This window comes from Ixodes scapularis, unplaced genomic scaffold (assembly GCF_016920785.2).
Source record: "Ixodes scapularis isolate PalLabHiFi unplaced genomic scaffold, ASM1692078v2 PGA_scaffold8__174_contigs__length_109621045, whole genome shotgun sequence".
Taxonomy (NCBI): Eukaryota; Metazoa; Arthropoda; class Arachnida; order Ixodida; family Ixodidae; genus Ixodes; species Ixodes scapularis.
The window spans coordinates 88,636,158-88,780,336 of NW_024609883.1; the positions used below are offsets into that span (position 1 = coordinate 88,636,158).

Sequence of the window (144,179 nt, forward strand, 5' to 3'; positions counted from 1 at the left end):
TACATGGGGACTTTTGCATTCACAAGTGTTCAGTCACTATAATCCTATAGGAACAGATTATAAATTGTATATTATATGTAGCTTTTCATGTGTTCATTGGCAAATTCTATACGAAAATGTTTTTTTTTCTTTTAAACAGGTTCGCAAAAGCATTTTAAGAATTTCTTGTACGTAGGAATATTATAGGGTTCCGCCCAAGGCCACGTATCAGCCGCGTTCGATTGATTGTTTATTCGGAATAAGGCTACATTAATTGGCGCAATATTTTAGATAGACTGCTTTCTATAAAATATAGAGTGGCGATATCAGTCTAAGTGTCCTGCCACAATAAGGAGGATAGTTGTTTACCATGACATTGGTTAACCAGCTAAACTTGATATACTTAAATGACGTCGGCGGTACCAACGTATTGAACCGTATGCAAGATATTTTTTTTGCACAAGCTGAATGTATCTTTATATATTATTAAAAAAAATTTTAAATAGTTAAACTGTTGGAAATTTAACTCGGATATCACTCATTCAAGTGATCAGTTATTACGAAAAAAGCATATTTTGAAAATGTTTGACGGTACCTCAAAATAAATTCTTCATGACATAAAGAAGTCAAGCGACTGATCGTGTTACAATGAAGAGATTATGTGGTCAATATAAAGCGACGAAACAAAGCGTAACATTTCGAACCAATATTTCTGAATAGTTTACGGAGTGACGAAGTTCATCAATATGCCGTCCTTCTCTGGTGCGGTCTTTTATTTGGCGTAATAGTTTTCCAATATTTTTAAGTGTCTTAATTTTAAAGGGCAAGTGGTTTTTCAGAAGAAAGAGTTAGAGCAGGATTTTGAAGTGTTTTTCTCTCGTAAATTTGAACATCACGTTAGTTTTCCCCGAAGATGTAACGAAATGCAAGAAAAGACGAAAAACCTCTGACCATTCATCACGTCATACCTAGATATTTAGGCCAAGTGCGTGTCGCTCGTGTGGGCAGTGCGTGCAATATACGTTTTGCTAAATTATCCAAGCATCGAGGAAAATTATGGGAACGTAGGTACGAGTTCTACACGCGCTCGCCTTACCAGTGGAAAGAATATGAAGTGAATAATCAAACTAAGGCGTTTGCGAACGGGCGTGCCAAATGTAATTTGTTTTGTATGCTTGTTTTAGAACAGATATGCTCTGGACTCCAGCACGCACGAAGCTTGCAACTTTACTCGCGGATACACTCAGTGGTGCTTGGGTAATTTAGCAAAAGATCTAGTGCAAGTAGGCAACGCCAATCCTGACGTCTTTTTCTGGCCATTCTGAAAATAGCGAGAGGGCGCGTGCATAACTTTGATAGGCGCTGAAGATACGCGAGAGCGGAGATTCGAAAAAACTTTGGAAATGACGTCACGCTCCTTAAAGGATGAACTTGAGCGGTACTTTGAAAATCATTTCTGCAGTTTCCCTGCATCGAATTGAAAAGAAAACAAAAAAAAACCTCGATATTTGTGTTACTGAAACCAAATAAAGACGATTTAAGTGTGTTTTCCTTTTTCTAATATTAAAATACAAAACGGCTTTAGTTTCCTTTTAAAGTTACCTCTCGTGTACGAGGTGAACCACTACTGGTGCTTAGAAAAGGGGGTAATCAAATTATTATCCACTCTTTCACACCACCAGATTGCGCCCGTTGCACGACTAGTAAATTTACTGCAGCCACTGCGCTTTCTTTGTGCTCGGAGTCTTTCTAGCGTTCACTAACGTAGCTAAGGCACACATTCAATATTGAAAAAAGAAAATTAGCTAAGGCACACATTCGATATTAAAAAAAGAAAAAATATAAACCCCAATTTTTTTACTTTCAAGAAGCTGCCAAAGCGTTGATCGAAAAAAAAATTGCTGCACAGATCACAGTGAGTAGTTATAGACGCCATACTCAATATGGCGACCTACCGCGGGCTGGGCGACGCAATGGTGGCGAATGGCGGATCAACGTTGCGACGGACGTGCGACCGCTATTTCGGAGTTGTAGTTCGTGGTACCGGCGCCAATCGATCTTCAAGCACAGAACAGCGAGGGGAATGGATCAAAGTGCGAAACCATGGCTCAAAGCACGGTTGAAGCAATGTCATCATTGTCGTCGTCTGCTACGCACGCTTAAGAAATGGAGGGAGCGAAAAAAAAACAAAACACTGGGTGGGGAGCGATAGCCATATGACTTCTGGCAACACTCTCCTCCGAGCCCCTTTGCGCATATTTCGGTTTCGGTTTCAAACATTTGCGTTTTTATACTTTATTAAAAATACACGTGACTCAGTAGCAAAATATTGATTGCGTAGCCTTCTGACACCATATAAAACCATGCCTTAAAAAATATAAAAATATATTTCTTTTATTTTTTTTATTTTATTATTTTTTTTTTTTGGGGGGGGGGGGGGGTAGTGTTTTTTAAGGGTACCTCGGTGGCACGCTCTCCTGTGAGTGACTCGGACATCCTCAGTGGCTTTGTTGGAAGTCTTTTTTCCGTGCATGGTGACATTCACATTTGGAGGAAGATATTATCAAGTGCTCAGCCAAGTTAGATTTGGCTGAGCACCACGCAAAAAAAAAAAAAAAAACAATTAGTCGTTAGACATTTAGATAGCTTGTGGTTAGACTGCTAGATCATTGGATCACTCGCTGTAGATAAGAAGTTAAGCCAGTGCAGTGCCCGGGTTCTGTAATGTGCTTCACGCAGTACCTATACTCGACCGCGCGCCGGTACGATGCTCATCCAGATTCAGTTGAATTGAACCCAGGATCCCAGGGTTCTGGACATTTCTGACTGAAACAGGGTCTCTGGTTTCTGGAGATTTCCGAGTTCCCGAAAAGCAACTTTGGCGCTAAGTGTTTCGAGCTGCGTCGCGTCTTGAGTATGAAAGTAATGTTTGTTATTTCTCACTATTTCTCTCGGGATTTTGTCATTATTGCGATTATTTCATGCTTATGGGAATTTTCATATAGTTCAGGGATATTGTCTTGAGGTAATAAGAGTGCAACTGTTTATCTCCACTACGACAGTGATACCGACGTGACATATTTCTAACAAAACCGGCAGGCACTTCGTAGGCGTGGTCGTGCTGCTGTGCTGCCTGGCGACGCCGTCGAACGCCTTCATCGAGACGAACTACCACTCAACGGTCTCCACGCTCTCCGGTCTCATCAGCATGGAAAAATTTGTGAAAACCGACCTCCTCCGCTACGTGGAACGCCTGAAAGTTCTTCAAGATAGCATTCTCAAGTAGGTTCCACCGCTGCTCTGCGTCATTAGGGCAGACTTGCACGTAATTCAACCAATCTACTCAAGTTACTGTAGTTTAACTAACTTTTTAGTAATTTAATGACTCTAAATTAAAATTTTGTTTCTGTAATTAGTAGTATACTTTAACTACTTTTCCCGAGTAACTTCTACTTAAATTACAAATTACTTCCCAAATTTAACGGTAGACTTGCTCATAAACAAACGTTGCAACACAAAGAAAGATAACGTTTCAGAACATCAGCTGATATTCGCAAAATGGGGGAAGACTTCCAGCCAAGACAATCCAGAGATACTTAATGCAAGCTTTTTAGGGCTCTGTGCTCTTCTTCGTCTGCCTCATCAACAGTCGGAACCGTACACGAGATGCAAAGGTGTGTCTCAAGTGTGTTCTCAAGTGAGGCCGAGTAGCAGAGGGGTTAGCGGTGGAGACCGCCTTTTCTTTGTGTCACTAAGCTGAAGGAGGCAAGCACCTCGCGTATTTGAAGAAATAGCTTGTCCCTGGTTCTCCCCAACCCAGAAACGTTTGCCCAAAAGAGCCACCAAGATGCCACACCAACTGTGAAGCCCATGTGGTGCTCCTGTGCTTTGTGCTCCACTTGAAAGATCGTTTGCTAAGGGTCAACGCATGAGTGACATCTCTGCATACATCTCCTCCCAAAACTCAGGATATGCGGGAAATTCAAAATTCGAAGATTTTTCGTGGATATTTAGTAATTCCATCAGTGTTTATACATAAAACAAAATAATGAGCAAGCAAACAGTGTATGCAAATTTAAGCTCGGGGAGGGGTAAACCCCAAAATATAATGGTACATCAGCAGTGCATAACTAATCAAAAACAAAACAAAAGAGTTAAAAAGAAAACAGGGCACGCCGCACCAGAGTCAGCTATAAAATAATTTTCATTAAATTAGGAGATAGAACATTTTTTGTTCATATTTGGCCACAGGAATCTTCAAAACGAATTAAGAGTTATGCCCTTTGTTACCAAAAAGATATAAGGAAAGTTAATTTCAAAAGTAATTCACTGCCTTTTTACGATAGTTAGAAGTTTTCTCAATGGGATTCCATTTGAATAATCTTTATTATACTCAAATCATTTTTGAGGAAGATACGTGTACTAACCTAACTTAATTAACTTTCTGAAGTAACTTGTACAAAAATAGACAGGTTTTTTTAACATAACATATTTCTTTTAAAAAAAGCTGTGAACGTTACACGTATTTGGTTTGTGCAGATTATTTATACATCCAGTAGATAGTATTGAAGGCTAATAATAACGATCAGGTGGCTAATTAACAAATTCATTATTTAACTTTTTAAATAATGAAAATAGACATATGGTTCCAATCAGAAACTTGTTGAGCGTAGTCCGAAACCCCTAAATCAGTAATTTCTAGAAAGACTTTGAGCGCGTGAAAAACGCAGTAGTGCACTGAAGTTACCACTCGTGGAGCAGATACAAGGCTGGGGCTAGATAAGACATGGAAAAATCGCGCAGGCGCCTTACCGCAACCACTACCCTTGTACCAGCTCCACGAGTGGTAAATTTAGTGCACTACTACGCTTCTCGCGCGCGCAAAGTCTTTCTGAAAATTACTGATTTAGTGGTTTTCCATGACGCTGAGCAAGTATCAAATTGGAATCATATGTCTATTTTTATGAATTAAAAAAGTTAATTAACGAATTTTAATTAATTAGCCGACTACATCTTAAGACGTGCTTTCCAAAAGCTAGGCTACCTGAGACGATCCCTGGGGCGCTCCACTGTATCGGCGACGTGGACTGCATTCCAGACCTACGTGCGACCCATTCTAGAATATGCAGGAATGGTCTGGGATCCGCACACCGAAGTAAACAAAAATAAACTGGAAAAAATACAGAGGAGGGCGGTAATGTTTATCTACAGCTCCTATAGCTGGTCTGTGTCTCCCAGCCAGCTCCTGCAAAATGTCAACCTCCAGAACCTCGAAAATAGACGACGGAGGGATCGATTAAAATTCTTATATCGAATCATTATTGACCAGCTAAAGATGAACAAAAACAAGTATATCTCATTCTTTCAGCCACGATTAACAAGACGATCACATCAACTGTCAATGAGGAAATTTTCCGCTAAAAGCAATGTATTTCATCATTCGTTTTTTCCACGCACTGTTAGAGAATGGAATTCCCTGCCAGCCAACGTTGTGAACAGTCCGACATTGTCTTCATTCCTCTCCCAAAATCGGCTAGAAAAGCATACAGTTGTTGTACGTGTGAGTTGCGTCTTGATTGTATATTATGCATTCTATGTTCGCGAGTGTTTTGCGATGGGATTGGATGAGCCAGTCACTTTGCTTGTCTGTCCCGCGTTGCAGAAAGGCGCTGCCGAGATTTTGAACTGTGTATAACAGCACTTTTTTTTTCCAATATGTGCAGTTTCACTCCTGCTACCGCCTCCACGAGGTGAGCAGTATTAATAAAGAAATAAATAAATGAATTTATCGCATAGATTGGCCATTCACATAAGGTCCCCCTGGCCGTATAACTCACCTGCACAAACCGCATAAGTAACTGTCACGGCTTTTTTAAACAAATGTGCTACTTGAAAAAAAACATATATCTATTTATCTCTTTCTCTCTCTATATATAAATATATGTCTTACTGCAGATTTGAGTTTGGTTTCTACCGTTTAAATCAGATTACGTCACTGTTTAACGTTTATATTTTCATATCTGCTAGCCATGCGGTGGAATTGTCGTTTTATTTCTCCGATTAAATTAAACGGTGGCAATTTTTTATATTTTATTTTTTTATCTGTGGCCACCTGGTGACTGTATTTTTGTTTCTTTTTGTTCTCGAGTTATTTTTGTTTGGTTTATTTCTATGGATACTTTTACGACATTTGTTATTTTACTACCTAACTGGTAATACTGGTTCTTAGTAATTATTGTCATAATCTTTTTTATGTTGTAAATATTTATTTTATAAAATCGAGGGTCAGATTTCAAGGTAAGTCTGATCCTTCTCGCGTTGACAATGTATTCTTTAAACTGCCTTTTTTTTTGCTATTTTTAAAGTTCGGTCTTACGACGCCTTTTATGAAAACACTACGAAGTAGCATCTGTAAATGAAAACAAATAACACAAATTTGGAGTGTGAAATTTACATAAACGCAAAGTCCAACTTCCAAATGTTCAGTCTGTGGATATTCTACTCGGCAGTTTCGTTCAGGACAAGCAACCCTACGATGACTTAACATCACCTTCCGCTGTCTCTGAATACCTCAAGCACCCGGTGCATGCCTTCCACTTGATCAAGAGGATGACCGCTGGCCTGGGGGACATAGAAGCACTGATAAACAAAACGAGAACGTTTGGTACGTCTCATCTCTTCTTAGCAGACATATAGCACCCCGTGAGTAAAAAAAGAACCGTTGACTATCCGCAGGGACCGCATACATAGGTTTTCTCACATATCGCACAAGGATTTACCACAGTGGTGCCTGATGATAACGGATTTAGCGTCTCATATTTTTATGGAAAAATCTTATTTCAGTAAAAAGTTAAAAATCAAAAGCTTGAAACCTTTAGCTAAGGCGCCAGTCTGCTGACGAAAGGCGTTTGAGTGGCGTGACAGCTGAGAGATGTTGGAAAACACATCAACAAACAACATATATGTATTGTTTTCTTTTTCTCGTTTGTGTTCGTGTTTTATGCTTCACTGGTAAGAATAAGAGAAACATGTACTGACAATAAGCACAGAAAAAAAGCGCACAGCTTCTGGCTCAGAAAGACGCCTGTTATTGCTGACGTTGAGGGAAGCGCCCATTGTTGTCGCCTGCTCCGCCTGCCATCTTTCGTGCCGCCATCTCGCAACATTTGCAATAGCAGACGCCTTTCGTTTGAAGACGGATGCGGTAGTACAGAAGATCCACCACCTTCAGGCAGCGCTGTGTGTGGTAAATCTTAGCGAGTTACCTTAAAAAACCGCTTTATGGGTTCATTTAAATCACCCAACAATATTAACGACATAAGCGGTAGGATAATAGATGGGGAACACCAACTCAATTACGAACGACTTTTTTTTGTTAATGTCTTACACGGCCAAGGTTGTGAAGCGGCCATTGAATGAGGATTGCAAACACCTCAATCGATTGCGGGGCTTGTACCTCGTGACCGCGCAGAAAGCATTTAACTATAATGCTGTTTTACGTGACGTACTTGTGACTTCAAATCTCTCCGAAAGGCATATTGATGGACTTTCGCCTGATGTCCTATGCGCGGAGACAGTGTTTTATTTCTTGGTCTTTCTTTTTTGTGTCATGATATACTTTGCCTGCTGGAGGAGTCGGCAACACAAAAAGAAGCATCTGATAACTCGGTATTTATACAAAGCTCTCATTCGAACTTAAGATGAGCCGGTGATCGAGAACTCTCCCCGCTTGCGGTCGTGAGGGTCCCAGTCACATGCCACCTGGGCGACTCCGTAAGCCTTTGAAAACGTGGTGGCACTGATGGACATGAACAAGAGGTTCTTCTCTCTTGTTCATGTCCAAAAGCGTTACCACCTTTTTTAAATATTCAGCACCAGCTCGCCCAATAGCCAAAACTGCCTCCACAAGGATACAAATAAAAATAAACTTGAAGTTACCAATCGAAATACGTCTCCGACCGTATCTTTCTGAATTCAGTCGTCGACGGAGCCATTCGCCATGCTTCGGCGGTTTAGCAACACCAAAAACGACGTCAATCACTAAGCGTCTGGGTGTAAATACACGGCTGAAGGGTCAGACACTGTTAACCAACATGGTTGAACGCGGCTTATCGGAAGGGGGAAAAAACGCTTCGTGAAATCTAAATTTGGAAAGAGAGCGAGTTCACTCTGCGCAAAGCTCACTGTTGATATTTTACCAATATGTTACTTTGTCATATGTTACTGATATGTCACTCTACCAATGGTAGCTGTAATGCTGCACCAATCAACAATTACCTAGAAATCATAGATGTTGATTTGTGTAGGAGCACGTTCTCTAGTGGTAAAAGTTGCTCGCGTGTCCAAAACAATACATTTTATGATGGGAAATGAACATGCCTGAAGATTTAGCAAGCGCTCTACAACAGCGCGCACCGCTAGGGAGAGGAATTAACTCATCTTGAAACAAAAATATTTAACGCGGGTGAAATCCAAGGCTCCATGAGCGCAGCCACAGTATCCAGATGATGAGGTGTTTACCTTATGGTTCGTTTCAGCTGAAGTCCAGATTCAGCCAATGCAACAAGCTCGAGCTCCTGGCTTTCAGCGTCCCTGCGAAGCACGCGCGCTCGTGCAGTCTGGGCACTGTTCAGGGCCACATGCTTGCGCTTGTAGCATCTGAAACGTAGTATAGCAATGTCCTGCCTGTAGACATTACATAAAAAAATCTATCTTTCAATACCACTATGGAGACACTTCAGCGTAGATACTAAAACGACAAAAATTAATGAGCAATACACAAAATACACGTGCCCATAACACTGTGGAAGCCTGTCGACGCGTAGTTTCGGTTTCGGTTGCGCCGGGTTGTGCATCTGTCGTCTGCAAACGTGTCCACACCGTCATTGCTCACGTCGTCGTGGATTGCTCCATACTTGAGCACGATGCAGTAAGTACCCCTTTCTTCTCGTCATTACATATCAGACACAGCGAATAACAAACAATTACTATTTTGCTGGCACGGGGGCTAGCGAAAACGCCGCAATTGCGAAGTCAAATGAACGCCGATCGACGTGCGCCGAACGCCGTGCCAGCTCACTGCGTGCATTCGTTTATAACATCGAGAACAGTAACTGAGACTAGTGCTCCAGTTTTATAACACCCTTCTTTCTCCGATTACTATTTTCAATGGGGCTAACGCGGTACATGACGAACCTCGCAGAGCGAGAAGGCGTTCAAGCGCGAACATGCACTTCTGGCTACGTCGCTGTTAGGAAATTGTAATTGTTTCGTTATTCGCTGTATCTGATTTGTAGGAACGAAAACAAAACTGTACTTAGTCCATCGCGCGTAAGTGTAAAGTAATCCACGACGACGTGAGCAATGTCAGTGCGGAGACGATAGCAGACGTCAGATGCACAAACCGCGAAACCGAAACTAGACGTTGACTGTCTCCAGCTCCAAGAGTACACCTGAACCCCTAGAGGCGCTGCTATCTTGCATATTGCCCATCCTGTTGTCCTTAAAGGAGCTGTGCAACGATATTCAATTGGAATGTTTTTTCTCTCTACACGAGCTTACTGGCACACCTGGGACTCAAGGATACTCACACGCAACGCCATTGGCCAAGAAACTCCTTTGTTGCGGTGTAATATTAAGGACAAAAGCGATCTTTTTCATTCAATCTCTCCTTTGCAAAATTTGATGACGTAACTCAGGGATCGCAGTGCGCCCAAGTGACGATATTTGAATGCGGTTTATAGATTGGACCCGAGCATTGCGTGGACACTCAAATTTGGCTCTTGAAAATTGTTAGCTCGAGAAGCATTCGGGTTGTGACCCGTGTCCAATCGCTGCAACGACGACAACAGCCCAGCCATAACAATGTCTGGAACTCAGCGCGTGTCCTGCGCTTTGCCAACCCCAGCGCGTGGGTATGATCAACACTGGCGGCATATAATCGGCTCCAGATCACGTGGCTGCTTGTTCTGGCTGCGAGTTGAGGGAATAAACGCTGCTCGTTTTTTTTTTTAATTTTTTTTTTTTTGGGGGGGGGGGGGGGGACTTTTATTGAGTGGGGTGAAAAACGAACGCGTGTTTCATAGGTCATTAACGTTAGGGATCCGTTTTAAGAGGTATTTGTGCACAGTACAAAAATTGTTGCACAGCTCCCTTAAATACAAATAATGCCCCCGAGTTATTCAACTTATCTACCCTGTTATATCATCAGATTATACATCAAACAATTAGTAAGTGAAATTTTGCATTCTGAATTAAAAATAACTTTTGATCTTGCAAGCACTCTCGCTTGCTTTGTAAATGCCACCTACCCCACGCCACTACTTTGATTAAAGAGTGCTGAAAGCATCGGTCTTTTTTTAGGTTTACTTGTACTGCAAACCATTTTTTCGCCTGTCGTAGAAAAAGTTGCATATCTATAAACCTCCACTAGAGTAATGGGACCAGTTCTGCACCAAACCCTAGCCTAAATTTAAAGAGATACTTCAACGAAACTTGAAATATACCCGTCATGTTCAGAAATAGGCTGAATACGATCCACAATATTCATAAATGACAATCGCACGATTGTATCTTGAGCCTGGTGGTTGTATTTTTCGTTATAATAGCGCAATCTGGCAAGCGCTCGGGGAGCAGCCAGTGGAGAGCACGTGACATCCGCCGCAATCGTGACGTCAATTGTCTCGGGACGAGCAAAGCTGCGGCGTGGCTGACGTCGAGAGGATGTTCTAGCCGTTCCTGTCACCAAAGCGGTCGAAGCGCTCCAGCGATCGGGACACCGCAACTAACCCCAAAGCTTCTGTTGAACGAATTTTCAGTGACGGGTTAAGCTTCAATAATCTTGTAGATGGACAATAGCGACCTCTGGGGCACACAAAAGAGAGTCTCGCAGAGAGAGGAGTTCCTCCTTACCCTCTTCTCTTGTGATGGCCGGAGGCGAGACATTTATCGTCCTCTGGATCTAGACCTTGATCTGTTGGCTATTCCCTTCTTGACATGCGGAAGCTACAGTACGGATTACCTCCGTATGTGTCCTAGCCATATATTGTACTTAGTCACTACCTGCCAAGATTCCTAGAGGGGCATTGTAAACGAGGCGTTAGATACATCCACCAGGTGCGCTTTGCTAATCGTTTAGTTTGTTTCAAAATTCCTTTTCGTGTCTTTTCCAACGCAAGATCGGTATGTCTGAACTGAACACAAATAGACCAAGAAATAACCGCCGAAATTTTGTTGCAGTATCCCTTTAATACTGCAATGTAGTTTAATCGCCTGAATAATTCAATTCATCAATCTTCAGTAAGTTGTTTATTTGGTAGCCAACAAGTGACAAGACGAAAGTAAAAGGTGTGGCGACACGGCGATTAGTATGTCTCCACGAACACTTGCAGATCCCCTTGTGAACGTCATGGAAATGCGCAAGCAACGACTGCTTCCGAGGGACGAGGACTTCACAGGGCTTGCGGGTTCACTTGTGAGACTCCAAGACACGTACGCTCTGGACTTGCATGAACTGACGAAGGGACACATACGCAGTGAGATTTTACGCAACCGAAGTGTTCCTGGGCGTCTACCACTCAACGGTATGCCACGTAATAGTTCATCTTAAAGAAAACTCGCATGGAGATTTAGCAAAATGTTTTCTAAGGCGCAGTAGGGAGCATGCGATCCAACTGATGTTCCTGCAAAACTACTCTGTTGAGAGCCGTACCGCGGCGATACTGTCTTGTCGCACAATTCCCATACTGCTAGGGGTACACCCTTCTAAAACATGCTCCCTGGAGTACGAGCCCGAGCTCCCGTACTGACATGAACTAAGTTCTAAGAACACACAACCTTCTGAAATACTCCAAAGAAAGTAGTTATTGATCTGCGCGGAAGCTCATAAAAGGTGTGCCTTGATGTGTTAACACGATCTCCCGTCTTGATATAAATTTTGTTAAAAAAATAGACGATTTGCTCAACATTTTCAATTTACACTCTCACGTTTTTGGGCACTGAATGGTCAATATAAAGCTTCTACACGATTTTGATTGATAGAGCACAATGTTTAACAGCGACCGAAACACTATATTAACTACCCTTTACCTCTTTTTTATGCTAGATTTACAATATCATTTTCTATATTCAGAGTAAAAGCTCTCTGCAAAGTTCATGAATAATATTTGAGGTTCTACTCCAACCCGATTTCGATCGAGAGAAAACAAGAGCGTTCTCAGCTTTTGGTTGAACGTAGCACCACAGCTTGCGTGTCATTAACAAATGAAACCGTTTTGACCCGTTCGCGAGTTTACAAATGGGCAATATTTTGGTGAGAACGTCTCACCAACATACGAGTAGCGAAACAGGTTTCGCGGCCTGTAATTATAGTCCTTAAAACTTTTCATACACCAATAGATGTCAGCTTGTGTACGGTAGCAGAACAATCTGAGATTTGTAAATGAACGGCGAGTTGTCAATGACGATTACAATTTCTGCCCGCATACGACCTCATTTAGCCGCGGCGCTCGGCTCGTAGCAGATGATGAACTTTCTTTTCTCGTCCGTTAGCAGACGATGTACGGCGTCTTCTTGTTTTATTTTAGCAGAGGAACCGCGTTCTTCACTCGCGTTGGTGGACGAACCGTCTAGGAAGGCTACCTTTGCTCGCTCCACGAGAGGAAAATTCGATCTCGCTTTCGCTCTCTCGGTGACCAAAATCGAAGCCCAGGTTCCGGCCAATTTTATTATAGATGAGCATCGTTTTAGCATCGTTTTAGCTACAAACCCGACCTTACCAACCGCAGCCAATACTTCTTGGATAACAGGCCGCAGTGCTAGACATTTTGAACCACATACCGGAAACCTGCAGAGAGCGAAGAGTGAACACAAGTTTGCGTCAGTCTTTGGCTATGGTTCCTGGAGCGCGTCCCCGACTGGTGGGATTTCCGCGTCCAAGAAAGGTGGTCCCTCGATATCCGCCTGATAACATCATACAAGTGGTATGCCCTCGCCGGCCGCGATCCTGGCGATGTCCCAGCAGCGGCGGTGGATATGGCAGACGCCTGTTCTCCTGCGGGTCGCTTTCCAGGAGTTGAGACGCCGCGACGATAGCGACACTCGCGTTCGCCAGGGTTTTTGGTCATTACTTCTGGTGCCAAGCGCAAGGACCCCAATAATCAACAGCCTGACACTCCGGCTTCACTGACGTCATTTGTTGGCACATCGATGCCACTTTTGACGTATGGGCAGTATAGGACGCTAGAGAAACCAGTCGGGGACGCGTTTCAGGCACCATATTTTGACCGAGAGTCGTGTTCGTCCAGTAAGAACGCGAGTCCCAGGCGAACGTTGATGCAGCGCTCGTGTTCAAGCTCTGTGACCCGGGCTGGTCTTTGGTAGGCCACGTAAAACACACAAAACTATGACTTAGTCAACTAGCCGGTGTTAACTAGGAAGCGAGCCGATTGGGTTCATCGAAAAATTGCAAAAGTGCAACGTCACGGCATTCGTCATCTTGTTGAGGGTCTGTAAACGGCTAAATCAATCAAGCGCAGTGAATGCACCTTGACTTTGCTGTTTTAGTAGATCTTTTTGCGTTAGCGCGTATTCTCGCATTTTACTGCGGTCTACTAACTCTATAACCAAGAACAGGAATTGTTGGCCACGTGAACTGTCTAATACGCATTCACATGGCCAACATAAATGTACCTTTAACAAAGTCCCTTTACAAACGGCGAATAAGCCAGCGCGCTTGCGTCGCAAGCAGATTCCACGAGCGGAGAATCGGGAACCGATTGGCCTCCGGCCAAAAAGTTCCCTTAGCTGAAAGGTCTTTATGATCGTGTGAATCATGTACAAGTTGCTCATCTACCAGGTGAATCCCTTTCGCTATAGCTTAGAAAAAAAAACTGGCATCTCGTCGCACAAACGAGAAACTTCTAGTTTGCTTTTACCATATCTAAAGCGTGTCAATCATTTATACGTGATAACCACTCAGTGCACGCGTGATCCTCCCTTACAAGATAGCAGAAAGAACACAACATTGAAAGGACGAAACAAAGAGGAATTTTATGCTTTCTGTTATCATGTACACTTTTCAAACACGCGTGTTAGTAATATAATCCTCCTTACCAACTGCTATAAATAAGCTGTGCCATTGACCCTGTTGTAAGGCAATTGCAGGTGAGTGACCCACTTCCGCTCTCCGTTTTACATTAACAGCTAAGGACTGCTTCAACATCAGCCAGGTGGCTCTTCGGCACGGGTTCTACGACCGCGCCGTCGAATGGGCTGAACAAGCGATAGCCAAGGCCACACAAGAACAACCATTCACAATCCCCAAGCAAGAGCTGGACACTTTTTACAAGGCCGCCATCGAAAAGGTCCTTAGGTCCATGCATTTTACATTAGGCCGGGGTCACGCTGGTTATATATCATACAAAAGAATACCTGCAGACACTGTCTGGCTCCGAGGCATGTTTCTGTTCAAGCATGAAATGTTTTTTTAACGCAACTCTCCCCTCTCCTTCCAATCCCAAAAAGGTGTCCGTTTGTCCTTGCATTTTCCACTAAATTTAGCAGGGAAAGTGGCATCACCCGGCATCACGTGACCTATACACATTGGGGAAATACGTCATCTCAGTTTCCCCGCAGCAGGTAAATTAAAGCCTTGCGGCCAAAACAGCAATTCAGTTTCCCCACTAAATTTAGCGGGAAATTGACATCCCGTGACTTATACATATTCCCACCCGCTCCGTTTGGTGGGAAAATTCACGACTTCCGACATAGACACCTATCCTGTTTCCCCGCTAAATATAGCGAGAAAAGATACGTCCTAGGACACACCAATTCTCGTTACCAAATTCCTGTAATTCATTTTATGCATCATAGGCCTTTTACGGTGAAGTTCGCTGCCAATATTTCTATACGACGGTTCCGCCACATTGGTCTTACAAAAACAGCCTGCACAGATGTTCGAAGTATACAGTGTACGTAGCATAGGGTAGGGTGGGGCTAAATGAGACAACAAATTTTAATTTCAATAGTTTTCTTTAATATTAAAAAATTGAAAGACGTTTACAACTCCCTGTAATGCCGAATTAGAGCGCAGACCTTGAGGAAGAGGAGGGTAGGGTAGAGATGGGAGGGTATGCCCCTCTTCTTTCACCGCTAAATTTAGCGAGAATTTGGCAATGTTAGATGCGTGAGACGTCACGTTCCGTCAAACGTCACGTGTCTCCTATAATGACGTCACACGTGACATTACGTGTGACGTCACGAGGGTAACCCTCATGAGGGTAACTCTCGTCACCCTCGTGAGGGTAACCCCCGTGAGAGTAACCCTCGTAACCTTTGTGACCCTCGTGAGGGTAACCTTTGTCAGGTTACCCTCGTGACCTGTGTGAGGCTAACCCTTGTGAAAGTAACCCTCGTAGCCCCCGTGAGGGTAACCCTCTTGAGGGTAACTCTCGTAGCCCTCGTGAGGGTAACTCTTGTGACGGTAACTCTGGTGACCCTCCTGAGGGTAACCCTCGCTACCTTAGTGACCCTCGTGAGCGTAACCTTCGTGATCCTCATGATGGTAACCCTCGCAACTTCCGTGACCCTCATAACCCTCGTGACGTCACAGGTGACGTCACGTGTGATGTCAATATGAAAAACGTCCTATAATGCAACGCGCGGTGAAGCCGACGCCGACGCCGCTCAACCCGGAAACGGGCGCCTAAGAGCTGCTGTCTCAAACACAGCAGGGGGCTATTCTTCGATGTCTTGTCTTTATACTCAGTAAATATTACATTACTTAACCGGAGCAAGCAAAACATTAAACAAACTTACAACATATCAAAGTCCCACAATAAAGAGTTTTAGCTGATCGTTTTTTCGCCCCGATAACGATACCTCCTCTCGCCTCCGGTGGCCTTGGGCATGCATCGTATCGTTATCGGGTGTCATTACCAGGGCAAAAAACGATCTGTTAAAACTCTGCAATGTCTCATGATGCCCCGCCCTGGTGGGCAGAATCAGACAACGTAGTGGGGTACAATGAGGCACACTTAGAAAGAACCTGATATGCGTTCAGATTTTTACAATAAAAGCACTTGAAACGCACTGTGAGAGCTCCAACGCACTCTTCGTGAGCCCTCTCCTTGCCTTTTATGCACCCGATTCATACTGACTGCGGGGCTGCTTGCTGTTCTTTGCATACCAGACACTGCTAGTCGTTTGCTCATCGCACGGTCTGGAGAGCGCTCTGACAATGCGCTCTTCTACGGGGGATCTCCAATAATCTTTCTGTTCGGTGTCAATTCTTTTGTTCTTTCGGGGGAGGCGGGCAGTGGAACGTCGGTTGTCGGTTGCTCTCGCAAACATCAGCTATGCCTTGTGAGGAGATGACGTTAGAACAATGCTGTTGTCCGACCTGCTTGTTTTCGTTTTCTATACTGCGTTAAATACAAAACAATTTTGCTTGAAACTTGAAACGTTGGAAAGGACGCGACTCTGTAGCCCAGCCGTTTTATTTTTTTTTATTAGTGCAGCAGTTTTTTTTACATTGCGCAAGTTGTTGGGCTTGCCTTCGAAGCGCATTCTATGGTGCGCCAAAAAGTGTGGCAGCAGTGCGAAGGGAGTGAAATCTGTTGCTTGAAATTTTCAAGTTGCATTCGCGCTATGAAGCCCTTGTTGTTTTTCTTCTACTCGTTCGGTTCATCGTAGACACCGGGAAAAAAAGAATATGGCTCAGGAGAAACCGGGAGACTCGTGTGTTAACAGCATGCGCGTCATAACATGCGAAATTTTCGCGTTTTGCCCCGCGCGTATCCCGTCACGTAAATATTTATTTTTTTAAAAAAAGCAACCACAGAGCTCTCAAATTCGGTCCGCATGGAGCTAATAAAATTATACCAATAAAATTAAAGCTTACTTCGGCAGAATAGTCGGTGCCAAAAGGGGTGCACGTATCGCAGCAAAACCTCGCGCTGAAGTTTGATCAGTTTTGGCTGGGGGTAAACACATCAACCTCAATTACACATTTTTTTTTTCTTTCGCGGGAACACTCTTGCCGACAGCTCTTACTTTTTTACACACCCAAAGTGTAAAGGTTAGATAAAATGCAAACTTGCGCCGTGGTCTGTGAACGATTTACCTCTGCGTCAAGAAATCTGTTTGAACACGACAGCGAGATGTGCCAAGCGGAGGGCATGTGTTTTCCTCCAGCCCCCTGAAACAGCCGACACTGGACAAGGCAAACACTGGCCAGCGGCGCCCAAGTAATACCAAGGCCACCGCCCCCCGGCCCAAAAAATGGGGCGAGGGGGGGGGGGGGGGGGGGCTGGTCTGCCCCCCTACTCGAAAACAAGTTGGTACGCCACTGCCAGTGCAAACGGTAGGGCCTGTCTTTCGAACGCTCCGCCTCCAGGTTTCACCACGCGCTCCACGTCTTCCGTCGTGCATATGCTGCGCGTGCGCACTCGAGGTGCAAAAGACGCCGAAGCATTGCCGTAGGTACATGAAGCTTGCCCTGAAGGCGGCGCAACTGAAGCTTTTGCCGCCGTTCCCAACCCAGCTGCTCAAACGACATGGAGGAAGCTTAAAGGGGTACTAAGAAGATTTTTTGAGCTACCTTAACTAACTCCATTTCCAGAATCACCCGCCTTGACCCTTTCAACTGTGTTATTTAGTATAGCCAATTTAAAAATAGGAATTGCGAAATGGCACATGAAAATGATGACAAGCCGACATTCAAATATGCCCGCGCTTTTCATCGCAATGACATCAGAGGAAGGCAGGCTTGCAGGTAGAGGGGGCAGTCTAAAAATGGACAACGCTGAGCATTACTTTCATGCTGATGCTTGGGTGCTGGAGCGAGCTTCCAACGCCTTCATTTGACACCATGAAACAGCTTGTAATCATTTGGAAACAAAGTCTACATTCCAAAGAGTGACCCTCTCCCTTCCACTGACGTTACTTTTTCATTCTCGCCAGTACAGATTTTCACTTTGAAAAACACGTTGATGGCCAAAATTGGAAAACTGAATAACTTCGCGAAAAACATTTATTTTGACCCAATATTTGGGTATTCTTTCAGCGATGTTTGTTGGTGTGTTTAGCAAATTTTCAAGCGCCACCTGGGACTATAAAAACAAACGCCGGGGCACCTCTTTGAAGCACATCATATAAGTTCGCTTAAATAAGTTATGTCTTCTTTTTTTTTTTTTCCAACAGCACGATGAAGTGTTGAGTACCATGGGAGAAGCAGGTGAGCCCCTTTGTGTTATGTGTTAGCGTTGGAACCCTCGTTTTGACGAAAACCCGGCGGTGTCTGTCAGTTTGTCAGTGCCGTCGAGAGAAAGGAAGGGAGGAGGAGAGTCTGGCGAGTGCGACACTTTTATTGGTGCGAAGCGCTGATGTCGGCACGTGTCGGTTTCTCCCTCCCTGTCCGCAAAAAAAAATAAAATAAAGGAAGCAAAAGAGAAAGCCAAAAGAGAAAGTCAAGACAGAAAAGTGAAAGGGCCGGCGTAAGCTTCTCAAAAAGGGGAACTTGTGCGGCCTTTCTCCAGGGTCATTCCCGAAAAAATCAATATATCTTCCTGTAATTTTTTTTTCAATTTTTTTAAATGATTTGGCTGATGAGGTTGAGCATTTTCTATTTAATGGTCTCTTTCTAGCTTTTTTTGTAACCGGCGTCCTTTATACGTCGTTGCCTTTGGGTCTACGTCTTGGGTTGCTCCCTCTATAGGTTCTGGGTAGAGTCTGTTGGGGATATATCCGTGGGCAAGTCAGCCCATTTCCCTTACTTCGAGATTAGTGTGAGACTTCACTAACGCCCACGTTCCACTAAGGGGGTTGGAGAAATATATAGGTGTGGACACCGCGCGTGTTTCAACTGCCAGATAAAATCCTCTCCCCGCCTCGGTTGCAAGCGGCGCCAGCAGATCACTCCTCGGTATACGCGGCCAGCCTGTCGCGGTCCCGGTTTCCCATGCTTCTCTATAGGAGACATTCCTGTTTTAGCGTTGTTCTCTGGGTACACCACGGCATGTCGAACTTGCTACTTGCGCTACTCATGTTGCTTAGACATTGCTTCGTCACCGACCCTAGTGTTTCGTCCCTCAACGGCGGCAAGTGTCGTTTTATGAACGCGTTCAAGGGGAGAAATATCTGGCGCGGTGCTCAAGCCACCGTCCTTCAAGATAAAAACGGACACTCCGAACGGAAAAAGAGTGCGCTCGGGTGCCATACGTACGAGTCACTCATTTTTCTGTTGTTTTTACTGCCCGTTTCCACATTTGGCGGCGTGGGCGTCGGCGTAACTTCGCGTGGCATTATGGGCCGTCTCAGACATAAACACCAATTCGATTCCCTGCTAAATTTAGCGGAGAAACGGCCCCCACACAGGGCCTATCGCGCACTAGACTTACCGGGAAAATTGACGTCCCGGGACCTCAACACCAATCTAGTTCCCCCGCTAAATTTAGCGGAAAAAACGACGTCACATGACTCCAAGTCACGTGACCTATTCACAAATCCAGTTTCCCCCGCTAGGTCTAGCAGGAAAATTGACGTCACGTGACCTCCCCACCAATTCAGTTTCCCAGTTAAATTTAGCAGCAAAAATTACGTCCACATGACTTCGTGTCACTTAGCTTATACACAAACTCGATTTCCCCCTAGATTTACCGGGAAAATTGACATCATGTGACCTCAAAAACAATTTAAATTCCCCGCCTAATTATTTGGAAAATATGACGTCACATGACTTCGCGCAAGTCAACTATGCACAAATCCAGTTTCCCCGCTAGCGGAAAAACTGACGTCACGTAAACTCAACACCTATTTAATTTCCCAATTAAATTGAACAGGAAAAATGGCCTATACAACAATTCAGTATCCGCGCAAGATTTAGCCGCGAAATTTGAATCCCATGACCTCAACAACAATTCACTCTACCCACTAAATTTCGGAAGAAAAATGACGTCACATGACCGTACCACGTGACCTATTCACACATTTAGTTTCCCCGCTATATGTAGCAAAAACATTGACGTCACTTGACCTCGCCACCAGTTCAGTTTCCCCGCAAAATTTATCGGGGAAAATGATGTCGGATGACTACATCTCACGTGACCTATACAAAAACTAAGTTTCCCCGCTAAATATAGCGGAAACATTGACATGAAAACCTACGCCAAAATACCTCAAGAGCTGGCCTCTAATTTGGAGTTACAAAAAAATGTAAACGTTCTTCAATTTGTCTATTTTTTTTTCTCAGTTCCGCCATCTAGATGGCAGAGGCGCTGTTGGCTGAGGCTAATCGGGCGCGCGCCAATGGGACTTTATTTGGTCAATCGCGTTCAGCGTTCGCAGAGTTGTTTGTCCACACCTCTATACCTTACACCGTGGTTCCACTAGGGCGACAAACAGAAACAACTGACACCGACAAGCCCCCAGCAGGCGCGGCATGCACGCAAAGGTATCTTCGGCAGGCTTGTGTTGACTACACGAGCACCGAGACACTGCAAGCCTGCCAGAGCTACCTTCGCGCGCATGCTGGACGTGCTTTAGGCTTCTCCGTGTTGGTTGTCTCCGTTTGTGGCTATGGTGGGACTCGGGCGGAGAGAAAATAAGTTCCATCCACTCGCCGTGGCGATATTTTGCTAGGGAATATAAAGGCTGGTTCACACATATGTAACGGCTGCGTTCACGACAACGAAAACGACAGAAACAGCCGGAACACCCGACCAACCGTGACTTGTGACTGCTCCGCTAAGCCTCTTGCTGCATTGCTTGCTACGTTTTTTACGGCGAACGCTTGTCCGGATTACTTTCTCGTAGATGTCGTTTCGGTTGCTGCGAACGCAACAGACAGAAATGTGTGAGCCGTCCTTAAGTGACATCCTAAAAAAACACCCCATTGATTACACGACACTAAACAGTTTCAAAACCATAACAGCAAGCTTTAGTTCATACCTTTTTTTCAAAAGTGAAACCACGTTAAGGGCTCATACAACTCGAAATGAAGTAGCATTGATTTCATCAAGACATAAAGACATTCGATTAATGAAGTGCTCGAAGGACGTCACTGTTTCCAACGCCACGGCACCATAAACATTTGGTTAACTTTGCTATGCGATGTAACCAAGTGTGGGACTTACTCCAACTTGGTTACATCACTTAGATTTTCTTGGCGTGCGCAGGAAACCACTGGCAGACGTACGGAGTACCTGTACGGGAACGTGCGAATCGGTCCACGGAGTTTAAAGCACAACTCTTCGACGAGGAGATTGAGGATGACCAGGTGAACCAAAACTACAAGAGACTTTGCCGCGGAGAACAGCTCAGGGTAAGAGTTGTCTCCCACTATGTTATTTGTATAAACCAACGCGCCAATAGCAGAGACAGCTCGGCAAGGTGACGTCGGAGCAGCATTTTGGGGTAGAGTAACGGCCAATTCGTCCGGGCCCGCATCGCACCGCTGCAGTGCGGTTCCTGGTACACGGAAGACTAGAGGCGAGAGGGGAGCTTCCTTCTCTCCTCGCCTGCTTTCTTGACCAACCGGAAGCCGAAAAGAATTCCCTAGCGGTGGTAGCGAGAAACAGTTCTGATCAAAGGTCTATGTTCGTAAATGGTTTTAATAAGCGCGTAAGAGTGAAGTGCAGTAACTCTTTGGGGTCGAAAATAGGGTGCACGTGTTGTTTTGATCATGATCATGCAGGAAGATGTAAGAAACCAATGCGCCGTTCAACTCCGTTTTGCGCGGACAGAGTGTGACCGCTCGGACGGCAGATTCCCGGCCCTCGGCGCTTGGCGTACGGATTATGTCGATGGTACCGCTAGTCGCACTCTTCCACCATAATTTCGGATGAGCGTGATTGAAACATCACGTGTACCATATTTTCAGCCATCGAGAGTTACTTCAATGCAGTTATCAGGTTTGTTTCTCGCGACCACCACCAGGGTATTATTTCCGGCTTCTGGTTGGTCACATTCGAATTTCTGAAGACGCCCTGGAACACGCCCAGCCCGCTTTCGGCCAATGGCGCCTTCTATTTGTCTTCTATACTTCCCAACGAAAGGCCAAACTCTCTACAAATACGGCTCTGTGCTGCATGTACCGGTCCAGTCGAGTTGCGAAAGGGCCGGTGGCACTCCTTTGCATCGAGGGCGATCCTCCTCTTTTATCGGCGTTCTTATCGTCTAATGTCGCAATCTTATTGGCTGAGGAGCGATGATAAGATGCTCGGGAACCCCACCCCGCCACTCACCCTCTCGCGGACGAACGAAGCACTAGAGGAGCGGGGACGGCGGCAAAGATGGTGGCAAGGACTGTCGGCCTTGGTGCTGCTGTTTATGGACGAAGAGCGTGTTGGTGTGGGTCAATATTGAAGAAAGAATAAACATCTAAGACTAAGACGACACAGTCACATCTTTCAGATAGCAACGTACACGTAGAAATTTCATAAACGAGCAACCTACTACGGGAGAAAAAGCGAAGCAATGGAAAGTAACTAAAAAGAGAGGAAGGCGGGAGAGGGGGATAACATACCATGCAAAGTCAGGTTAACAGAATCATCTCTGATTTCATGAATACAACTTTTTAGTTGTTTCTTAGCTACTTTCCATTTCTTCGATCTTCCCGACTATAATTGATTGCTCGCTTTTGAAATTTCTACATGGCCGTTGCTAGTTGAAAAGTGTGGTTGTGTCGTCTTTGTCTTACATGTATATTCTTTCTTTAATCTTGTTGCTGTTACCTTATGGTTCTTGTAGGCGTGCTCGTGACCTATGCAGTTTTAATGGGAAAAGCGAGTGCCTTAAAATATCAATTGTTGTGTTCCGCTTCGCAACTGTTTAAAAATCAAAATGTTCGTTTTCTTAAGCTACGTCAACATATCCGTCCCCAGCGATATGCTTGTGACCTGACCGCTTCGTATTTGTAGCGAAATATATTAATCGTAGTGCTCTGACCGGCGTCAACAAGCAGGCGCGCAAGAAATCCTAGAGAAAATATTCCCTTCTCTTCCGCCTATAGGGTGGAAGACACGGGGTTTGACAATTTTCATTGGTAGTATCAGTGTTGTACGGAGCGGCGTTCCAAGGAACGGCGTTCCTGGAACGCGTTCCATTTAGGAGGAACGAAGGAACGCCGCCGTTCCATTTTGCATCGCTGGAACTGGAACGGGAACGGCTTACATTTTTACTGGAACGGAAAGAGTTACGGCGTTCCTTTTTTTTGTTCAGTGGGGTCAGTTTTATTTTATTTTTAACAGGAAAAGTATGGAAGTAAAAAAACAATTTTTTTCACGAAGTGCAGGATCTCGTTAACTTTTTGGCTACTAATCTTATAAATTATTTTGTATCGTCCTCGCTTGCTAACAGTTAAGGGTGCAGGAGAGCTGGTGAGCATTGATTCTTTTTTGAGCGCCCGAAACTGCGGTACTAAAAGCAAAACTTTTAGTCGTAGGAAAAGACAAAGAAGGAGGGTTGTATTTAACTCAATTAATTCCTTTGGTTCCACAAATCCTTATACACCCAGAAGTCGTATTCCGGCTACAGCCATTTCTGAACTTCAATAACGAGACCTACAATTACAACAAGATCACAGATTGCCAGATATCGGACTCACCCTTGTATCCCGAGCATTGGTCACTTAAAAGATACACAAAAAATTACCTTTATTCCTTCTCTTGTCCCCCACCTTCAAACTGAACAGCAAATCCGACTTTCACAACAAAGTATTTGTAGCTTTCAAGACTGACTTTCCAAAAGCCCTACCCTCTCCTTTACTTGCTCGTCTTGCGAACAGCAACGTAGAGAAGAAACTGTTGTTAAGTTCTAACACGGGAGTCTTTTAGATTGAAACGTTTGAGGTTGTTGTAAAACGCTGGTGCAATCTTGGGTAAAAGTGCGTTTGGCTCGTCTGAATTGTCCACTACAAGCATGGACATGGTTAATACCTGAGTTTTTTAACATGAATATATTAACAAATGAAGCCCTACTTCTGAGTGTTTTCTTCTCCGGGTGCCCTTCCATCGCGACATACAAACTCGTATGTTGACTATTAATGGAAGAGATAAAGAAAAAGCACTGCTTGATTTAACTAAATATGGTAATTAGCAAAAGAATACAAACATACATGTTCTTAACTGTAACGGGAAAGAATTCCTTTCTCACAGATGGAACTTGTAACGGGAACACGTTCCAAAAATCAGAAGGAACGAGGAACGAGCTTTCGTTCCTTTTTATGAGGAACGTTTACAACAGGGGTTAGTATATGGGTAGAAGAGGAAAATCTAAGTAGACCGACTGCACGCCGTTGGTTCCTCTTTGATTCGATGCGCTACGATCATATTCATTTAAACCCATCTACAGCGCGTCGGAGTTTTGGAAAATCGAACTGATGAAAGGCAGCACTAGATATCTTCTTTGAAGACGCCTGCGCATGCGGGCGCTATATTCCGCCTGGAGCTTAATTCACGCTCACGGCTTAGGGCAGAAAAAGTAAATTCTCACTCGAAATCATTTGCTTTAATTTCACGAATAAGGTAAACCTTCGTCTTGTAGTAAGCTGTTTCGTTTCTATGGGTTTTGTGATTCTGTTTCTGGAAGAGTTTGAGGAATCTTCCTCAGACTTTCACTTTTGTTTTTACAAGAAAGTTTCTTTGTATCCACCAAAACGTGTGCACATGGTGAAAGGCAAATTAAAAAAATAAAAGAAAGTCACGTCCAGAAAGCAGGAACACGACAAAACAATGTTTAACTTTGAAGACTGCTCATATGTTTGTTTGGAGCGAGTCTTTTGTAGCGGGGGTATGCAAGTTCTATTTTCCTTTTTATTCGACTTTTTATTTAACAAAAATAAACATCGGACTCTAGCTAAGAAAAAAAATGAAAGCGAAATTGTCAGCTAACTCCTGGTAATCAATCAAATATGCGATGGTTACAAAGAAGAAAAGCACAAACCACACGATGCCGAAGTATAGGCGAAAGGGGCGACTTCTGCTTTAGAAAACATAGAGAGGTCGTCTCTATGTTTTCATGGTCGCAATTATTTGAACATGGCCATAATTATTTGAGAAGCGATGAGATGCACAAGGGCAATAAAAACAAAAAAAAAAAGACGATCCACCATTAGAGCATTTCAGGCCAGAAAACAAAATGTATTAATCCTTTGTACAGTGCTCAACTAAACGAAGTGGATTAGTAGAACGTATGGCCTCGCAAATAGTTATATCGGAGATTCCTGTGGTAACTAATGACGGAGGCACATAATTAACTATTTATGGTAGCCATATACGCTAGAGTAACTGTATATGCTCCTAAGGTCGACCGTACCCAGTTACTTTAACGAGTCCACGCTCTCAGGTGGAACATTTTTGGCTCGTCGAGCACTGTACGGACTGTAAGGAAACAGGATTGCCTACTGAGGTCTCTAATTTAGGGAGAAGAAACGAACAAACAAGAACCTACCTGTAAACGTTATAGCGAAGGTTCTGGTTCTTATTTCGCAACAAAAATTTCTCATTTACAATGGGACGTTCCTGAATATTACATTCGGGCTTAGTAATTAATCTATTGATTTACGACATAATTGAACAATGCATTCATTGCCGTCTAATTTATTAACCGCAAAATCGCTCAAAGTAGATCCTCTACGGAGTTGTCGGAAGTTTTATGTTCCCCAGCAGCGTTTGTTCGGTGTGGAAGGACATTTGCTATAATACACAGTAATTACAAACCAAAATAAAAAATAAATGGCATTGTTTGTGTAGACGGCAGAATGAAACGAAAAAAATGCTTGTTGAAATGCTTGTCTTTATTTGTACTGTTATTTGTTAAAAAATTTAAAAAGGATTAGAGTATATTAAATGTTAAGTTAATGTCCTGGATAACAAATATGCAACGTAGATATATTGCGAGGATGTTTGGAGTGTTGAGTTTATTTAAAGTAATTCTGCCAAAATGTTTTCCAAACGGTTGTTTTAAATGTTTAAAAAACTAAATGTTTTTTTTAATCAAAACCACTAAAAGTCGCCACTGTTTATAGCTTCACTTTATCCCGGGCATCGTTTGATAACTGTTGAGAGTATGTTGAATTGAATAGGTTAAGGCCCAACAGCTGTAACCCACGCCAATAATTTTTTCCTTCTTTATAAAAATAGTTGAACTATTGTTGTACATACGCCAAATTGTGACGTCACTGGTATTGCTAGTAGACTGTTGTCAATTCAGAACTTCGTTAATTTGGTCAATTTTATCTGTAGTCTGTCTTTAATGTGAGCATGAAAATTTTCCTTTTGCCTTGTTTAAACATTTTTGTATCACTGACCACAAGTAAGGAATTGAAATAGCCACGTCTAAGAGCCATTGAACACATGCTGTTTAGCTGTCTGCTTAGGAATATTCCTTTATTCCTTACAAAAGTCGTTGTTACCCATACCAAAGATTTCCCTAGTGCTCAAAAATTACTAACATATTAGCCTTTCCGCCTAGCTCATATTGGGTACGGAAGGTTCCTACAAGACTTGACTGACAGAGAAAAAAAACGCTAATCTTGTTCGTTTTGGTAGAAATACAAAGATGATCTTCGGTGTCCATAGGGAACTGAATGATATGAGGAAAGTGTGGAAAGTTTGGGATAGCCTGCAAAGATACATACGTTTTTACTACTGCTATCAGCTAAAAAGGATGTACTAGCAATAAGAAATCTATATGCTGAGGTCACTATTTTTTTTTTTACTTTTTTCGTTATCTTCTTATCCTTGCCTCAGTCGTCGGCACGTGGCTTTTGACGGTATGTCAGATACACCGATAAATTAAATAAAATCCCCCCATATCTTATTAATAATCCCGTATACGTGATAAACTCAATCAGCTTCCACGATCATTCAATTAAAGGGACCATGAAATGATTTTAACATCGAGTTTCATCCACCGCACGTCGTAAAAGGTGTGAAAAGAAACACAAAAACACAAAAATAGGGAGCCCCAAAAAAATATTTGCTATAGAACTTTTAAAAGAAAACTGGACTCTTTTGCGCCTTCCTTCCTTCGCCTGTTCACTACGATGCATCCGCGGAAATGGAGCACGTCAGCCAAATCCACGTCGCCTATTGGGTAAGAGCCTACCTCACCAGCACCGCGATCGTAAACAATAAATAGCCGGCGAATGTTTCCTAAAAGTTTTGTTAAATAATATTCAGATCCACATTTTGTAGCATAATTAGAGATGTGTGGCGAAAATTGCCAAATTTGATAATGCTGAGAGCCAAGCGCCATCTATCGTGTGGTAAACGAAGCAACTACTGCGCGTGCGCAGTAGGGCAGGGCCGACAGTTACTTGGGTGGCGGCGGTGGCGGCGACCGGCGAACGTTTCTTTTCTTTGTTTTCCTTCCTCTCAAAACTCTGACTGACTGAACGTTTATTTTTCTACGTGTTCTTCCCGCGCGTGCCGACTTCAAGCAGCAAGAAAACAGTACTTAAAACAGACCACGACGAACAAGAACGCTGGATCCACCGACTCCGACGAAGCGCTGCTCAGAATATAGGCCTAGCAGGCATTCCGACTCGGCGCTGCGTTGCTTCGTCGCAGGACCGTCTGCCTACGACCGGCTGGCGTGCTAAATGGAATATGCCCGCGCGACCCTTGTGGACCCTTCCCGTATTATAGTTTGATCGCTGACCTCAATTCTAGATTAAGAGGTGAGGTCAATCTCTTCCCCTTGTTTTCCGAGGCAGTGTTGACGAACACTCGTCGAAAAGGGACTCTCGTCGATTCTATCTTCTTGTTTTGTGTGATATAGAGCTGAAATAAACGCCGTATGGATTACCTTGGTAACACGGTATGTACACTTTGTTATTGGTATCCCATTTTTATTCTGACAGACTGCACGTCACTGTCGAGCTATAACAGTTCGTGGGAGGTATACGTACAACCCCGGTCCAACCTTTCTTTGCCGAGTGTCGCGTCAGTATCGAGTTGCAATCGCAAAAGAGCGGTCCCGAAGCGCTTACAAACAGCGCGAATACAGCACTTCCATCAAGCGCGCGCGTCCGCTCCGAGTGTAAACAGGTATTTACGTGGCTCTTGCTGACACTCGTAGTTCAAACGTGTCTTTTTTAACGTCGGCTCGCTCCTGCATCTCCGAGGCCGCGAGAAACGCCATCTACGTCGCTTTGCAAACGACTGACACGGGCCGGCCCTTCTGCCAACAATGACAGGGTGGTTGACTTCTGGAGTCTTCAGCGGAAGACTCGCTGCACTTCCCAACAGGCATACCGGCGTATGGGACTAGTCCCATGCTGTCGCTGTAGCACAACATATCTCATTGAATTTCGCTCAGCTGCGATGCGGCGATGAGAGACGCCGATTCAGGAAATACGTCGGTGACATCAGCGCAGTAAAACCTACCGGCGCACCCCAACTCGTTGACGCTAACACTCCCATGCTCCTACTGCCGAGAGAACTTCCGGTTCCGGAAACGGCCTACGTCACGGCTTGTTTTGCGGTCAGTTGGAGAGAATGAAAAAGTCGATATTTCAATAATTTTTTGTGTAGAAGTTAATAAACCGAGACGAAAACGGATGCCTGTTCGGCATTCAGTGAACATTGACGGTTTAATGTAAAAGTTATCTGGAAAAAGTAAAAAGGTCATTTCATGGTCCCTTTAAGCGATAATTGTCGAGAAACTTTTCCAATTCATCGGTTAAAACTTTTTAATCGGTGAACAGCCTTATTACGCATGTCTGATACTCGAACTATGACATTCAAGTGAAATTTCTGTTTGGCACGTCGAGTAGCACACCATCCCACTTCTTACGCAAAATGTCGTCTGTCCCGTCCAAAGACGCCAAAGATGGACAGCCAGCTGAGGTGTCGCTACTACGCGGGAGAATCCGGCTTCTTCAAGCTGCAGCCAATGAAACTCGAAGAATACAACCTTAAGCCTTACGTCGTCGTGCTGCGCGACCTTCTGCAAGACAGAGACCTCGACGATATGATCGCCTTCGCTGAGCCACGGGTAAGGAAACTCCCAGTTTTGCTTAGTTTGCAATAACATAATTTGGAAGAGGTGTGCAAATACCGGTAGCAATTGAATGACGCAATGTCATCCCTATCAATAACACTTAAAAAAAGCTGTGTAAGCGGCCCTTCTTTCCAGTACGAAGGTTATGAGTTAAGGCTGCGGTACCACGGCGGCCATCTTGAACAAAACATTAGTTGAACCACCAGGGCGGCGTTGGCTGTCCGTATGAGCAAATGCTGCAAAACCTGCGCGCCAATTTCGAAACCCTTTTTCCCGTCGCTTGCGACCTTGAGTTTCCTTCTCCACTCTTACGCCCCTCCTTTCACGTGTTCACCCTCTGGCGCGTCGCGCCCACGTTCATTGTTGGGAGGACAATGTACCGGATAATCCCCAACTTGAGGCCCCCTGCCAAAATTGTCCGGCTGCCAAGTGATTTGAGCGAGATGGGGTTTTGAAGCGGTATGGAAAAGTGGGACCGTCAATTTTGAACTATGCCTTTTCGATACTGCATTAGTTGTGTACGGGGCTGGCCAAGGCACGGGCGCGAGGACGTAACTGTATACAATGCTTGGGTTGCAGGAGCACTCGCGCGTAGAAATGGTAGGACGCGCTTTCTGAAATCACACGCCTACATTCCGCAGCGTTGCAATCCTACGAGTAAAACAGAGTACATCTTCGGACAGTGCGTGAGTTGATGCCGGCCGTACGAAAGACACACCTCGCGCTTCCTGTCACTACTGCCTCTGCTTGCACGCGCTGCCGATTGGCGGTCCTTTCTTTATTTTGTTTCGTCGCTCTTTTGAAAATACTGAAACTAATATTTTCTCAGACCCTGCTCATCGTACCTCTGCACTACAGTTGTGTAAACACGTTGTGATGTAATTTGAGATATGGGACGGAGTGTCTACATTCTTATTTCGTGTGTAATGCCGGCATAATATTCCTTTGCAGCCAGAGGGTCAAAATAATGGAAGGGTCGGCAGCAAAAACTATTTCAATGACCGAATTATGATCAAACACCAGTAAGAACATAAAAAAGAAATCACATGGGGACAATAAACATATTGCTACAAGAGGATGGTGCGTGGGGCACAAAAAATATTCGGAGTGACGTTGAGGGCACGCGACAAGCCAGATCTTTCCTGATGGCAGCCGTAAAAGTTGATCTGGTGCCTCGTTTTGATCGGCTTTGCACGGAAACTCGTAAACTACCAACTATCTTGTCAGTGGTGAACATAGTGAGCATGAACTGGATGATTTTTTTGTTGTTGTTTTTGTTTCTGTAGTGAGAGTATGGAAATATGAGACGTCCGCTGACGCTTGCGTCGGCTAGCGGAACCTCAGTCGCCGATCGCGGCCGATGTCATGGGCGTATACAAATACATCAAGTCGTCTGGGCGGGAGCAGTTGAAGCGCCGCACTTTTTTGGCCGGTCAGTAGAGACTCCGCGAATTCTGACTCGAGGCTACTCTGTGCACGTGCGGAGGGAGCCGCTACTGAGCGCGACCAATCGGAAACCAAGGATGGCTGAAATTTCCTAATTGCCATGAGATTTGCAAATTCGTTCTTCCCGCCGTAGTAAATTCGTCCGAATCGTTATTCGATTTCCTAATCGATTATTTGGATGAAAAGATATATTTCAAAATTCGTACGTGGCTCACGAAATGGCAATAAAATTGTTATAGGATTTCAAACCTATATAGTGTCGCCCTAATTTACAAACTTGTTTCACTTGAAATTAGAGTACACGCGCAAGCGAGCTGGTGGAAGCCTATACTAAAAAGGCCAGAAACAAGAGAAACAAAAAATAAATAAATAAGAGCGGGATAAGCGCAACAGTCTCAAATCACAGCTGAAAATGGTTACTTGGTAAGTGTAAATGTCCAGACATTGTATTAGTAAAATGTATATATATATATATATATATATATATATATATATATATATATATATATATATATATATAAAAAGTCACAAATGCGTACTGTCGGAGTTATTAATTCGAAGTTCATTCCGACGTTTCGAGCGGGGACCGTTCTTCATTAGGTGATGAAGAGTCGTCCCCGCTCGAAACGTCGTAGTAAAGTTCGAATTAGTAACTCTGACAGTACGCATTTTTGCCTTTGTATATATATATATATATATATATAGGGAGAGAGAGAGATAGATAGATAGATATTTTTCGCTATTTGCTGACGGCCGAAACTAACTATGCAACACAACAAGTAAAACCACAGAGCTGCCCCGCCTCATATCACCCTCAGTTGGAGCTCGACTGACACATTGCGCCGATCAAGCATCACCAACAGCTCAACACCTAAACGCCACGGCGTTCACTATCTTTGTTTAGGTGATTCCACCCACTAATGTAACAACCCATACAATGCGCCGTGATAAAGTGCTTTTTGTCTTTGTGTATGTGTTTTTGTGACATCTAACCTCTGTTTGCGCTCTGACTAAGAATGAAACCATGTATACTAAAACGGGATACGGTCCATTCGTCACATGCGCACTCGTCACAGGACGATTGGTCACAGGACGATTCGTCACACAGGAACATTCGTCATAGGATGACTCGTCACGCGGCCAACCGGTCCTACAATAGTTCGTCCCCCCAAAATGTGTCGTTCAATTTGGTTCCAGCGGACGAAGTGGCTCACCTCATATTTTAGTATGTCTGTGGCTTCTGAAAGGCAAAGAATTTGTAACAAACGTTTTATCTTCTGGTTCGGTCCCGAACATTGAATGTTGGTTTGGCCTGACAAAGTGGGTCACCTCTTATCTTAGCATATGTCTTTCACTTCTCAAGGTCAAAGAATTTGTAGCAGACGTTTAGCTTCTGGGTCCGTCCCGAACGGTGAATGCGGAGGTCATATAAGAGCGACTATTTTTGAACTCGGACTACATTCAAAAGGATGGAGGTGATCGCAAAAGAGAGAGGTGGAGCCATGCAGGTGCACGAGGGGTGCTCGTACATATGCAGCAGAAAGAATTCCGATACTTACTGGTTTTCTCGAAGAGGTGTATGCAAGGCAAAGTAAAAACTGATTTGGCTGCCAGTCGGATTATTGCTCGTGCCAGCAACTTAGATCAGCCTGCTGAAAAGTCGCAATATTATGAAAGGAAAAGCGGATGAGTATTGTAAGATTAGTTTTTCTAACCACTAGTTTATGTCACATTGGGAAGTCGTGAAACTCCTCATCGGAGAATGTGGGCAGTTGTTCAAATTTACAATTTTCTATCGTCCCCTGCCCGATCGATGTGACCAGTTGCCCGCATTACGAGTCATCCTGTGACGAATGTTCCTATGTGACGAATCGTCCTATGACAAATCGTCCTGCGACGAGTGCGCATGTGACGAATCGTCCTCATCCCTACTAAAACATCGGTAGTGGTCTCTATTTTTAGCGACGCTCGCACACGTCTTGCCTTTGACGCAGTGGCATTCTCATCTCCCATACACGGACATTTGGACAAAATAGGTTGGTCGGCCTTCACTCATTAGCTGCGGAACGTTTTGACCGTGACGTATGTATAATTCAAAGAAGCACCGACAGGCGGGTGCCCCTTTGAAAACAAATCATGTTCGCGTAGAGATATTTAGCGGCTATAGTATAGCCCGTGGGTATTTATTTCTAGGCCAACTCGTCGGCGTCAGTCGGTACAGGCGCTGGAGGCGTGATGAAAATGCTGGCAGATGTCGGCTTGACGAGCCCCACACTCTCCCCTTACAGCAGATGGCAAATAAACCAACAACAATCTTTGTCGACGGGCAATTGATTGAAGAGGCCAATCGGTAGTAGGATGACTCGACAAAGGGTAATTCATCAAAAATTCCAACTCGTTGACAATTGTTTGTGAGGCCATTCAGTTTCCACATTGCACTCATCTTCTGTATTAGAACACATACACATGTTAGACATTTTAATATAAGCAAGTTTCGGGCACCGGATATTTTTTTGAAAAGCTGTTTCACCGAATTTCGCATCTCCGGGTTCGTCGAATTTTGATATGAAATCATAATATAACTATTATACTTGTCACTTCTTCAATTAGAAATGGTTACAGATAATTATAAAATAAAAGTAGGCTTTCGCAAAAATTATGTCGATTATAGGTAGGGTTCGGCTTTTTCGGTTTAAACCGATAAAAACCGATAAAAGTACGCCGAATCCATTTTTGGAAATTCGGTTTTAACCGAAAAAGGTCAGTTTTTAGGCTCGGCATTTTCGATTGAAACCGATAAAAATACGTCGCATTCATTTTCTAAAATTCAGTTTTAACCGGAAAAGCTCACTTTGACCTTCCAGTCGTACCGCAGAGCTGTGGCGAAAAAAATAAACGACAGTGTCTATCGAAATGTGCCCGAATTTATGGGATACACGGATGCCATCACGACGTTTTGGTTTGAATGTGCCGCATCATCGATCCGAACGTGAAGTCTGAAATGCCCCCTGACTCCCCATATACAAGCGTGTTTTTTAACTCGTTGTAAAGAAGACTGACTTGATTCAAGCTCTGCATGTTATGTTGTGCTTCAATACGTCGCACCGTGTCTCTTTTGGTGGTCACAATTCGTTGATGGGCCAATTTTGGCTCAGGCAGCTCTTCATATCCTCAGACTGCCAGTGTCCAGTGTTAGCGTTGTGAGGGCATTCTCGAAGCTCAGGGTTATATTAACAGGGAAGAAAGAGTGCGGATCAACGAGGAGAACTTGGGAATGTACATGTGTGTGTACTATAATAAGATCACGTAATCCTGACGTACAGACGGTAAAGTTCCATTTTTTTTTTGGAAATAGGCTTTATATCTTACTTGTCTGTACTTCTGTTTTCTTCTTGTTTCTTTTACAGTTGCACACATTCGCCAAATAAAGTGTCCATTTCTTTTTCAATGTATCTGTGCCGTTATTCTTTGAATGATCAAAAATATCAGAGCTACAAGAATCATCTGATCCGGTGACCGTTGGTGTTTATTGTATATCCACTGAAAACGCCGATAAAATTTTGAGGGCATAAATATACGCCGAAAAAAACCGAAAATTGAATTTTAAAATAAACACCGAAAAAAGTACGCCGAATTTTGAAAAAATAGAAACCGAAAACGCGGAACCCTAATTATAGGCTATGCCAACGTAGCCGAACAGTAAAAAAAAAATGTTATGAGGGTGTTTTTGTTAGGGTTCAAAAAAGACAAAGGCGATTCTTCAAATGAGCACTGGTCACACAGGCCGACTGGTAACATAATTAAAATAAAAGCACCGACTTCACAGAACAGGAAAAAACAATTTCACTAGACGTTTCGCCTCCATGAATAAACGCCTCCATGAATAAACGCCTCCATGAATCATGAATAACCAACTCGCCCAAGCTGAAGTTCTGACCAGTTTCGCCTCCCTTGCGGGAGGCATCTTCAGTAGTCACACAACAATGCCTGTGTAAGCTTCGTGGAGAGGGCCGCGTTTTTTGTTACACACGGATGTGTGTGTCCCTGCGAACAAACCACGATTCTAGGATTTTCGGGACCCCCATCTGTCCTCCCTCGCCAAGGTCGTCGCGGCCGGGAAGTCAAAATAATGCCCTATTGTCTACACAGAGTACACCAGTTCAGACTTCAGTCGGGTCGCGTGGGATGCGCACGTGACGTCACGCTTGTGTTTACAAAGCAAATGAAAAGTTCAACCTCAAGTCAACGCTATTTATCAAATATGTCCGTACTTCGTGGAGAGGGCCGCGGTTTTTCTTACACACGGATGTGTCTCTGAGAACAAACACGATTTTAGGAGATTTTCGGGACCCCCATCTTTGCCATAGGGTGACTCGTTTATCGGACTGTTCGTCGCAGCGAGAGTACAGGGAAGGATAATAATTCATACCCTATATCGTGCAGAAGAGAAGAATATAAAAAAAAAGAAAACGAAGCGAAAATTTCGATTTCCTTTCTTGTGGACAGGGCATTGTAGGTGAACGTGGCTTCCTTGTTTGATTCGCCAAAGTAGCAACAAAGCGACATTTTACGATCGAGCGAGCACCGTCGGAAACACTGCCCAAAATAATTTTATAGGGAGTTTCACGGCTTTCCACTGCGACATAAGCACGTGGATAGAAAAACAAATATTGACAACAATAATTGTCGAATATTTTTGGCACGCTCACACCTGGTTTTTCTTCATAATTTGATGACTCATACGTTGATTTTGTTTGCGGAACCGTACTTCTGACCGGCAATTTTATTGCGTACGCGAAGCTTTTGCGTGCGATCCACTACAGTTAATTATTTTGAGGTGTCCAAGTTGAAGCGGTGCGTGTTATTTTTCGATCTCTGTCCGAATGATACAAAGTTTCACGTTTTCACCCTGTGAGTGAAGCGAGTTGGTCAGTGCTAGCATCGAAGGCTAACTTCGAACTCTAATTTGGAAATAATGTCTCTGTTGCCGCATCGCAGACAAAGATATATATGCTCTTATCACTGTAGCAAAATAACGTGGCAGGATTTGTGCTCTTGTTATGATCGTGTACCATTGTAGTCGACGTCATCCCAGCACGGCGTAATTCGGTTCAGCCCTGCAAACCACACTTGGGAAAAAAATGAAAGTTTGCACCTTGTTTGTTCAATTTTTTTGTTATACTGCAGAAACACATTGCGCCCCGTGTTTTTGAAGGCACGGTAGACGGTGGTGACGGTGAGGTGACCGACCCCCATGTCAGCCGGCGTCTCGCTCGACCTCCTCGGAGGACAGGTCGTTTTTACTGGTGACTGGTGCATACGTGGAGCAACTCCGCGCGCATTGCGTTCTTCATCTCAGAGAACGCAATACATGACTCAGCTCTATCTCGTCATCGCTCCAAAATGACAAGTGGAATTCGCAACTGTAGTCGGTGACAGGTCAAGAACGAAGTGGGAGCTCCTCCCACCCTGTTCCACTTCAGCGGAGCGAACGGGGGAGAGGAGGTCACCCCCTCTCCAGCGTTCGCAAATGGCAAATATTAGTTTATTAGGCCACTAACTGTCAATTTACGCTCGTTCCTTTACGTCCGCCGCAGCCGATAATGTTATCCCCGGGAATACCAAAAGTATAATTTCTTTCAGCAAAAAAAAAACAAAACAAAACAAAACAGAATAATAAAACGCCCGGTATATCACAGCTTTGACAACGCTTCACGTGTGTGAGGTTCGATGACCGACAGAGAACCACCGCTGGCCGTGCTCCCGAAGCGGGGAAGTGCAATCTATGGAGACCGATCATATTATCAGAAAGGTGCAGACTAGGGAGCCTTCATGTGCGCGAAGCGCACATGGAGGCACTCTAATGCGGACAATCCAGGAAAAGTATTCTTGCAACTATGAGGTTCCAGTTGTACTTACATATGCATTATCGTCAAATTTGACGGAGTTCCTTCCAACACTAAAGAGTTGTCAAGAGTGAAGATTATAAAGGAGAATATCAGCAGGAATCTATTGCCTGTTTACTGAAAACAAAACAAGCATCAGAAAAACGCATTTGGGCGGCCGGGGAGGCCAGAAGCACGGACTGCGCGCACCCAGCGTGGAACCAGCGAATGAGAGGGCACTCCTAGCAATCTGTTTTCAGAGCCACGGTATGCCGGCTGCCGGCCAAATGTCCACTTTAATTCTATTATGGCTTTCGAAACGTAAATACACGCTCGGGAATTTTCAACAATATCACGCGAGCGCCGACCGGCCTGTAGATCAGCGCATCGTCACGGCGCGAAGTAGCGATATCAATGACAGTACGCGCGTGCGCAGAAGAAACGCGCCGAAGTCGGCGTCGGCTGCTAAGCTGTTTCCCCAATCACGACCCACCCCTGGCGCGACGCCCACCGCTTGCTCCACCCCATAAGCAGGGGACCTAGTAATCAAAGCGACACACACGGTACGCAAACACGAACAGCAGCCAGTAGGAAGGACACCGACACGAGCTTAGTCAGCGAACGAAAAGACAGACACAAACTTCACTCTAGGCAAACAGAGCAGGGGTAGTTACAAGGATGAGATGCGTGCGCAGACGGAGGTAAGCAGTGCACAATAAATACGCGAAAACTCGCAGCAACCGAAGAACTGCGCAGCAAACACGTACGTGCACACGCACCAGAAGCACGTGCGTCACGCTGCGTATCTACGCAGAACTGGCGATTTTGGCATTTCGGTAATTTGAAACTTCGATATCGATTCCGTGAACAATTTATTCAGCAAACTGAACCGGTGGAGCCTCGCATAAAAAAAAAATCGTTTAACAATATGAAAGCGACTGAAATTCTTCCTAAAAGCTATATTAGCAGAAAGTACCGTGTTATAAAGGACCTCACGAGTTTCGACCAAGTTTTCCAGCACGTTATTTTGCAAGAAACGGAAGAAGCCAAGTGTACAACCAGTTTCCGAAGCTGGCAACCACAGCTGGAATCAGCGCCATCCTCGGCAGTTTCCTGAACCTCGCGTAGTCACATTTCAGCCACCGCCACATAGAGGGCGCAACCAGACATCCAATTTGTGTTTTCTGTGTGTTTTATGATTCTTTTTAATAAATAGGCTCGATTAGTGAAAATGTGCGCTAATAATCAGGACCTGGAACAGTAATCTCCATTTAATACTAAAAATATCGGCCTAAATGTCTGCCAAAAGGGGTCAAAATACTCGTTTTTGACTATCAACAAATACGTGATTTCACCTATATTCAAACTTTTTTTATGGAAAATCAAAAGTGAAATTTAGAAAAAGGGCCTCGCTTTGCAAAGCGGAATATGTTTTTCTTTGCGGGCCTACAATTTTATTCATGTGTGCCAATCCCTAAGCGCTGTACCACTGTACTACCAAATGAAGTTTGCCAAAATTAACGGTTTTTGTCACTTTTCACGTGAGCATTCCGAAAAAAGTTTAAGCCATATTACAATGAAATTTAGCGTAACTCTTTCGACCATAATTACAAACTGATGTAAAAAGTTTCAAATAAAATGACCGAGTAGGCGCCCAAAACTTCGCGACTGAAGTGCTTCCGCAAAGTCAATTTTTCTAAAGTAAATATCTGTCAAAATAAAATAAAAAACAAAAAAAGGGCCTCCGTTGACAATGAACGCACTCTTCTTCTATAACATTCTAAAATTAGAAAGAAATTGCTCCAATAGTGCACCCTGTACCACTGTACTACGAAACCATGTTTTGCCGAAAAGGTCAATGTTCGCGGGTGCCCTCTGAATTAGCTTTTTGCACTAGGAAAACAAATCCTACATCAGATAAAAGATAATGTTGTACACTACAAGATGATATATAACACATAATTTTAGCAAGCTTGAACACGCCACGATCGCATTTCGAAAACGTGCTGAAAGCGTCATATGTCATGGCCGCCGTGGGACCGCAGCCTTAAGCAGAGCTCGTCAATTTGAACCGGTATTCGCCCACCACTATAATTTAGTTATAAGGGACTATAGGCTGATGTACACCTATACATGTTCACAAAGAAATTGGAGGGCCCCTAGCGGCACGCCACCGGCGCCGCGCATGCGCGATCGGGTGTGGGAATCGAGCGCCGCGTCTCGCATCAACAAACCATTGAAATGAGATATTGTCAGCGTCAATGTAATTCCACATGCTCTTTTTTTTTTTTTTTTTTTTTTGAAGGGGGGGGGGGGGATTGTTGATTTTACGTATTCCAAACAATCCGCTACTACTTTCTGGGCCTGAGCGAAATGAACCTCTTCCAGACACCGGCGGCATCAGGCGACTTCTGCCGCAACTAAAAATCGAGGGTGTGACCTACCTGCGCTACCAAACGATAATGGGAGCTACGCTACCAGTTTCTTCGCTCTCTGAGCTGCGGCGCGTGCCCAACGCTACTTTAAAGAGGGGCATTCGTGGCGTCCACCCCAACGTCATGTTTTTCTTTCCGTCCACTCTCTTTTTTTGTGTGTGACACAATTATATACATGCTGCAATTGCGGGTTCTAGTTCGTGATCCACTGGTCGGCGTTCTTTGCAGAGGTTAGGCAAGAGCTTGATTTGAAAATGCGGACACCTTTTCTAAACCAACTATTCACCCCCGCCCTCGACCCCCCCCCCCCCCCCCCCCCCCCCCCCTCGAAGTGATGCGCTGTGAAAAACGCACTCAATTATGGCACCCACTGAATGCCGTATATACGTAGCTTGCAGGTGTCGCCAGTCTTGGGCATAGACGATTATTTTTACTCACTTGTTTTCTGGAGTTGCGGTGTTAAACTAGAACGGTAAACTGAACGCTCGTGGCACATAAAATATCGGCATGGCCACGAATGACGTTAGGGCAAGCTTCGGTGGGCCATAGGACGTACAGTCCTCGGATATTGCTACAATACTTTGTCTCAGCCTGGCAAGGACTAACTGCACAGGTTGTGCAAGCACGAGCGTCTAGCCTAGACTCCTTTGACTGGAGCACTCGTTCGCTGCACGAAGGCTCGTGCAGCCCTCGAAGCTTCACTTAAAGCAATTAGCTCGCGCTTTTTGTGTGCACGGCTATCAATAGTCCATGCTCAGATGAGACGAAGTATACGTTTCCAAGAAAGGTTCCTGTGCGCTGCCATTTTGAGCGATACTGGCGCAGCGTAGCGTTTCCGCCATCTGGGTTGCGCCAGGGGCATGTCATTGGGGTGTGCGATGACAAGATAGCGACGTCTGGTGTATCGCGGACGGCCAGCGTTAGCGGCGCACTTACTGTAACGGAACGCAGGAGGAGGTATCCACGCATAATCCAAACAAACCAAAGCTGCCGCGAGCGCACCCATCATGGATGCAATGGCCGTGCGACTTCTGGTGCTTTCTAATGAGCGCTTTGAGACCAGATATTTTTCAGATCTTTCTATTTGTTACTGGTTTAGATGTTTCATTTGATTGGTAGTGCTCTTTCACGGTCGAAAACAACACCTGTATGTTCTTTTTTTTTTGTGGTCAGTGGTGTGTGTTTGAGAGAGCGACTCTTGGTAATTTTGCACGACAAGCAGCGAACGTCCTGGCTGAAGACTAGGATAACATCTTAATCTTGTCTTAACAAGCCTAACCTTGAACCGCGCACCGAGGGGAGGCGGACCTAGTCTCCAACCAGGACGCTCGCTGCTTGTCGTAGAATGTTGCCAAGCGTTTCTTGCGGAAGACAAGGATATATTTTAAGGCATACTAGAACAAAAAACGAAACTAAACTTCGTTGACTCTGGAAACGTTTTTAGCACGTGCTACGAGGCTAATTTCACCCCAGTTGAAACCAAGATGGAAATATAAACGCTTCCGAAGAATGCAAACCGGAGGGACGTCAGGGCGGAAGGCGGAAGCTTTCTACGACTATGCAACTCGCGGAAACTGTTCATTACTTTTCGGATATCATTAGTGTGAGGGGACAGGGCCTTCGACCGAGTGTCACATCCCAAACTGCTTTTAAAACTATCCAAAATGTAATTAACTCACAACCTGCGTCGTTAGCTAACAGACAGCTTATGCAATAGACACTAGTTTATTGCGGTAAAAGGACAAAGATCACCATCCCTGTCGGTACGTTCCAGCGTACCATAGGGATTTGTGTTAGGCCCTCTCCTTTTCCTTGTATACATTACCGATCTAGTAAAATACAATATAAATACTAATGTCCGTCTGTTTGCTTATGATCTTGCAATAGTTAACAAAATAAAAGACGTCGCAGACCAAGCTGATCTGAATTTGAGCCTGACCAAAATTAGCAATCGGTGCCAGACATGGCATATGATTTTAAACCCCAAAAAAATGTGTCTCAATGACAGTAACCCGCAGAAAGACTTTTTTGCCCTTTTTACATAACTTTAAAAATTTTTCCTCTGCAACAGGTTTCATCTTTTAAATACTTTGGTGTCAGTATTACAATCCTGACCTTAGATGGAATGACTTGCTGTGCCAGGAAGCGGTGTTTCAACTTTGGTATCTTAGACGTCGCCTAAGACACTCTACCTCAGCAACAAAGCTAACAGCTTACAAACACTCGTCAAGCCCCTTTTAGAATATGCCAATATTATTTAGGATACGCAGAGGTCCTTAAACACAAACTGGAAAGAATACAAAAGAAAGCCCTTAGATCCAAACATAAAAGGCTAGATTCTGTGAGAACACTTTACGGCATAGCAGACATACAGCCCCTTCAAACGCGCAAGAAAATTAATATACGCACTTTGTTATACACACTGATCAACGATGGGTTTATAATACACAAGTCGCACCGTAAAAGAGTGGAATGAATTACCTTTTGACATTATAACTGCAGCATCTTCATAATCATTTAAAGTATCACTATTTTCATTGTAAAACGAACCCCATGTTATTGTGATCTAAAATTTTTAAATTATCAGTTTACGTGTGACTCACGTGTCATTTCTTCACTACTCTGATGTTTTTATTAGACATTGCACGTGTGTGTGTGTGTGTGTGTGTGTGTGTGTGTGTGTGTGTGTGTGCGCGCGTATGTGTGAGGTAGGGGATCACTTCTGACCGAGGATTCTCTTGCTACTGTCGACACTTTTTGTTGTGTTAGCATGGTGTGACCTTTGAATTGTGGTTTCTAGTTAGTACAGTTGTTAATAACTTTGTCGCACTGATATTTCTTATATTGCACCTTTCCCCCGGTCCTACGATGCCTTCCGTGAGAGTGTAGTAGGATCTGTAGATAAATAAATAAATAAATGATACAATAAAAAATCTAAGGTTTACTTCGTACAATTTTTTTTCTCTTTCTCGCGACAGCTGCAACAGTCAAAAACGTCAAGCGGGAGTGAAAATGATGAGCCACCAGATCGCACTAGCTCCAAGTAAATATTTCTTATCCCCAACATGAACTTTATTATTATTAATAATATTATTATTATTACTAATATTATATTGTGCCATCTAAGCGGTAAAACATCTATATTTTTCGTAACTCACACTTGTACTTCTATGGACCTTCTTGTGTTAATTTTCCCCCTTCGCTGGCGGCTGGGCTTCAGTCAGACAAGCCAACTTCAACTTTAATTAACCCAAGATAAAGCTTCAAAATAAAAAGTAGCTTTTTGTAGTTGTTTTAAAATAGAGAACTTCAACGCAATTTCCTAATGCAAGATAAGCCATCTGGATAATACATTAGATTTGTTTAATACCTCACCAAGAAGTAAATCGTACCAAAACCGTTAGCCATTTGTAATAAAACAATTAACAGCGAGATCGACCTTTAGGTTTCCGCTGCTCTCGATTTGAACTGGTCATTAAACCTGGGTAAATAATGGATGAACGAGGGAAGCAGTAGAACGTAATGACTTTTCATGACTGAAACTAAACGTCATAAATACAAAGAAGACTATGGCAACACTAGACATACATGTGATTACCAAAACTATGTAGTCAGTTGCATGTTAAGGAAAGCAGAAGCCAATCCCACAAAGCTCTCTGGTCGTCACTATTGATAGTTTTCTCCACTCAACTCGCCTCCTTTCTAACGTTCTCTCCACGAAAGTGGAATGACAAGATCGCTTTCGTTCCGAACAAATTGTTGCTGATTTGCCTCAAAATTGTTTCAGTATACTGAACAGGTCTGAACTGGTAGCTAATATCAGGAGTTGGAATATTTTTTCCCTTGCGAAGTTAGTAAAGTTTTAGGTTTTGCCCCTTCCCCCATTCCCCCCCCCCCTCCCCCCCGTCCATGCGCTATTGAAAATAGCACTTCAAACCCGATGTGTTATGGGTCCCTCTCAGCGCTTCCAGCCCCCTCAACCCAGCAAACCTCAACCCGGCACAAAAACAAACAGCAAAACGCGCTCCTCCCATTTTTCTCATGCGCCCTCTCTCTCTTGTGAGCGAGGACTTGATGAAGAAAAACAGTGCAAGGGGGAAAGGGCGGAAACCAGAAAAGCTCAAGTGCAGAGCAGCGACCTCTTTTCCATGGGGGCGTTTCTCGTGCGCACCTGTTTCCCCTTCGGCGCGGAGTCGCGTCAGCGCAACGACGGGAAGGGACGGGGAACATCTCCACAACTTACAAAACTCATATTGGCCGCCCAGAACGAAACGGCCAAGCGCTTCCCGGCGCATGCATCCTGAAGGGTCACGTGATTGCCCCCACAGATCCGTTATAAGGATTCTGATGGGTGCTGTGGTTTCACGGAAGTGATAGGGACAGGCACGCAGGCCTCCCAAAAAGTTATGGCCGGTTTCTTACGCCCTTTAAGTATTTGGGTACGTAGGCCCCTTAGAAAACTTTGACGGACATTTCAAATACGTCAAACATATTTATGAGTACGTCAAAACATTTGAGAAATCTTGGTAGTCCCCATAGATGGATTTTTAATAAGGTGGCGAAAAGCTTTTACTGGTAACCCTGAAAACAGACGTCACACGTTTTAATATGGGGAAATTTCAGCTTGTTTCAAAGAGGATACAAGAGGTTTTGATGGCGTGAAATGAATAGTGGTTAGGCCCACGTCAGCAAAACGAAAAACATGCCCAATAGGCTGTTTCTTTAGACTGCCTGCTTGATTTTCGGGATATACATGTGACGTCGCCCCAAAGAAGCGCGCCGCAAACTTTTTATTTCTTTAATCTCATTACTTTGTTTGCTCGACCCTCAATTGCCATTTTGTATTTAAAGGCGATAACGAGCATTCTAAGAAGGGTTAAGTTCTGGATTTCAGAAAATGTGTTTATTTTAGGTAGCTCAAAAAATCTGCCGGAGCCCATCCTGCTTTTCATAACCTGCAACAGACCGTATGTTAGCCAAAGCTGCAGCTATCGCGACGAATTTTGTTTTATGCAAAACATTCTTGTGACACCAGTGCCTGGCTGAACGACTATGATGCTCCGGTTGCTGAAAGAGTGAATAAGCATCTGCAGTCTCTCTTGGGTCTGGGAACCTTGTACGGCATGAGCGAGGCGGAACAATACCAGGTTAGACCTCTCTTGTATTTCTGTTTATTGTGTTTTGTGTTTGTTTATACTTCATCGTACAAATGTGTGCAGTAAAGATAAAGGCACAAGCGCGTGAACTTAGCTCAACAGAATCCGCAACTTTCAGCGATAGAGGCACAGCGGTGTGAGAATCGCATTCCTTAGCTCCTTTATAATCGACTTTAGAATGAACGTGCTTGCCTACATCTTCCTGACGTGGGAGTGTCAGGTAAGGCTCTTCTATCACTCGTTTTTCCCAAACTTAGAATTACTTGCGCGTCGTATACCCAATCGCGTACTGCTGTTCTCCAACGATCACCCAGTGGAGAGCCATTTTGATAGGAACTAGCGCGGCCCTGGAAGCCGTGAAAGTTGGAAATACTTCTGGTTCTACGAGAACTCGTGTATATAAAGCTCTTTTTAAAGCCACGCGTTCGAGCCCATGGCTTTGTCGGTACTGCAGATATTGGTGAGATCAGTCGTAGACAACGGAAAGCTACTCAGTCCCAGTGGACAACTGGCGTCGCCGCTCTAGGTGAAAAATTAAGTCATTATAGTCACAACCGATCTAGGATCTTTAACGTGCTTTACGCAGTAGTGATTACGCGACCCCACGACCTTACGATGCTCATCCAGATCGAAATGTGCAAAGGTGGGGATTGAAAAAAGTATCCCAGGTTCAGCAGCGAGAGCTCTCGCTCCGCATGCTCCGAGAGGCGGTACGATAGCACAAGCGGCCAACGGTCCCGCCGAAATTGGAACACAGGTCTGTGTAAAGTGTTTTTGAATATTTTTGGGGGGAGAGCGGGGGTGGGGAGCTGAAACCATTTGTATAAACAAACCCATGAATTCAGCGGATTTAAACTTTTCCCAGAGTTTTCTTTAGGTTGTGCATTTATTATATTAAATATGCATGAATGTACAGGGTGAGGCCGTAGGGACCAGCACGCATGCCTTGCGAAATGCGAATTTCAAACGTATATACCTGAAAACGGGCACGCAAGTGTAATTTCGCAAAAAGTATCATGTCTTTTTTTTAGGTCTCAATACTGAGGTAGCGAATTATTAAAAATAAAGGAACCTCGGAGCACGTGTGTTTCGTATGTCTTATACCAGACTCTTTGTCGACTGCACACTGGTTTAAGAGGTCGCTCGATGCGGGTTTGCTGAACGCAAAAACACAAAAACGCTAAAACCCAATGGCAGAGGCTGGCAATATAAGTAAGGTAATCGCGATAATTTATACTTTCAACAAAATATATAAACAATGACCACCTGGGAGCAAGAAACACAAACCACAACCAGATATGGCATAAAAAATGCACGGCCATTGTTATTGCTCTATTATTATTTCACCAAATCTTCTTGCGAAACTACGTTCGTGTATACCAATTTCAGGCATGTACGTTGGGAATTCATATTTTGCAAGGCGTTCCAAATCTGTTAGTCCTTACGACCGCACCCTGTGGGTGTTAGTAAACAAACATAAGCCTAAATAATTATGTTTGTTTGCTATGCACATGAGAAAAAACAGTGAAAACTGTCTGGAGGACGCTGCTACTCACGCATCGTACCACACACGCTCGAAACTGCTCGATCTGACTTTGGGTGTTTACCTTTAAGGGGATTTCACGTTTTTGCTTTATGCTGTGCCATTTGTGAAATAACAGCGAGAACTAGATGATTTTTACCGATTTCCTCCATTGCCTTCAACAGATTACAGAATCGGCGAACGCTTTTACCGCCATTCGTAACTCCAAGGAAGGTAACACCCCCTAGCGGGAAGGGCGTGGGACATAGGAAAATGATTGAATGCGCGAGGTTGGAGCTGCATCCATTCTCTATCTCATAGTTATATTCGCCACAAAAACCGTAGCTAAAAAAAAAAAAAAGTCTTCTTGTGGGTTGTTACTAATTTTTCCCTTCATGTAGAGAATTAAGATTTTAGCAGGTGCATTTCAGATTAGACATATGTTATCTCATCAAGAGGTATACGTTCAAACGCTAAAATCATGGCTTTTTCCTTCGGCATCCAAATGTTGTAAGAGCTCCTTGGAGCAGCACATAAAAATGTGCAAAACTTGTTTTTTACTTGATGTAACTACGAGTAGAGTTGCTCGCAGCATTGCCAAAAATAAAATGTTGTGATAGTAACGTCAGAAGCTGAACAGGAGGAGAACACTTCTTTTTTAACCGAACACTTGCTTTTGTACCACCGCGTCGCTTTTCCCCCCAAGAGGATTGGGTCACCACATAAACTTCGTAAAAATGCAGCTTTTCGCTCACACCCTGCCGTGGCTTCAACAGGCTTGCGCGTAGCGAGTGAGATAAATTATAGGACTTCGAATTGTGTGTGCTCAAGTTTACTTCTATTTCTTATCTGTGTCTACTTTGTATCAATGGCAGCTAGCCAACTACGGGATTGGAGGGCACTACGTGCCGCATCACGACTATCTTGAAGGTTCCATCCCATCTTGCAATGACGTGAGTAGTCCGAAGGTCCTTCTTTTTATGCTGCTGTTGTCGAGTCCGGGGGCTACTTAGAATGATATTCATAAATAATCTAAATTAGCTCAGAAGACGATATATTGCATCGGTTCCTCTAGTAAAAGACCAAGAAGGGGGGCGAATACAAATGGGGACACGCACACAACACGTCTCAATCTAAAGTGTTGTGTTTTTGTCTCAACTTCGCGTTCGCCCTTCGTCTCCAGCGTTACAACGAAGGATCCCTCGCTTTCACTTTTAAGTCACTAGATCCCGGGAAAGCATTATCATTCTAAATGCGTCAGCATATAATTTCCTTGTTCATGGAGCCATATTTCGTTTGGACGGTCGTGGTTTGGTGTGGACTGGACTGATCTGGAGTGAACTGGTTTCGTGGAACCGCGGGGCACTGCGCGATTCCCGGCGTGCTCTTTCGTTCTGTTCGTTTGCTCATTTATACATCAACTTTCCCTCTTGCATTGTTGAGGTGAGGTGAATGAAGAATTGAAAAGTAAAGTACCTTTGACTGCTCCAGCGATAGCATTGCGGACTTAAACGAATAAAACATAAATGAGAATGGCGGAAGCCAAAACAAAAGCGGATCCTGTTCAGAAACAACAATTCTGCTCTAAAGAGAAAAAAAACTATCTAGCGCCATCAAAGCCCAAAGAACGAGCCCAGTATATCAGGGGTGCTTATTTTCTTCTTTCCCACCCCTTTCTCTCTGTCTCTCTCAATTCTTCCCTTTCCTTCTTCGTTCTTCGCTTTCCTTTTTTCCTGATTCCACCTCCGCTGTCCTCCGTCCTCTCTTTTTCCCTCGCATCAAGTATTGTTAGGTTCGGTTGACTCCGTTTGGACATTTCAGTTGACTAAGATGGAAGTTTGGGCTAGTTGGTATTTCATGATTAAAAATTAAGACAGCGCAGAGACACGGACAAGAACGAGAAGGTAGACGAACGAGGCGATGGCTTACAACTCAAGTTAATTCGTGATAACATCGAGTATAAATACTGCAACGTCAAAAAAAAAGAGAAAAACCATGACATGGACGCCACGTGTTCCTTAAGCCTCCATCACATGCTGATACTGTGTATCTAAAGATCAACGTTCTTTATTAGACAGAGGTGGTGATGGAGCGCTGACAGAGTTTTTTTTTTCAATCGTTCGTTTTCCAGCGCTTCAATAATTTTTCGAGTGAGTTTATCTTCGTTCTTTCTAATCACTTCAAATTTGTCGAAGACAGGAGTGTAACCAGAGTCTCGACAGTGCAGGCCAAGGTGACCTCACACAACCCTATAGACGTTGTACTTATGTTCTTGCAAGCCATCCTTGAGGCGGCGCCCGATTTGCCCGGCGTATCTCCTACCGTATGACAGCAAATGGAGTACGCTACTCCTTGCACACGGTTCACATATCAGTCATGGTATTTTTTGGTGAATCCATACCTTTTTTTAGAACTGGAGCGCTCCTTGCTCCACAGCCCAGACAGCTTTTTCCGGATGTGAAAAAACTACATCAACTCCACGACTTTGGCCAACCTTCTTTAATTTAAACGATATCTTATGCACTTAAAGTAAAACCATTACTTTTTTTGTCAAACCTAAAAGCCTGTTGGGTCGTTTCCTCACATCCTTTCTTAAGTAGGCTCAAAAGAACTGTCTTGAAAAGGTAAGACGTATATCCCGCTTCTCTTAGCCTTGACGCTTGTCTGTAGAAGCTCTCTTTTACCCTGTGGGGGCAGGACTTAAACAGGGTATTTCTAAAACAGAGGTTAATAATTCCCCTTTCAACATGTTTGAAATGACTGGGGAAAAATGCAAGATGGGTTTCTTAACCCTTGGCTCATAAATCCAGCACACATGGCTATGACCAAGCTCAAGGCTCAGTTTCAAGAAGCCCAATGGTCCATTTTACAGGTACTTCGTGCGTCCTGACGAGCGGTTTCAGACACTCTTTGAACATTAAAAAGACGAACGACACAGCAGTATCCAAACCTTCTTTGCCACAATCTAGGAACACCAAATAGCCAACTACGAGTCTAAAAATGTTTCCCAAACTTGGTTCCTTTTACCTTGCTTAACAGCTAGGACTCTATCGTGGAACTCAAGAAATATATCGCTAAATGCTGGAGCGCACGACCCTATGCAAACGCCATTTCTCTGAATAAAAACACTTCCATCACATGATTGGGAACGTCGATTTGAGATAAAAAGATAAGAGTTATAGAATATGACTCACACTAACTCCATAATTTTTCTGAAAGGCACGGTACCGTGATTGTCAACAGCAACAGATGCCAACAGCTCTTTATGGGGAATCGTATAAAACATACATTTAATGTCTATCGAGCAAGCCAGCAGTTTCAGTCTGGGTGGTTTTTCAAAGCATCTATTATCTGAGCAGAGTTCTTCACCCGAAAGGGATCGTCAATCAAAAACATTTTCGATTTTGTTTGCAAAGAAGTCGCAGCTTTTGGCCATGTCCTTTTCTCCCATACAATCACGCGTAGCGCACAGTCAATCTTTTTTTTGTTTTGGCAGAAAGTAATAAATCTAGACCTAAGCCTTTGCTCTTATCGACCGATGCGCACAGTTTATCTCGGCTTAGGCGTTTGCAAAGCCTACGTGCTTCAGTTTCTACCTTTGAAAGTGACACGTCATATCTGCGCATAAACGTGGCCGTTATGGCGTCTGAGGCTTCAGACATATATATCCTCTTAGGAACCACAGTGAAGCCACCCTCTTTATACGCTGGCAATAAAGACAGGGAATTTTTTTTAAAGTAGCTGATAGTCGGTTTTCTGCGGAACCTTGGACTCAGAGGGCTTGCAATGCTACAACGCGTCCACACCTTCAGATATACATATGTCAACTTCAGGTTCCGGGGCTCGTCCGGGAACTTGTCCGACCATCGTTACCAGCTCGCAAGGCAAGGCCACTTCCTTGGTTCGACCGCGCACCTCGGGCCTTGGCTCAGGACTCTTTCCGATTTCACTGAGAGTTCAACGTGCCCCAACTTTTGAACTTGGTTTCCCACAGCCGGCGTCGCCTTTGGAATGTCGGCTGGAAGGTGCATCGAAGTTTGACGCCACATGAATTCAACAGTTCTGCAACAACGAGTAAACTTCAGTTGTAAGTCAGCGCCTCGCTCGTCTACCTTCTCGTTCTCGTCCGTGTCTTTGCGCTGCTTATAATTTTTAAACATTTGGGTTGATGTCTGAAAAATAACTAACTGGCTCCTGGCACGCTTCCCGTGACGCGCCACAAGAGCGGGAGAAGGGGGAAGCTGTGATTGCTGCATCCGAAACCGCCGTCGCCCGAGAGAATAGACTGACTCTTCGAACACGGCGGTATACGAACCGTTGAAATTCCCATTCTTTTCTGAGTCGGAATCCCTGCAGTAAATGCTAACGCTTTTGATGGGGAATCAGCGTAGCGTCAGCTGCAATTTCGGCGTCACTTTGGTAACACTTTACATTTCATTTTTGTACATAGAATAAGCCGTTTCTTCTTGATCTTTCCACCCTTGATGAGCTGATACGAATTCGCGATGAGTACGTAGCTTTGTAAAAAAATTTCTTGTATACCGAAATTGTGTTAAGTGCACACCAGCAAGACAAGCGCGCATCTTCGCACCGCGACCGCAAATGGCGTCATTGCTTGACGGCTCGGGAAAATATTTGCCCTGTTTTAAAATACTTACGAAAATTGATACCGTTGTAAGAGATCTGTGCAAGCATGATCGATAAGTTGATTGCATACACAGTTCCAATCGCGCTTATACTGACGAGAAACGTTTTCAGAACTGTAGTGTCTGGAGGCCCGGACTGGAACGACCACACTTGAGCGCGGCTGCCACGAGACTCAATCTTTAATTTTTTTCGTAAAGACGAGGAAGTAGAAAGGGCAAAGGACAGAAGAAGACGAAGTGACCATAAAGTAATTAACTATAAAATACAACATCCCCCCAATCTTAGGAAAGTAATGGAAAGAAAGGGAAAGCCTAAGGAAAGTAATTAAACAGGGTAATTATAAAGAGGAAGTCTAAGAAAAAGATTCAAAGAGAAAATCGACAATAAATAAAAGAGAGGTAGAAATGTTCATATACAGAGGCAGAAAGTTTTTCTTCTTAAGACATAGACATCAAGGTCGTCGTTCCCGCCGTCGTTAATCCAGCCGTTGCACATCTCCCGCTGGACCTGATGGAGGTACCGGTAGATGTCGATTCCCAGTTGGCGATGACGGCCGAGGAGTTGACCTCGTGAGTTGTCCGCATGGCGTTGGAGAACCGGCTGATGCCCGTGGCGTCCGCTGGTCATGCTGGCTCCGCCAGTACACTGGTGCAGACGGTGGTTGCAAGTGTTGATGGTGGGCTGATCTTTGACTAAACTTACCTGTTGGTACCGGGTTTCTCTGGTCCAAACCAGAGGAAGCCGGTCCTGTAGCTGCCATTAGCTTTGAAACATTTTATAATCTGCCATCTTCTAACCGAAATGTCCAGTGGCCCCCACACTCAACAATCCGGAAGGGACTGCCAAAGGCGGAGTACCCTTTCGAAACAGACCCGGGCTTTTTCACTCGGACCAGTTGTCCGACCTTGAACTTCGGTGTTCTAGCTCCCCATCTTCTGTCGGTGTAGGCATTGGTCTACTGTCTTGTTGTCGAACACGTCGACAAAGTCGCTGCACATCCTTGAAGGGATTACAAAGAAACTCTAACGATGAGAGACCCAGAATGTTCAATCGCGTCCGGTGTTTGCAAACATGAAATAGCAGAGCCGGAGAGTGCCCTGTTGTATGTGGTGTGCATCTATATACGCCCAGGTAATCAACTACAGCAGATTTTATCTCCAGTTTCTCCTTCAATGCACACTGGATGAAACTCTTGAGTGTTCTATTAAAACGTTCAACTTGCCCGTTGGCTTGCGGGTAGTACACCGAAGTGAAATGGTGTTTGACTCCACGAGAACTTAAGAAGAAATCTTTGAATTGTTGAGAAATTAATTGGGCAACCGTTGTCAGAACCTAGGCTCTCTGGTAAACCTTCTCTGGAGAATATCAGGTGCAAGAATTTTTTTACCCTTGCGGTGGTGACATTTGCACAAAACTGCACTTCTGGTCACTTTGAAAAATAATCGACCAGTTTTATGGCGTAGCGGCATGATGGTCCTGCCCTCTCAAAAGGGCCCACTCTGTCAATTCCTTGCTTCGATTATCGTCGATCAGGGAAAGGCACTGGTTGAAGCGGAGTGGAAGAGGTCTTTGCGCTTTTGTCGTCCGCTTGACATATATGTCACAGGCATGAATGAAATTCTACACTTGAGCATTCATTTTCGGCCACCAGTAGAGCTCTTGGAGCGTTGTACGGGTTTTGACGATCCCGGTGTGCCCCTCGCGTGCCTTGGTAATGAGAACACCTTGCAGCTCTTGAAGGACCACAAACAGCTCATCCCTTGAAAGAAAGCCGTTATCCACGACGAGGTCATCTTTTAGGTCGTAGAAAAGGATGCGTTCAGAATACAAGTTCCGTCTTGATGGCCACGCTGATGTAACGTATGCCATGGCAGCAGACAAGACTGAGTCATTGGCTGTAGCTTCTTAAAGTTGAAGCTTGGTGATACATTCGTTCTGCAATGCAATGAAGCAAATTATTTTCTCGTCAAATTCGGTATCGCCTTCATCCTCAGGCTGATGGGGACGAGAAAGCGCGTCGGCGACCTGATTTTCCGCTCTCTTTTAGAAACTCGACTTGAAAGTCGTAGCAGAGAAGTCGGCTCGATAATGTCCTAATTCGGAGGCCCACAGGTAGTTGTGCCACCGCTCACATGCCCACAGGCATGCCAGTGCTTCTCATCCGCCCACCGAATACTTTATCCTCTGCCTGGTATACTCTCCCCCTCGTCCCAAGACCGGCTGCGCCAAAAGGCACGCGGCCCCCTTTGTTCCCTGCGCGGTCGGACGGGTGTGTTCCGTACCCTTCTCGTGCGGGGCATAGTACATCGGGCAGACGGGCCGCTGCCTCAACGAGCTCCAGCGCGAACATGAAAAAGAAGTAGCAAAAAACGACGAGGACTCCCAACACCCCATGGTCCATCTCCTCAAGTTTGCGCTCCCTGTGCCCCTGAGTTCCCCTCCGCGCGTGTTCTGGGGGTTAACAAGAACCACTGCGGGCGCGAGATAGTGGAGGCGTACGTCATAAAAGAGGCGCCGAAGAACATTTCGTCGGTCTCGTTGTCGCTGTCGGAGAGAGAGCTGACATTCCTGAGACCGGAGCTGGCGATCTTGGCGGGCTGGGCAAATGGTCATTGCTCCTGAGAGGGAAATCGGGATGCCTCCTTCCTTCCCCTCCTTCCCGCTGTATCTGCAGTTTACGTTCCCTCCCGTTTTTCTCCCGGGACCTTATCTTGCCCCCACCCCCCCCCCCCCCCTTCCTCTTCAGCTTCCTTTTAACTTTCCCTCTTCTGTAGTAGAGCTCTGAAGGCGAAGCGCGCCGGCAATAAATCATTTGTTCGCTGAAAGTTGAAATATCTGTTGTCCCGTCCCCTGTCTTTACGTATATAACTCTTTCTAAACTTACATGATTACCAACGCGCTCACTAACAAGTGAAGTATGATAACTTTACCATCAACTGCATATATCTTCAAACATCAAACTTTTTTTTTTTTAGCTTGGACAAATAAAAATTATCATCAGCATGGTACGGGGACGTCACGTGAAAGCGATGAGTGGGAGGCCTGGTAGTGCGGCGCCAGAGACTAATAAAAGAAAAAAACGAATGCAAAAAGAAAATAATTAGGAAGCCAGCGCCGGTAGCGTCCTACGGCCCTTCTCTGAAGCTGTTCCAACTTGCTCCTCATCTCCTCACCCCGAAAAAAAAAAAAAAAAAAGATGCCTGCGGTTACCGTTTTGTGTTCTGCCGGCGCTGGTGGCCTAGGTCTCTGCGAAGCCACCCTATGCTCTACAGTACTTTGCCAAGACATCAGGTCCTCTCTACTCATTTGGATTATGGTGAATTCCACTCGTAGATCCGGTGCGCTTTCCAAAATTTGCGACAGAGGCGGATTTCCGCTCCGTGGGACCTGCTCCGAATCGACGATGCGGAAGTTAAAACTCGCATTTTTGGAGCGACGTCCCTCACACCCCTCCCCTCCGCTTCCCCCTCCGCCGCTCAAAATGGCCGCCGCTCAAACTTGACAAGCCCACCAACGCCTCAGCCGACTGATCTTTCCGGCGACCAGCCACAACTGTCACTGCTTAGCTGCAGAAATAACACGCGACACAGGCCGGGCGAAATTATACGTACAACAGCGCCCATGTCAGAAATAACGAAGACGTCCGCGTTCAGCACCGTGACATACCTTTCCGCCGCCTCGAAACGGCGGGGCACGGACAGCGATCGCCATCGGTGGGGCTAAAAATGCTGGTAAGACTTGAATAAACGCAAACAGAGAACAAAGCATCACATGAACGGTCGTTGCCTAATCTTTTCTTGCTTTATTGCACGGGAATACGCCGGCGGGATGCAGTGTAAAAAGGTAAACAATCATTGGCTACAGAATGAACAGGCCTAACTTTGCGTCTGCGTCCGACTTTTCTGTCGTTCTTCCTCTCATAGTCAGTGATGTCAGCGCTTCCGATTTACCACGCTCCACAGTCCCGGCTTTGTATCCCTGATCTACCGTCTACGCGGGGTAGAAGCGTTCAAGCCGTCACAATCCCACGTAAACAACCGACGCACCCGAACGGATCCAACTCGACGATCTGACCGTGGCCCGACCGGCCCGCCGACCTCGCCAACCTCGCCACGCAAGCGCACTGCCGATTTAGGAGGAAATGACTTACGGCGCTCTGTCAACTTCCGGAAATATCTGTGAAATCCCGCAGAGAATGTTCGGCGGGGTTTGAGGCGCTCCATGAAGGGGGCGCTGCCAGAGATCTACGAGCGGAAGATGACCAGCTTGAGCAAGATCTGCAAGCGAAATATGCGCGCTCCGCATGGAGCGCTTTTGGAGCGCTCGAGATCTGCGAACGGAATTCACCATTAGACAGCGCGCCTAGAGCACCAATCCTCCAACTCGCAGTATAGAATAGCTTCGCTTCCTAGAGAACGCATGCGCACCGCACTCTGAACGCTATCGCTCTTCCGTGCTGTGCCAAGAGAGAGAGCTGCCACCTACGTACCGAAACCGCGGATATGCGAAGACGGCAAAGGTGGCTGGCTGTCTGCACTGCCTTGAAGGCTCATATCCACGACGAATAGTAGCGCCAGTCACCCCTCTCAATTCAAATGGGAAAATCCCGAGGCTACGCCCTGCACAGTCGTTCTTACTACGCAAACGCTGTCGACGCCTAGGCCGTTCACTTTTCGCGGTTCAAATTGCATTGCCTAGTAAGCAAATATTTTAGTTACTCTTGATTTTTTCATTCTTGCTCTTTCGTTTTCTAAGCAACTGGTTCAAACTACGAACGCGGCGGCTTATCTAGTAGGAGGCCCTGATGAGACCTATTCAATAGGAGGCTCCAAGTAGAGCATGTATGAACTGTGATTTTTTTTGTGTGTGTTCAAGAACAAGAGTTAGCATAATATAACTGTTCTGGGTAGAACCTTTTTTTAATTATTTATATTTACTTTTAGAGAATTCTCGGAGACCGAATGGCTACGCTTATGATTTACGTAAGTGCCTCTTTTGTTCTTTCTGCTCTCGGACGTCTAGTGCCAGCAGTATCTGAACAAGATTAGCGACTGTCAAACACCAGACCTATATTGCTTATAATAATTTCGTCGTACTGTATACTTCTATATGGGTCTCTCTGTTCAACCCAACTCCAAAACTGACAACACCGATATTAAACTGAATTAGTTTAAGTTTTTTTTTCAAATATTTTGCGTTCTTCCGCGGACCTGCATCTTAACTCGAGCCATCATTTGGATTACAATGACTCTAGCGTTTTGTGTGGATTCGTGACGTACCTCTTGTCACATTGACAGTTCTTGAAATAAATCTTTTAATTTAAAGAAGATATTGCTCAGACATCTTTCTTTTTTTTCCAGAATCACAAACTATGATACGCGCGCTACTTTTTCTCTGCAAACTGAAACTTAATCGGGGCGAAACCAAGCAGCGTTCCCCTAATCCACTTTCATGTAGTACGAGCAGGGGCGTGATGTGATGCCAATTTAATCTCGCATAAAGTCAACAAATATACTGCGCATCAAAGTGTAGGACATATCAGTCTTCTCGGTGCTTAAAATCGTCCCTGCGAATGGTTTGAAGCGTTCTCTGAAATCGCCGGAAACAGTCTTCCGTCGTCCAGAAACGTTAAACCAGTCCGCGGTAGACCAAGACCACATCGCCTCCGTGCTTCGTGACAACGCATCTGCATAAAGGTGCCCGGAACGCGTCCCCCGACCGGTGCGTTTAGCGTCCCATCCCGCCCATAGATCGAAAGTAGGCCCGAAGTGGCACACAAAGCACGTCACAAACGCCGGCGTGTCATGCTGTCGGATGTCACGATCCTGGCGGCTGGTCATAGAAGTGCTGGCTAAAGGTACTAGGGAACATGAGTGCCGCTCTCGTCGGGGCGTCCCAATTCCCAGCTGTTGTAGCTTCCGCGGACTGTCGAAGTGCAGACAACAACCTACAGCAGAACAGGCGTCTGCCACATACACTACCGCTGCTGGGACACCGCCAGGATCGCGACCGGCGACAGTGTGACACTCGTATGACGTCACGAGGCGGAAATCGAGGGACCACTTTTTTGGACGCGGTAAACACGTCAGTTGGAGACGCTTTCTTAGCACGATGCCGTATCTAAAGCTCATAAAGTCACATTTTCGAATCGTAACGGTCGCCGATTGTGTCCCCCCTGTAGTAAGCACTGAAATGGCGAAGCCCACAAAAAAATTGGGGATTGGAGTGGCGACTCTTGACTCTATTCAGAGTGGCTTTAATCCTGCGATGTTTATCAAAGCCATGCGCTAGCTGTTGTATAGGCAACACACGGGCACGCGTTGTGCTTGTGCATTGTTTTAGTTAGGCTGTTCCGGTTACCATGGCAACCACGTCAACAACCCGGAAATACGTCAGCAACCTCAGCGAAAGTACGGAGCCTGAGAATTGGTTTATAGGCGTGAGAGGAAAGGAATAAACGTTTTTGGTTTCTTGGCTAAATGGCGCAAGCTAACGCACGTGATAAAGGGTACAGCCACGCATCCATCTATCGTCTATCCCGGAATCCGTATTCGACTGTGCTTTTACCTTTCTACCCTGCCCACGCATCGTAAGCGGTACGGAAGGGGCAACGTATGACGTCAAAGGAGCCGGCGTGTTATGCTGTCGGATGTGGCGGCTCTAGCCATTGGTCGCAGAAGTTCTGGCGAAAAACAAAAAGGCGGGATAACGCCACCTTCGCTGTCGTCGCAGCTTCTCAACTTCTGGCTGCCGAAACTTCAGTAGAATCTCAAGCTAAATAGTGACCTGCAGAAGAACAGGCTGGGCTGCCACATCTACCAACGCTATTGCACCATCACCAGGATTGCCCCGAGAAACAGCATGACACTAAAAGGCCTGTTCACGTATACAGCGGAGCCCCAAGTTAGCGCTACGTGAGCGCTCGAAAGGGCGCTCATGTGGCGCTTCCTAGCGCGTGACTTAGCTCTAATATAGCGCGCGATTAGCGCTTTTGTAGCACCTTGTTAGCCTATTGTTAGCGCTTTAGTAGCGCCTTGTTAGCACTCCAATAGCGCCTTGTTAGCACTTCTGTAGCGCCCTGTTAGCGCTCTAGTAGCGCCTTGTTAGCGCTTCTTGTGCGGCGGTTATTGCTGCGGATTAGAGCGTGCACTGCTGTTCCGGTTCCTGTGGTTGGGTGTGCATCAACAATACTATTGAAACGGGACAAATGTTTGTATACCCTAATTACACGAGCGCTCTCAACTGCAGTTGAGTCAACGACAGTTGACTCAATCGCGATCGACCGGAGTTACACGGCGGCGCCAACTGTCATCGAACCGCAAAATGACAGTTGAGTTCAACTGAGCTCCCCTACCTCAGTTCAACTGAACGGACTTCCCCAACCACGTGTTCCCAACTGAGGTAAAATGGCGCTTGTCCGCGCGACCGCTGCCGCCGACCATCGTTTGCGAGGCACTTACTGTTTCGGAATGCAGGGGGAGGCGTCAAGAAAGAATAAAGCAGCAAAATATTCGGGAAGGAATAGGTTTAGGCGTTCGAGCTGCCGCTTAAACAATCCCGGCTAGGCGGCAAGCCACCAGACGAGCGAACATGGCGGCGGGACCGGCTGTATAAATGAACCAATAGTAATTGGTGCACCCATCGTTGCGGGCGGTAGCCCTGAATCAGGTTTGGTAGTCGTGTAAACGCCGCTAAAAAGCAGCAAGGTATTGAGCATATTGTACGATATACTTATAATCAATAAAATATGCGTCTCCGAGTAAATTATTTTAACAATTAGACTGATTACGTGGCACAAGAACTAGTTTCGTTTTGGCTTCAACTGGGTTCTAGAAAGCAGTGTAGCACCATCTCAGTTCAGTTCAGTTCAATCACAGTTGGCGCCGATAAATGTGATTGAACTCGACGACAGTTCGAAGCGCCCGTATGACCAGGGTATTACATACGCAATTAGGACATATATGTGTGGGCGACTTAACGCCCAGAAGGGCCCTCTGGGTGCGCGAAATCTTTCGCCACCGAGATACCGACGGGTATCCGGCGAACCTCGTTCCCAGGCTGAGGGACCGAGGCACAAAGCTCTTTCGAAGGCGATTATTTTTTAACTGCGTGTCTTTGAAACCACGGTCACGCATATCCAATAGAAAGCAATGAGATTGTACCCAGTCAATTAGTCGCTCAGAGTCCATGACTCTGGATCGTCTCACCCGACCCTTTGCTTGGAGAGCGGCTCTTCTACTTCCTCGTTTTTCAATGCCAAAAGAATATCAACAACGGAATAGCCGTGCACGCGCTGTTCCACAACAGTAATCACGGCACAAGGAGCGTGAGAGCGCTTACACTGCGCTGTTGAAGCGCTAACCTAGCGCCTACTGAAGTGCTCCTGGAGCGCTAACTGAGCGCCTACTGGAGCGCTTTTAGAGCGCTAACCGAGCGCTACGTCACGCGCAAATCGGCCCCACATGAGCGCTGCTTCCAGCGCTCATAAAGCGCTGACTGCACGCTCCGCTGTATGTGTGAACCGGCCTTTATGATGTCAAAGGGTGGAAATTCTGGAACCCTCTTTAAGAACGCTATAAACGCACACCACTCGGAAGCGCAATCCAGGCACCGCAATCATAGAGAAGCCTCGTTAGGGCGTGCCCACTGTTGCCAGACTGGCTGCCAAACAAAGTTATTTCTATCTACGCTGGCCAGACGAGCCTTTTGATGGGTGGCTGCTTGTAAGTATATGTAAGTACTATTCTTGCATCTACTCTTGAGTTTCCATTGAATAATTTACAAATCCAATATTATTTTCTGATCCCACTAATACCGTAGCCCTTCAGTTACGCCACAAATAATTTCACGCAAAGCTACTGCCGTAATGAAACAATGAAAACAAAAGATCATATCGACGCACTGCACCAGTGATATGCATGCCCACTTTGATCATTAAACAACTATTCGATAAGAAATTCATCCCTCACCACACTCCTCACCACACCCCTCGCCATGACCGTAACCTTCTTGTCTCATTACGAACAGACAGAGGTTCGATACATTTAGACTGAAAGCTCTAAAACCTTGAGTCACAGTGCTCATTCGTCATAGAAAATACACGGTGTATTCCGTAAACATGTTGAGAGAACTATCTGCGGCCATGCCTGAAGCGTGCTCGATGCACGTTTGCACCATACATATGCATGCTTCGAAAATGTCTGCGGAAGGTTCTTGTACAACCAGCGGGACAAGACTGTCATACAAAGACGAAGCATGCCTCAGAGAGTGTCCGCAGGCTGTCTGCAGACACTGTAAGATGAATTTGCAGTGTCACCGCGGCTTACGGCTTCCACTTGACGGTTGCCGGATTGAGCAAGGGCGGCCGAGAAATTCCGTCAACTCAACGGAAAAGTTTGTCTTATCCGCGATTAAACGGCAAAAAGTAATGAATCATGTCGAGCAATCTGTTAAGATAATGCAGATATATGGTAAAATATTGCGACCCTTATCAATTTCTTTGACACACGACGAAATTTTGCTCCGATTGGTTACAGATGAGTGACGTCGAAGAGGGTGGAGCCACTGTCTTTCCACACCTCGGAGTAAGGGTGAGCCCCAAAAAGGTGAACAGTTCCTTCTTACTTTCTTGATTTTTTTTTTTTTTTTCACTTTTGAGCAATTGATTGTTCTAATAATTCACGCACATTTACGCTCCTGCGGAGTACGACAACAACGAGTCTCTGCGAACGAAGAGTGCAGACCCAGCGAATTCTAAAAGATCAATAATGGCTTAATAAAAAAAAAAGACTTAGTATAAGTTGTACTAGCTTGTTCATGGGACCCATGTAAACCGCGATGATCCCCGACCCAGTGCAAATTAAAGTTCTTTCGCGCTAGTTGCGCGGCCTAGAGGCAGAGTTACTCAAGCGAATTGTGCCGTAGAGTGACTGATAAGTCAAGAAACGTAGAGCGTTGCTTTCTAAGCGTCCATAAGGTGCTCGGATGTTGTCATGCCCTGCGTCTCTTAGCTTTTCAGTGCTCATGGTGGAACACGAAAATATTCTTGTCGCGTCTGTAGTCTGTCGGGGCATGAAAACGTTGGGAGAGCCCACGCGTGTACGGAACAACGCGCTTCGTCCGTGGCCTGTACAACGAGGCCCATTTAGCATTATGGGCTAAGCTTTACCTCCCTCCTGTCTGTGATGCCAAAGAAAACCGGCGTGTTCGGAAAACAAGGTGACGTGTACAGACGCCGCGAGAAGGGCCAATAGCACCTAGACAAGGTTAGTAGATTAGCTCAGTTATGGAACTGCTCCCAGACGCTGCTTCCACGAACAGTATCCCACTCTCCATCACCACGACTCGCCTCCCGTCGTTCTACGTGCCACACGGCTGCTATGGTAGCTGCAGCGTATTCTATGGAACACGCACGTTTCAAAGCACAGCGTTTAGATGGCGTTCCACCGTACTCTATGGAACGCACATTTATGAAACGAAAACCTAGATGGCGCTTCAAACGACGGGAGGTTGACTGAAGTGAGGCGGGGGTACCCCCCCTACTGCGGGAGTTCCACAACTGAGGTAATCTCTAACGTTGCACCTAGAAGACAAAACCTCTGCATGACGTAATATTTAGTGGATCCCCTCCAACCGGCCCAAGCTGCAAACACGCCGAAGCCCTACAAGAGACACCGTAAAGCGGCAGACGCGTCCGTCTTGGCGTCGCCGTCTGCTAGCATCGCCCTCGTTAAGACGCTGTGAGACGCGCTGGAGGTGACGGTGAGGCCAGCTATAGGCGGCGCTGCGTGCATCCAGTAGTGATGACGTTTGAAGAGAAAGGCGTCCTTGTCTTCTAGGTGGCATTCTTACGACACAGCATGTCACGCTTAAACGCAAATGTGTGAACAAGCCATTGCTCAACTGCTCGGCAAGAGGACTTAACACGACGTTCCACCTCGCAGGGAGTCGCACTGTTCTGGTGGAACATCAAGTCCAGCTGGGAAGGAGATCCACTCACCTTGCATGCCGGCTGTCCTGTCCTATACGGATCCAAGTGGAGTGAGTTACAAACGGGTTAACCAAAACTAAAACACAATGCCGCTATTCTCAACCCTTTGGGTGCCTCGCACAAATACATAAAGCCTACGTGTTCCACAACAAAAAGAGCTAGAGATACACCTAAGCATTTTTGCGAAAGCATGCAATCCGCTCGTCCGCTCCTTTTGTCGTCTGCTGCGTACTAGCGCGCGCGGGCTTCGGGATCTCGGAGGCCATGGCGCAGCGGCCAAAGGGGGCCCCGTCGCCGCGCGCCAGCCAACGGAACCGAAGGTGATCGCGGAAACTAGGAGCCGTTTTCGCGGTTCAAACTGATGACGACAGCTCGCTCCATAAAACAGTTAATGCTTTCGCATTAAAAAATAAATAAAATTACGCTGTGTTTTTTACTCCAACAATAAACTACGAATTGTTTAACGCTAATTCTCCGGCCAAATGTGTCCCGAGTGGTCCGAACCTGATAACAAAGTTTAAAATCTGATCGTTATCTTAATAAAAGTTATAGGTGATTTTCTGAAAATTTAAATAGGAAAATTGGCCCCGTTTTATCCATTCTCGGTAACTGGCGCCATTCAGCGGCAAATATTATAAGTAGGGGTGTGCGAATAATCGAAATTTCGAATACGAATAAAATGTTTTCCTTATTCGAAACGTATCCGATTCGAAAATTGCATATTCGGAAGGTCCCGAATATTCGGCCAAAGCTGAATATTCGGGAAAAACAGCGAATATCCGCACAAACTGCGAATCTTCGAGCAAGTAACGCATAATCTGCCCGCCATGCATTACCCTTTGAATATGTCTATTCACTGAGAAAGGCGCATCATGCGTGCGTTACCGGTCTGCTCCGTTTCTATCTGTCCGATGGCAGCAAGACAGGATCAGTTTCGGTTTCTTTTTCACCAAGCCCTTTGTTGTGTGGCATTTTTATAGCAATATGTGATGTAATTGCGCGCTCTATAAATTGATACAATACAATAAGCCTCGAGAGTGAAATATAAATATAAAAAAAAATCTCAAAGGTGTTATCTAATATAAACGATTGAAAATTAAAAAAAAAAGAAGAAAAAGCTAGGTGCGAGCAGAACATTGCATCGCCATCGACAACTCCTGCCAGTCCAGCGCAGTCAAAGCTAGAGGTGTCGCGAACCGGCCGAGGTTCGAGTTCGACCAGATTCGACTTTTTCAAACTTTTAGTGGAAAGGTCGACAAACCTTGTATTGAAGCTCGACTCGTGTGCGCCTGCGCGACAGGCTGGCCAGTTGGCTTCGGATTGGATGGTGATGGCTAGGGGATTTCTAAAGGGCAGCGCTGATTGGTTATTTCAGTTAATACAGTACAAAAAATTAAGTTATTAACTTCTTCCGTGATTAGAATTGCGTTCTTTTAATTCCAACTGTTCATAAAATAAAATAACCCTTTGCATAAAAAAATGTCTCCAAACCTAGACATGCTTGTATCAAGGTCTGGCCACACTGTCCACAAAGTCGAACCGGTCGAATCTGGTGAAACGTTCGAAGGTTTGTCGACCGGTTCGACCCAGTCGAACCCCGAAAGTTCGACCTAAGAATCCGGTTCGACAAAAGTTCGCGGCACCCTTAGTCAAAACTAGGAATGTCGCAAAGCTGCCCAGGTTCGAGCCGGCCAAGCTCGACTTTTTCGAACTTTGAAAGTGATGTTTGACAAAGGTTGGAGTGAAGTTCGACTTTTGTGCGCATGACCAAAAAAAAAAAAAAACAAATATATATATATATATATGTAGGTTTATTGGTATCCCTTGTTCACATTAAAGGGGCCATGAAACGAATTTTGGGTTGGTATGAATGATTTTAAATTGGGACTTTACTAATCGCATATCGTTTAGTTGGCCTAAAGAAAGAGGCTAGAAAGTCAAAAGCCCTCTTTTCGGTACGAACATTTGAAAATATAGCGGACTACTTTGTACCTTCTTTCCTTTGAAAGCTCTCCGCCATTTCACTATGATACATCCGCGGTTCCAAAAGCGCGTCACCGGCGCCAAACTGACGTCAGCAGAGCCCAGCTCACGCATTGGACACGAGAACTGCGTCACTCGGACGTATGCGCTCGTCAACAATCAATCCGTCAACGAATATATGGATTCGCGTTCGTGGCTAGTGAATGCCCTGACGGAACTTATTGTCACAGTGGAATGACAAGTTCTATGGTGTACATAAAAAGCACGGTGGAACCTAGGAGTCATCGCAGAGGTGCCGAAGGAATGTCACGACCACGTGATTTCACAATTCGTATTTAAGTTGAGGATTAAAGCTAAGGAGGAAGAAGTAGGAAAATCGTTTCATGACCCCTTTAGTAACTAATGAAAGCGTTAAAAGCGCCTATTTTCGCCTTTATATGGTGTAAACACTAACCATTTTATGAAATATAGAATAGAGTACTTTCCAAGTTATTTGTTTCCCGAATTTTGAAATATTCGTCTAGCAGCTGGGCAACACTGTCCATAAGTCGAACTCCTTCAAACTCTAGTGAAAGTTTGCAGGTTTCCCGAGTGAAAGGGTCTTTTTTACTGGCGGAAATGTTGACACGGCGCGTATAGGAGCGCTTACTTTTATAACACGTTGAGCAGTTAATTTTCCTACACGATAATTTGTAATAAGTGCATTACATCTTTAGCCTGCTGCAGCCCAGTAAATGGCAGTTGCATTGATTTAATTTAAAAAAGACAATAAAACCTGCTGTTAACTCTTGTTTTGCAATTTTTATATACTAAACATATATTCGATACTCGATTCGACATGCGAAGCCCGTTTTTTGTCTTATTCGTTTTCGATTGGTATTCGAAAATTTCAATATTCGCACACCCCTAATTATAAGACGTCCACCAGCCGCCAGTATCCCATTGAAAAAAAAAAGTGGTTTGGATCACTTGGGCTTGGCTTGGATGGGGAATAAACCTTTAGTAATGCGTAGATTGGTATTGCAATACAAATAATCTCCTTTTTATTTTTTATTGATTGTATTTTTTAATTATAGGGGGCGGTTGTAAAAAAAATTATGTCAACGAAATTGCTGAAGTCAAGGCGAGCATGCTCGCAGACGACCGAAATAGTGATGAATGTAACTTAGTAACAGGCTGTATACTGCATCTCATGAGTTGCGTGCAGCAGAGGCAAAAGCACAGGCGCGAGGGCCTCGTTTTCATATTTGCTTTCCTTTCACGAGCACTCGCGAAAAGAAAGCACATCTGAAAGCCACGTGCCCGCGCCAATGCCTTTGCCTTTGCTGCACACAACTCCTGAGGTGGAGTATAGTTGAGCTCGTTGGTGTCGAATGTAACTTTTGGCGCCATCTCGCCATAGGCGCACCGAGCAGACGACCTATCGTGTTGTATGCTCGGTGGGTAATACGTTGAACTTATGCTTGATTTTGTTCAGAATCTAAATAATGATAGCCTGATTTAAGCTATAAACATAAAAAAAAAAACTTATTCGACAGTAATAGACCGATCTCACTAAGCGTTGGGCGCATGCGTAAAGCCGCCATAGCTTTAGTTCACAGGAGCCAGACGGCCGCGCACGCGAGGGCTCGTGCCTTCTCGTGCTCTACACGCGAAGAGCTCGAGCGAGGTTGTCGCGCGTGCCCAAAGACTAAAGTTCCCTCGATGCATTGCGGCAGCGGTGGCGTAGTCAAACTGGCCGGTGAGATCGGTCTATTAGTTTAGTACTTTTGTGTGTCTTGCACGCGTGACTCTAAGAAGTAATCGACTACAATTTCAATCACTCTTGTTTAAAAATATTGAGATAAATTACTTGATTAGAGTTGAAAAGAAAAGTGATCGGCCGTTACTTGAGAAGTGGCTGTTACATCTCCGATCCATGTTTTCAAAACGAGACTTTTTTGCCAGTTTAAAAACGGGCCTTTTGTACTCTCCATTCTTGGATTAAGATCATAGATTTATAAACTATTTCTCTTCTTATGCTTCTCATTTTGGCAAACCATCTTCCTCGAGTAGACTTTGTTTGAGGATTCCTTTGTAGAAAACTTGTACAAACAAAATGGCGCGAAATAAAGGGGGAGCAAAAAATACTAGTGGTTACAAGGAATTTTAGTATGGCCCAAAGTAATAAAATTACTCTTGGGATTACTTATTTTTACATGTACTCAAATGATGCCAAAATTACTTCACAAAATTAATCGATTACAAGTGATTACTTTTAGTGAGTTCCGTATAACTATGGTAATCATTAAGAGTCATGGATGAAGAAAAAATAAAACAATTAAAACAGGGACAACACAACCACATCTTTCAATGAAAGATGTAGTTGTGTTGTCCCTGATTTAATTGTTTTATTCTTTCTTCATCCATGGCTTAAACCAACACGCTCTTCTCCCAAGCATATCATTAAGAGTCGTAACCTTATAACTTTTTCATGAGTGATGCAATGATGATTCTATTTATCTTGGATTTTTTTTGTTTGGTTAGATAACGCGTGCTGTGCTAAAATGGAGCAAGGTACGTTTAAGCGCAAAACAGAAATGATCCCAATATATTTTAGCGAAATTTCCGTGCATCGAACTAGGAAATAGGTATACCGTCACGCGCTGGGTTGCTTTCACTCTTCGTAAAGTCTGCGTTCCATTTTGTTGTGCAGTCGCAAACAAGTGGTTTGGGAGCTACAGTAACGTGTTCCGGATGCCCTGCTCACCCAACCAGAATGCCTCACTGGGACCCCTCGTCTGACATTTCTTCGAAGACGTCGTCACTTTCTCTTCGACGACCCTTAACGTCGGCTTTCGACGTCCTCTCCGTCTTCGTAAGCCACATGGAGACCGCGAAATTTGCTGCTTGCAATAAAATATGTGAACTCGCGATAGTTTCTGGCTATTATCTTGGGAAACAAAACAACAAACAAATCTCACACAAGATAATGTGCACACACACACACACTTTATTTATATCAGGTATCCCACAGCGCCCGGACGGGTGCTGTGGCATACCAAAAGCGCACACGCTACCTTGCAGAGAAGCACAGATATCGAAAAACCAGTGGACAAGGTAGGCGAAAATACTTCCTGGAGGAGGTGACCAAGACGGACAAAGGACATACACAAATCTCCATAGACAGCTAGGTGACTGGTGCGCGACCGAAAAAGTCCACTGGGTTCGAGTTTCGAACCCGGGACCTGAAATTTTTGTTTTCTCGTGAGTTATGCTTTTTTTTTTCAATTATTACCGTTTTACCGTTCGTCCGAAGCAGATTATCAAAACCCGTTGATATCATAACAATGCATACACACCGAAAAACATCGGCAGATTTCTTTCGAAATAAACACCGGTAAATCTACGGCTTATCTGTAACGCTTGCTTAAGGGCGATTCACACACCAATCGCGTCGAGTCCGACCGACTGCAACTGCAAACGGCTTGTGACATACGGATTGCTAAGGCGACAGCTGCGTCCGCTCAAACAAAACCGGTTTTACCCCGTTTTGTTGGAGCCGACGCAACTGTTTCCATAGCAACCCGCTAATTGATTAACGTCGCAAGCCGTTGCAGTCTCGCTCGGTCGAACTTAGGCAAGTGTCTGAACCAACCTTTATGCCCAAAAAGCAGAATACACAAAATCTATTATATACAAGAGCTTAAAGAGTAAAAAAAAAAAAAAAAAAAAAAATTACTATCTTTTTATATACTTTTTTTTTTTGCCCCTGAATGCTGCATATAAAAAAAGGAGTGCTCAAAATGTCGGTTTTAGTTGAGGAAAACCTAGACTTGTTCTCATATTCCCATCTGGAAAATTTTGATCCACCGATGCCGTTCTTCGTAGACGTTTTAGGCGGCGCCTTGCCCACAGGCTAGCAGTCGTACTGGTGCTCTAAGTTAGCTATTACGCAATCAAGCAACAGATGAAAAATGCGTGTAGACGTCCGTGCGAAGCCATTCTCATGACTTACCCCGAAGTTTAATAGAATATAGATCTATACTACCACATAATTGGAACAATTCCGTCGGTCGGTGAGATTGCCAACTAAAGCAATTGGCTAGTGCCCCACTTGACCTTGGCACTGGCCAATTGCACCGTGGCCAATCGCAACGCCGCTCTGAACAGTGGCAACGAAATCGGCAATCTCACCGATTTCCTCTCAGAGTGTCCAACTTAGAGCGACTAAATTTCTCATGTGCAGCGAAGGCGCCAAATGCCCAATTGAGCTGAATCATAGAGTTATAATCTACGCTAGAGGCTCAAATAAGGCTGCTGTGTGGTTGCAAGTTGAAGCAGAGAGCAACCAGTCGGAAATTGACTTCCGGTAATGTATTTTTAAGGGGGAAGACGAGTACATTTTCTCTCTGTACTTGATTGAAAGAACAGAAATTGGATCATTTCTCAGTCACGCAGACGATATATTTGATCAGTTATGGCTTTCTTTATTTCAAATGCATGGCACTGAAAACGGTGCTAAAGCGACTTCGTATGTGCACTGTCGGACACTGTTAGCACGAACACGGCGTCGGCATTTTCCAGCATGGGAGATATGCGTGTCAAACGAACGAAGAACATATAGTAAAACAAGAAAAACGGCAAGAACTACGCAGTAAAACTGCACCAGTAGCTCCTCATGCATATGCAGTCCATCAAAATGCATTGAAGGCCACGTAATATATTCAGATTTGCAAAAAATATGCCCTGTTTTTTTTTTTTTACTTTCTGCACATGAATATGTGCGCAGATGCTTGTTCTTCGTTTAAAACATAACCCGCACGCTCGAACTCTTTGAGGATAGGGAGAAGCCTAAGAACAGCTGCCGGTTAAAAGCTACCCGATGTAGGAAATAATAAAAAGACACACCTTTTATAGCACACATATTTTATTCACTACGTTTCAAATGATTTTTAACCTCAGGAGGAGATGCCCGACGGGGTAATTTTCGTATAGTGACAGGACGGGCATGTAAGCAATACGTAAGCCCCACCGGGAATGCTGGCTAACCTTGAACACAATCTACACTCCTTTCGACTGTTATTTTGCTTACAATCGTCCCTCGTTTTTAGATACCTGCTGTGGAACAGAGGTCTGGGTCTGAGATACAGCCCAGTTTAGCATCGTTTACTGATAAAAATAAGTACAATAACTAAAGCAATTGCACTTTTACAATATTAATAAAGGTAAACACCATTCCGTACGAACCAAATAACAAAAGTTATTCATGTTATTTTCTGGCAAAGAGGAAAAATGCACGCGTGTTTTCCCTTAGGAATGTACAGGAGCACCGCAGAAGTAGACCATGGTTGCTGTCTGCTTCAAGTTGCCTCCCGGAAGTAGCATAGACACTAGCGACAGTTGAACTTTTAGCGTACATTGTAATGTAACACTATGGACTGAATAACTTCCCGTTGGCTAAACAAGCCAACAAAAGTATTTTGTTACAATACCAAGAAAAACAAGGAGTTTGGTTGCACGAAAGGTACAGTGACAGAATCAGCTAGGAAGCGAAAGAGCACCAACGTTGCAGACGCCAATATAGCCCCTGCAGCTCTTCTATGACCGTATATAAAGGCACAGTCGTTCGAGCGACCAGTAGATGGGTATTTCTTACTTTGTACCTTTTTCGTGTTCCGCTCGGCGACAGCTCGAATGAAGTTTTTCCGTATCCCTCAGTGCCTTCTTAACCACGAGATATCAATCTGCAAAGCTCTTACATATTCTGAATCGATGTTCGCAGTCGTCCGTGACCATTTAATGACCCCCAATGGAATACATCGTCGACAAGCCACGTGGCTACGTGTTCATTTCAAGGACACTAGATGTCTTTCTGAGGGAAGCACGTCAAACTCATGTATTGTTTTCCCTTTACATGAGGGATGCCGCTTTTGACAAACATTTTTCTTCTCCGCACCATCGACCATGGGAAACTTTCTCAACCCATAAAAAGCGCGCGGTTCTTTCTGTGCGGACACGATAAAATTTGGATTGTCTCGCTGCTCGAGCGAACCCGATCATGCGTTCTAAGCTCTCTATCTGCTTCACCCTTCTAGTCGCCCTCGGCTCACTGAGGCTTGCTGAAGGTAAGTTCTGGTTGGTGCTGCTTGGATGCTATGGTGTCACCAGCATGCTTGTTGAACATCAGAGTTGTAAGAACCCATTCTAAAGTGTAAACCGCACGCAAGCGATCTGGTGGGCGACGAGACAAGCGACGGCGACCCGATTGGCTGTCGCTCGGTCAGTCGCGCGATGAAGCAAACCGCATGAAAGCGACGGGAAAAAGCGACCAAGGCGATGAGCGACGTTTTCCAGAAATTCAAACACCGAGGAACGCGATGAGCGACACTGATTCTCGTCGCTGTCGCCGCGGCTCGTCTCGTCTCTCGCTACATCGCTTCACCCCAAACTTGATTCCGTGCAAGTATCTCTTTTTTTTTTACTTGAATTATGCGGGTTTTTTTATATTGGACTTTCATGCCATCTTTGAGATTGTCGTCGTACAAAAATTATTAACGAGACTTTCATCTGGTGCTTGATTTCGTGTTCTCAAATTGAGTTTTTCAACTTGTTATTGGCATGTTTATTTTAATGGACCTCAATAACACTCGTAAAATGCGGATTTTCGGAAATCCCCGGTGGGGGAGTATTGTTAGGAGTGTCTTTAAAGCATTTTATCAGAACGATCAGGTGAAGAAAAACAGGAAACTTGGAGGAGACAATTCAATACCATGAGCAATCAGCCCTACATACAGAGGAAAGCGAGAGGAAATCAAATTTAAACTTCGCTTCACGCTTATGTGAAAGCGCTGCTGAAGCAACGACCTGAGATCGCCAGTCATGCAGCGTGTCAAGCGCGACGTCACAGAGTTCGTAGTGCTTTTGCTCGTGTGCCACCAGCATCCCGTCCACTGAAGCGCAACAAGTGCGCCGTGATCTCGCCCTTTTTTATGACAACGCCTATGTTTCTGTGTCACTTGTGTTCTTTTTTGACTCGTGGTGAAACCAAATATAATTTGTAAACAGAATCCAATAACTGTCTAGGTCCAAGGCAGAATTTAATAGAGAGTTTAGGGAACCGTTTATACCTCCGATTGGTCGAGCATACACGATCGCCAAACTATAGGTGCCGGAAACGCATCGCCTCGATCACGAGACTGCAATTCCGCTCGCAGAAAAAAAGAGCAACTGGCTGCAAACTTTGAAAAAAAAAAAATTGCCTTGGAAGACTTAAGAAGTGGAACGTAAAGGTATTTTGGCAGAGCATCGCGCTGAACAAAAATTAAAGAAGAATCGCTGCAACTTAGACTTACATAGACTACACAGACGTTCATACATATTAACGCCTCCAAATACTGTCAGTGATGGTGAACGACAGATATGTCAGGTCCTTTTTTTGGTAGCAACATCGTGAATCTCTCAGTTTAAATCCTCTTGGGAGCATACTTTTGTATATTCGTAGTTCAAACACTAATTTACCTTCAGACTTTTTTATATTTATTTGTTGTTTTCGTTGCAGTAGCTAGCGCCTCACTGAGTGAAGTTTCCAACTCATTGTCCTGTTTGCTATCTTTTCCGCGTGCTCTGGAATCGTTAAAACGCTACCAGTGCGACAGGAAAGTACGAAAACGTGTTTCAGATACGAGGAAAATAACCGTTTCCAGCGTAGGCAACTGCTTGATGTCTCGACCACGCCGTACTGAGGTACTGAAGGTATCGACAATGGGTTTTGATGCTACGACCGATAATAAGAGCACAAACGATCGAACATAAGAGCTTATATGTATCGGTTTCACCGATACTTTGCCACAAAGCCAGCCAGTGATGAGTGACCCACTAGAGCTGTTTCGTAATAGGGCCACCAAGAGGTAAATACATGCCGCTTACTTTACAAAAATGAAACAATGCCGTTATTTACCGAAGGTGCAAGCAGCAGCATTGGGAGCTTACGAGTCAAGTTTGAGCGTCATAGATGTTCAGGCTTTGAGTAGCAGGTTTTAAAATGGGTGGTAGGATTACGATCCTTCCTGAACAAAGTAAAAGGCACAAGGAAAAGTAGGAAGGAAGAAATGAAGCGAAAAGTGTTTAGCTGGTGACGACAGACCACACTGCTAATACATTACTCAAAAGACAGTCTGCACACATTGTGTGAGGCGTGTTAGTTAGGGGGAGAAAATTGGCATAGAATGGGGGAGGAATTATATGTTTGTCTTTTTAGACATAGGTTAGGTGACGTAAGCTACCACCCGGTACAAAGGGTATAGCCATTAACATCCATCCATTTATCCTTTCTTGGGTGACGGTCTTATAACTTTGGTCATGCAAAAACTGTCTGCGCAAGTCGCCGAAGCATACGTGTGTATAAAGGAAATATGCTTGAAACATGTGATTATGGCGCCGCCGTACATAATTCTATGTCATTGTGTCTGCAGGCAAACACCGTGTCTTTTGTACGATGTATATACGAGCGGAGCGACGGCGGCTGTAGTGCGCCTTCTTTATATAGACAAATAATGAAGTGTTATTTTTTTTTTTTTGCCAAATTAGGAAATCCAGTGATGGCGATGGTGGAGAAGCTCATTGAAGAGAAAATCACCGACGCTCAGTTAGCCGCGATCGTCAAAAGCAAGCTTCCCGAGGTCCAGGTCTGCCTCATGACCATGGCCGCCATGACACCCGAAATCACCGTCAAGGTTCGTGAGCTGAAATGAAGTAGGGCACGATCTGTGCAAAATTGATTCTATAACCAAGTTCCTCGAACCAAAGCTCGTATTTCACACCCTCTTGTAGTTTTAATTTTCTTATTTCTATTTTTCAAGTACAACCCATAAATATAAGGACTGCGCATGACGTCATCGTTTGTAGATCCCCGACCTGCGCCAAGCGGCAAAACGCCGAAGCTTGACGAGAGTCTCTATAAAGAGACGGACACGTCCGTCTTGGTGTCGCCGTAAGCTAGCGTTGCGGTCCTTATCAGACACTGCAAGACACGTTAGCCGCGATGCTGACGCAGGCTATAGGCGGCGCTGCGTTGATCCACTACTGATGTCTGTGAGTGTGTGTTTGTGGGAAGGGGGGGGGGGGGGTGGAGGCGGAGGCGCATGAATTGCCTTGTAGGAGGTATTGGTTATAGTCCGTATAAAAAGAACAATCTCAACGGTCAGTTTCGCTACGCGCCGAGGCTGCTGCGATGCATGGAGGAAAGTTCAGTCTGTCTACCCGTTCTACAAGCACTTACGAGTTCCGCGCGTGCAGACATGTCTCGGGCAGTATATACCACCTGCCTCCTCCGAACTAAAGTAATGGCGTCTTTTCGTATGCGTCCAAGTCTTGGTGAGATCGGTGTATATTACAAGGGGACCAGAAATAACTCGGAATTTTTTTTATATTTAAAAAAAAAAGAAATTAGATTAAGAAAAGTTTAAAGAATTATCTATTAACAACAATATAATTGGTACCTTAGTAATCAGATTCTCGGCAGGTTTCGAAGTGTCCGCCGTCGGCGTCGATGCAGAGCCCCATGGCTCTTCTTGAACTTTCGACGATGGACCGCAGCTCCTACAGAGTGACTCAGCCTTACTCCCGGTGAAACGATTGCTTCAGCGACTCCAAACTTTTGGGGCGACTAGCGCGCGCCCTGGCCTTCAAAACTGCTCATAGGCTATAATCCATCGGTTTTGAAGTTCGTAAAATCTTGTCTACCGTGAAGAGGGCACGTTTCCCAGCGCGTACCTGCGGCCCGGAGTTGAAGTTAGCGGCACCTTTGAAGCCGGACTCGCTTGTTTTCGTCCGTGAGTAGTTGAAATTGTTTTAGGCTTGTGGGACTTGTTTCAGCTTGCTTTTAGCCATTTGTCGCACCGATTCACGATTGATTCTGGTCTCACAAGCGACGTTTTTCACGGAGACCCCCGGATTTCGCTGGGCTCGATTCCGAAGTATCTGACAGTTGCCAGAGGTGTTGACAATGCGCTTTCTTCCTCATCTGGGGTGGTGCCTTCGTGACCGAGCTCGTGGAAACGCGTAATAGATTCAGACACGCTTTGGCGAGAAATCTCGAGAAATCAAACAATTTCACATTGAGGAAGACGTTGACGACGGCAAAACTCCAGCACATAACTTTGACATTCTAAAAAACATAAAAATTAAAAACATCAGAACAAACAAATTTTTTCAAGAACAAAAAAGTACGCCGGACTTAAACACGCACATATTCAATTCAACGTTTATTTACCATTTTTTTTACAAAGGCGAGGGCTGGGAAAAAAAGCTGCATGGACAGCTTGACGAGTTCCCAGCACCGCAAAAGTTTCAGCAGCAGCGGCAATGCGAATTCACACACAGGATATACATATTAAAGGAAAGGAAGAAAAAAGGATAAAAAGTTATACAATAAAAAGCTAATGCAGAGAACAGCGGATTTAAAAACCGAAAACAAGTAACAAAGCAAGCACAATACAAATGCAACTCTAGTGTAACCATATCACTCGCAACACTAAAAATAAGACCGTAATTCTTTGGGTGAAAGAGTAGTTATGTCTATGTGCTTTAGGTTTAGCATATTTAGCAACTTCGGGAGAGTTATTTTGATTCTCTGACGACCATAGTTGGAGCGGGAGTTTTTAATGAACAAAGGTTCAGAACTACGAGTTGGATAAATTGAGCTTTTTTCCTTCAGTGACGCGAGAGAAATGAAACAGTCTCTATTTTTACTGCATTCTATTTTATATTTCATGCATAACTGAAAGTTGTAGAGTGTGAAGATTTTTATGACATTCAAATTGTGAAAAAGGGGTTCTGTGTGAAAGTCATAGCCGACGTTGAAAATTATTCTTAGAGCTTTTTTAATTTTTTTGCAAGACATGTATTTTTTTAAGGTTCAGTCATGTGGACGTCCCCCAAATCAAATGACAATAGTTTACATGGGAACAAAATAATGGCTGGTAGAGAAGTAGTTTAACACTGAATGGAAGAATATAAGGATGCCGATACATACCACGCGGCTTAGTTTTGATGTGATGTGGTCAGCGTGAGCGTCCCAAGACATATGTTCGGAAAAATACACCCCTAGTGTTTTAAATGATCTAACAACCTCAATCGGTGAAGAATACATTATTATATTGGTCGGAATTTCAACAAATTTGTTTTTAGGTTTAATGCAAATAGCCTTTGTCTTAGCTGTGTTGATTTTCAGCAAGTTTGCGTTTGCCCATGATTCTAGCTCTGCTAGTACGTTATTCGAAATATTAGCTATTTCATCCACAGTCCGAGCAGATACAAAGACACTGGTGTCGTCAGCATAGATACAAAATTTTGCCTGCTTGTTTATGTTGACAAAAACATTGATATATATATATTAAACAAAAACGGTCCTAAAATGATCCTTGAGGCACACCTGAAGTTAAATTCTTTACATCTGACGAATAACCGTTAAGGTGAACGCACTGCTTCCGGTGGCAAGAATAGCTCTTTAGTAATGTTAAAGCCTGTCCTATAATACCATATGTCTCGAGCTTTTGAAAGAGTAGTTTATTGTTTAGGTAATCGAATGCTTTTGTAAAATCTACATAAACACCGAAGGCAATATTTTTCTTTTCATAGTTGTCCAGTATAAACTCTTTTTGGTCGAGTAAAGCTAACTCCATGGGACGTTGTTTTTTTTTTTGGAATCCATATTGCGATGCAGTTAAAATGTCATATTTTTCTGAAAAGCTTACAAGACGATCGTGCAGAATGCTTTCAAGGCCCTTTGAAAACACTGAAAGTATCGAAATCGGTCTATAATTTCCGAGCTCGTTTTTGTTGCCTTTTTTATATAAAACTCACTTTAGCAATCTGCATCCTCGGGGGAAAAATTGCAGTTTCTAAACAAAGGTTAAAGATATGAACTAGGCAAAGGCTAATTACTTCAATAACATGCGTAACTGGCCTCATTTGAATTGCTTCATTATCACAGCTGCTGCTGTTGTTTGCTTTAGAAATACGGATATTACTTCGGCCTGGGTAACCGGATTCAGGTAGACTGTGTTTTCATTTTTATTTGCAATGTATATATAGATATGGGTGTCGTGGCGATTATCCACTAAGTTAACAAAAAAAATGTTTGAAAGCGTTTGCAAGAGAGTTCGACCAGATAGCTGCATTCCGTTCACATAGAGTTTCTCAATGGCGTTAGTCGAACGCTGTGGATTTAGTACCGAATTAAGCTTTCTTCACATTCTATCTGTACGGTCCGTCCCCGTATTAATAAAATTAAAGTTATAGCATTTTCTAGCATTCCTCATCTCTTTATTCGGGTTGCTTTTATATTATTTAATAATCCTTATCTTATCTGGGTTCCTTTTCTTTACAAATTTCTTATAAAGGGAATTTTTTATTCTAAATTTTCCAAGCAACTCTGGGGTTATCCAAGGTTTTCGAGATTTTTTGTTGCCTCTAATAGATTTGTAAGAAAAATGTTTTTCGTACAGTGGTCTAAATTTATTGATGAATATATCAAAAGCTTTCTCTGGGCTTGTTTCACTGGTTACTTTACTCCAGTCAGTGTTGTTTAACTCAGCATAAAATCTGTCTGAGCGATCAGTCGTTATAAGCTGAAACCTAGCTCCCTTTTGCGGTGCTTGTTTTGACACGCATTTATGAATGCATACAATTGTGGCAAGATGATCACTGATATTACAAATGGCTGCACCAGGTATTACGACAGATAAATCAAAGTTTGTTATAAATAGGTCTATTAATGTTTCATACCTCTCAGAGATTCGTGTTGGTGTATTAATAACATTTAAATGATTTACGATTTACGAATACGTAAATCATTCTTGCTAGGAGGCTCTAAAAAGTGATGCGCGTTTTTCCTGGTCACCCTGTGAGAATGCGCTAAATAATCACCACCACGTATCAGATACGGCGTGGAATCACATATTAGACCAACGACGGAAAGCATTAGCCGCGATGAGTTTTGTGACGTCAGCTCACGCGCTTCTTCCGCAACGCATTATTTGCGCGTCATGGCAAAACAGTGACTGGCGGCGATCAGGGCGTCAAATGAGCTCCTGCAGGAAGTCGACGAGAGTACGAAGTAAAGCGACTGACGCGTGCAGCTTGGCGTCGCCGCGCTTCAGACTCAGCATTGTGCTCCTCGTGAGCCAAAGACACCGCGTCAGGGACATGCTTGCAGTGACGCCGAAGGCGAGCTAGGCGACGTTGCGCGGACCATGCCATCATGATATGACTTGATAAAAAAAAAGTAAAAAAAAAAGAAAAAAAAAACTGGCTAGGTGGCGTAAGTTGCCGCCAGATTCAAAGGGTTCCGCCTCGTCCATCCCTCCATTCATCCGTCCATATAGTCTTTGACGTTTAAGAAGCGCAGGGCATGGCGAATCCTGAACAGCTCCTTACCGCTCCTCAGCCTTTTTTGTGCTGTTTTTTTCACCGCAAAACTAAATTGTGCATTGCCGAACGTCACCAACACATTACGATAGGGGTTCGAACCATATATAAAAAAAATTCAGAAGGGACCGTTAACTCAATCTAAAGTTGTGATTTTCTAAAAGAATCAATTGGAAAGATTTGAACATTATAAGGAATATAACGGTTATTTCTGGCAGTCTGGGGTCTACTTCGGATCGTTACCATTACATTTGGGCAGAAAATGAGCGTTGGGGATGCGTAATTTTTGCAGTAAAAAAACGCCTGCATCTATTTCACAGCGTAGCTGTTTATGGCTAGGGTTCACTGGATTTTTCGCGTGCCCTGACTAAAAACTTTACGCTCGAACCGCCGCACACGCCGCCTTCACCGTATAAAATATTCGAAGTAAATAACGAAAATAAAACGTTGACGAACGCGCGTGCAGGTTGCTTTTTGTTTTATGCTTTTGCTTTAGACGTTGCTGCAGACGCCGGCATGTGCGGCGCGTGGGACACCACTTCCTCCATTCTCCTTGATGCTTGAGTAATTTATCAATATGTCTATTCAGTAGATTAGTTATCAATAGGCACCATTTTCAAGATCAATAGACTCTCAGGTAGAAAATAAAGGTGTCTCAAAGATTTGCCGATGTGCGACCCGCGTCAGCCATGTCTACGCTCGAGCCGCCCTCTCTTCGTCGTCGTTCCAAGCGCTTGCGGGCCTAGTTTTCTTTCCTTCCACTCTAACGATGTGGCGGTCTCGTCGCACGTGTCTACTTTCCGCCGGGTGGCCGCCCCGCCGCGCGAGCCTAGTTTCCTCCGGCTCCTCGGGGCGGGTCTGTGTCGTGTGCTAAACAGTTTCACTGGTCATCAACCTTTAGAGTGGAATGGCTAATGATTTTTGTTCTTTTTTTTTTTTCGCCGTGGGGGGAGAGGGAAGGCGCCATGTACATATTTGTGAGCAAAAGACAATGCCTAAATGTTCTAGGGTCGCCAACAAAATTCGAGTTCATTAAGTTAGCGAGCGGTAATGGTGGCTTGTATGCATTGTGGGACAAGACAATCACCCTTTTCCAAATTGAGTTCCAGCCATGCGCGAGTTTTCCTTCCTTCTAGCGGTGAAGACTCGCAGCTTCGGAGGAAATGGGACAGGAAAACGGATGTTTTGCACACGCGCAGAATTATTCCGTTGCTCCGCAGGCCTGCAGAACCTAATCGTACAGCGGCAAGGACGATCTTCAAAAGTAGTTCCGGTACCTGACACTAGCGCTGTCTTCATGGAAAAGAACGTTAATTGAAGTGAAGATCACCGTTTCAGTTCCACATCCTTTCGAATACTTCACTCGAACGAATGTTTTTAATGTTCGCAGGTCGTGGAGTTAATGCTGCCGGCCATGAACGATTGCGGCGTGAAGATTGCAGCTGCCGAACGATCACAATGGAAAGGCATGGTTTGTACTTTTGCTCTTACGTCTTCTACCTTCTACCTTACAAGAACGACTTGGTCTGTATCACGGTGTAAGATACATATAGCTGCGGATACTGCACGTGCCGCATACAGCCGCCAGATAGAGCCCTCTTCAGTGAGTTCCTTAAGCACCCCTGGGGGGGGGGGGGGGGGGGGGGGGCGGGGTGTGAGGGGAAGGGGTGTGTGTGTGTGTACACCTCCCCCTGTTGTTTTTCGGACAGCAGCCCCCTAATTCGCAACGACTCCTATATTCTTAATGCCGCCCCCTCCCCTAAGAATTTAGGCACCCATCCTAATTTCAATTCCTGGGGAAACCCCTGTTCCTTTTCTCGCCTTGGTTGCAAGCGGCGCGACGAGATGTCTCCTCGATGTGTGGCTAATGGCGGCCTTTCGCGTGCCCGATTTCTCATGCTTCTCTAAGTAATAGAGGCTTGTTTTAGAGCGCAGCTCTTAGGGACCCGTTTCCAGCCTGAGCGGCGTCGGCGTAACCGGGGGGGGGAGGGGTCAAGTGACCCCCCCCCCCGAGGTCACGTGACCCCCCCCTCCGAGGTCACGTGACCCCCCCCCCCAGGTTACGTGCCCCCCCCCCCCCCCCGAGGTCACGTGACCCCCCCCCCCCCGAGATCACGTGACCCCCTGGGGTCACGTGACTACCCGCAGGTGACGTGACCCCCCTCAGTACCCTTCCCTACTCCTCCTCAAGAGCTGCGCTCCAATTCGGCGTTACAGGGATTTGTAAACGGCTTTCATTTTTTAAAGTTGTTTTATGGACGCTTCACGCCGTGTATAACATGGAACTTGAGCTCCGTGTATTGCTTAAGCACTGCTTCTTTATCAATCCTAGTTTCGTTCCTCAACAGTGGAAATAACAGTTTTGTGAACGCGTTGAAGCAGGGTGATCTCTGGCGAGCGTTCAAGCCAACGTTCGTCAAGGTCAAAGCAGACGCTCCGAGCAGGAAGTGCGAGCGCCCAGAACAAGACATTACTTGGCTTTGTTGGTTTCTTTTTTTCCCCGGCTGTGCCGTCTGGACCAACGTTCTGCCTGGACGGTGGAGACGCTATAGGCTGGCTACTCAGGCGAGCGCCAGGAGGACTTTATCTGGTCGATCACGTCGGAGCGTTCGCCATGCTGTGTATCCTCACCCATATATACCTTACACTGTGGTCCGTACCCAGTGAAAGTACAGCGCATGACTCAACTCGAATACGCCACTGCCAATACCCACAAGTCTTATCATATCAAAAATTATATCATCAAAAAATATTCCTTTGGTATAATGCGCGCATGGGTGACGTTTAAACACCACCAGCGCTAAAAGCTTCTTCGGTTCATCGCTGAAATGTAGCTACAAAACACAATGGCGCCTATGTATTCCGATGTCGCATTCGTTGTGGGATGCCCTACGAGCGTATGCGCATGCCGCACTCCTTGGCATCCCTAATATAGAATAGACTTCTTTCAAACCCATATCAGGCAGCATTGGCGCTCGCCATTTCTTGGGCATGGAGCTTGTGTGTAAATCCGCATCATCACCGCACGCTAACGCCGCACTAGTTTTCGGTACGAGTTCAAAGAACGTGCGTAAACAATGGCAGTCTCGATTAACTGGCACAGCAGCTACTAGATTGTGCGCAGTTTTGAAAAAGGTATATCACGAGGTGTCGAGATATGCTGAATTCCTTCCGATAAGTGGGCTGTGGACGTCAGTAAGATCTTTTTGATAAGGGCTTAACTGTCTCATATGACACATTTTGAAAGCAATCCCGAGGTCTCAAGTTGCGATACTTTAAAAAAAAATTGTTGTTACGTCCACGATCCAGATAAGAAGTCCCAGCAAAAGGCCCCAGATAAAGATACTACACATAATTCTTCGCTGCGCCATACGTGTCAGCGATGTCAGACGGTACTACTGCCGTTACCTCCTGGGAGTGATACTTCTCAGCATTCGCGCGGGTTAAACTGATAAAAAAAATAAACCGATCGCTGTTTTGTGTGGATGTTTTGGGAGTCTAAGATAAGGAGTGGAAAACGAGTTAGCTCATAGAATCTCTTCCAAAGTCTAATCCTCTGGTCGATAAGGCTCCGAAAAAAAAAAAAAAAAACGATTGACACTAACAACTAACTGAATATGTCTCTTAAAAGAAAACAACGTCCCCGCCAAAATTGTTAATATTCTGCAACGTTCCCTCCGCTGCTATTAACAAATTGCCTACCAGTTTTCTCTCTGGGCTTGAATTGCGCGATTGCTTTAGAGAATTCATTCTATCTTTGATTTTGGTCACTTGTATTAAGTGTGATGTCAATCTCAATCGCAGTTCGACGACTGTTCTCGAGAAGCCACCGCCACTGTGAAGGTAAGTCAATTACATAAACAATTGTTTTTCTATATAACTAACGCTTATAAAAAAAAATATATATATTTTTTTTTGGAGGCGGGGGGGATTTACTTTTAGCTCGAATTGTAACTGAGTTCTAGAGAAAACAGAGTTTTGCGAAGATCTAAACCAATGCATTTCTTACGATAGTAACAACTATGAATCGTGTGACTGAACTGGCTTGTTTATAGGGTGAGTATCATGTACGCTAGAGGTTCAAATGTCGCTAGTTTGCCGTGGCAAATTGAAGTTGAAAGTAGCCAGTCGAAAATTTACTTCTGGTAATGCATATCTTTGGGAAAAAGTGAGTGCACTTTCTCCATGAGCAAATATCCCAAATAATTCGTACAGAATAGGTGGCTTGAAACATTTCTCAGTCAGGCAGACAAAATAGAAAGAATTGGTCAGTTACGGCGTTTTTCTTTCCAATTTAAAACTGTGGTAAAACTGCTTCGTAGATGTATTTATGTGCACTGGCGGACACTGTTAGCGCGAATACGACGTCGCCGCGTTTCAGCAGGGGGGATTACGTGCCATACGAGAAGGACATCTAGAACACTAAGAGAAACGGCAAGAACTAGGCAGTAACACTGGATTAGTAACTCCCTGTGCACGTACGATCAAAATAAATTGAAGACCACGTAATATAGTTCGATTGTCAATAAGTATAGGTACTGCTTAATCCTATATGCACTGCGAAGATGCTCGCTCTACGTTAAAAAAAACCCGCTTACACGAAATCTTTGAGAACTATTAAGTGCCTCATAAAATCTGCCCGATAGAAAAAATGACAAAAACAAAAAATACACTTTTCATAGCCCACGCACTTTATTCCTTAGGATTTGAATGTTTTTAACCGCTCGTAAAAGGGCGAAATGGGGTCATTTTTATATAATGACAGACTGGCATATTAGCTATATATAAGCGTCACTAGAATGCTGGCGAGCCTTGAACACACTCTATATTTCTCTAGATTGTTATTTTATATTGTGTCGCGGCTTGTTTTTATTCACCTGCTGTGGAAGAGAGCCCTGGAATTTAGGGAAGTTAAACATTGTTCGTTGATGAAGGAAATGTGCTAACAAAATAATTACACTTTTACAGTGTTAATGAAGGTACGTACATTCTATTCGGTACAATTCAGGGAACAAAAGTTATTTATGTTGTTTTCCAGCAAAGGGGCACAATGCACGCGCGTTTTTTCCATAGTAATGCACAGGAGCACCGCAAAGGTAGACGGGTTACTTTTCTGCTGCGATTTGTGGAAGTTTAAAAAGAAACCGTTCCGATCAAAAAAAAAATGTTTTTTAAGCTATTTGTGCGGCACAAAATCCTGTACATAAACGAAATAAAAGAATTAAGAAATTTCAGAATGTGCGAAACTAGGGGACGTTTAAAAAAAAAAAACATTTTAAGTAAGATATATGATACGGAGTAAAAAAGACTCGCACAATATTTATTGCAATGTCGTGACGCTATCTAGGAACCTCGTTCTAAGATATTGTAACAACCGTAAGTGTAGGACACTGAATGACAAGGGTTAGGGATACAAAACTTTCCGCTGGCGGAACGACGGTCCGGTTACCGGCCTGCCTCCCGAGTCCCGACTGCCCTGTCCCAGCGGCGAAACTCGCCAAACCACTTCCCTCCTCCCTCCGGCCCGGGGGACTTCCTCGCATGCGCGGTGCACGTGTTCAGAAACCGGCGGGCCCCCAAGGCCGGAGCGAGTCGAGCCCGTCTCCGCTGTGACGACGACCGGTTTTAGGGAAGGGGAGCACAGCAAGCGGCCCGCCGCGTACCACCATCGGCAACTCATTTATTTTCACGCTACAAATTCCTCCCTGTTCAGCTGAAGAGGTCCCAATCTCAGCCTTAACATCCGCGACACACACCAAGAATTTCACGCACATAAATTATACACCAAAGAAAACCGCAAGCGCAGCATCTGAACACACAAGCACTTCATGCCAGAAGAAATAAGCGGCAACGGAGGACTTAGTGCACATACAATTGTCACACCTGACCCTTCCTTTGTTCAAGTCTTGCACTGCGTCGGAGTCCATGATCTGCCGGGTTTGTGGTCACTGTACTAGCACTTTCACTTTGAGCTCTCGACGGTTCCGGAGTGTTCGGTACGTCCGCGGCATCAAAGAACTCGTCCTCCGAACTCTCATCACTAGCTTGGTCAAGCCCCGCCGAGGCATCCTCCCCAATCTCACCGTCCCCGTCGGGGTCTCCCGGACGTTCGTAGTACGGTTTTAGCCGTGCCACGTTCACAATGTGCTTCCGGCGCCCGGTGCGGTCGACGATTTCCCAGTTGTTCGCTCCGGTCTGGCGCAGCAGTCTGAAGGGTCCATGGAAAGGGTGCAGGAACTTCGTGGTCCGATTGCGTTTGCGGATGGGCGTCCGAATGTAGACCAGGTCTCCTGTGCGAAAAGTGGCCTCCCTTCTGCTGACGTCATACCTCTGTTTGTTCTTCCGCTGTGCTTCCAGCTCACGAGTGGAAACAAGCTCTCTGGCTCTTTGCCACCTCTGCAGCACCTCTTGGTTGCTCGGGGCCCGCACCTCGTCGGACTGTACTCCTAGTGCCGCATCAAGGGGTAGCGTTGCCTCTCGTCCGTGCAAAAGGAAGAAGGGCGTGAACTTCGTCGTGTCATGCACAGAGGTATTGTAGGCAAAGGTCGCGTATGGCAGAAAACGGTCCCAGTCCCGATGATCAGCCGACACGTACATGTTTATCATGTGCGAGAGAGTGCGGTTAAATCTCTCGCACAACCCATTCGTCTGCGGGTGGTAGGCAGTGGTCCGGTGGTGATTCGTGGCGGTCAATCGGAAGAGCTCTTCTATCATATCCGCAACGAAGTGCCTTCCCCTGTCGGTGATCAGGCTTAGGGGAGCTCCGTGTCGAAGCACGACACGCTCCAAAAAGTGTGTTGCGGCGCTTGCCGCTGTCGCATCGGGAGTTGCGACCGCCTCCGCCCATTTGGTATGGTAGTCCGTGATGACGAGAACGTAGCGATTGCCATCAGTCGTCCTGGTAAGGGGCCCCAGGAAGTCCATCCCTACCTGCTGAAATGGCTTGGGGCTGGGCGGTATCGGCTGTAGCTTTCCTGCAGTCATCAAGGGTGGCGTCTTCTTCGTCTGACAATCAGGGCATGACCGCACATGGCTGCGCACGGCTCGAAACATCCTCGGCCAGTAATACCTCTGGCGCACTCTCCTCTTGACTCCCAAATGCCCGCTGGTCAAATCATCGTGGCACGATAACAAGACTTCTTTACGTAGCTGGCGGGGGACAGCCAAGGCTGACCGGAACTTCTCGAACCCTCTTGCCCGGCGATACAGTGCTCCATCGAGGAGGTGAAAGGCCCGGGCAACGCGCTTGGTTTTCGCTGCGACGGGTGCCTCCGGCTCTTCGAGGTGGTCGATGAGCGTCTTGAAAAAGCCATCCTCTCTTTGCATTTTTGGCACGTCGATTTCTCGCAAGGCCAGCAGCGGGTGCTCGCTCTCATCGTCGTTGGTCTGCTGCTCTACTGGTAGTCGTGAGAGAGCGTCGGCGTTCATGTTCTTTCTGCCCGGGCGGTGCGTCACGGTTGCGTTGTATTCCTGCAGCAAAATACTCCATCGGACGAGTCTTCCGTTAGGATTTTTGGCATTCATTAGCCACGTCAGGCTAGACTGATCCGTGATAATCGTAAAATGGCTTCCGAAAATATACGGCCTAAACTGTCGGCACGCGTACACAACCGCGAGGCACTCCTGTTCCACCGTAGAGTAGTTCTGCTCCGCTCGATTGAGATGTCGACTCACGTACGCCACCACCCTCTCCTGGCCGTCCTTTCTCTGAACGAGGACCGCGCCGATCCCATACCCACAGGCGTCGGTGTGAACCTCAGTGGGCAAGTCTGGATCGAAGTGACACAAAATGGGAGCCGTGGTCAAGCACCTCTTCAGAGCCTCGAATGCCCGATTGCAGTCATCATCCCAATGGAAAGTGGCCTGCTTTCGCGTGAGGTCGGTGAGGGGTCTAGCGATGTTTGCGAAGTCACGTATGAATCGTCTGTAGTAATTGCAGAGGCCGAGAAAACTCTGTACGTCGCGCCTTGACCTCGGCACTCGAAAGTCGCTCACAGCTCTCAGCTTCTCAGGATCAGGTCGAACAGTCACTCCGTTGATCACATGACCGAGGTATCGAATCTCCTCGGCACCAAATGTGCATTTGGAGGGCTGTAGGCGCAAGTTGGCCTCGTGGAGGGCCCCGAAGACGTCCCGAAGATCACACAGGTGCTGCTCGATCGTCCTGGAGTAGACCACGATATCGTCCAGATATGCGAGGCACACCCTCCACAGCATTGTCGACAGGACTTTGTTTATCATGCGTTGGAAGGTGGCCGGTGCATTGCAGAGCCCGAATGGGACTACATTGAACTCGTACAAGCCTGAACTGCACGAAAACGCCGTCTTCTCCTTGTCCTTTTCATCGATGGCGACCTGCCAATATCCGCTGGCCAAGTCAAGCGTCGTGAAGTACCTTGCTCCCTGCAGGGCGTCAACAATGTCGTCGATCCTTGGCAACGGGTGAACATCTTTCTTGGTGAGCTCATTCACTCGTCGAAAATCAACGCAAAACCTCCAGGTATCATTCCGCTTTTTGACGAGTACCACTGGCGATGACCAAGGGCTGGACGATTCGCGAATCACGCCGTTCCCGAGCATCTCGTAGACTTGCTCCTGGATCACAGTTCGCTCATACGGGGAGTGCCGGTACGGGTTCTGTCGAAGTGGGGTCGCGCTGCCTGTGTCGATGCAATGAGTCACGACATGAGTCCTTCCAGGCGGAGAATCAGGCGATGCGAAGAGATGACTGTACTCACTCACAAGATTCTGCAGGCGTTCTCTTTCGCCTGGCTCCAAGGTCTCTCCGAACGACACGCCTTCCCTGGCTCCAAGTGTCTCCGAGGTCAGTGGAGCGGCGACGCCCAGCTGAACATCGGCGATAGGGATCGCGTTTCCCATTTTTGTGCCCTTAGCAATAAAAAGCTCAGAACCGCCAGGATTGGCCACTCGCACGCATCCGATACCTCCGGAAAGTTCAGTGATGGTACGAGCAATCACTGGACGCTGTTTAGAGTGGTTGCCAGTCGCAGGTTCAATCACGGCCAGTCCGTTCATGTCAGCTCTCACCAACACCACGGCCTCAGAGCGTGGCGGCATGCAAACCTCTTCGCAGCAGTATACGGGCGCGTCTCCTGTAGTGGTAGATTCATGACCGGTAAGCCCGAACTTTTGTCCCAGCAAATAAATGCACTTGTCAGGGAAATCCAGTACCACGCCCGCAGTGCGACAAAATGGCAGGCCGCATAGCACGTCGTAGTCAAACCCTTCGATTACGAGGAAACGCTCCCAAAGCTTGTTGACCCCGACTGTTATCTCAAGTTCAACTTCGCCTCGCGGCACTATAACTGCGCCGCTGATCACCCTCACCCTTATACCCGAGGGGCTGCACTTCAAAGGGGCCTTGATCGTGTTGAGAAATCTTCCCGAAATCACATTTACTGCCGATCCCGTGTCGAGAATGAGAGACGTCTTCTCGCCATGCACTGTTGCCGGCAGCATAGCCAGGTGGCTCTTTGCGACAGTCGCGAGAAGTGGCTCACCCTTTGCTTCCCCGGGAGGCGGCCTTAGTCCCGGGCGGGTCCGTTTCCCGACTGAACGTCGCGTCTTGGGCAGCTCCTCTGGATATGTCCGACTCTTCCGCATTTAAAGCAGATAGGCTGTCCGTTGGCGGCGCGTGTCGTGCGCGCGGGGAATGTGGGCCTTCTGGCATTGTACTCGGTGAGCGGTCTAAGCACTTCGGTCAGAGTTTTGAAGAAGTTGCCCACCTCCGACTGCAGATGTGGCGACGACGTAACCTCAGGCGGTGGCGCAGACGGCTGTTGGTAGAAGCCCGGTGCTGTCATCCCTTGTGGCGTTGCTCCTTGGGGGTCCGAGAAAGCTTGGCTGGCTCGTACCTCCTGACTCGCGTGTTGCGACGGCCGAGTGTTAAATCCCGGCAGTGGATGGGACGGCATAGCCCACATATTATGTTTGGCCATCTCGCTTGCTTGGGTCAGACGCTGGAGTGTGCCGAGGAAGTCGGCCGTGGTCTGCGGGTTGGCCAGAACGACTCGTTCCAGCATTTCTGGCCTGAGGCCGCGGGTCAGCTGTCGGAGCTTTTCCTCCTCTGTCATGGCCTCGTTGACTCGAGCGCAGAGCTGGAGTACATCGTAGAAGTACTCTTCCGGTAGCTCCGACGGCAGCTGGAACCGCTGGCTGAGCCGCAGATGGGCCCACTCCCGCATGCTGCGGTTCCCGAAGGTCTCCTTGAGCGCTGCCTTCCACGTTTCCCAGGTAGTTGGTGCGTTGGTCCCTCGCAGTGTCGTGGAGTACCATTTTCGAGCATTTCCACCAAGAGCAACGCACAGGTACTGCTCACGGCGCGTTCCGTCCCAACCGTTGAAATCCCCTGCCCGCTCGTAGAACAGCAGCCAGTCGCTGACGTCATCTTCCGGATTGCCTTGAAACACCGGTGGCGTAAACATAGACCTGAACGCCGCAGCTCCCGGTGTTCCGGCTTCTGGGGTCTGGTTCGTGGCCATCGCCGCCGTGTTGATGATCCTCCCGCTCCGCAGAACCCGGGAGTCGGCCGCTCCTTCTAGGCCGTCCGTGGTGTCGATGGCGTCGACTGAAGGCGCCCCACCAGCTTTGAAACCGCTGTCATATCGTAGAGTTTGGACCTACCCCGCACCTCCACCACTTGTAACAACCGTAAGTGTAGGACACTGAATGACAAGGGTTAGGGATACAAAACTTTCCGCTGGCGGAACGACGGTCCGGTTACCGGCCTGCCTCCCGAGTCCCGACTGCCCTGTCCCAGCGGCGAAACTCGCCAAACCACTTCCCTCCTCCCTCCGGCCCGGGGGACTTCCTCGCATGCGCGGTGCACGTGTTCAGAAACCGGCGGGCCCCCAAGGCCGGAGCGAGTCGAGCCCGTCTCCGCTGTGACGACGACCGGTTTTAGGGAAGGGGAGCACAGCAAGCGGCCCGCCGCGTACCACCATCGGCAACTCATTTATTTTCACGCTACAATATGTTTACCTCATTAACAAACATTATCGCTTTCGTTTTCGTTGTTTGCAATGGTTACTCGCCCTTGGTATGGAATTACAGTACTATCAGTAAAATGTTAATTATTCGCTGGAATACATCCGTGCTAGATCCAGTGCTGTACGCGTTATCGAGAAAATGTAACAAAAAACGTTACTCGTTACTTGCAAATAAAAAGAACGCGTTCCTGACCTACCTTACCTCAAAACAATAGGAACGCGTTACCAATAACCTTAGTTTTATCGGTAACATGCTTCACGGTAACGCTTTACTTTTTATTATGAATTAACACGTTTCACTCTTTTGACGATACAGGTATTTGTTTAAGCTTGATATTTCAAGAGACCATATGTTTATCCAGACCTCAAACAGAATAACCTTATCTTTTTTACGGTTCCACCTAAATAGTCCTAAGAAAAGAACGCAAGGAAAAACGCAAAAAACGCACAAATTTATAAAGCTTGGCGCCTTGAAACACGAAAGAAAATTGAAGTGTATTTATTTTAAGTCATGGGGAGAATATATAATGAGTAACGTAACTACGTTACTGTTTTGAAAAAAAAGTAACGAGTACGTTACAACGTTACCGGAAATCGTAACACGTTACCGGTAACGTCGTTACTCCGTAACGCGTTCTCGCCAACACTGGCTAGATCCAACACTAAGTTTCGCCACCTTTTACAGGTTTCGACAGGAATGGGGGATGACGATGCTAAACTTTTCGACGAAGGAATGGTGAGTAAATTCTTCTTTCTTCACAAAAATATTTGAGTTCCGAATTCCACTGACTGACTTTATCTTATTTTTGATTCACGAAAGAAATGCCGAGAACGCTGAGTGTAATGCTATTACCTATACGTAATAAATAATTCAAGAACGCTCCGAGGCTCAAACACAGCTGGCTATCCGTCGAGAAACTAAAAAAGAGAGAGAGAGACTAGAGCGTGCCGGAACGTAAGGACGCCGAGATCCGGTTGCAATGATTAGTGCGTAGACCTAAGACTAGCAGCTTTTCTCTCCACTGCACTCGTGGAACGTGTTAAAACGCGGAATGCAGGCGTCCAGCGTTTGTTTTTCACATTCCAACAAGTTCGACGAGTTCAGTGGAGAAAAACGCGGCTACCTTTACGTTTACCGACTACTCACTGGACCCAAAGCTCGACGTTCCCACGTCCCCACGGGCTCTCGTCTCCTCCTCGTCCTCGGTTTCTCGGCGATTAACAACGGGAAACGCGGTGGCGTCGTCTGCTTCCCGCCCAGCAGACGACTAATTGAGGGCGTGATCGCGAACTCAGTGCAGCTTGAACATCAGTCCTTGGCCAATGGGGAGCGCGAGTTCGTCTGCTTCTTTGCGCAGGGGCTGCAGTAACTTCAGAACGCCGAGATCTGATTGGCTCCGGTTGGAAGAACACTGGGTAGATCTCAAGGCAGCTAGCATCGATGTCTACCCACTATCCGTCCAATCTGAGCCAATCAAAACTCGGCGTTCTGAAGTTACCGCAGCCCCTGCGCAAGAAGCAGACAAACTTGCCCTCCGTATACCACCAAGAAGAGGAGGTCTGCAGATGACGTCATGGTTAGTGGCTCCACGACCCACTTCAATCGGCAAATACGCTGAGGCTCGGCGAGAGGCGCCACCAAAAGGCAGACGCGTCTGTCGTTGGTGTCACCGTCTGCTACACTCTAAAAAAAGCCCGTGCATCCGCTTTCCCGCACAACACTCGGAGAGCCAATCACGGCAACTTACGGAGGCAGCTCAGCGAATGACGTTGCCGAAACATGTTTAGACCAAAAAACGCAGTCTGAGTTGTGATATTAAGCAATGCAAGGCGTGACGTTTTGCATTGCTTAATGTCACAACTCAGACTGCGCTTTTTGGTCTAAACATATGTTTCGGCATCCCCATTCGCTGAGCTGCCTTCGTAAGTTTCCGTGATCGGCTCTCCGAGTGTAGTGCGGGAAAGTGGACGCACAGACTTTTTTTAGAGTGTAGCTTCTCGCTCGCTGTGAGGTGCTGGAGGACGCACTGGCGGTGATGCTGACGTGGGTCAGGCAGGTGCTGCATGGATCCACAAGCGATGTGACGTTTGGGGGGGATTAGACGCGCGGACCTTGTCTTCTAGGTTGTATTGCCTTGACTGAGAGAGCGAGAGAGAGAGAGAGATGGCGCGTTGTAGAAAAGGGAAAACGTTGATCATTGTACGCCTGTCGAGCCTTTATACCGTCGAGCCTTTACCGTCCTTTAGTAATCCTATCGATTCAGAAGGGCGAGGGATATGTTATGCTTAAAGCACCGGAATACAAAAAAAAGATATTAGTTTAATTGTCCAAAATGTTTCTCCTCGCCGGCGCCTTTGCTCAAAAATGGCCTCGCATAGCAAGAGAAAAAGGAGACAAGAAGAGGGAGAGGGAAGCACCTAGGCCGTTCAGGAGTCACGTGAGCGCACGTGATTTCGTCATGCACCAACACCTCCGTGATAATGTGTTGGTTAATGACTCATCGACGTAGTCATCATGATTATTGTCATCATGATCATCACGACGATGATAAGAAAGCCCATGTGCTTGATTTTCCTGCGCCACCCAAGAAGGTCACCGTAGGGACACAAAAGGTGCAGGGCTGCTTCGTCAGCGTAGGGCAGGGACTAGCGTTCTCCCTGATCGGGCACGAGTTTCAACCGAACGATGACGCAGCAGTTGTGACCAATCTCTGGCCCGCGGTAGACTTCTTTAGTGGCGCAGGAAAATTCAGCACTAAAATTGCGGCCACACTGCTCATACGTCATAAAAGAAACGTTGCAGAGATGCAAGGTTTCTTGTCGGAGACATGGGTTGCAGACATGATGACCGAATGACCTGCAGACACGCATTAATCATGTTGGCAGCATGATTGCGCTTCATACTTATAAGTGTGCTTCGCACATGTCTGTACACCGTCCTTGCGTGTTTAATGTGGCAGGGCCTTCATAGGACGAAGAAACACGCTTCAGGCAATGTCTGCAAATTCTTTTTTGCATAGTGTATTGACAGTGGGACCAGGGTTTTTAGACTTTCTTATTTAGAAGGTGTTGCATCGAACGACTCCTTCGCTCAAAAATGGCGCTGTGCAGCCAGGCAGAAAGAGGATGGGAGAGGGAAATAGCGTTACTTTTCGGCCGACAGGTGCTTTAGTCACGATCAGATGGTTCGAACTTTGCAGTCCCCTAGTATCAAAAAGGCTTCCGCTTGTCTTGCCATAATGACCACTGAAACACGATACCGCTAACCTTCTTTAAATATGAAGCTGAAGAATTCAAGTACAAGGGTCCATGAGAGTCTTGTCAACATTCTAAAACGTGTATGGCAGTGCTTTGTCGCTGTATTCTTGTTGAATGCTACATCTACCCCCCCCCCCCTCCCCCCCCCCCCCTTTTTATGCTTTTTTTATAGGACTGTTTGAGAGCTGCTCTGACCTTCTAATCGACTGTAGGAGCTGAATATCCTGAATATATAGCTAGATTATCCGTGGAGGTTACGCCGACGACGAAATATACAACCCCAAAAATAAGAAAAAAAGTAAAAATAAAAGAATTTTGAACCAATATTATTTTGCATGCCGCGTGTGTCTCTTCCAACGGCGATTATTTTATTGGCAAAGCAATACTATAGTGTATACACGCGCAACACACATCCCCGCGAACAAATAACAGTTGCAAGCTTGCCCTTGGTATTCCCCGAATAAACCGTTATAATTATTCACCATTACAACTGTCGACCGCATTGTAGAACAAGCTGTCAGATATGGCTCAGACACTGACGGTTGCAGAGGCACGCTTCGAATGAATGACCTGGCCAGAGGCTGAATTCTAACTTGTGTGTATGTGCGTGTGTGCATATATATTTGTGTGTGTCTGGTTCTTGATTTTGTATTCTCCCTTTATAAAGCCTGGAAATGGGCGATTTAAGGGTAATAAAATAAAATGTAACGAAATAGATTTCAAACCTGTACCAAATCCGCACGTTATCTTAATATGGAGTAGCTGAGTGACCGGCGGCTACAAATATTGACTCGCGATGCTTAGCATTGCAGCTCCTTTGCGATTTGGCCACGAGCTTCCGGTGAAACGGAAGTCATTTGTTTACGTTACAGAGGTTTGTGATAACGCTTATACGCTTACCCCGACCGAAGCGTCTTTGGGAGCACGTTTGCCTGATCCTAGACGTCATATGTTGATTGAATGAATTGGCGGATGTCTTTCACCCCAACGTCGCCGCACACTTAAGAAGGGCGTAGAACAGTGTTGTTCATTGCATTGCAATTCAAATCCGGGTAATTAGAGTTTCCGACAATTCCATTAATTTCAACTCCTCGGAATGGAGACACTGAGCCCATTCCCACTCCTGTAATGGCGGAACTCCACAATTCTATGCCTTTAATCCCTTAGCGTGGAAAAAGGGCCCCTGACTACCACATAGTGTTACTAGAAAAATTGCAGCACAGAGCTACTGACGTTAAACGCGAATAAGACTGAAAAAGTATGCAAAAACTTCCTCAAAGTCCTCATTCTACTTAGCCTGAAGGGTGGTCGCACAAAGCGCTTCGTGTCATTTAGTGTCACTGCAGACATCGATCGCTCTATCAAGCGTAAAAACCTCGCGAGTCGCAACAAACGTTACAAATTAAAACCACCGATGGTCTTAGCTAACAGACCTTATACCATCCGCAGATACAGGGTTGCCATGTCGTCTATTTGATAAGGCCGTAAAAATGTTTAGTTGATGCGTGGCGCAAGAAGCTCTATTGCTCTCTGCTTCGGGTACTTGCACAAAAGCACCTCTAGTGCGCTGTTAGAACTTAGAAGCGACTCCGCGTATAGCTGCCCTAAATGACTGAGGCAAGAGCAGAAAACCGCTGACAAAGTGCAATCGGTACGCGGCGCCAGCACAAGCGACTGTAGTACCATATTATGGAACCTGCCATAGGACGTTAACGTCTACGTTTGCTGTACGATTCTTGCGAATTTTTACCATATTCATTCGAATTCTTTAGTTCTGTTCCACGCATACATTAGAAGATCGGCTGGGTTACAACCCCCGCTCTTGTATTCAACTATGCATCTCGAATTATGAAAAGCTAGCCCCGCTCAACCACCGTGGTTACAACATAAAAGCAGGGAATCGAACCGGTCAATATTCTGGTTTCGATCGGCTTATTGTTCAGCAGCTTTTTACTTTTTTTTTTTGCTTCCCCAGTTTCAGTAATGTTGTTTTTTGTTGTTCTTTTTTTTTTTTTTTACATAATGGTTCAGTTACCGGTTCCACCAAGCGCAAACCAGTTCAAACCGGCTCTTAAATATATATATATTCACACCTCCCGGTCGTTAATAAAAAAATTCGACTTCAACACGGCGTGATCTGCATTCAAAGAAACAATACTTCATCAGAAACCGTGCTGAGGAAGTGAGAACAAGAAAACAAATATGTGCTTAACTTCATTTTGTTATCTTCACCTTTTTACGCAAACACCTTTCTACGAAAATTGCGTTGTTATGCAGGTGCTCGGAAACTACCAAAGTACAGTACTCGCATGTGAAGTGAATCAGCCAGCACGCACAGTGATAATTGTTACCCAGATTAGATGAGAAGTGTAGCCAGGGGAGTAGGACTGCTAGCCTGGCTTCTTCGCGGGCTCACGCAGTAGTGATGCACGACCGCACGCCGCTACGTTGCTCATCCAGATCGAAACAGCAAACTACCCACGCCAAACGCCCGAACGACTTGGAAGAAAGGACTGAATTGAAGAGAAGGAAAGGGAAGGCCAATCGAAAGACGATTAAAAAAAATAAATGCCGTTTGGAACTCACTGTAACGCCGAATTAGAGCACAGCTCTTGAGGAGGAGGAGGGAAGAGTACTGAGTGGAAGGTATGCCTTCCTCCGTTTTCCTCACCTCCTCATTCTGTGGGCTATTCCTTCGTCCGAGCGGCGTCGCCGCCGCCTCATAAGAATCACGTGACCTCACGGGGGTCATGTGACGTCACCGGGGTCACGTGACCTCACGGGAGTCACGTGACCCATGTGAGGTCACGTGACGATGACGTTATCGTCAAAACGTCATCAGTGACATCACCAGCGACGTCACGTGTGACGTCATCGATATGGCGTCATCGTCATCGTCGCTGATGACGTCATCAGTGAAGATCACGATGCAGATGCCGATAACGTTATCAGTGACGATGACGATGCCGATAAAGTCATCAGTTACGTCACGCGTCCCATAATGCACTGCGCGGTTACGGCGACGGCGACGCCGCTCAAGCCGGAAACGGGCCCCTAAGAGCTGCTCTCTAAAAAACAAAATCAAAAAGCACAAAAAGTACAACGGGTGATTTGCTGTATCTACAAAACACACAAATAAAACACAATCAGCCTTTTCCCTCTGGTGAAGAAGGAAGAGCAGCGGAGCTGTAGCTTTTGTTCTCGGCGGTGACTTTGCATGCGGGCGAGCGACCTGCTCTTCGTTCGCAAGGGAATCTGATGCGCTCGATGCAGTGCAACTTCAGGCGATAGCGGCTTCGCGGCGGCTGCGGAACCAATCGCACTGCTGCGCACATTGCCGCTCGTTCTGCTTTCGCTCTTCTTCCTCCGAAGAAAGGTTGCCATCATCTATGAGTGACGGCAGCAGCCAGATGTCTGGTTGCCGCCGTCGCTCATAGATGGTGGTAGCTGTCCAGAGTTCAGTGTCATAATTTCTAACCCGGCGGACACGATTCTGGGGAAACTAGCGCTTAACAGCTCCGCTGTAAAACATTTCTTCAAGCAGCGTCCAGGGCACTGCGCGACTGTCGACCGGCGCCGCAGTGTCGCGCTTGTCGGGACTTCGCCTCCTGGCGCCTCCAGACGTCGCCACAGCGGAGCAAAAGCGCCAACAGGCATCAACTTTTTGTTTTTATTTTGATGTTTATGTTCGTGCTCTCCTTCCTTGAGGAGCATTGCTTAGCAGCCAAAGAAGAAAACGAAAATGCACACACGCACACAACGGATAGCTTTTTAGTCTTTCGACATAGGCAGATATATTCTGTTTTACTGCTATGGACGCCATGACCTACCGAGCCAATTCATAGTTTATAGATTGTCTCGCGATTTCGCGCTCCCCGCGTCACTCTGCCCAACCGGAAGGGCACGTGACATTCTAAGCGCTATGAATTGACTCAAGTAGTTCGTAGCGTCCTTCGCGTTCCAGGGTAAGGTGAAAACAAAGTTAGAAGCTTACGCCTTCTCACCGACGCCGATTCGTGCTGCACACAGAGGTAAAAGGTACCTCTTTGTTTCGTTATTTTCTAGCTTTCTCCATGTCGCCTCTTCCGTTTGTTTAATCAAAACTGTGCTACTGATGGCACCGTCTCAAATATTTACTTGGCTTGGCGCCACTTCCGCAAGTAGGCGCGGCAAACATTTTACTGTGCGAAACCGTTTCCAATGAACCGGTAACCGCCGCATAAAATTACGGTTCTGTTTCGGTTCGGATTCAATATCAAATGTTTGATTTCGGCAACCGTTTTGTTCCGCTTCTGTTAAAAAGAACGGTTTGGCTCCGATTTTTGGTTCAATTGTTTCGACACTCTAGTTGAAAGCTACATGTTAATCACGCATGATTACAGCAGCCGCTTTGTCGCATCTCGCGGCGCCAGGAACGACTCTCGTCTGTCTAAAACTATCCTGTTTTGGTTGCTGTTGCTTCACTGAGGACGCTCCATTTTCATCCTCCAAGGTGCATAAGCCAGTGATACCATCAAGCCGTCAGTCACCTCCGGCGCAATGATGCTGTTTCAAGAGCCACTTACCAAGAGCTACCCGATTGTGCCATCAGCCCGTAGGACCTAGATGATAATTGACACAGCTCGCATAAGAACCGAGCCCGTCCCATTCTCAATCCATTGCGGGAAAAGTTAGCCAATTCCATCCCCATTCCATTCCGTGGTTGTGAAAATGCGGAATGATTTCGGAATCATTCCGATTCCAGAGTGACAACCCCACAACCCTCGCTTAAAAGTGTGTTCCAATGCTACTATACTTCGGCCGCGGTCGCACTCCGAACACACCATACAAACTACAATAAGCAAAAACTGTCCGAGCCGTTTTTCTTTTTTTTTTGCCTCACAAAATTGTCATAAAAGCTTGTATGACCATTTTGTAAGAATCGTCATACAAAAATGGTGTGCGGACATGTCGAAGAATGTATGAAGCAAACATGTTTCGAACATGCTAGGAATTTGCATATCCGCAGATAATTACAGCGGAGCTGTTAAGGGCAGGCGTCAGGATCGTGTCCGGTACCAAACAAACGTCGACACCCGTTTCACCGCCTGAGGAACTCTTCCTGTCCCAACCAAAAGAGCTCGGAGTCTAGGTGGCGGAGCAGGGTGCACCGTAGTCGAGAGAGGACGGGCCACATTGCACGAGATCGTCGTTGCTGGTCAACCGCCACACAACGATTCTGCCAGTGAACCAGCTGGCCGACTGCCAACAGGAGCAGGGCGAAGCCTCCTCGGGAGCACCTACCGCGTGACACAAAGTTCCAGATGCCAATACCCCGGAAGCCATAGAGCACCAGGCGCCAAAATGAGCGCGCAACGGGACAATCAAAGAAAGCATGTGTGTTCGTTTCTACCCTCCACAATTGAGGCACTTAGGGTCGGGAACAATGCCCCAGAGGTGGAGTCGTTGTCTTGTTGGAAGGATACCCCAGCCCCGACGCCACTCAAAATCCTCCACAGGTCCGGGAAGGCACCAACCAGATTTCCCGTCTCTAAGCGGACGCGCCGCAAATTACTACCGAAGTTACGATGCGCCTAGATCGGGACTCGCTACCTGAAATCACCGCTGAGGCATGGTTTTATTAAAACAATATTAATTGTGCCGCAAAACCTTGCAAACTAAAGATTTTAGAAAACATCACACGCCCCTCATTTTGTACTAAACCCCAATAAACATGACTACAAAAAGTGTTTTTTCCGTTGGCTTTTAGGCAAAAACACGCTTTTTGAAAGCTCAAGGCGACCACAGTGCAGACAAATGATAAAGAGTGGCGCTGTTGTCGTATTTAACTCGGTCTCGGTGGACGCCAGCGGCCCTGGTCTCAACGGTGAGTTTCCCAACTGAAGGTTGTAGTAACGTTGTTTTGTATGTAGGCTTCTTGCGCCTGACGTTACTTCCGGTTAGACTCGAAATCGAAACCAACACTGTTGTCTCTTATCAGTGCCTTGGCGGAATGTTGGAGGCATTTGACGTCTTATCGCGGCAACGGTAGTGCCATAGCGTCATAGAGCTATCTCTGTATAATTTATACATTTTTTTTATTTATTCAGAACTCGCATTCCCCTTTCAGAAATATAGTGGCGAGGTATACACACAAGAAAAAATGCCAAATTATCGGGTAATCATCTTCAAGAACATTTTAAAATCTCACGAGGTCAAAAGCATTCCGACACATCTCGCGATATCCAAAGCACCCTTCAGATTTCGCGTCACTCGTCGCACTCCATCATACTTCGCGACATTAGTGAGTTTTAGTATTGCGTATACCAGCGAACGTCAGCGCTGTGCGTTTGCGTTAACGTTGCGTTTTTCACACTGCGCGTGCGCGAAGCCCAAGCTGCGCCCTTGGATTGGATCATGGCGACTTCGCGCATGCGCAGTGTGAAGAACGCAACGATAACGCAAACACACAGCGCTTGCATTTGCTCCTATACGCGCTACTAAAACTCCCTATTCAAAACAAATGAAATATACTCGATACCCTATCCCTCTGAGTACAGCAAAGTCTGCCGAATTTCAGAATATACTCGGGTTCAGGGTGTAAGATAGACAGGTGGGGAAACGGCCCATAGAAGCCTACCGCAGCGCCGTGACCGGATTGTGTACTCGTCTGCTTGCGGGTACCCCTGATTTGCGACAGATGGCGCTGCGGCGAGAGGAAAAAAATGGGGATCGGATTTGCGTGGAACTCTATGGGAGAGTCCGCAAAATAAACCGAGAGCACGACAGTCGTTTATTAAAAATCCACGAGAAACCATCTCCGTTAGTTTAGCCGGTCGCCATCGGTTGCCCACCCGGAGTGAGAGTTCGCGGTGCTCTACATAGTTGCGCCACAGAAAAAGAGAAAACCGAGGGGGACACAGTGCGGTCATTCATTTGGCTCTCGTTTCCCCACCTGTCTATCTTACACCCTGCTCTGGTCCTAGTCCATCCCAAAGAGGTTCCTCACTTGACACGAGGTGCAGTCCACAAACCCTTAGTTGGGGTACGAAGCTTTTCTGTCGAAATCATAGCGTAAATTTAATAATCTAGAGCAAAAGGTACCATGCATTTGGCCTTTTCGGGATGGCGGGATATATAAGCGGACATCAGCGATCCCCGCCGGTGGTTTCTATGAGCCCATATCGCTGACAACGCATTAATGTGCACAAAGAAGCAGCAAAACGTCACCTGTAAGGTCCGTGCCTCGTTATTTTCTTACCTTGCAGAAAAACACCGAAATCAGGCATTGACAAAATAAATAAAGGTGATAAGCGCTCGAGCAACTTCCACCTTGTTTCGGCAAAACAAACACGTCTCACCCTTCGTCTGCTTTCTATCTGTTGTTTTGTCTTTCGGGGACCAGAGATGTTAGCGCCCAGGAGTTAGCCGCGTTCTGCTCCCGTCTTCACCCGCCTGATGGAGGTTGTGCCGGCGCCAGGGTGTCGAACCGGAACCGAACCAAACCGAAAACCGGAACAGAACCGTTATTTTTAGCCGAACCGGAACTGAACCAAACCGAAATCTTCGCCGCCATCTTGGAAGTGAACCGGAACTGAACCGGAAAAAATATAACGGTAACCGGTTCAAAACGGTTCACGGTATTTTTTTTTGTTAGTATTACAAATTTATTATTATTGGCACGTGTATTCCTCTACGTATTGATCAAATCGTCATATACAGAATTGCAATGTATAATAAATCCTGTTTTTTGCGGCGCTTTCTTATTGGCACTGTGATTAGCCATGTGTCACAATGTCACGTGACGTCATGATGTCAAGACATGCTGTCAAGTAATGTCACATCACGTGACCCCGTGAAGTCACGTGACTCACCGCGTTAAGTCGATTCGAATTGAGGACGTCGCTAGATCTATTAACGTTGTTCATACCGTGACGTCACATGACATCACAACTTCGCACTGAGAGTCACGTGACACCATGATGTACCCGATTGTCATGATCCCGAGTCAAATGCTCTGGTTCATGACAACCAGTATCGCCAAACATTCGGGTAACGCTCGTGTTCAGATCAAAGATTATGATGGGCCCGAGTCCCACTAGAGCTAGAAACAGAAACAAACGAAAGCGACAAGCCTCAGACACATGCAGCATGTTCGCGATGGTACCTTTATACGGCTTTGAGTTGTTCGGTGCTCGCGAAGTTAGCACGAGTGTTTACAAGCCTGCAAATGGTACCATCGTGTGCATGATACTCGTGTTTGAGCATAGCCTTCTTTATTCTACAAAGCCTGTCAAATCGCGAAATACTCTGGTTTAAGGCTGTCGTTTGTTTCTGTTTGTCGCTTTAGTGGGGCTCGGGCATAATAGCCCAACTTAAATTATATCTGAAGATCAGCCCATGCTCTCTGCTTTGCCAACCCTGCGTATGACTATGATAAACACTGACGGTGCATATATTAGGATCAGATCACGTGGCTGATAGTTCTAATTGTGAGTTGAGAAGGGGAAAGCTGTTTCATTTCTTTCTTTCGACTGTCTGCCATTTCGCGGAGGGGCAAACTAATGGATGCTTTTGCAAGTTATCAACGTCAAGGATTACAACTTAGCGGTATTTATTGAACTTAAGGTAAAAAAAAAAAAAGATGCTGCACGACCCATTTTACATGTATGCACACCATTGAGGCTCCCAAACATGTTTTCGTTATTGCTGAACTGCCTCAGAAAGTTGTCCCGAGAATAGAAGTGTTAAAGGGTCTAAATGTGACGTATTAGTCGGACGTTACATGGAACTATTAGTGTGTACGGGAGGGACACCTGAAAAGAAAGATCCTAGTGGCCTCACGGGGATAGCCGAACGTTGGCAGCCGCTCTAAGTCTCACAGGAGTGTCGCTCTCAAGTTGTCCAAGTTTCGACCGCCCTGTATTTTGTTTAACCTTCACAGTTTGGTGCAAAGTTAAAGCAAGGAAGAATTACTGTTAACAAGTGACACAAATATAATTGTCGAGTGAACACCACTCAATACGGAGCAGGAAATCCCTGAGGAATAAAAAGTATCTTGAAGAGCCTAAAAAAAAGGGAGTGGGGAGGGGGGTAGTTTTAAAGCATACTGTGTCGTAAAGATTCCTCTGCCCCACATTTTCGGCGCAGACTAGAAAGCGTGGCCTGGAAACGATAGTGACAGATGGGTAGTTGGTACAACTTTTATTTGTAAAAACACTCTTGCCAGAAAGCACATTTTCGTCGTGCCAGATACTCGCGCCGTGCCTAACGACGATGTACCAACAAGAAAAATGTGTGCCTCTCAAATACATAGCTTGCACTGAGCGCGAAACTTTTGCAGCGTGCATTTTGCCAAACCGGATTTGATTTTCTCAGCAAGAACAACTCGCAATGACAACCAGTATCTAGTGCGATTACGTCACGTGCAAACCATGTTAAATACTTCAGCTTTCTGGTGAAGTGCGACGTTCTCAACACCAGCAGTGGACGTCCAATGTGTAAAGTTGTGTAGTATTTATAGTAGTCTCGCGATGATATACGGCAGCCTAATGAAATGTTGGAGCACATGACTGATAAAGAACAGAGTCATGAAGTAAGGTCTCAAAACAAGTGCACGTAAAACCTAAGATAACATTAGCCTCCCGAGGTAGTATCCCGCGACGTTTCGAGCTGAGGCAAGCTGATGCCCAAAAGTGATTTATATTAGGATTCTAAAAAATCTTTGTTTGCCCTGCGCGTAATCTATGTTTAATTAGCAATATTATTTTATGCATTTCTATGCATTTCTTTTTGCAGTAAAGCGTTGTGTAAGGGATGATTTAGAAACAATTGCGTGTCATCTCCTTATTTCTGCACATTTCGTGTATTTGCCTTCCGATATATCATGTGACCACAGTGTTTTTTGGCATGCCCTGCAACCCACTATTTTACACTGCAAAACAGCTAACAAAAGCACGTTGCCGAAGACAAAACAGCTGGCGTATTTTCGAGTATCGTCCTTCCGTGTCGGTCTCAGGCGGTTATGTGAACTTCATAAAGTCAAATTTATCGATGATAATAAAAATATACTTAATTCCTGTCTGAAGATTTGGCAGCATAAATAGAAGATTCTCACCTCCAAGATATATAAGTAAATGCGCCTTTAAATTATCTGAAAGATGTTCGGCAAATATTTTTCGGCGCTTTTATCCTCTATAGACACGTTATAGGTGATTTTGAAAAGATTTAAATAATGCTTTTTTTTATTATTTTGAGGCTAATTTAAATAACTATATGTGTTCCTCACGCATATATAACTTCTCAAATATATAGAAGTTTATTATCGCGTTTTTTATGTGTTTTTACTATCGCTTTTTTTACTGGAACGAATGGTGGAACTATGACGATTGCACACTTAAACTCTCAGAAAGTGTCCAATTAGGTAGCTTCCGAATTGAGTAGAGCATGAAATACCACTTTGTTCTATTTAACAAAAATCATCAATTAGCGAGGGTGATGCTTATTTGCAAATTAAATTGACCTGCATTTTGTCAAGAGCAAACCTCAACATCCAGGCTATGCCAGTTTATCGAATATAAGAAAATGTTCACATGGGTAAGCACTGTTTTAGGTCAGATTCGATCTCAGTACTAAGGTGCTCATAGGTTAGAGTGAACAATTTCAGCCACCCCTTTTCGTATGATTCGTCGCCCGCATCATGGTGCTGAGAGCAAACAATATGCTAGTTAGAAAAACAAGCATTGCGATTGTCGCTTAGTGTTCCTATAAAATATAGACTGGAAGGACTTGTCCCGTGACTTTCGTGACATTTTGAAAATTATATTCCCTTAAGCTCAGTCGTCTCGTCATCATATATATATATTGTGAAACGTATTCCGTAAAACACATTTCATGATATATATGGCGACGAGGTGCCCATTTCATGATTGTATTCACTGTAATTAATTCCTTAGTTCAAGGGCAAAACCACGATTCAACATCTAATACTACGACACAAAGTAGTACCAATCACGGGTATTTTAGGCAACCTACTTCACTTCCGAAAACATTTCGATTCAAGTACAATATATGTGACTCTGGTAAACGAAGGGATGTTGAGTCGTACAAACACGACGTTTTGTATGTTAATGTAGATTTTCCTTTCTTGTTGTGTAGGAATAAATAACAGAATTTTATAATTTTGGTACGTGAGAATAAAACTGAATTGAACAAATAAAAAAAAAAAGACTATATACTGTAAACGACTATTTTTCGTGGGCTCAATATTTCGCGATTTAGGTCAAAGCTGAAGTTTTGAAATAATTCGCGGGTTGTAATTTTCTCGACGCGGTGGAATCTCAATATAAATTTCAATCTGTTTACATTTTACCGAAATTGTTCGCTGGACCCATTTTTCGCGAATTGTAGGCGATTCGCGAAATTTTCAAAAATAGGTCCTCGCAAAAATCAGATCGTTTACAGCAGTTAGTTTCACGGCCTAAATAGCGCCTATTGACAGAACAACGCGGAAAATATATTCTCAATTTAGCGGTTCAAACCGGTTCGAACCGGTTCGAACCGGTTTGAACCGTTATTTTTTGCGCCCCGGAACTGAACCGGAACTGAACCGTTTACCCGAACCCGAACCGAACCAATAAAAATATTGGTTCGACACTCTGGCCGGCGCATCCGTCGGAGCCATTCATAACGCCGGCGAACCTATTGCCCGAGCGTCGCCTGTGCGGGGCAACGTTTCCGCACTATATGCACTGACGGTGCAGGGAACGGGTCCCCAACTGGAATGTTTAGCGTCCCATTCCGCCCATGCATCCAAAATGGGCCCGAAAGCGCGCAAACGACGCCACAATATAGCCGGAGTTTCACGCTGTCGTTTGTTGCGATCCTGGAGGTTGGTCGTAGAAACGCTGGCAAAAAGCACGACCCAATGTGAGTGTCGCTGTCGTCGTGGCGTCTCAACTATACTGGCTTCCGAAGCTTCCGCAGCGTGGTCACATGCAGCAGAACAAGCGTCCGTCATATTCCCCACCGCTGCTGTGACGCCACCAGGATCGTGGCCGGTGACAGCATGCCCCTTGTATGACGTCATCAGGCGAAAATCTAAATAAATATAAAGCACCTCTGACCACCATGTGCTTTCCAGTGCCGCATAAACTGCTTCTGCAAAAGGGCCTTTTATAATCATATAGACTGTACCTTGGCACGCGTATACCACCGAAGACCTTAGGTGCACAGATGAGTCCGAAAACCAGCCTACTAATTAAGTATTAAAATCTCTCTGGCTCTTCAAAATATGTCAGTTCAAATCCCGACGAGACACCAGAAATAAAACTTGTCGGTAAAAGCTGCAGGGAACCAAAAGAGCACCCTGCTCTTGGACTCACCGGCGGAACAAAATTTATCTCTTTCCCCTTACCGGCCGTATTCCCAGAAATGAACAATCAAATCAGACTCATCTAGCCCACCCACGCAGCGCTTTGACAGCCTGGGCGCCTATCTATTTGATCGGGTGATTTCTCAATCAAACATTATGCGTCCTTCAATGCTTTATGCACCCAGTGTTCTAGGAAAACACCCCCCCCCCCTCCTTTTATGGCTTAAATAAGAGCAAAAATCAACAAAAAACAGCTCTTAGATAGCAGAGCAAATATGGCACGCGCATGCTCCGTCGCTGCTCAAAAACCGTGTCCGCAATTACCATCGAAGAGGACGTCATTACTCAAACCAGAAGGACGGATCACCGCTAAGCTTCGGGTTTCACGAGGAAACAGCGTGACCACGAACCGGGTACAATGGAGAGCGCTCCTTGGCTATTCCAGCTCTGTTGGCCCAACTGTCCGTGGCCACACAATCGTTAAGGAAGTGTTTTATCTTTGTTTCGGACTTCCTGATACGCTTCGGTTCGTCAATAGGCCAGGTGTCGAAACCGCGGCTAAAAGTCGTCTCCTGTGACCACGTGCCGTGTGATTTACCGAGACGAGTATATAAGCGGATGGTATTCGCTGGTGAGGACCCCGTGGAATCCTCCGGTTCAATTGGTAGCCCATCTGGTTAGTTTCCGAGTGTGAAACTTCACAGTCAACAGCTCCAACCGTCATGATGAGGCACATTCTGGTCGTCTTTCTTGTTGGATGCTCCCTTACGGTTCTTGTTGACGGAAATGGTGAGTACGTTATTTCCTTTTTATATTTTGGAGTTGGGACACGTGGTGCTAGATTCCTTTCTGCGGTAGCTTTACCTCTCCTAACCTCAGAAATGGAACGTTAAATTCGAATGTGCAACTTTCCTAACCAATCGTAATGGTGCCAGAGCTGCGATTGTGAGCTTGAAAGGCAGTTTCCTAGATTTTTATAAATTGCAGGAGATGTTCCGCTAGGATACTTAGATAACCTTAGCAAAACGTACTACTCAGAAGAGAAGTTTTCAAGTCAACTAACTTACCTAAACTCACCTTACACCGCTTAACCTAATTTAATGCAACACAGCCTAACCTATCCTAATTTAAACTAACCTCACCTAGCCTAGCCTAACCTAACCCAGCCTAACCTAACCTAACCTAACCTAGCCTAGCCTAACTTAACCCAGCCTATCCTAACCAAATCTTATTTACTTTAACCAACTTAGCAAAACTTTTTTTCAGATAACACTCAAAAAAATAGTGAAAAAAAGAAAACTGCAGTGCGGCTCCCGAAATTAAGAAACGCATTAATTAAAATGGCGAAGAATTTCATAAAATATAATGTTGTATTGGTGAGGCAAGGAGAGCTTGTATAAGAGTGAATCATTCACTGCATACAAATCAAGGAAAGGTATACTCACATAGATACTTCATGTTATATGCCATCTACATTACACAACCACTAGAATGCAAATGATTCAAACTGTTATTGTGGGTACTTGTGCCTGCTGCATTAAAAAACGACGTGTTTAAAAAAAAACGTTTTAATGTTTGAATGGTTCCCTTACAATGATGGGTTAGTGATTGGGGGAAACTTAAAGAGATAATCAAGATAATAAACAAAGTTGACAGAGGTAGGGGAGAGAAGTGAAGACGAAGGCAATGACGGAATGGAAGGCACATGTGCGATTGGAATAAAAACACCCAAAGCCAAAGAAAAGAAAAAAAAATTACAAATAAAATAAAGCACTAAGGATTTACAGGAAGAACCTCAAACGCACCAATTCATAGACGCATTCTGAAGAAATGTCTGTTTTGTGTCAAGTACACTATTGTTCTCGAAAGCTTTTTTAGGGGCCGTGGCGAGTCACGTGCATCTTATTATCGCTCAGCAGCCAATCAGGTTGCGGCATTGACCGATAAGATCATCGAAGAACAAATCGCGAAGTACGTGTGAACATCATAAGCCACGTCCTGCGTTTCTGAAGCTGCCAGGAACCATACATGCTGCCTGGCCCTGAGTGATGCACACTGCATCATAATGCACGTTGAACGCCACTAAATTATTTCTACTTTGATTTGTTGAACTTCTTAAGAGTGTCATCTCTTTATTGCTTCAAGTAACACGAAGTCCTGCTGGCCACTGAGCTCGATGCCGTTTTGCTACTGTAAATACTTGGTCAGTGTGTCGCGATAGCGCGCAGTCTTCTCGCGGATGAACTGATTAAAAGAAGGTAAATGACTGATAACGTTCCGAGCGAAGTGACGAACTATATACGCACTTCCAGGAGCGCCTGAGAGTGTGTGTGCTCTGGCCAGCCGTGCACCCTTTGCGAAATTCAGAGTCATCTTGTGGCGAAATTCAGAGTCATCTTATGGCAGCCTGAGAAGCTTCAAAATTCCCGCACCAACTTACTACACTCCTTACCTAAAAGGCCATGCCGCAGCGCAACCGCTACACTAATGGGATTTTAATGGCAGTGACAGTAAAACAAGGTTCCGTAGGATCAAGCGCCCTGGAGTTTGTAAGCCAAAAGCGACGTGCCTTTCATTGACTTGAAAGTATCGATTCTCCGATTTCTGCCTTAAGCTTTCGAAAATTTTTGTTTTTGCTGTGGGCCCCTGTAGAGTCATCAAACACAAGGTTGGCACGGAACGTTTACAGATCCTGCCGATTGGACCCTCATGACGATGCCGCCGCGATTTGGTCGCCGAAGTCATATCGACGGGCTCCGCGAACTTTCGGCTGCAACTTTGGGTTTGGCGAGTCTAGAGCGCGTGGTGTAGAGAACATGTGTAACGTCGCCATCGGAGCGTCAGGTTTGGCTCTGGACGAGGTGCGGCAGGCTGAATTTTGAAATGGGACTATTGCTTCTGTCGCGTTGTCTTACGTCATCATTGCAATTGTCAGTTTCAATAGAAAGACAAAATTCGATTGTGTGTGTAAAAACCACAATGGAGGATTGCAGCCATCGCTATGTCAGATGAACATCGTAAAAGCCGACAATTTGAATTAACTCTAATTTCCGTCTATGAAATCAGGATTGATCCTTGACATCAGTGGGCGCTTGGCCGGCGGTGATAGACATATACCAAAGAGACGCTTTTAGTTCCGAATGTCCTTAATTCAGCTCGACAGTTTTTGCACTGAAACCGCCCCCCCCCCCCCCCACACACACACGCACACACAAAACGAAAAAAAAAGCGCAGTGATTTTTTTTTTTTGCGTAAAAATAAAGTGGGCATAACCGAACGCTCAATTTCCGTCCAAATGTTGCGCTAGCGGTACAGACCAAATGCCAAAGTTCCAGAACAAACAGAACAAACTTATACAAATCAAAAGTTTTAACGCCATGTATATCTGGGCTTTGTCGGCCACCATTTTATCACAAAAGGTTTAAAAAAAAAATGGCTTTCATCTTCTAAATAAAAAACCGATTCGTTCAAAAAAAAAATTGGCGTTCGGTGCGGACCGTCGTAGCGCGACATTTCACGGAAAATTAGCGTTCGACAATGCGTTACTTTCGCGGTGAAAAATGCACTTCCCATTTCTTTTGGGGAGGTGACACCCTGTACATTATTTTTGAGTGACCTTCTTTTTGTCTCTCCGCGCGCTGTCCAACCAGTGGATGCCATTCTGGAGACCGTGAGAGACCTGGTGAAGCAGATGGTTCCCAGCGGGGAGATGCAGCAGCGATTCCTGGCAAAGGTCGACGAGAGCAGGGAGTGCCTCGAGATGGCCAAGGGAATCAACCCCGACGTCGTGAAGAAGGTATGGCGTCTTTCAACGACGGGATATACATACGCGAGCTATGGGTCCCGCAGGAGCTTTTCGTTATTTCCTACAACGATTGAGCAGGTTCCGAAACAAAGAATAAAACCGCAGACCGACTTCTCAAACATCACACAAAAGACGTGGTCGGCAGGTACCTTGACAGAATTCTCTACGGTCAAGCCTCAAACAATGTTCGAAGCATACGTACTTGCATATGTGCCTTTCGAACACGTCCTCGGACAGTTTTCGTATGACGAATCTGACATGACCGTCATCCAAGATAGGATGGAAGGATGGATGTTAGATGAATGTTAATGGCTATACATTTTGGAACGGGCGGCTGTTTGCGCCACCTAGGCTATACCTAAAATGAAAACATATGATTCGTCCCGCCCTTCAAAGCAATATTATTCTTCCCTTAAGTGACATGCTTCAAACAGTATCTGCAGACTGTCTTTTGTATGATGCATCTGCAGAGTGAGTGACTGCGGTTTAAGAGAAGCATGTGCTAGAATTGTGAACTGTGCGCACATATTTCAGCTCATGGACGGAATAATTCCCACCGCGGCCAGCTGCGCAGCCAAGACTGTGGGCGTCGCCGATTTCGCTGAAAGAAAAGCTATCGTAAGTGCCTTTAGTTTTATAAATACATTATTTTTATGATGACATTATAATTGACAAAGGGAACTGGTGATGCTTACTTCAATTCTTAAGTAGGGTACAAATGTTAATGCCATGTGTAAAAGAAAACCAATCGTTAGCGTGAGTAATGAGGCTGATATAGACATATCGATATAAACACAGAATAGATTTGTATGGATGTATGTAGTGAAAACAAAAAGTAAAAAGTGAACAGTACGGCTGTTTGGACAGCTCTATTTGCCTACCGTGTTTCAACAAATTTCCTCTCCTACCCAAGATTTAGCTATTAATGCCAATATTTTGACGCGTCTGCGTTTAAAATAATATATTATAGTACTAGCTTCAGAGTTGCAAATAATAGGGAAAAAGACTTGAGGCGTACCAAAATGTCTTTTTTTTTATTAAAAAATATAGACACTGTATAAAAATAAAGACATATTATATGTTTTGTTTCCTTTAATAAACTTCAAGAGACCCTGACACATGTCAAAATCCACGAGGGTACTAAAAAGAGAACCGAAGAAATTAGGTCCAACGTGTTAATCGTATATATATTGCTTTTTTGTTTACCGCGGAGGATTGATTTGATTTATTTCATCGCGAATGAAGCACATTTTTTTCCTTACGTATGGTGCTTTCATTCTTTGACAGCTAAAGTGTCTTTCTTTAATATGGTCTGTTTTCCCCAACTATAGCTTTATTCAGCTGTAGATGATGTGTTTCTAAACTGTTCTAAAATTGGAGCGCTTTTTTTTTTTCTTTCTGTGGCAAAGCTGTGTTTCTTTTTTTGTTATGGCTTCTTTAAGTTTCCTAACAAAGAAGCATTTTAGTTACTTGCCTAGCCCCGCACACAAGCAGAGTGCTGCTTTTGTGGGTCAGATATATATCTCTGTATTAGTGCGATCAGAAAGAAATGTTCAGGTATATACACGTATATGTAAGTAAACTTCTGCCACTTTCTTGCGTTTTATCCGTTTATTCTTCGCTGCCGTGAGTTCAGAATACGATAAGCGAAAGTCTTTCAATATGCCCATCGTTCGTTTGCTTTAAGTAAAGTTTTCTAGTGACGTCTTATTTCTGTGAAAAATGGCTACAATAGACCCCTTTCAAAACTTCACCAGGCAACACTGGCAGACGCCATTACTTGAGCAAGAACCGTTTGATTGAATCTGAGTTCTCGTCAAACGCTGACTCAGCCCTTGTGTTCAACAGATGTTTACAATACGTGTACAATGTTCAAACAATGGCGAAGGAATAATTAACGTAGCAGCAACCATACACCTATTCACGTAAAGAACCGTAATAAAAAGTCCGGCTTCTCGTGGAGCATTACTGATTTATTCATTTATAAGGTGAACGAAGATAGGCGTAAGTTACCTTAAAATTAGCCTACCGTTATTTTATATAAGTGTGCACGTTTTTTAACGCCAACATCCTCTGACAATCGAATCTTGTAAGAACTACTTCGTGCAGCGCACGAATAACGTATAAACCGCATGTATGAGATTTGGCGAGCGACGAGACAAGTGACGGCGACCGGCTTCGTAATTGCTCGGTCAGTAGCGCGACGAGGCAAGCCGCATGAAAGCGACGGGTGCAAGCGACGGAAGCAAGCGACCGAGGCAATGAGCGACGTTGTCTAGAAATCAAAAAAAAAAAAACGAGCGACGCGACGAGCGACAGTGAGAAATCTTCGTCGCTGGTCACTAACTCTTGTCGCTGTCGCCGTCGCTCGTCTCGTCGCTCGCTACATCGCTTACATGCGCTTCAGCCTCAATGCTACGAGTTCCCTTCTTCTTGATGTGGCAAGTAGAGAAGACGCACGATCTTTACAAGGGTCTCTTTGCGAACAGATGCAGCGAGATTCAAAACACCTAGAGCGGGTGGTTCCGAGGACACGTGCAATACAAGAACTAAATATCTGTCGTCATGTTAGGTTACATTACGATTTAAACCTGAGGTCTCCTTTTAGAGACTCGCGAGTGAATAAACTAACTTGACTAAATATCGTTGCAATGCCGGCTCCGTTTTTAAGGCTGTCAATGTCTCCACATCCTTCATTTGTTTTCTCTCTCTTTCTCGCTCTCTCGTTGCAGATGAAAACATGCGTCCAGGAAAAAGCCGACTCATTCAAGGTAACATCAACTATAGCTCTTACCACTGTTTTGTTTAAGAAATGTGGCTTCGAGGCCCGTATGAAAGCATTATGAAGTAAACTTGCTCGAGGAATTTATATATGACAGGCACAAATATGAGCACAGGTAAGCATATCAGCATCTCTAAACGCAGCTGGTCGGGGGTGTCATGCACCAACCGGTAGTCTAATGGTGTTGGCATGTAGACATTTCGGTGACGCCCTCTTAAGGTTCTTACACTTGACGTCACGACTAGTATCAGTTGGTGCGTGTAAAACGCACGGTGAAAGCTTGGAGTTGATCGTTAGTAAACCCAGACCGTGAGAAGTTGACAGTCTCACATGTGTTTCATTTCCATTCATGAACGTATAATTGATTATACTAAAAGCGACGTGGCGAATTTTTAGCTACTCGTGGAACGCCGACCTCGGCGACGCCCTTTGTGACGCCCGTCGCCAATTGCAAATGACAAAGTAAAACTTGCATTGAAGGTCTTGCGGTTGTCCCGAATCCACCGCGAGGCTTACAACCTTTATTAATTAGCTTCAGCGTCTCAAAAAGTTTAAGCGTTCATGTACAGCCAAATCATGGCGCCCGGACCAGCCCGTCCTGGAGGCTGGGCTTTTGATAGACACGCCCTGCTATTTGTGTCCTCTAAGTGCAAATACCTGTATGTGCGTAAGACGGGAACAAAACAATTGGCTGGCCGTGTAAATAAAGGTAAGCTCGGCCTAATATTTTTTTTTTCCAATCGCAGAAGTCAAGTGGTTTGACTGACGAGGAGCTCGCCAAGTTTGATATGGCTAAGGTAAATTACGTTTCTTTCTCGCTTGAATGCTGCAATAGTGGATTTAAGTACGAGTCGTACTTGTACAGAATGTATTTAAACTAATCCTATATCACTTCTAATCTATTACGCAGGATGCGTAATATTGTATGTAATACTTTAAAGTCTGCGCAAGTAAGACTGCGGGTAATTTTATTGTTATATGGTTTAGCAAAACAACGTATGGTACTTACATGGTTGAAGGGAAAGTTTGAACTTACAGAAGTGAACCTAGAAAGGACGGAACAGAACAAAATCGCTGATGAACAACTTTACTTTAGTCTTAGCTGACGCTTCACCAATATGTACCCACTAGCACAACTAAAGCCTGCAACCATGTTCTCAGATTTTTGAAGATCATTCCAAACTCTAAGAAATTAAATTTAGAGTGCCTTCCATCCTCCAAAGAACCTTAGAGAGTCTATCGTTGCTATCTATACAAAGGCGATTGACGAGATAGAAAGTATGTTTAAACCTAAAAAGAAAACAAAAAACAAAAAAACTGCCTGCATTGTGCTTCTGTGCAGCGTGAAACGTCGTGCACAATGTCACAACGTAGACCGTTTTTTTTTATTTCTCGTTTTTTATATTTTTGTAAGGTCTAAACATTTTCCTAATTCTTAGGACAGAAGTAAAACAGCAAACCCGCGGTCATAGGGCTCGTACAACATACATCTCTGTCCTCCTCACGTTTCAGGGTTACCCCCGCCCCCCCCCCCCCCCCCATCGTGTGCATTATACAACAACTCTACTGCACATTAAACTTTAACATCGACATTCACAGATATTTTTTTTGTAGAATGTTGTCTCACCTAAGTGCTTTGCGTAAATGCAGACGCTCCATTTATCTAAGAGTGAAGTAGATGGTTGCTTCTATTATGACTAAATGAATAAATCCGCACTAAACAAACTCCTTTTTCGTTCTTATATACAGGGTAAAACAAGGAGACGCCAGGCTCTTTAAATCGACCCGAAAATTCAATTTCTTAACCTATCGCGCTACGACTTTGTGCAGCGTTGCCCACAGGTGGTGCATCTTTTTGTAAAATTTCCGACTTGCTTGAGGAAAAAGTAAAGAAAGAAAAGGGCTTAGCTCCTATGGAAACGCAGCGAAGCCACCGGTCTTCGAACAACACTGCGCCGTTTCGCACGGGACACAAGAGATGGCGCAAGCGGTCGCGCCGCCAACTGCCGCCAACGAACGAGCAGACGACGCCGAGAGCCGGCGTAATTAGCAGACAAGGAAAGGCAGTTCCTTGTTGTTAACGCGCCTGTTTCTGTTTCTGCGGCTGTCGCCGCCTGCGGAACGCGCGCCGCTTTTGAGTTGAAAAGATTGTCTGCTAAAGACGCTGGCTCTCGGCGCCGTATGCTCGTTCGTTGGCGGCGTTCGCTGCGCCATCTCTTGTCTCCCGTGCGAAACGGCGCCGTGTTGTTTGAAGACCGGTGGCGTCGCTGCATTTCCATAGGAGCTAAGCCTTTTTCTTTCTTTACTTTTTCCTCAGGTAAGTTTCCTCTTTGCAAATTTTACAAAAAAAAAAAAAAAAAAAGCACCATCTGTGGGCAACGCTGCACAAAGTCGTAGCGCGATAGGTTAAGAAATCGAATTTTCCGGTCGACTTAAAGAGCCTGCCGTCTCCTTGTTTCACCCTGTATAATAAATAAGAAACGTTAAAGTGTGCTGGTTTGCTTTTAGATCAGGTGATGCATAAAAATTTCATGGACAAATGTCAATACTCTTGGGATATTTTTTTTGTTTTTAGTTACGGTAATTGGGGAAGCTCAAATGAGTAATAATTTAATTACCCTGCGGTGTGAGATTAATGACTTACAATAAAATACATTTGAACCGTGAGAATATTAGGTATTCCTTTCAAGCAACGTGAACACAGGGCCGGCCTGCTCAAACGGCGTCTCAGCTGAGACTGGGTTACAGAAAACACTGCAAAGGTTGGGAGCGCGCGAGCTTCTTGAGACGCGGTTTGAGTCCCGCTGGCTCGTGCGCTGGCTTTGGCAGTGCTTTACTTCACCCAGTCACAGCTGAGACGCTGTGTCTATACTCCGCTCACCGTTAAGCTGCGACTAGAAGCTCTGCCTTCAGCGCGAGCTTTCTGCCATTGCTAGAGCAAGTGTGAACGCGCAGGCACGCACAACCAAAGCACTACGGAAGCCAATGAGCTCGCGATGAAGGGATTTCATTTTTGACCACTGAGACTCAGCAATGCGTCCAGTTGTTAATCACAAGATTTTTGTTATTCAACAATAGAATACACCGATCTCACCTAGCGTTCGGAGCGTGCGTAAAGCCGCCATAACTTTAGTTCACGGCAGGCAGGTGGCAGTGCTGGAGAAGTCTTATGCTCGCCACTCGCAGAGCTCCACCGAGGTTGTGGCACGTGCAAAAAGACTGAAGTTCCCTCGGCGCATTGCGGCAGCGGTGGCGTACACAAACAGGCTGGTGAAATCGGTCTATTGCAGAAGGAGAAGATAAAAAACAAAACTCTATTATTTGTGCGTTAGCAGGAAAGAGTTTCAGCCATCAAAATCACGTTTTCTTTTCGTTTATTTTCGAACATTTATACGTCAGGATGGGCTGAAAATCATTGAATGCTCACCATTTCGTATTCAGCATTTTTTTATATAAATTAAGTACAAAAAATGGCAATCGCATTGCTGTTTTGTTTTTCAAATTGCTTGATTCTCATTAATTTTACCCTTCCTTTTTTTACAGAAATGTCTAGAGGATAAGATTCAAGTTTGAACATCGTCGGCTTGGTTCCTGCCAAATTCTTCAGCAACTTCTAGATGTAGGCTTCAGCGAAAATAACAAAAACAAAAAATAAACGAGCATTCCAATCAACCTGACGACCTCTGATGTTTGAGTTTATATTTCCCGCGGAAGCTAACAAAAAACAACAACGCGTTTTCTTTTTGTAAAGGTTTGGCGCCAAAAACTTATTGAGTTACACGCCAAAAACTATTGACGTTGAAAACCGTTCGCACGTCTTAGTTTAACCACACTGCTCATGCATCACCCTAAAGACACGTTGTTAGCTGCAGACATGAAAGATGGTTATTCACTGGAGGCCATATTTGGGAGTGATGTTTAAAACGCATGCTCAAAACGAGATCACATTACTAGGCTGCTAAGACCAGCAATCTTTAAGGTACGGGATGCGCGTCGCTAAAAAAACTCTGGAAGCTCGCCGTCAGAACCCGCTTAGCTGACGCGCACAGAGCTATGTACGCTAAAGCCCCTTGATAAAAGCTTTTTTTACAAGTACCGCCAACCATTGTTGTGGAAGCGCGCGAGACACGTGCCATGAGCGGGTGCTCCGCCGCCATCCGCTTCCAAGGCCCGCTCCGCTCATTTCAGTGCTGCGCCGCCGTTTGCTTCCAAGGGCCGCTCGAGACATGGGCCTCGTGCACTCGCGCATTTGACGCTACTTGCAAGACAAGCGCAAACACATCGAGGGGCTTTAATGTACGCCAAGAAATGATGGCGGCCATCCCTATGTGCGCGACTGCTGAGCGCGTGCTAATGGCGAGCTTCCACAGTTATTCTGCAACGTTCATTCCACTCCATCGAGATTGCCGGTCTTAGCAGCCTATTAATGCAAACGCGTTCTGAGCATGCGCTTTAAACATCGCCCTCAAACATGGCGGCCAGTGAATACCCCTTATTGGCGACGAGACCGATCCAAAGGGTCGCAGTGGTCGGCTTTTCACGATTGGCCGGATGCTGACTACGACGCCAGCAAAGAACCTCTCATCGACGGAAATAAGAATGATGTAAGAACTTCAATTTTGACGGTGTTCAAAATGTTGATTTCAGAGTGCAACTATCTCAAGCTTCCACCATGCTAATTACAAAAACCATGTAACTTGTTGTTCGCAAGGTAATGACATCACGAAAGGTAACCATAGGAGGGAGGAGGGCGGCACCAAAACATCTAGCCGCCAATAGCACAATTATCTCCGGGCACGACTGAAGCATTAGAAGCATGTTTGATTCATGCATATGTATGTTTCATGCATGTTTTCTGACAGCTTTTATATGACCAACGTGCTGGGGACGTCGTACAAGGAAGGAACACCCGTAAAGACGGGGATCGCATTGCTCAAGTGCCATTTACTGCGATTTCATCATGATGACGATATCCGAATGAAGCTAAAATTAGACACGAGCACTACCTGGACATTCGACTTGAGCTTGTGACAGCCACTGTCAGGACGAGCATTCGTCCAACGGTTCGTATCAAATTGCTGCGGTGACGGGCACAGCCGCACCCTAAGTATAATAAGAGAGGTTTAGAATAGGAGACCCCGATGCATTGGTGCCCCAGGCTGTTGGGGTGTCGCACGTCGCACGCGAGGAACGATTTTAAGATACAATCCCTCATTTTAAAACTCCGCAATGTCTGTAGCCCGGAACGTGCCCTGAGCTTAAAGGGGCTCTGCAGTCCTATTTCAACGTCTACCTTTTTTTTTTCTGGTTTCCACGTCTTTTGCGGTTCGGGCAACCCAGCGGGACGGAGAGAGTCACTAAATATCAGAGCGTCATATTTTAACCGTATGATGCGGAAATCTCCTCCTCCTACGGGGCGTCACGTGGTGTCGAACGCGCGTAGCATGTGACAAAATCATGACGTTGTTGGTCCTGATGTCAGCTGAGGATTGAGAGCTGCCCCGTTCCCGGTCAGCCCTCTCTCCTCGGCCACACCTCTTTTTCCTGACCTTTTCCTCCCCACATTCCTCAGTCACCGCGGCAAAGGGAATCCTTCGGCGCTGGACAAGGGGGTACAGAGGACCAAGGACTTCATAAAGGAGGTTATTTTTTGCCAGATTTTGTAATATTAATATGCCTATAACTTTTAAAATAAAGCAAATTTCGAAAAAAGAAAACGTTCACTAAGTTACTAGGTTCAGTGCGCTCAAGTTCGGTGCAAATGAGAAAAAAAGAAAGAAAACAACGTTAGAAAGTTGTTGCAGAGCCCCTTTAAGCAACCATAGCGCGTGGATATATGATGAACACTGGCGTAATTCAATCGCCACCACACACGTCACCTCTTGCTTTCTCTGAGTGTGAAGGAGTTCAACGCTGTTCGTGTTTCTCGCATTGTTTTTTTCTGAGTCTACAATTACATGGACAGATAACAACTAATGCGTGGTTTGTACACTAAAAAAAAAGAATGGAGGAAAAAGGGAGCAATGGTGCATTTTCTTCCCTTCTACTGACGCGACCCAAGCGGACACGAGAAGAAGGGAGGAACGAGACTTTTTTCTCCTTCTTCAAGCAGACGGGAGAACGCTGTCGCCCTCCCGACTCATCTTCTGTGGGTTTCGTATTTCGAGCATGTCGCGCACGTCGTTTAATGAATGTTATTGAATTCATTGAGCTTCAGCGGCAGCGAATGCCGCCTGTAATTCCGTCTCCCAGTCCAAACGTGCGGAACATTTCGGCCGCACTGACGTTTGTGGGAAGCCTTGGAGGAAGACGGCGCGCGAGGGGGCACATGCTGTGGCCGGCAGACCGGCACTTGTAAGGAGGCCACGAACAGTCCCAGAGAAGGCGCGAGAAAGAACGGCAGCAGCGCAGCGACACCCGGATGTTTGGGCGACCCCGAGATCAACGTATAACGGGCAACACAGCGCCACCCGGACGACTGGGCGACCACGAGACCCGGGCTAGGGCACGGCCGAGGAAAAGAGCCCCGAACAGTAAAACGTTTGTGTACATCTCCTTGAACGTGTGCCTTCTTGGGAGGGCGGACCAGGCAGGGACCGATCGGGCAGCAGTTTTATAGAGCGACCCGCACGTTTTTACAAATAGTTTTATCAAACGAGAAAACGAAGCCGCTAGAAACAGCGAAGACCCGGAGCAGTGCTAGCAGCGCTACGTACACTGGGTAAGATGGCCGTCTCCGGATAGCGGGGATTGCGGGCAAGGAGGTTGCGGGTAAGGGAGTCGAGGCACTAGCAGGGGGCACGTTGCAATATCGGTGAAGCCTAGTCATAAAAAGTTTAAACGATGTTGTGGCCAACGTCACCCTAGATCTCTCTGGCGAATGGTGCGCGTGACATGTCACGTGTGAGATGGATGGTTGATTGTAGAAAGGTTCCTTGCAGACCTGCGCGCGCTCCGTCCGGTAAGTTTGATCAGATCGAAGGCTAGAGGAAGGCTAAGTACGGTCACGTGTTGTGGTCATGGTGGCCTGATAAGTGAGGAGGGTGAGGAGGAACATGAGAAAGAGGCGAGGTGTCAAGGGAGCATGGCTTGTGGGGGCTACGCGGCTGACGTCATGCCCTCTCCTACCCTTCTATCCTCCTTGATTGCGGGACCCACGCGGAACCACGCGGAACTGTGTCGATGTTTTCGACGTTATGAAAATTGCAAAAAGTGCGTCCAAGACAGGCAGGTATTGCTGCCGGGTGCCTGGGTGCCTTCTATGCTGAGTTCGGTTCTGTTTTTTGATGCCGAGCGCCAACCTGCAGTCAACGCGGTTTTTGTATTTCTGAGTGTTAGCAACAAAGCAGCAACGTCGTGATGGTAGTGTTGCGCGTTGTCAACAGAGGACTGGAATTATCGCCGATGTGACCGTGTGTTCGCGTATCAGTGCTGTAACAACAATATATGACGTAAACTCGCGGGCACTGACACCGCTGGTCGAGCCGTGATTGGAGGGGGCGGGGTGTCGCAGGTTGACATTCCGCTTTACATTGAAGAGTTTAAGACCCCTTGAGGGCATTAGGTGCAATCGATCGACATGCGGATAGTTATGTTGGGACGCTGGTCCGAACCGTAAGCTCCTTTAGTACAGTGGCCAATGTGACTGTCGGTTGTCTCCTCCCCGAGAGTGGTTGCGCTCTGGCGAATGGAGTGAACAGTACGAAAGCCTGACGGAAAACAAGTATATTTACAGTTTGGAATTTAGCATTAAGGAAAAATAAAGGAAAAATAAAAAAAAAGCTATCCTTTATTTTCTTGTTTAAATATGCTACGGTTCCTGCGAACCTGCCCTTCAAGTGACGCGTTGGGATGAGCGCTAGAATTTTTCGAGCTCGGCACGGCGTAGTTCCGTACACTTTACACCTGCCGTAAGTCGTGGCTTTGACTGCCATCAAGTTGATAAAAAAGCGATTTTTCTGCCGGTAAAGCATCACTTCAAGCCGAGTGAATATCCGCTCTATAGAGATTAATTCAAGACGACAATTGCAGCCGTGCGCGAATAGCATAAATAAAAAAACCAGCACTACAATAGACATAGTGGTAACTACGCGCCGTGAAAGGAAGCAAACACATTGCTTGGAACTGCATTGGAGCGGCTGTGATCTATTGTCTTTCGAATAATTACGGCATGATCGAGCGTTTACTTTTTACTAAGACATTCACCCCCTGAGTCATTCAAAATACTCTCAGAGGTATGAGATTGCTGGAAAAAATAAACACGCTCAGAATATTTTTTATTGCTTAGGCAGTCACCGAGAAATTTCGTACATTCAAATTGACTAGTATAAAATATGGAAACGCAGAGGTCGAGAGTAGTGACCGGATTAGTGTGCTGTTGAATTGATGTTTGTGACATGTATGTGTATGCGCTCAATATATGTTCACCTGATCATTTTTGTATGCGTAATGTGTCTATAATAAAGGTTCCCGACGGTCCCGAAGCGCAATGGTGGTGTGAGGAACTGAAAACATTTTTTGTAGAGCATGAATTGGGCGGTACCTAGCGCCACCTAGCCTAGCTACTTGCGATTACTCTGCTTGACCCTGCCATGTGGTGGCAAGCGATTTAACCTTCGTTCACGTTACGCCATAAACAGCAGCTTCGAGTTTGTTCTTTTGAGAGCGGCTTTTGGTTTCGCGGATTGTTTTGCCATCCTTCCGTGATGTGCAGTTGACAAAGGAATTGTTACTCGAGGAATAGCAAAGGTAAGACGTAAAGTGCGTGAAGTAACTGGGTATCGGTTGTCTCCGTTTAACATCGCAGTGCTGACGACGAGAAGACTGAGCAACTGTTTTTGAAGCTCAAGTTTCTTTACCTGCGTTGGGAATCTGGCTTCGGAAATCAACACCGTTCGCGGAAAGCTCGTGTTACGCGTTTATTTGCTGCTCCTCTGGTCCCGTACAAGAGACGTAGCGTCCTCGTTAAGACTTATTGAGCTCGATTTGCTCGATTCGGGGCCGCCATAATGAGGTGCAGGCGACGGAGGAACTTTGCTCCCCTGCTTCAGGGACGAAAGTTTCTCCCTTTCTAAAGAAACATAGGTTACAAGACCGTTCTTCTCCTTAGGGAGGACTCTCGATACCCTTTTTTCAAAGAATGTACGATACAAACGCCCGCGATTAGTTCCGTGTAGCGTTTGGACAATATACTCGAAAAATATTTAGGATAAGTCACTAACTACCTGCTTCAAGATTTACTTAGTGTACTAAGTTACTTTCACTGCAGGGTATGTTGAGTAAAGCACAAATACTAAGAAATGCAATTCAATTACTTTCTAAATTGCTTTCATATCGCGTAATTTGCGTTGAGTTAATTGATAGAACGTTTCAGTTGCAAGCAACAGAAGGAATCAAGACAAAATTGCAGTGCTATTTTATGCACCGCAGCACAAGTTCAAGGACTAGCACAACTCACTGGCTTATGTTAAGATGATATTTTTAAGAGAAATGTGAAAAAATAGGTTCCTCTCTTTGCAGTCATATCGATAATAATCACATCTTCTGATGGCTTTATAAGGAGCCCCTTGGACACACCGTCTTACTAAGCACCTTGGTCGTCATTAGCCCCGAGAAGAGGGAGGGGTGCCACCCGGCGGCTCCTTACCCTTATGTAGTACACACTGTTGCTAGATTGGTCTATATTTATTTTATTAAAAAAAACCCACAAAGGACATCTGTATGACGATATTACATAACCAAATCAGGCTACATTTTTTTCTAGGTGGCGTAAAAATTAGGGGTTGGCTATGTGGCTACTTTTGGGCTATTTATAACACTTCGGCAAACTTTTGTGGAACCTCAGGTTTGACGCGGAACTTAGGGGTTCGACTAGTTAATTTTCAAACTTTTAATCAGTTTAAATAAAAAGCATTGTTTCTCTTTTGGCTGGTTGAGAGGAAAGAGAGGAATAAAAAAGGCTCAAAAACTTCTACAAACTGCGGGGTTTTCACAATGAGGAGTAAAGCGATGCTTGCAGAATTCAAGCAGTCTTCCTACAGCGAAGTGGAGCAAGCCAAACATATTGCACTATTAACCCAGGCCCGGTAGCGCGTATTCAACCCGGACCCATATGGCTCTGCCTTGACGTAGACTGAACTCTCCAAATGATGCTTTGGTGCCCATTGTGAGACTCCTTAGGAACCCAAGTTTCTAATAATGAGAAGTCCGCAGCTTCACCGCTAAACAATTGACTACCTTCCAGTCGTTGCCCACCTTAACAAAGGAAAACATAATCAGAAATAAAGTGAACCAGAATGGTGGCACTCATATTCTACACAAAGAAAAAAGACGGGTAGGATGTTGGTAAGGACCTTAGCTATTAAGTTCTGGTTTGCAACTCACAGTGTTCTGACTGTTCTGCTTCTGTATTTTGTTCTTTTACTGTGTGATTATATCTCTCGGGCTTCACAATAAAGCTGTCTCAGTGTGTATTGTACTTCTGAAAGTCCACGAAGGAAGGGTCAATGCTGTACAGATTTTCTTCCTTCCGAAATTTTTGTTCTTTTTTTTTAATTTACAAATAACAAAATTTACACCAAATGTGGTGCATCTGATTTTTGAAAAAGAGAAACTAACATGTACCATATCAGTGTGAGAAATTGTTAATAAGTGGCTTAAAAATCATTGTTTTTAGTTTTCTCTTTTGGCTATATTGTTTTATGGCTTTGGCTATATTTGGGTTATACCTCCCAGCCGTTTGGCGGGTTTTTGGTGGGACCATTTGGCAACACTGGAGTACCAGGTATCAGATGACCGCTTCTGCGCTTCGTTGGCAGCATGCAGGTTGAGCTGTATAGTTCACAATTCGCGTTTGATTGATTAATTTGAACCAGAGCTTGGGATGGCGTGTGACCCAATTCATTCTCGTCAAAATTAAGTTAAAGCAGCGCCACAACAGTGGCTTCGCGACCTACGCAACGGGACCTAGGGACCCAGTTTCGTGTTATCATACTGACCACGACCAAGTCGGTCGTCGTCGTTGCTTCGGAGGCTTGTCAAGTAAGCAAGCGGGTAGATTCTGGAATAGCATAATTTTCGGAGCGAGTTTTCTTATTTTTTTTCGGCCAGTAGGAGACAGGCAGGCAGAGAAAATAGAAACCATGAGCGACGAAGGCCAAGCAGGCGTTAAACTTGTTATTCCGACAGCGGGTTTATTCGGCAGTTTGCTCGCGCAGTTTGTAGAGACACACGAACAATAAAGTGTACGTACTACATGATCCTAGGGTAAGCCAGAGCGTGTTTACTTGTGTTTTACATCAAAGGAAGTAGCAAATAGAATTGACAAGTGTGACTGCGACGAGAGCATCCGCCACCAACGCAAAACACACCGAAAATGACTAGGGGGTGAGGAAGAGATAAGTCAACCTCCAACGGAAGATGTAGGTAGAGGTTCAATGTATTCATACGAAATAAATCCACCTAATAAAAAAAATTAAGAAAACGGGTCGAGCGAACATATTTATTCAACAAGACCGCTGGTCAAAGGCAGCGAGTGACGAAGATCTTTCTAGGCCTTCGGAACCACCTTGCTTGACCTACCCGCCTGCTTGAGCTGCCGATGAAGTCGTTGGGATTGTATTGAACCATGGTTAAAAGCGCTAAAAAAAGACGTACACAAGATAGAAGACTTCGTAGCTTCCGGAACCCGTGAATCGAGCGTTTCCTTTCGGTTGCTACTTGAAGTCGGAAAGCGCGCGAAGAGCACGTAGAAATATGCTCGTTGGTCTCCATGGCGAAGTTTCCGGGCGGCGTTGGAGGCCATGAAGCTATCGTAGGACTCCTCTTCAACTTACACACCACTTCAGATCGTTTCACTTCGCATATTCGATTTTGTTTATAGATCTCGTGCTAGGAACTTTTTACGTGATAGCAATTAAACAAAAATACACTTTGCGAATAGTTTCTGCTGCTACGAGCTAAATCACACAACCAAAGCAAAGCAAAGCGGAGAAAATACCTGGCATCGTTACGTGATACTTGTCACTACATCAACAACCAGCAACCACAGCGCTCCAATCGGTTCCGCTCGGGGCTGATATTTGGAGCTTACGTCAACACAGTGCAAATACGCAAAATAATAACTGATTTACAAGTAGAGCTCACGTGCATGGCACTCGCTCCGCCTTCTTCATGTAGCGTACTTCAAACGCTGTCTTAGATATGACTAAGCACCGGAGTGCGCACCTCTTGAAGAGGGTGCGTCATCCGGAGGGTGGCATGGGTAGGACGAATACGCAGAAACCTGTTTTAGTGCCCTACATCCAGAAGGTCGCGCACAGGTTAAAAAACCTTCCACAAAGAAACGCCCTTTCGGTGGTTTTTTCTGCTCCCTATAACTTGGGTCGTTTGTGTGCGAGGGTGGACAAAGGCCCGACGCCCCTCCCTTGATGTGTTAAGCAGCATAAAAATACGTTTGTGCTTTGCGTAGGAGGAGAGGGGGGTGGGGGTTATTGCATCCCGCTGACGTGTAAGAAGATATGCATCGGCCAAACAGGCTGTTGTATAGACGGCAGATTGCTGGAACCTGCGTGTTCGATGAGGGCTCCGCCGTCGGGAAACTTAGCGGTGCACTGCGATAGGTGTGGGTGTACTAGTGTTTTAGTCGAGAACTAGAGTCTCGGAAAGCATTGTCAACAGACGGCTCGAAAAGTTACGAAAGCCTTTTTCTTACTTCAGTGAGCAAAGATAAGTGTGTCAGCTGCTCCCTCGATAAGTTTGTATGATTGCGAATTATCCTCATGAGTTTTCGACGTACTGGCCAGGTGATGTGATGTGACGTATTTGTTTGTAGGTGAATACGGCGGTGGGAGTCTTTTTTTTTTCAAGATAAAGAGTTGAAAGTCAGCGCTCTGTGTGTGTACACCTGTGTCCGTGTCGTTTTTCGTGCTGTTTTTTACCCTTTTACAATGCTTCACCAACTAGCCCAACTTACCGCTGAGTCAAAAAAATGAAAGGCACACAAAGACACGGTAAAGCGTCGCAGTCTTTCACGCGGTTGTCGATTTCTTTTCTTTTTTTATATATTAAGCTCTAGGGGCCCGTTGAGAAAGGCTTACAACTTTAAGAGGACTCTTTGTATGCATATTGAGAGCTCATTCTGCTTGTAGGTTGTTTCCTGCCTTGTGCCAATCGCTCTCCTCGGGCTAACAACGGTTTTTGCCGTTGCAGAGCCAAACATACAAAAAAAAAAGAACTGCGTATGTATTATGTTATGTGCTTTTTGTTGGCATGTTGAGTCTACATCTTTGGTCCTGGCTTGTTTCCTCTACAGTGCTTGGTCGTTTCCGCTTCAAGTTTGCGATAGGTTTCACTTTGCGCTGGGGTGTGACGAGTACTATTTTCGTAAACTATTCCCGCGACAAGTTCTGTCAGAGACAGAAAAATGTATTTCACATAATCAGTACAAGAAAATGAGAAATGTAATTAAGATAAAGTACCAAACATTTTCGATCAAATATACGGACAATGCACTAAATTACTCACAAAAGTTCTTGACATACAATATCTTGAGAGATAGGGACGAGTATGGTTCTCAATATATTCGGTGAAACTACAAAAATTATTGCACCGCCTTTATAGTATATATCATTTCAAGAGTACATGCCAAAGAAGGAGAGGATGCGGAATGCAAGTGCCGTAGGTATAAAATATCTGGAAAGCGAGGGTCCATTGATCAATCATGTTGGGATAAGATGTGTGTGTGTGTGTGTAGGGGGAATACACTCCAGATTGGAGTCCAGTGCTAGTAGATCAAGTGAATATAATCCGGGTAGCAAAAAGCGCTTACAGATCAGATAATTTGCAAGGAACACCACTTATGTTGTGTTTTTCAGGCACCTTCTCAATTGTGCAAATTACAATTGGCATACGCTGCCTGAGATGTGACCCCGTTGGTACGTAAAGTTTCGCGAAGAAGATGCTCATAGAAAACATCCGCTATTATTCTTAAAATTACACTGCGACAAAGAAGCTTCCTGGTCAATGGCACTACATGTGTGCAAGTATACTTGCATCACAGTGACAGTAGTGCCAATGAGGTTGCGTAGAATGAAAAAAGCGTTCTGCCCGATATCGTCTAACAGCCCCTTTATATCGCTTAACTGCCCATTGAAATCGGAAACAGCTACTATAACTCAGTTTTAGAGTCCTGCTGTGCACGATACAACTCATTCGTTATTTTGCTGAAGGTATCAAGTACCGGCAGGAAAGGAACTCGCTTAGTTTGAAGTAACTCACTGAGATACTGAAGTGCCTTTTTAACGGCTTTCCAGCAAGCAACCACTGCATGCAAATCTGGCAACGCGTGGAAGGAACCAGGCTCCAGTTTCAGACGGAAGTAACAGGGTAAGTTGAAGTGGCAGAGGAGCCAAATGGTTACATTCCAACTCCAAAGTTTTGTTATCACCAGTTACAAAAGGCGACTTGAAGGAATCCATTCCAATCCAATTGAATACTTGAAGTGGCATTCCTTTATTTTTACGCGCTACTGATGCCGAGATGCACCTTGCGGCTTGATCGGGTAACGTACAACAACAATCCAGGAATTCTGGAGAACATGTAAACAGAACCATGTCCCTCTATCCAACTTGGGGTTTCTATGTGATAAAAATGGTAAAAGTGAAGGTGTCTCAGTGATAAAGTGCTAATATAAAGCCGTGGTAACACTGCTAACACAAAAGACGGTCTGAAGAGACTGCGTAAGCGTGTTTCTTCCTAGTGCTTTATGGTTGATACCAAAACTGTTAACAGACATGTTCGATGCATTCATGGGCATGAAGGCAACATGCTCCGAAGATCCATTAGGCGTGGCCGCAGACAATATCGTCATGATGTCAGCAGCGAACATAGTGGCTATTGCATGATGCATGAGCAATGTGACATGGCACTATTGAATGCTTTCAGCCCGCACCGGGACGCTCTTAGAACCTTCGATACTTGAAATCGTAAGATTTAGTCACGCTTATAAGCTTAGCTGATGTTAAAGGTAGAAAAGAGCCACGTACATTTTTACCCATCTTCCAATCACCTCACTGACGACACCATCTAGCGGCTAAACTTACTGGTTTTAGCTCTTAGTAAGCCACGGTGTTTGCACGGTGGAAGAAGTGATAGGTGTTGAGCATAGAGTTAATACAGTAGTCAAGAGGAAAAGGTCCCATGCACTAGGGCATTTTCCGATGGGCCCATATTGCTGGCGACGCCTTAATATGCACAAAGAAGCAGTAAACATCCGCTATAAGCTCTGTACTTTGTTGTTTGGTAGCTTACTTCCCAGAGAAACACCTGAACCGCGACTTGAATCAAAATAAATGAAGTGGACCAGTGCTCAAACAACTTCAACTCGTCGGGTCAAAACGAACGCTCCAAACATTGTGTCTACTTTCTTTCTCCGCTCTTTTCTCACTTTTTTTCTCTCGTTTTTCTCTCGGCAACACCGATGTCAGCGTTCATGATTCACCGAGTTCTGCTCCCGTCTTTAAATCCCTGGTGCCGGGACAGGGCCAGAAAGGGTTTCGAGATTTCACCCAAGCTTCGCTCACTTCCCGGTGGGGCGCTGTCGGTTTGGGGCTCCTCGCGCAGGCGCTGTCGCGCGTCTCGCAGCCTTGAAAACGTGTGGGCAAATAAAGACGGTTGCTCGAGCTCCTTTCATAATGCGCCATCTCACGGAGTTCGCCAGAAATTGGAGCGAATCTTCTACAAACCTGCTCCAGGGAGAGGTGGCGCCATTCAGGCACCTCTCTCTCTTCCTCAACCGGAGTGGTGGATATGAAAGTACCTTGTCTTGTCTTAGCTGCGCACTCGGCGGTCCGAACAGAGCTGACTTCTTGCCTCTTCGAAAGAATGACGAGTGTTTTCAATGAGTTTCCTCAAAGAAGGAACATGTGAGCAGCTTGAACGGTAACTCCACTGGAAATTTTCAAAGTTAAAATATCCCTGTTTTTTTTGTTTTTTTTTTTGTACAGGATGTGACTTTGCGTTACGAGCTGTAAGCTATTTTTCGACGTCTTGTGTAGTTATTATCGAATATATTGCCTTAAACTGTGATTTCCGGTGTCGAAGGCAAAACCGAAACTGCCGACTCGTGAAAGGGCAACCGTGGTGATCACCTGCATGGCGTCTTGTAGCGAGACCCATGTCTGACCCAGTCACTGGCTACAGCTGTTTCAGTGCTCTGTATTTTAGTTATTTGACATGTGTAGCAAATATTTAACTCTAATTAAAATACTAAAACTGACTCGGCAGCGGCAGCGGTAAAGAGTACAGTGTAATTTGACAACTTACCTGTGATGATCTGTCTGCAGATCTGACGCCGCAATCTGCCCCGACCACCGGCGAACGCTATCTACACCAAGTGCAAAGTCCGAATCTGGAACCGTCATCTTCACGTGGTTACTACGTGCCGGCGTCGGAGCAACAACTACCTCCACGCTTTGACTACAAAAAACACCAGCAGCAAGATCGGGTTTCTTCATTCGGCAGCGGCAACGGCAAACAGGACAGTGTGTTTGACCACTTGCCTGTTATTTTCAGCAGGCCTTTGTTTTTGAAAACCTTTCAAATAATATCTATAGCTGCTGCTACTGCCGTTGCTGTCATCGCCCTTTTCTTGTATTGTGCTCGCGTCACTATGAGTGATGAAGATGGTGATGTTTTGTCTGAAGTACCACGAAGTATAAACAGATGACAGACCCAACATCACGTGTTCAGAATGTCAATTCACATATCACTTCGAACTTGCTGTGGCATCGCGGAATCAACCTTTAAAACGAGAAATGTGAAGTCTCAGGAAGCCTGGCGGAGGGAGACATGTAGTGCTGCCAAAAAAAAAGTAAAACCGCGAAGGCTAAGAAAGACGCCGAAATCGATGTGACGACCTTGCTTACAAGCATCAGCTTGAAACTAAACAGCTTGTTGAATATGAATAAAACGGTATCCGCTATTGAAACTTCCTTTCAAAATATGTCATGCCAATATGATGAACTACTGAAGAGTGTTAATCAGCATGACAAAGACAAAAAGTGTAACAAAATGTGTGGAGAAAATCGAGAACGCCGGGACGGAAGGACAACTTGCAGGGTTGAAACAGGAGATGAATCGACTAGACCGGCACAATATAAAATATAACCTAGAAATCCACGGGGTTATACAGACCGAAAATGAAAACGTGCTGTCCATAAGTAATGAGGTATCTACTAAGTTAGACTTTCGGACTCTTGTCCCATGGGAGATTGCTTCAATGCACAGGCTCCCTTCTAAACCACATAAGATTCTTGGGATAATTCTGCCCTTCGCGCAACAACAGACTCGCGATCGTTGGCCGGATAGAAGACGTAACCTTAAACACCCCAAAAATAACAAGTAAATTCTTGAGAGTATGACTCGCCAAAATAAGGCGCTTTTGTGGGCTACGAAACAATGGGAAAGATAACAAACTTTCAGTATGTTTGGTATCGAACATCGACACTGCGAAAACAGTGAAGAGCAAACACGTCTTTTCATAAATGAGCTGAGCAACTGGTGTGTGCACCTTTTCTCTGCTTTTATTTCTCCTCATACTTTTCTTTTTTTTTTGATATGGCAGTTTTGGAATATATATTGCCTTCTCAGTTTAAAGCTTGTACTGGATAAGAGTTTTCTTTATCAACTCGCTGTGTGCACATTAATTTTCGATAAGCTAAAAATAAAAGTGTTGATCGACTTTTTTTTTTTGTTGAGCTTTCTGATAATGAGGTTATTTTACTTTCTGAAACCTAATGCACGGAACATATCAAAGTTTTCAAATTGCCTTTCTACGGATGTTTTTTTTTTTTTATCAATCGCAGTGAAATTTAAGGAGGGGGGGGGGGTCATTTTTGATTAAAGAAAGCATTGATTGCGAGTTTCTGCCTCCGTTTACCGTTATCACTAAATATTACGAAGCTTTATCATTGAGAACCAAGAACGATTTTGTTTCGGTCTTTCACCGTCCCCCTGCAGGCACTTTGTCTTTTGTTTAATTTTCTGAGCGCTCTTTTTGATTTTGCAAATGAAAACAAGTTTAACATTAATGAGATGGCGACTTTAGTGTGAACATGTTAAGTAATACTGTTTCAGAAAGCGAACGGCAGTCCGATCGGGCTCACCTGGACCACCCACGGAGCACTCTGGTAGTCCCAGCGTCTAACTGCTTTTCTTTTGGTTTTTTTAACCTTGATGTGTACCTTACTTCCCTAAGTACCTAACGTTTCAAGAAAAAATTCATACCCACACCGCCCCCCCCCCCCTCCCCCCTGCATACTTTTTCAGGTAAAAACAAAAAAGCGAGGGGAAAACGCTTTTACATGGCCGAGCAAACATGTCACGCGCATGCTCCGACGCTGCTCAAACACCGTGACCACGATTATCATCGAAAGAGAGGCCATTATTCAAATCAGAATGACATGCAGAGACCTGCCAAGCTTCGGGTTTCATTGGGGAAAACGGCTTTGCCACAAAGCGGGTTCCTTAAAGAGATCTACGTGGGTCTTCCTGCTCTGTTAGCCCAACTGTCCGTGGCCGCACGATTACTAAAGCACTCCGTCTAATCCATTTTGGACTTCCTGATACGCTTCGCTTGGTCAATTGCCCTGGTGTTGACACCGCGACTGAAGGTCGCCTCGTGTGCCCACATGCCGTGCAGCTCACGGAGACCGGTATATAAATGGATGCTAGTCTTTGATGTGGCTTCGACGGATTGCTCCGATTCGTGGAGTAGCCTATCAGGTTAGTTTCAGAGTTTGAGATTTCAGTGCCAACGACCATAGTTACCATGATGAAGAACCTCCTGGTCGTTCTTCTACTTGGATGCTCCCTTACCGTTCTGGTTGGTGGAAATGGTGAGGACGCTCTTCTCAATTTGTGTTTCGGAGTTAGGACACGCTGGGCTAGATACCCTACCTGGGTAACATTCCTTCCCTTCATCTAACCTGCCCCTAACTAAGCGCTAAATCAGATTGTCTAGAGTAAGCCAAAAAATTCTCAATGTATTCGATGCTGGCAAAAGAAATCCCCGCATAATTCCTCAGAATAGCGGAAGACGTTTCGTTAAGAGAAATATGAAGAAGACAAGAACCTTTGCGAAACTATCTACTTCGATTCTTGGGTTCTCAAAAGGTTCCTTCTCAATTAAGCTTAACCCAATCTACCCGATTTTGATTAACTAAGTCAGCGCCTCACGCAACCGCCCTTTCTTCACAAGAAACACCGATCCCTGACCTACCCGCGTTTCCCCTCCACTCAGAGCGAGCAAGACCCTCGTCGTCCGCGAGAGGGCGAGCGACGGGTTCAAGTTACGAATACTTGGAAACAATTTTCCTTGCAATGAAGCCAAAGCCATTGGCACCCGTGCGCTGGCGCAAAACTTAGCACCTATCACAGCTGCGTTCGCGCGGTCTTCACGCACTTCTTCGGAAATGGCAGAAAAATCTGTCCCGGAGTATAATTTGTACAGACACTTTTCTTGGCAAACGCCACCAGGCGGTTCTCCAGCCTTTCGATCCCACAGAAGTTCATAATAATATTGAACGAAGCACACTTTAACAGTGCTGCCTGAAACGTCGATGAAGCATTTAACCCCTTATTCTTCAGGTGAACGGCAAAAGAAACCAAAAGCGCGAAATCTGTTCAAATATTTCGGATATTCTTGGAAACCAACTTGTCTCCTACAAGACATGAAATCGTACAACCGAAGGCGCTTGCTGAATCTCCAACTTTGTTTTTTGCATTGCATTCAGGCTTAGCATCTCTTGCAACATAAGCAAGCTCGGCAGGCTTTCAAAAAGGGAGTCACCGGAAGTCGCTTGTGACGCAAGCAGTGGTCTATGTTAATAATTGTAAAATAGTCTATATGCGAAAAAATCTATCTTGTTTACACTAACTTTATCTATCAAAATAATAAAAAATATATTAAAACTAAATTGTTGTGTGTAAAGAAGATGCATGTTTTGCTGCAGATTCAAACATACATAAAATCTAAACGCGAAATTTGAAAAAAAGAAAGGGCCGCCATATGCAAATATATTGAAGTAGTCTGACAGAAGTTTCGATACCTTGTGTTGACACTTAACCGCGGTGCATTTGTACTACGAATCAATGCTTACACAAATAAAGGTAGCGCTTAAGACTAGGATAAGTAGAAGACACAGACATGGACAAGCGCTGACTCACAACTGACGTTTAGTGAAGAAAACAGAAGCGCAAGGAAATATACGAAATTAGACGTCAGTTGTGAGTCAGCGCTTGTCCGTGTCTCCGTATTCTACTTGTCCTCGTTTTTTGCGCTAAATTAATTTTGTGTAATGTATAACCAACTATCACATCATAGGATATCAGAAATAATGCTTGTCCATTTTTGCGATTTTCTTTTATTTTTGTGCGAGCTTTACGACAAACGTTGCGCACAGTTACAAGTTTAAAACGTAAAAACCGAGAAGTTGTTACAGAAATTGATCGTGCATTTCCTTCCATGAAGCATATTTCGCGGGAGATATAGCTCTCAAACAAATACACACATTAAAAAAAGAACTACCATATGAAAATGAAACGCCGTTAATCTACACATCCTAAATGATTTAAACAAATCGGTCCAACCCTAAACTCTGCACATTTGTACTATTCCAAGCAATGTATGGTCGAAGACGCCACTTTTCGCATGTTCCCGCCAACCTGAATTTTAAATTTAAGCATACTTATTTTATATCAAAATGAAGACCATTTCCTCTCCTATGACATGGTAAATATTAAATATTTTTTAGGCAGCGACCAAGCATTATAACAGCAATTTAAACACCGGCTTATATCATCATTTTTCATGGCCGCCATGGTGCCTCAGCCTTAAACGGTTACTAAAGGACGCCACGGTTTCGATGACAGTTAAACGCCAATGTGTGAACCAGCCTTAACGGTCTCTGGTGGCGCTTTCTCCACGCGCTATTGACCAGCGGACGCCATTTTGGAGACCGTCAAGAACCTGATTCGCCAGATGGTTCCCGACCCGGAGATGCAACAGAAGTACCTGGAGAAGGTCGACGATGCCAGGGAGTGCCTCGATCTTGCCAAGGGAATCAATCCCGACGTCGTGAAGAAGGTATATGGTTTCTTCAATCAATATACCACCTATAGAAAACAAGCCCTGCACACCTTCGTCCCCCAAAACGTCATCGCTATGGTGGATTGACGCAGCACCGCCTATAGAAGGCGTCAGCGTCGCCGACAGCGCATCTTGCAGCGTCCCACAACCTGTGTGACACTAGCACTCGTCGAAGCCAGAACGGAAGCCTGTCTTTAGCGTTGCGGCGTCTCTCGGCGAGCTTCAGCGTGTTTGCCGCTTGGGGCGGGTTGGTCGGGGATAAATTACAGATCACGTCATGAGGGAGTCTTACCAAAGTTACTAGATTGCCTCAGTTGTGGAACTCCCGCGGAAGGTGTACTCCCCCCCCCCCCCCCCCCCACTTATTCCCCACACCGCACTCACTTCAGTCCGCCTCCCCTCATTTTAAGCGCCATCTAGATTTTCATTTACGAACTGTGTGTTCCATAGAGTACCGTGGAACGCCATCCAGATGCCGCGCTTCGCAACGTACGTATCCCATAGAGTAGACTGCAGCTACCAAAGCAGCCGTCCGGCGCGTCGAACGTCGGGAGGCGAGTCGCGGTGAGTAAGGGGGGTACTGTTCGACGCTCGTGCATGCAGCGTCTACGAGCAGTTCCGTCACTGAGCTAATCTAATAACGTTGAGTCTTACCTTGTGAGTGGAATTGGTTCAACGCAATCTTCAATACGTTATTCGAAAAAAAAATTAATCGATTGCATTTACAAGTACTCGATCGGTTATAAATGTATGCAATTAGATCTGAAGAAATCGGAAAACTAACGGTTACTTCTTCAATACCAGCCAATCACTTGACAAAAAAAAAACGTGATTGGCTGGTATTGAAGAAGTAACCGCGTTAGTTTTATGATTTCTTCAGATTTTCTCAACAACAATTTTTTTTCCGCCGGTTTAAAAACGGGTCTTTTTTGTACTGTCCGTTATTGAATTAGAGGCTTAGAATATATAAACTATACTTATTTCTTTAATCCATCAGTTTATGTAAAGCATCCCTTGACTTGATTTGAAGATTCTATGGTAGTAAACTGGTACAAACCGCATCTTTAGAAACGGAAGAGTGAGATTAGTGACAGACAGTCACAAGTTACTTCAGTAGTTACAACAGTGTAATCACATTAATGTTTTGATTACATTCTAATGATTGTAATCAAATAACTATAAACGTACCCCCAAAACTAAACGATTACAATTAATTGTATTAACTTGTAATGCTTACCGTACAAGTAAGGTTCAACGACGTTCACGATAGTACTCACTGAGCTCTGCCGTTGACAGAGCCAGCCACCACATTTGAGAGTTTCACGAAATTAAAAATGACGCCAGTAACTAATCGTCTGCATGCAAACTAGTAGAGAAGGTAGTGAACGCTGTCATTAGCATGAGAGAGGGAAACGCGATCTACCAAAAGTTAAAAGGTGTTTCGTGAAACTGCCTCGTATTAAGAACGATTGAAGTTAATCGTGCATTTTGTCTCCAGCCTCACTATGCTCTTTTTCCTTTTTTTTTTTTTGTCTTGATTGCTTGGTTTGCGTGCTGGAGTGTTATCTTCCTCCAGGAAGCGATCAGATTCGACATTCGTCATTGACTGCGCAAATGTGCAGCCCTCGTCCGTAGCTCCCGAAGGCGAGTGTAAACTGTGTGCTCCCCTTTCAGCTCGTGGACGGCATGATCCCTACTGTAGCAAGCTGCGCAGCCGAGACTGCTGGCGTTGCCGATCCCGCTGAAAGGAAGGAAAGCGTAAGTGCTGCTAGCCTTATATGTTTTCTCAGAACAACACATGTAATAGGATATCTACTATATATCCCGGCACTGTAAAACAATCCGGAAAACTTGGCACCGACCAGGGATGGGCAAAATACAGGCAAATATGTATCGAAATACAATTACAAAATACTTCGTCAAAAATGTTTTTAATTACAAATCTAATTACATTTCCAAAAAAAAGCATTTAAATACAAGATACAAATACAACCAAATGCATTTTGTCTCCTCTAAATACTTTCCCAAATACATTCCTAAAAATTTGCGTCAGCGACTTAGGGCACCTGCAACGGGTTTCTGGATATCTCATTTTAATTTTGCATCGCACGCTCGCCAGTTAGTATCCGAGGCTCTAGTAACGTAATAGAAATATAATCACGAACAAATGTGATTATACTATATATTAAGCTTGGATTTAATAGGTGAAAAAAGTACAGAGCTTCAAGCAGCTTTTTTTTTTTCGATTACATATTGGTATAGACCAGCAAAGAACCGAGACGACCAAGACGCGCAGCACTAGCTAGAGAATATGTTATTGTTGCAACTCGCACCTGTTACGAAATCTGGACGACCCGCGCATTTGGAATGTTCCAGGCAAAAAAATATGGATGGAAATCAGGCTGAAAAGCATCACAAGTTGTCACAGGCACTTATTTAGCCAGTCTGCCTGTGAACGTCGATTTCGTCACTATTCTTGCCCTGGACTAACACCGTAATCACAAAGTCACTATTCGGTGCAGAGCGTAGTTTTCTTCCTGTTCTTGACAGTGACAATAAATTTGAGGGATGTATTTTCGCCCACAAAATTGTATTTATATTACAATTGTATTTGAAAAACTCACGTTTTAGTATTTAAATACACACGTCAAATACATTATCCAATTTGTAATTGAACACAAATGCAAAATACACAAAGTATTTGAAATACGTATTTCAAATACTTGTATTTGAAATACTGCCCATCCCTGGCACCGACAAATAGAAAGCTCAAACTTTCACCAAACGTGCATTGTGTATTTTGGTGGTGTATTTCATATTGTAAATATCAAAGCGAAGCACTTTCATTGTGAAAAATAAAAACAAACAAACTTGCCATTCTCAACGGCGGAGCTGTTGGCGGACGAGTAAGCGCTGGTTTTAACTTGTGGCGCCATCCCGCGACAGGCGGAGCGAGCAGACGGTGCACTCCTTCACCTGCTCGCTGTGCCTATCGGGAGGTGGCGCCACGGTCTACAACCATCGCTAACTCGGTCGTCTGCGAACGCGTCCTCCGTTGACTCCGGCAAGTTTGTCTTATTTTTCACAGGAAAGGAGCTACGCCTTGAAATGCCCCTCACATTAGTATATCTCAAATTAAAGTCTTTAGAGCGGATTAAGAAACAACGCTAAATATTGTTCCAGATGAGAACTTGCATCCAGGGTAAAGCCGAGTCTTTCAAGGTAATGTTCTCCACTTCTTGCTACTGTTTTAGTATTTAACCTGGCTTAGAAGCGAACTTCAACTTAGAATCCATAGCTTTCCTGTACAGAGAGGGTATCCCCCAAAACATTTGCAGGGTTTCTTTCACCGCAAAATGAAACTGCGCATCGCCCGAACGCTCATTCTCCGCCTATAATTGTAGCCCTAGAGGTGCGTACCAGACGCTAAAGTTTCAGCCCGAACCGTTATGTTATTCAAGAGTTATAAGTGATTTTCTAAAACTTTATTGGGAAAATGGTGGCCGACAAAGGCTCTCGAATACATATAGCTCTATTGCACCAGAAACCGAAAACCGGCAAAAATGAGCACCATTTTTCTATTGAAATGTTGAGAAAATCACATAACGTTTGAATAAGATATATCGGTTCGTGCTGAAACTCTGGCATCTCGTTCTGACCTCTAGTGATACCTCTGGGCGTAAAATGAGCGTACGGTGATGCGTAGTTTATTTTTGTAGTAAAAAAAAAAAAAAGATCCGTAAATTTTTTTTTGGGAGGGGGACATTTTGTATATAAGCACCGATAAATTTGTGAAAGTGCGCTGTTATAGCTGCAGTGATCGTTCGCCCTGTTCAGTTGAACAGAGCATGTGACAGGGACATAATGAGTAAGCGTAGGCAAGCCTGCCCGTACCCTCTATCTCCCTGCAATCAGAGCGAGTGACAGCGTTGTCTGCTCCTCTTACGGACAGAGCAGTACACTTTGCCGTCTGGCGTTCTAGTGCCGGCGTCGTCTGCTACCTTTAGCAATGGGGAACGAGGTCTCAGCCTCCGAAAGAGGGGAGGTGATATAGCGACGCGTTCCATCGTACGAGAAACCCACGGTTACAAAGCCGTTGGTTACTCGTTCGTCGTCTGCTCCAGACCGCAGCAAACAGCTGCGGGGACGAAGCTTCGTCGTACACGTCATCACTCTTTTAACGCCCCTCATCACCTCCTCTACACAGCCAGGTTCTTCCTCTTATGCGGGGAGACCGTTTTGACACGACTTGCTCGGCGAATAGCCACTCTTTCCGTTGTCCTGCCTTCAGCGCGGGCTTTCTAACTTCACTAAAAGTTTGGCGTCTTGTTAGCTCTGAGCGTGCACTAGCATCCAGAGCACGACGGAAGGCTAGATCCCGTACTGAAGGTTTGGCATTCCAAAAGAGCTTTCCTGCTGGTTTTGTTCTGCCAGATGCAAATATCTGCATGTTTTCAAGACGGGTATAAGAATCGGCTTGGCATTAAAACACGCAGAGCAGTGTCTAATTTGATTTCTATTTGGACCTGCAGAAGGCAAGTGGCATGACCGCCGATGACCTTGCCAAGTGGGAGATGGCTTGTGTAAGTTACGCTCTCGTCATTTGAAGGCTGAAACAGTAAATACTGTAAAACATTTAATGCATGCTTGAGCAGTGCGCGTTGAAACTAATCGGATGATGATGACTAGCACGAACTTGAGGAAAAATCTCTGTGATATTTCAGAAGAAGTGAAGAGTGCTTATGCATTACCTTCATCGGCTATCAAGCTGGTCGAGCGCGCGTGCGCCCACAGCTTCGACTGCATAGCCAGTGGAAGTTGCCAACGAGTATAACACGCCGGCGCACAATATTGTGATATTTTACCTTTTAATTTGAACAGTTGTGAAGGTCATTCGATTATCCTATGAGTAAGCGAAATGACTTATAGTCCTTAATTGTGTATGGTCAGTCAAGTAGTTGACACTCGCATTGGGACTAAACCAATAAAACAGTACTTTTCCAATCTTTCCGATTCAACATAAAAGAGTGTAAAGCAAAAAAAGTAACGTTTTCTCTAGCTTTTACGTCACTAAACACTTACAGTTAACTTAATAATCAATATTTCTTTCTTTTTTTTTAGTTCTGGCTATTTTTAAAGAGTCTTACCTTGCGATATAAAAAATGGACACCTAATTAATTATAAGAATTGTTTTATAGAGACTAACTGTAATATGAGATTTATTTATTTATTTATTTAATATTATTTTTTAACACCAACAAGATTGCTTTAGGAGACAAAAAAAAAGCGCTTATACTGATCATTGAGGTGCCGAGAAGGAACCTTGATGATAGTCGAAAATGCGCCTGTGTTGCCCGAATTACGCAGATATTACGTTGATCAGTAAAATTTTTTGGGAGCGTATGAAATAACGTACGCCAGAGGTAAATAAAGAAAGCGTTGGGATTATTTATCATTTACTAAAGAGAGAGATTCAACTGTCGAGAGCAGTTTCGTTTGGTTGTTTCCTGGATTTCATACGTCAAGATAGATGAAAAATCAAGGAAGGCATTTCATTTCATATCTTGAATTGTTACACGAGAATATAATTGTATTAACAATTTTTTTATCACGATTGAGTCTATTTGTGTTATTATGTTTCTCATTTTACAGAAATGCCTGCAGGAGAAGTATCAGCAATGAGCATCGTCCTCTTGGCTGCTGTCAATTGTATTGTCGCGTTCCAGATGTAGGCTTCGGCACCAATAAAATAGTTACGCATCTTCAAATAGACTTCCCGCGTCTACTGTCTCAATTCATATTTCCCACGGACGCCGACGAATAAATTATATACCTTGTCGTATGCAACAACCGGGTAGGCGTTTTATAACTCCTTCACTATTTCGAGCAACTCATACTTGCATTCTTGAGGGATGTTTTAATGACTGTTGATGATGCCATTTGACCCTGGAGTGCTATGGTTAGTCTTGATTGCGCAGATGGCCTCTTCTTTTTAAAGTTTAGATAGTTCTAAATGCAGTGTTTATGTATATCTCTAGAAAACTACTTGATAAAGGCGCAGCAAGTGCCACGCTCCCTGCACGTGAAACTTGACTTTGTTATTCACTCCTTTTTCTTTTCCGTATCCCAAATTTTGTTTAACGTATGAGCGCCTCAATGGCACCACCAAGGTGAAAGAAGAAAAACGTGTCTGAACAAGGCCAGTTAAAGCGACAAAAGTTGGCTCGGACTTAGCGCACCTCCTGGCAGGGGACACTCTCAGTTTAGCGGCTTTCGTGCACGCGCGGTCACGAGCTGCGTGCCATTAAAACGCATGCGGGAGTAAGGACGGTTCCTCGAGTCCCGCCTCCACTTTGTTTCATACTTAGTGTGCAATGCAGTCAAAGCTGCTGTTGCGAGCATGAGGTTTTTATTTCGCAGATCGCTTGCACCAGGGTAGACAATAAAACTCAAGTGGATTTGAATCACGATTTAAATCATAATTTTAATCTCCTTGTTTTTGCTGTGTTGATTTTAATCAGGCCCGTATAGCATAATCTAATATATACACAATTTTGCTTTGCCGTTTGAGAATTGTATAAATTTATTATTTGTGCATACACTTCATTAAACATTCATAAAAAGGAAAAATTAGAGTTCTGTGATGATGAGAAGTCAGATGTCGGAGGCACTAAAAATCTTTTTTTTTATGTGAATTAAACTGTGAAAAGAACTATATTAGTCCACTTTAAGCCCAATTACTTCTCAGTGACAACGTCTTGGAGAACACGTTTTGTCTTTGTAAGCGATGGAGGAGCTGAATGAAGCCGTAATATACCATATGAACAGCTCCGTATGTATACAATCTGACGGCTTTAGTCAGCCCTTCTATTGCTTACATAGAAGAGAAAGGATACTAAAGACACTCTTGTCGGTGAAAAATGATTGGGCCTTAGCCAATTACCGCGTTTGGCGCCGATTGTAGGTGCCTAAAACTGGAATTGTAAGCGCCTAAACGTCTGTTTATTGAGCAAGGCGCAAAGTTTTCCCGTAAGAAAAACGAATATGAAGGTCGCGCTTTCTCCTTTTCGGTTCGTTGGGGAGCCACATGGAGTTTGATCGGAAGTCAAGGAAAACGCGAAAGGAAAGAAACGAACAAAACGAGAAGCGAAAACCAGAATATGTGTGCATATATGCACACGCACTCGCGCGCGCGCACAGTCACACACGCACACGCGGGTAAGCACCCACGAACAAACACAGACACACACGAACGCGCGCGCGCACGCACGCACGCGCACATTGCTGTACCGTCGTGCAAACAGCGGTAAGCAAAAAGAAAAAGTAATTATTGAGTGCTAGCCAGTAAACTAAGCTAAACTTAAATGACCCCCATTTTTCTTCTGTTGTTTCGCACCCTCGGAGTACAGGAAATAATTACCCCTTTCGCCCTCCCTCTCCTCCTCCTCCTCCTCCTCCTCAGCTGGGAACTGAAGGGTAACAGCTCGGAGTGAACTGTTGGTCACTGACCTGTTGACAGTCATGTAAGCGGGATGTCGGGTGGAAAGCGTGCTGCACTGCGGCAACATTTCTTGAGTAAGAAGAGCAAGGGTGAAAGAGCAACTTGTCAAAGTTGTGGCAAGGAACTGCGGGGTCTGGTAGGGTGATTGCAAAAACATTGGAGTGTATGTTCTGCTCTTTGCAACGCGGGCATGACACGCAAGAGGACGCTGGAAATGATGGATATGATGAACTTACATGGTCTCTGAAGCTAATGCCATAATCTTGTATCGTCTATCCATTCGCTGTACGATTCCATTTCATAAATAAGAAAATACAAGAGCTATGTTGAAATAACGATATGAAATGATTAAATGAAAGTTCGAAATGTCGAAAAGACCTAAAGAAAACACAAGATTTCAACGCGAAACGTAAAAAACACAAAAATAAACCTCCGGTGGTGGCCGGTGCCAACGTTATTAGAACCAAGTCAGTTCTGAACTCCGCTCCGGGGGGGGGGGGGGGGGGGGGGGGGGTCCCTTTCTCTGGCACCTGTTAGAGGGCGCGCGCCCCACATTAATACTCGCTATCATCATCATTGACGGCGCGCTTGCGGCCGTTGCCATAGAGATCGTACATGGACATTGCATCTGTCCTTCTGAGCTTACGGATGTTCGTGGCGCTTTTTCTGACAGTAGCAGACGACTTTCAAATTGTTTCTGCTGCAGTTGGTACTTGGTAGTCATCGGCACATCTACTATTACAGTATGCACAAACTTGCCCTGATCGTAGCCACCGGATTGAGGCGCCGACGAATTTGGGTTGTTTGAAACGCTTCGCGCTGTCAGCACAGCTAAGGCAGCAGCATTTTAGAATAATGCAAAGCCTATGCCAAAACGGTCGTAGCGCTTTTCATGCTCAAATTGTAATTTTTACAGGCGAAAGGGCAAAAATGAACCAAAAACCATGCTGAACCTCGAGAGGAGTCGGGACTCGCACGCAGCCGCGGAGCAGTAGCAGACGAAAACGCGTGGAATAATGCGCCGGCAGCGCCACCTAGCAGCAAAAATATCGGACACGGTTTGGGACCCCCTCCAATGTACAGCGTCTATGGGAAAATCCATAACTGAGTTGATCTAGTAACGGTGGCCGGTGACCATGGAGCAACGGCGAGAAACTGGAAGTCGGCGGCTATGCGGCCCGGAAAGTGAGCGGAGGGCGCGCCGACTGGTGGCAGCTCGAGTAAATGACTCCCTGAAAGCGTCTATAGCAAGGAGGTTAGAAGGACTAGGAGAGGGCACGTTGCAATATTGGTGAAGCTTAGTCATAAAAAGTTTAAATGATGTTGTGGCCAACGTGACCATAGATCTCGCTGGCAATTGGTGCGCGTGACATGTCACGTGTGAGATGGACGGTTGATTGTAGAAGGCAGACATGTACAAGTTACTAAAAAAAGTAATTAAGTTAAGTTACTGAGTATTGGCCTCAAAAGTAATTTGAGTAGAGTAGAAATTACTCAAATGGAAAGTAATTGAGTAAATTACTAACTACCGTAAAAAAGTAGCGAATTACTTTAAAGTTACTTTTGAAGTTACTTTTATATGTTTTTATGGTAAAAAAAAGTACACAGGTTTTGATCCGTTAGCGAAATTGTGCTTGCCAAATATACATCGGCTTGTTTTTTCACAGAAATGCTTAAATAGCTGGTTCTGCTTCTGCGTGCCTAATTGTTTTGCACTTCCTTGTTTGTTTGGTCAATTATGTACTGCAAATGTGTCATTTCTACTTTGAGGTTTAGCACTGCCTGAGATTGATTTTTTAGACAGTGCACGCTTGTGTAGAGTATTGCGTAAAGTACATCTTAAAAGTACTTGAAGGAAAGTACAAAGTAAATGAGAAGTTATGTGCCACAAGTAAAGTAGTAAGTACACCGGGTGCAATGTACTTGAAGTAACGTACTATAAATACAATGTATTTGAAGGTAAACTACAAGTACTTTTAACACAATCTTTCATGATGACCTTTCATTCCCTATACAGTGTCTTTTAACTGGTATGCATTGCTCCAGGGGTAATCGGAGGTGCATCGGTTTTTTACGGAAATGGCAGCAAATATTGTATAAAGTCAAGTCACCACAGAGTAGTTGTACTCTCGCTGACGAGCTATTCGACACAATCAACTTATAAGGCACTTATTTGTATCGGTTTTATAGCTGCCATTACTTAATTCAGAGAAATGAGCAGATGACACCTTAAAAGAGCGCGTTTTCACACGGCAATACACCTTTTTTTTCAAATTCGGGGAATGTACACTGAAGTTGGGAGTTTTACTTTCCTTGGAAGGTACAAGTACATGCTCAGAGAATGTACTTCAAGTAAAGTACAAGTTTTCTAAACAGTAGTACTCTAAGTACCATGTACTTAGAGTACTTCTCAACACTGCTTGTTTATTTTTCTTTGTATAAAAACGTTGGGGGAATTATTAAGTTTTCTCGAACAATCTTCGAATCTTTGAAGATCTGCATATTCTAAGTTTTGGGAGGAAAGGCAAAGCAAAAAAGTCCTCGCTGCGTTGCCCTTTGACACGCGATTCTTCGAGTACAGCACAAACTACGGGAGCACCAGGTGAGCTTCAGAGCATGTGCTGCATTTTGTTGCTTCCTTTGAGTGAGGATACAGTCTGTGCACCTCCTGTAGTAGGCGAGAGTTTCTGCGCTGAGGAAAAGCGGAGACCAGCCCTCCGTTCAAATGGGTCTCAAAGAAACGCCAGTCTTCGGGACTCAAAGAAACGCCAGTCTTCGGCGCTAATCCCGTAGTTACTCGAACCCTCTTGCGTCGTGTCTGTTCGCTCCCCGCGCCTCGTAGCATTGTTGTTGCAGGGGGGCGGAGGGGGGGGGGGGGGGGGGGGGGGGCTCGGCTCGTGAAAATGTTTCCGAGGTTTCGGAATCCCCACACCATTTTCTTCCCCTCCCTTCCTACGCCAGATGCTTCTCGCTCTTTGCAAATATCAGCTGATCTTCCAACATCTTACCTCTTCTGTGCAGGGATGTTTGTTGATAGGCAAAAGAACCACTAATATTCGAAAGTAGTTTGTAATTTGAGTAGAAGTTACTTAGAAAAAGTAATTAAAGTAAACTACTAATTACCGAAATAAAAATGTAATTGGAAGTTACTAAACTACTCAGAAAAGTAGTTAAACTACAGTAACTTGAGTAGAGTAGTTGAACTACGTACAAGTCTGGTAGAAGGACTCCTTGCAGGTTTGCGCGCGCTCCGTCCGGGAGGTTTTATCAGATCGAAGGCTAGACTGTGGTGTATTCTAGTGCCCCATAGATAGACGAAGGCTAGCTACGGTCACGTGATGTGGTCACGTTGGCATGGCACGCGAGCAGAGTAATGAGGAAAATGAGAAAGGGGCGAGGCGGGCGAGGCGTCAAGGGAGCATGGCTTGTGGAGGCTACGCGGCCGGCGTCATGCCCTCTCCTACCCTTCTATCTTCCTTGGTCTATAGTCATGTTGCGAATCTTACGGCGTTTACCAGAAATATGAGCAGACCTTCGACAGACTTTTTCTATGGCGAGGCGGTGCCGTTCATACACCTCTTTCATCTTTTTCCGTGGGTGCCATTGTACAGTCGTTGCCGAGCAGCCGCCACCTAAACGTGCCCCTGCAGTTGTACGTGCCTGGCAATGTTGCAGCTAGGTGTTACAAAAAGTGTCACGAAATACTTTATTATTTATTATTATCTTTTTTGGAAATGAAAGGAACGCGTTACCGACCTACTTAAAAAAAAGGGATGGCGTTATTTTTACGGTTTAACCCATGTTACTTTGTGCGTGTTTGTTTTTATTTAATTAATAGGCGTTTTACTCTTGCCGTTACAAGTATTCATAGGTGTCATGATTCAAGTTACATTATGTTCATGCAGAAAGGTAAGGTAACCTTTTAATGCTTCAACCTAAATACTCCCAAGAAAAAAAAAAAACGCGCCTAGAAACGCACAAAAAGTGCCTAGAAACGCGAAAACATAATTAACTGTCATTTTTTTCTTTTACTTTTGGAAAGAATATGTAATGAGTAGCGTAACTATATCTTAACTGTTAAACAAAATAAGCAACGTAAGCACGTTATTTTTACTCTTAAAAAAAAGAACCAGTGCGTTACTACGTTGCACAAAAGAGTAAAGGCTCTGTTATACTCCGACGTAAAGCGCGCGCCAGTGAACGCTGGCCGAAGTCGGCTACGTCACGTCAGTCACGCCTCGCGCGTCAGAAATTCGCCCTCTCTATTCGCGACTCCAGCGACCTATAGGGGGCGCCACCACCAAACAAACATGGCGGCTGAGTCCAGGTCGCAGCGGCTCGGCCGGGCCGCCTGAATGGGTGGCGCCTTCAATTTAACAGATTTTCTTTTGTTTAATGCCCAATTTTATAGGTATTTGAACTGAGACGGTGAAGTGTAGCCGGTGCAGATAAACTTGCAAAGCATAGTTTTGTTTTGCCGGTGTTTTTTTGTTCTTTTCGTGTCAAACTTTCGTTTCGGAGATTTCGTTCAAAACCGAAACTATGGGCTCCGGAGAGACGGTGATATACTAATCAGTTTTGATCATCTAAGGAAAGCGGCGATGACTATAGAATTGTTCCACAGATAGTAACTTTTCAGCTAACTCGCATGCCTCGACCATGCGACTTATCTGTCCGCGGAATCCAGCTTTTGTGCGTATCCGCGTTAACGAAACAGCTCCAGTCGTCTGCTCGGCCATCAACACAGGCTGCAGGAAAATTACGAAAATTAAGCAACCGCTTTTTGAGCCAAAGACCATGTTAACCCGCCGGCGCCCCACTAAGCAGCTGATACTCGTATTTCAATTCAGGTTTTAGTAGCAATCGAGAAGTCATTTTGACGAGCGGGTTATGTATTATATTACGTACTATGGTCCCACTAAAGCGATATTAGTATATCCTTCGGGTTGAAATATGAGCCTAATTGACTAGCTATTAGGTGAGCTGCTGAATAAAAGTATATTTGACAGACGAAGACATACTACTTAAATTTAGCCAAATGGTTCTATAGCCGGCAGCACGGAGACAAACTGAAGAGAGTCTTCATTGAAGATCCACGCAGAACCTCTCTGCATTGAACTTTGCTTCGAATCCTGGACGGAGAAAATTAGTATTTTTTTGTGGCCGGTCAACCTGATCAATGTAGATGTATATTACTGCTGGCTTCGACGTCCTGGTAATATAAATATTGGAAGCGCGATAGGTCAAAATGCTGTGGCAGCATCTAACGTTGCGAGACTTGTCTCCCACCTTTTGAAAACAGATAATTTCCCTCATTCATCATTTGCAGCGAGCAAGATTCCTGAATCAAGTAATTGTGAAATCAGCCCAACTACTTCAGTGTGGTCCAGAGGCTTTTTCGGCGAAAAGCAGCCAAGATGAATAGCCAACGCACCGACCGGCGTGGGTGGCTCAAACTTGAAGCTAACCGAACACAACCAAACTCAAGAAAAGCAGCTATCGAACCTTCCCATTCACTTGACTGCAACATTGATGTTCCCTCCAGTATCAGTTACCAAGCAGTCGTCACTTTGAATGTGATTCGAGACAGACAAGAAATCAAAAAGTTTTTTCGTGATTCCTCCCCATCCAAGAAATCGAAAGCGCGCGACCGTGTGCTGTGGAGTAAACGGGCTTTCAAACGCGTAATAGAAGAAAACAATTTACTGAGGCTTCACCACACTAATGATCACTCAGGCAAACTTAAGAAATATTCGGACCTTCGTCAAATTACATTGTTCGCCACCGCGCCGACAACACGTCTCCGCGAAAGCCACCAGAGACGCGGAGGGGCGCGGAGCGACCTGGACCGGCTGGTTCCCGGTTTT

General features: G+C 45.1%; 4 protein-coding genes across 4 annotated transcripts; all 4 read left to right on the forward strand.

Moving 5' to 3' along the window:
• The first annotated feature begins 3,139 nt into the window (after positions 1-3,139).
• On the forward strand, positions 3,140-65,831 carry LOC8028089 (prolyl 4-hydroxylase subunit alpha-1). The gene is made up of 14 exons (XM_042286923.1): positions 3,140-3,261; positions 6,489-6,643; positions 11,370-11,561; positions 14,182-14,342; positions 18,181-18,214; positions 21,153-21,298; positions 28,804-28,977; positions 41,728-41,792; positions 43,785-43,896; positions 46,303-46,395; positions 55,018-55,056; positions 59,611-59,679; positions 61,018-61,114; positions 65,743-65,831. The coding sequence occupies exons 1-14, from the start codon at positions 3,188-3,190 to the stop codon at positions 65,829-65,831; spliced, it is 1,500 nt and encodes a 499-aa protein (XP_042142857.1). The 5' UTR covers positions 3,140-3,187.
• A 5,795-nt stretch (positions 65,832-71,626) lies between these two features.
• LOC121047903 lies at positions 71,627-90,993 on the forward strand. Its single transcript, XM_040503601.2, has 5 exons — positions 71,627-71,761; positions 77,848-77,928; positions 80,262-80,300; positions 88,152-88,202; positions 90,897-90,993. The coding sequence occupies exons 1-5, from the start codon at positions 71,627-71,629 to the stop codon at positions 90,924-90,926; spliced, it is 336 nt and encodes a 111-aa protein (XP_040359535.2). The 3' UTR covers positions 90,927-90,993.
• A 12,805-nt stretch (positions 90,994-103,798) lies between these two features.
• Positions 103,799-113,236, forward strand: LOC115331900. Its single transcript, XM_029994166.4, has 6 exons — positions 103,799-103,865; positions 106,727-106,872; positions 107,416-107,499; positions 109,614-109,652; positions 110,410-110,460; positions 113,207-113,236. Exons 1-6 carry the CDS (start codon positions 103,799-103,801, stop codon positions 113,234-113,236), a joined length of 417 nt encoding a protein of 138 aa, XP_029850026.2.
• Positions 113,237-128,492: 15,256 nt separating this feature from the next.
• On the forward strand, positions 128,493-136,545 carry LOC8051869. The gene is made up of 6 exons (XM_029994183.4): positions 128,493-128,559; positions 130,663-130,808; positions 132,486-132,569; positions 133,995-134,033; positions 135,344-135,394; positions 136,464-136,545. Exons 1-6 carry the CDS (start codon positions 128,493-128,495, stop codon positions 136,491-136,493), a joined length of 417 nt encoding a protein of 138 aa, XP_029850043.2. The 3' UTR covers positions 136,494-136,545.
• Positions 136,546-144,179: the final 7,634 nt, after the last annotated feature.

Excerpts from the sequence above, each read along its gene's own strand:
- LOC8028089 (XM_042286923.1), top strand. The coding sequence starts at position 3,188 with ATGGAAAAATTTGTGAAAACCGACCTCCTCCGCTACGTGGAACGCCTG. Across the intron at positions 41,793-43,784 it reads CCAGATCGCACTAGCTCCAA|TGCCTGGCTGAACGACTATG; the intron begins GTAAATATTTCT and ends TTGTGACACCAG. Across the intron at positions 43,897-46,302 it reads GCGAGGCGGAACAATACCAG|CTAGCCAACTACGGGATTGG; the intron begins GTTAGACCTCTC and ends TATCAATGGCAG.
- LOC121047903 (XM_040503601.2), top strand. The coding sequence starts at position 71,627 with ATGGCGATGGTGGAGAAGCTCATTGAAGAGAAAATCACCGACGCTCAG. Across the intron at positions 71,762-77,847 it reads CACCCGAAATCACCGTCAAG|GTCGTGGAGTTAATGCTGCC; the intron begins GTTCGTGAGCTG and ends TAATGTTCGCAG. Across the intron at positions 77,929-80,261 it reads GATCACAATGGAAAGGCATG|TTCGACGACTGTTCTCGAGA; the intron begins GTTTGTACTTTT and ends TCTCAATCGCAG.
- LOC115331900 (XM_029994166.4), top strand. The coding sequence starts at position 103,799 with ATGATGAGGCACATTCTGGTCGTCTTTCTTGTTGGATGCTCCCTTACG. Across the intron at positions 109,653-110,409 it reads AAAAAGCCGACTCATTCAAG|AAGTCAAGTGGTTTGACTGA; the intron begins GTAACATCAACT and ends TTCCAATCGCAG. Across the intron at positions 110,461-113,206 it reads CCAAGTTTGATATGGCTAAG|AAATGTCTAGAGGATAAGAT; the intron begins GTAAATTACGTT and ends CTTTTTTTACAG.
- LOC8051869 (XM_029994183.4), top strand. The coding sequence starts at position 128,493 with ATGATGAAGAACCTCCTGGTCGTTCTTCTACTTGGATGCTCCCTTACC. Across the intron at positions 130,809-132,485 it reads ATCCCGACGTCGTGAAGAAG|CTCGTGGACGGCATGATCCC; the intron begins GTATATGGTTTC and ends CTCCCCTTTCAG. Across the intron at positions 134,034-135,343 it reads GTAAAGCCGAGTCTTTCAAG|AAGGCAAGTGGCATGACCGC; the intron begins GTAATGTTCTCC and ends TTGGACCTGCAG.